This window comes from Cervus canadensis, chromosome 5, assembly GCF_019320065.1.
Source record: "Cervus canadensis isolate Bull #8, Minnesota chromosome 5, ASM1932006v1, whole genome shotgun sequence".
Classification (NCBI taxonomy): Eukaryota; Metazoa; Chordata; class Mammalia; order Artiodactyla; family Cervidae; genus Cervus; species Cervus canadensis.
The window spans coordinates 93,241,924-93,381,696 of record NC_057390.1 but is presented as its reverse complement, the minus strand read 5'-3'; the positions used below and the strand labels follow the sequence as shown (position 1 = coordinate 93,381,696).

At 52.0% G+C, this 139,773-nt stretch overlaps 5 protein-coding genes and 1 non-coding gene across 17 annotated transcripts; 4 read left to right on the top strand and 2 right to left on the bottom strand.

Annotated features, from left to right (window-relative positions):
- The first annotated feature begins 12,867 nt into the window (after nt 1–12,867).
- Nucleotides 12,868–14,092, top strand: LOC122442519 (ubiquitin-conjugating enzyme E2 variant 1-like). Its single transcript, XM_043470373.1, has 2 exons — nt 12,868–12,873; nt 13,636–14,092. The coding sequence occupies exons 1-2, from the start codon at nt 12,868–12,870 to the stop codon at nt 13,921–13,923; spliced, it is 294 nt and encodes a 97-aa protein (XP_043326308.1). The 3' UTR covers nt 13,924–14,092.
- A 12,245-nt stretch (nt 14,093–26,337) lies between these two features.
- Nucleotides 26,338–79,380, top strand: NIBAN2 (niban apoptosis regulator 2). The gene is made up of 14 exons (XM_043469624.1): nt 26,338–26,599; nt 58,920–59,050; nt 62,414–62,542; nt 65,489–65,594; nt 66,732–66,899; nt 72,255–72,370; nt 72,910–73,014; nt 73,105–73,267; nt 74,455–74,642; nt 75,353–75,508; nt 76,359–76,475; nt 76,600–76,707; nt 76,812–76,923; nt 77,363–79,380. Exons 1-14 carry the CDS (start codon nt 26,545–26,547, stop codon nt 77,941–77,943), a joined length of 2,235 nt encoding a protein of 744 aa, XP_043325559.1. The 5' UTR covers nt 26,338–26,544; the 3' UTR covers nt 77,944–79,380.
- Nucleotides 79,381–80,761: 1,381 nt separating this feature from the next.
- LRSAM1 (leucine rich repeat and sterile alpha motif containing 1) lies at nt 80,762–113,888 on the bottom strand. 10 transcript variants are annotated; one of them, XM_043469613.1, is made up of 26 exons: nt 113,757–113,888; nt 113,210–113,444; nt 111,504–111,607; nt 110,930–110,986; nt 110,412–110,456; nt 109,126–109,203; nt 107,854–107,922; nt 106,667–106,751; nt 105,562–105,683; nt 104,581–104,671; nt 102,903–103,033; nt 99,891–99,920; nt 99,479–99,601; nt 98,989–99,128; nt 97,654–97,698; nt 95,722–95,792; nt 93,068–93,167; nt 91,682–91,769; nt 90,618–90,692; nt 89,003–89,083; nt 87,516–87,611; nt 86,089–86,187; nt 85,417–85,548; nt 84,084–84,165; nt 82,506–82,642; nt 80,762–81,454 (listed from the first exon to the last, which is right to left on the bottom strand). In XM_043469613.1, the coding sequence occupies exons 3-26, from the start codon at nt 111,573–111,575 to the stop codon at nt 81,329–81,331; spliced, it is 2,175 nt and encodes a 724-aa protein (XP_043325548.1). In that variant the 5' UTR covers nt 111,576–111,607; nt 113,210–113,444; nt 113,757–113,888; the 3' UTR covers nt 80,762–81,328. The 10 variants fall into 10 exon arrangements, with proteins under 10 accessions (XP_043325548.1, XP_043325550.1, XP_043325549.1 ...); XM_043469615.1 differs by having other exon boundaries at nt 113,258–113,444; XM_043469614.1 differs by having other exon boundaries at nt 113,210–113,368; nt 113,757–113,803.
- On the top strand, nt 113,877–118,078 carry RPL12 (ribosomal protein L12). Its single transcript, XM_043469631.1, has 7 exons — nt 113,877–114,034; nt 114,701–114,774; nt 116,239–116,337; nt 116,672–116,753; nt 117,319–117,405; nt 117,756–117,868; nt 118,029–118,078. Exons 1-7 carry the CDS (start codon nt 113,998–114,000, stop codon nt 118,032–118,034), a joined length of 498 nt encoding a protein of 165 aa, XP_043325566.1. The 5' UTR covers nt 113,877–113,997; the 3' UTR covers nt 118,035–118,078.
- Nucleotides 117,109–117,237, top strand: LOC122442778. Its single transcript, XR_006269765.1, has one exon. It is a non-coding gene; the product is annotated as a small nucleolar RNA SNORA65 (small nucleolar RNA).
- Nucleotides 118,079–123,383: 5,305 nt separating the features above from the next.
- ZNF79 (zinc finger protein 79) lies at nt 123,384–138,471 on the bottom strand. 3 transcript variants are annotated; one of them, XM_043469610.1, is made up of 5 exons: nt 138,103–138,471; nt 133,078–133,163; nt 130,745–130,871; nt 130,129–130,224; nt 123,384–124,821 (listed from the first exon to the last, which is right to left on the bottom strand). In XM_043469610.1, exons 1-5 carry the CDS (start codon nt 138,116–138,118, stop codon nt 123,650–123,652), a joined length of 1,497 nt encoding a protein of 498 aa, XP_043325545.1. In that variant the 5' UTR covers nt 138,119–138,471; the 3' UTR covers nt 123,384–123,649. The 3 variants fall into 3 exon arrangements, with proteins under 3 accessions (XP_043325545.1, XP_043325546.1, XP_043325547.1); XM_043469611.1 differs by having other exon boundaries at nt 130,745–130,829; XM_043469612.1 differs by lacking the exon at nt 130,745–130,871 and having other exon boundaries at nt 138,103–138,470.
- Between the last annotated feature and the right edge of the window lie 1,302 nt (nt 138,472–139,773).

Sequence of the window (139,773 nt, the reverse complement as noted above, 5' to 3'; positions counted from 1 at the left end):
GAACCTACCCTCTCCCATTCTCCTCCTCCTTCCTCTCCTTCGTTGACTTTATAGTCTCTCCTTTGTGAACTTCCATATCCTGACTTGTCTCCTCCACCTGCTCCTGTGCCTCCAAGGGAGAAATCTACTGGAAGAGGTGAGCTTGCCCTTATGTGTATTCCTTAGACTAGAACTGAACCTAAAAATGTAAGTAAGGATTTCTCAGACCCTTTACAAGATCCTTTAGGATTTGCTGGGGAATTTGATCTGACATTTAGGACATGTGAGCTAGGATATTTAGATTTATCTCAGCTTGTGCATTTGAATGAATGAATGAATTTGAATGAATGAATGAATGAAGCTGAAGAATGGCCACAAGAGGCAGAATGGAAGCTGCCTATGGAAGATTTTCACAAGCATGAGCCTGCAGAGTTTCACAGATGTAGAGAACTTACTCATATCTTGTGCCAAGACAGCCCCAAAATTTTTCCTAGGAGAACAGATTGGGCAAAGATCCACCAATGTAAACAAAAGCCTGGAGAAGCTACTTTCTTTTGAGTGGTTTGAGAAAACTTTCAATGAGCACTCCAGAATGGCCCCGAAGAGTTTTCAAAACCATCAAAATGATGCTTCCCTGGTGGCTCAGTGGTAAAGAATCGTTTACCAATGCAGGAGGCACAGATTCGATCCCTGGCCTGGGAAGATTTCATATGCCGAGGAGCAACTAAGCCTGCGAGCTACAACTATTGAGCCTGTGGTCTCGAGCCTGGGAGCCCAAACTACTGAGCCCACACACCACATCTACTGAAGCCTGCGTGCCCTAGAGCCAGTGCTCCTCAACCAGAGAAGCCACCGCGGTGAGAAGCCACCACACCACGGCAGCTCGAAGGTAGCCCCTACTCTCTGCAACGAGAGAAAGGCCCTCGCAGCAGTGAAGACCCAGAGCAGCCAAAAGTAAGTAAATTTTAAAAATTATTTTAAAAATCATCAAAATGATCCAGTTCTGAATCTAATCTTTTTAGGGACTTCCCTGACAGGCGAGTTGAAATGGTCAGGTGTCATTTTGGGAGGCTCTGAAGAGCTCCGGTACCATAGTCCTTTATTACTCAGGGCAGAAAAGAATTCAGCGAGAGGCAAAGTGATAGATAAGAAGTGATTCATTAGAATAGGATGCTTGTGAGGCTTCCGAGTGGGTGGGCGAGGGGGTGCTGCACCCTGAGAACTTACTGGGCTACAGTTTTGTAATCAAAGGAAAAGCGGGGAGGGGGAGAAGAATTGCTGTGTCCTTCTTGAGTAGACGTCATGCTTCTATCATCAGTTCCACCTCCAAGTTGAGCAAGGGCGTTTTCTTGTCCCTACATGGTCAAGCTAGGTCCGCAGGCCATTGTTTTTCACGTGTGCGGAGAGCAAGTCCAAGGGATCATTAACTTAACTGAGCTCATTGGGCAGGATGTGGGGCTCATACCACCATTGTTACATTGTTTGGTGGCATATCTTGTGCTTCTGCTGCATGGTTTTGTTGCTAAGCAAGCCTGCTTGGTTTTGTGGTTAAGCAAACCTGCTTTCTTGAGTAATCCTTAACATACAGGGGTCTCTCACAGTTTTCTACTTACAGTCCCCTAGTGGGATTAACTATTTAATCACTTACTTTGTCCCTTTACTCCATCCCTATCACAGTGGTTAAGACTAAACCTTCCAATGCAGAGGGTGTGGGCTCCGTCTCTGGTCGGGGAGCTGAGATTCTACATGCCTTGTGGCCAGAAACCAAAACGTAAAACAGAAACAGTATTATAACAAATTCAATAGATATCTTAACATGGTCCACATTAAAAAAAAAATAATTTAATCTTTTTAGAAGGATTAGATGAAGAATTGGCAAAGCTAGTTAAAAGACATGAACCGGACTGGACCACAGTACATACCAATACGCTTGTTGCTATTGCTGACAAGCTGTCTAAAGCCTTCCAAAAGAAAGAAAGGGAAAGAGTTGCTAACTTCAAAAATGTACAACTGCAACAGCTGAGGGGCTCTATGAAAACATCTTTTTCTAACTCTGGCCAAAAATGAAATAACTACACTTGTTTTTATTGCAAGAGACCTGGTTATTTCAAACGAGATTGCCATCAATCTCAGTGGGATTTGGAACACGGCAAAACTGAAAAGAAATAGGTGTGCGCCGAGGATCATCAGAGGGCCTTCCTCCTCCTCCTCCTCAGTGCATTAGGGGAAATCAAAATAACAATTGGAGGGGAAACTTCAAAAGCCCTTGTAGATGCTGGGGCTGTGTTATCGATTCTCCAAAGTGAAAGTTGCTCAGTCTTGGCCGATTCTCTGGACCCCGTGGACTATACAGTCCATGGAATTCTCCAGGCCAGAAATACTGGGAAGGGTAGCCTTTCCCTTCTCCAGGGTATCTTCCCAACCCAGGGATTGAACCCAGGTCTCCTGCATTGCAGGCGGATTCTTTACCAGCTGAGCCACAAGGGAAGCCCAAGGATACTGGAGTGGGTAGCCTATCCCTTCTCCAGGGGATCTTCCCTACCTAGGAATCGAACTGGGGTCTCCTGCGTTGCTGGCGGATTCTTTACCAACTGAACTGTCAGGGAAGCCCTGCCCTTATTCGCTATCCTTTCCCTCTGAGTAAACAATCAATTCAAATAGTAGAGGTTTCTCATTTATTTATGCAAGTTTGCAAATCAGAACCTATGATCTTTCAGTTAGGAACTATCATAGGGAAATGTGTTTCTTCTAGCAAAATGTGCCACAATTCATTTAATAGGATGAGAACTTTTTAAAACCTATAGCGCTCCTATAGCCTTTTCACTAGAAGGTGAAATGCTTCTAGACTCTGAAAGTTTACATGCTGATCCAAATCTGTTACTGAAATGTTGATGATTATAAAATCAGTGGCTCAAACAGACCAAGAAAAAAGTTGATGATCTGTTGTCACAAGTGCCTAAAGAATTATAATCTTCTTCCTTGGATATTAGAAAAATTAAACCAGCTACTTCAGGAAGATAAGGGGGTGACAGAGCATGAGATGGTTGGATGGCATCACTGATTCAATGGACTTGAGTCTGAGCAAACTCTGGGAGACAGTGAAGAACAGGGAAGCCTGGCATGCTGCAATCCACGGGGTCGCAAAGAGTTGGACATGAGAGCAACTGAACAACAACCCCTGGTAAGATGACTGTTAATAATTCTAAACCTCTACCTAATATTCAACAGTGGCCACTTAAATCATGGGCATCAAATGAAATAAGACCTATTATTTACGAATTTCTTAAGAGGGGACTTCTAATTCCTTGTACCAGTCCTCATAATGCACTTATCTTAGCAGTCTGTGTGTGTGTGTTCAGTCGTGTCTGACTCTTTGCAACCCTTTGGACTGTAGCCCACCAGGCTCCTCTGCCCATGGAATTTTCCAGGCAAGAATACCAGAGTAGGTTTCCATTTGCTCTTCCAGAGGATCTTTCTGACCTCGGGATTGAATCTGCATATCCTATGTCTCCTGCATTATGGGCAGATTCCTTACCACTGAATCATTGGGAAAGCCCCATCTTACCAGTGAGAGATTCAAATGGGAAAGGCTGGCGATTTATTCTCAAGATCTGAGAGCTATAAATAATATTTATGGGACTTCCCTGGTGGCCCAGTGGTTAAGAATCTGCCTGCCAATTCAGAGGACATGGATTTGATCCCCAGTCCAGGAAGATTCCACATGCTGCGGAGCAACTAAGCCTGTGTGTCACAACTACTAAGCCCATGCTCTGGGGCCTGTGTTCTGAAATGAGAAGCCACTGCAATGAGAAGCCAGCACGCTGCAACAAAGAGGAGCCCCCACTCGCCGTAACTAGAGAAAGCCCTTGAGCAGCAACAAAAACCAAGCACAGCCAAAAATAAATAGATATTTTTAAAAGCCACATGATTAAAAAAAAAAAAATAGTGTGATTCCCTGACATCCTGTGGTCCCAAACTCACACACACGGCTCTCAGCCACTCCAACTGGTATCTTTTTTTTTAGTAATTGATTTATGCAGCACCTTCTTTAGTATCCCTGTGGGGAAAGATAGCCAATGCCTTTTTGCCTCCACTTGGGAAGGTCTTTGATATACCTGGGCAGGTATGCCACCAGCCTATGCTGAAAGTCCTACTTTGTTGCCATTGTTGTTTAGTCGCTAAATCACGTCTGACTCTTTTGCAAGCCCATGGACTGTAGCCCACCGGGCTCCTGTGTCCATCGGGGAAGCCCCACCAACACAGCTGACAATTATTAAAACACCAGGGCATTCAAAATCTGACACTGTGGAAGCTAAAGGGAATCAGCTTGTTGATGCCACAGCCAAACAGCTTTAAAAACTCATCTTGTTCATCCTTGAGAATGTCTACTGCCCTCTGTTAATCCTGCTTATCCAGTAAAAGACTTCCTTCTACAGGCACAAGAAATTGTCCCTAAAGAAGAGAAATAGATACGGCAACAAAAAAGGGGAATTTTTGACCTTGTCACACAAATATGGTTTGGACTTGATTTATTAAAAAAATTTTTTTTTTTCCCTAGTGGTACAGTAGAAAAGAATCCACCTGCCAATGCAGGGGACACAGGTTCCATCTGGCCTGGGAAGATCCCACATGCCGCTGAGCAATTAAGCCCATGAGCCACAACTACTGATGCCTTGCTCTAGAGCCCACGAGCTTCAACTAGAGAAAGCCCGTACACAGCAACGAAGACCCAGAGCAGAACAGCCTAAATAAATTAATTAATTTTAAAAATCAAAGGAATTGGAAACAACAACAACAAACGTTATAGTGCCTGGTGGTGGTGGTTTAGTTGCTAAGTCGTGTCCGGCTCTTTCAACCCCATGGACTGTAACCTGCCAGGCTACTCTCTGTTCATGGGATATCCCAGGCAAGAACACTGGAGTGGGTTGCCATTTCCTTCTCCATTATAGTGTCTGTTGGAGCACAGTTGTCATTACTCCAGCGTGTACTTTAAAAATGTGTACATATTTGTTTGGCTGCTCCAGGTCTTAGTTGTAGCATGCGAGATCTAGTTCCCTGGCCAGGGATTGAACCTGGGCCCTCTGCATTGGGAGCATGGAGTATTGGTCACTGGACCACCAGGGAAGTCCCCAGCATGTACATTATTTAACTCATTGGGCACCTGAGAAAATTGTCTTATGGAGAAAACAGTATTTTTGGAAACTTTCTCCCATGGCAGCTGATTAAGTATATGCACATTGTACTATATGCCCTAAATCTTGAAAAGCCACTTTATGGTTCACAAGGCCACTTGCCCCGTCCTAAGGGGCCCTTTGACTTATGACAGTTGGACTTTGTCTAAATGTCACCATCTCAAAGATATACATATGTCTTAGTAGTGATCTGTGTGTTTTTACACTAGGTTGAAGCTTTTCCGTGCAAGAGAGCAACAGCTTTAACAATAGGTAAATTGTTACTGGAAAGGATAATTCCTATTTGGGAAATTCCTTCCAAGTTACATAGTGACTAGGGAAACTCACACTGCCACACACGTAATTAAATCTATTTCTAACATTTGGCCAATAATGCAGCATTTTCACTGCACTCATCACCCGCAGTCTTCAGGACTGGGTAAAAGGAACTAACAGCACTATCAAAACTCAATTGGCAGACTTCCCCGGTGGTCCAGTGGTTAAGAATCTGCCTGCCAATGCAGGGGACATCAGTTTGATTCCTTGTTTGGGAAGATCCCACATGCTGCAAGAGCAGCTAAGCATGTGTGCTGCAACTACCAAAGCCCACTCTAGAGCCTGAGCTCACCAATAAGAGGAGCCACTGCAATGAGAAGCCCTAGCACCACAACTAGAGAGTAGCCCTTGCTCACCGCAACTAGGGAAAGCCCTCGCACAACAAAGACCCAGCATAGCCAAAAATGAATAAATAAATAAATTTAAAAGTATCTTAAAAAAAAAAAAACAACTCAATTGGCAAAACTTTCAGGAGTTTTTTATCTCCCATGGCCAAAAGCTCTGCTGCTAGTGCTTCTCAACCTTAGGTCTTCATCTTTTGGTAAACATCAGCTGTCTCCTTCTGAAATGACAGCAAGATGGCTTATGTGACTGGATGAAGGGATATACGAACCAACCTCAGGCTTCCCTGGTGACTCAGATGGTAAAGAATCTGGCTGCAGTGTAGGAGATGTAGGTTCAATCCCTGGATTAGGAAGATCACCTGGAGAAGGGAATGGCTACCCACCCCAGTATTCTTGCCTGGAGAATTCCATGGACAGAGGAGCCTGGCAGGCTGTATGGGGTCACAAAGAGTTGGATACCACCAAGCGATGAACATATACACACACATGACCAATCTTACTCAAGTGAGATGTGTTACATTACTGTCAAAGTCTTATTAGGGCACTTAAAAGAAATGAAAAGTTGATAGGTAACTTCTTTCACAGTGAGTTTTCTGGAGACAAAGATCTTAAAGATCATGGATTATAACCTGGAGATTTTATTTACTGGAAAAGACATCAGATAGGGACTTCCCTGGTGGTCTAGTGGCTGACCCTGTATGCTCCTAAGGGAAGGGGCCTGGGTTTAATCCCTGGTCAGGGAACTAGACCCACATGTCACAACTAAAGATCCTGTGTGTTGCAACTAGGACCCTGTGCAGCCAAATACATAAATAAATATATATATTTTAAAAAGACATCAGATAAAAGATTCTTTGCAGCCATGTTGGAAAGGACCTTATCTAGTATCATTAGCTAATCTGTGCACTGCCAAATGAAAAAGAGTAGACATGTGGATTCACATTTCACATTGAAAAAGCCCTCTCCACCTGGAGACTGGACTTTGACCCTTGTTTCGGACACCCAGTTTCAACTGACTAAGGCAAAAGCACCACCAAACAAAGATGAGAAAAAAACAATAGCAGCAGCAGACAGCTAACCCAAGAGTCTAGACCAGGCCTGTAACCCTCAATCTTGTCAGTACTTTGGGACTGTTTTTTAAAAAATTTGTATATACAGTACCTATACTCTTGACCCCTTTATGATAACAATCAGCAAGCCCTTTCCCCTTGTTTTCTTTAATCTTACAGCTTCTCCTAATTTCTCTGTTGCTTTGCATCTGTACAGTTCACTCTTGTCCTTAGAAAGGCAAAGTTATCGTACAAGTGTCACAGTCTCTTGCTGCCTCTGAAAATTTTCCTAAGTGGTGGATATGTCACTCTTCCCTTGCTGGGTCCTTTGTAAAATATAATGACTCCCTAGCTGTGGTCATCACCAGTTTCACCACTATACTTATCTTTACTGTGACTCATAAAAAAATAAAAATTTTCACATATTGATGTATAGGGAAGCTATTTTGACTTATACGTGGCTCACCCTGAACTTTGTGTGAAGTAAAACAGCTTGACTCATGGCCTTTCAAAAGCAAACAGGGTGTCTACTTCAACAATTAAGGCGAAGAATGTCCCTTTTGAAGATAAGGATAAATAATAACACGCTTCCTATGGCGTGTTAACATCCCATCAGAGATAAGATTCCCTTCCCAGACTCCAGGGCCCTACTGCCTATTTATATATTAAATCTGTCTTTTTTGAAATTTTGAAGGAATGTAGTCCTGTCAATTTGAAGTATGTTTTATTTTCTGGTAAGGTAGGAGACCATACTGAAAACCATGCTTCAGCAGAGCAACCCTCAGAGCTGCTGAGAGGCTCCTCCTGGGCTATTTGTCCTCAAATTGGTTGGACTCAGACTCTTTCCTATTCTTTATTATAGATCAATTATTGTTTATTTCCACTGACAATTCCAAAAGACTCCAAATCAGTAGAGGACAGACTAACAAAAGTGCCTTCTAAGATGATGTAATGGGAAATATACAACATCAGCTATGTAGTATTTTAGCCTAAAGTATTCAACCTATATCCAATCATGTTAAACAAACATGATTAAGACAATCAAGATGGTGGGACATTGTGCCAGACAACTGACCTGGACTCTTAAAAAAAAATCTAAGTCACAAAGGGGAAAAATAAAAGGCAAAACTGGGGGACTTCCTTAGTAGTCCAGTGGTTAAGACTTCACTTTCCAATGCAGGGGGTGCAGGTTTGATCCCTGGTTGGGAAGCTAAGATCCCATATGCCTGGCCACCAAAAAACTAAAACCAAATTATAACAAATTCAATAAAGACTTTAAAATTAAAATTAAAAAATAAAGACTTTAAAATTAAAATAAAAAAATTAAATTAAAAAAAAAAGGCAAAACTGTTCTAGGTTGAAGGTTAAAGAGATATGACAACCAAAGGCACTGGAGAGTCTTTGATTAGATCCTGGCTTTTTAAAATGTCCATAAAAGGTCATTTTGGGGACAGTTATAGACATCTGGATATAGACAGTGTACTAGATAATATCTAGTTCCTGCTGGGTAGGATAATGGAATTTTCCTGTTGAGATAATGGAAGTTTGTTTGTATAGGGGAATGTCTTAAACCTTAAGAGATAACTTAAAAAAAAAAATGTGGTTAGGTCATTTAATGATGTATGTAAGTCAAATCATTACAATGTACACACTAAACATGATGCTGTATATCAGTTATATCTCAATAAAACCAGAAGATAAAAAAGTGAATTAAAAATGTAGTTAGGGGCTTACCTGATGGTTCAGTGGTTGAGTCACCTTGCAAAGCAGGGGATACCAGTGTGATCCCTGGTCTGGGAAGATCCCACGTGGTGTGAAGTCGCACCTACTGAAGCCTGTGCTCTGCAGCCCATGCTTCACAATAAGAGAAACCTCCACAGCCGGAGAAGTCACCGAAATGAGAAGCCCAAGCACTGCAGTGAAGAGTAGCCCCCACTCTTCACAACCAGAGAAAACCCGCAAAGCAAAGAAGACCCAGTTCAGTTCAGTCGCTCAATCATCTGACTCTTTGTGACCCCATGGACTGCAGCACACCAGGCCTCCCTGTCTATCACCAACTCCCAGAGTTTACTCAAACTCATGTCCATTGAGTTGGTGATGCCATCCAACCATCTCACCCTCTGTTGTCCCCTTCTCCTCCTGCCCTCAGTATTTCCCAAGCATCAGGGTCTTTTCCAATGAGTCAGTTCTTCACATCAGGTGGCCAAAGGATTGGAGTTTCAGTTTTGGCATCAGTCCTTCCAATGGACATTCAGGACTGATTTCCTTTAGGATGGATAGGTTGGATCTCCTTGCCGTCCAAGAGATTCTCAAGAGTCTTCTCCAACACCACAGTTCAAAAGCATCAGTTCCTTGGTGCTCAGCTTTCTTTATAGTCCAACTCTCACATCCAATGTGATTACTGGAAAAACCATAGCTTTGACTAGATGGAACTTTGTTGGCAAAGTAATGTCTCTGCTTTTTAATATGCAGCGCAGCCATAAATAAACAGCTTTTTCAAAAAAGCATGTTTAAAAAAATATAGTTAGGAATGAAGTATTTGATGTTTGTATTTCACCTTTCGAGTAGCTGAACAAAAAGTTTTTAAGTGTATGGTGTGTGTGTGTTTGATCCAGAGAATCAAGGACACTGTGAATGACATAGAATAAGGGATTGATCATAGGGACTAGATCTTATGCAATTGCAGATGCTGGTAGAACAGACTGTGTAAGGCCTCTATACCTCCCAGTAGTTGGAAAGGAGAATGGGACATGAAGTGGGAGAGAATAAGAACAAACTGGAGCTCACACCTGTCTTCCACTGTCTCCAACCTCAGCAATGCAGGTGACCTGCAGGAGAACTTGTGTCCTTACCTCTTAGCTGTACACATACCTGGCCCAGGACTCAGAGAAGCAAAAGGAGGTGACCTAGCTGGAACCAGGGCGACTTTAGGTCCAGTTGCTGCCCCAAAACCAGCAAGGCAGGTCAGCAGCTCAGTGACAATCACATGCCAGCTATAACAGAGCCTGAGGCCTTTCATCAAAGTGCAAAGCATTAAAAAAAACAAACCTGTTCCTTCCAAATCTTGAGTACATTAGTTTTATTGCCAACTCAATTTGGAATCACGCATGGGAGAGAATTCTAGGAAACTTGCCGCTGCTGCTGCGTCGATTCAGTCGTGTCCGACTCTGTGCGACCCGTAGACGGCAGCCCACCAGGCTCCCCCATCCCTGGGATTCTCCAGGCAAGAACACTGGAGTGGGTTGCCATTTCCTTCTCCAGTGCATGAAAGTGAAAAGTGAAAGTGAAGTCGCTCCGTCGTGTCCGACTCTTAGCAACCCCATGGACTGCAGCCCTCCAGGCTCCTCCGTCCACGGGGTTTTCCAGGCAAGCGTACTGGAGTGGGGTGCCATTGCCTTCTCCGCTAGGAAACTTAGTTCCAGCTAAGTTGACACGCTACTGAGTAGAGCATGAATGTGTGCGCATGTGTGCGTGCACATGTGTGTGGGGGGGTGGGGAGGGTACATATATGATAAAATACTAACAACTGGTGAATCTAAGGTGAAGGGGGCTCAAGATTTTGTATATTTGAAATTTTAATTTAAAAACTGGAGGTGGAAAAAGGCTCCAGGCCCTGATGGTTTCACAGCTGAGTTTCATCTAGCCTTTAGAGATCAGACTGTTCCTATATTACACAACCTATTCTAGACCATAGGAAAATATAGAAAATTTCCAAACCATTTTACTGACATGTCCTTAGTACCAAAATAGAAGTTTTTCTTTTTTTTTTAAGGAAAATTATAGACAATTTTCACTCTTGGGACACCCCCTCATCCCCAGGAATAAGAGATTCCGTCACTGTAGTTACGTAAGGGACTATCCCTCTGCTTAGGAAATACACATGAAAGTGTTTAGGTAGGGGTAAAGAGCCATAATGTATAAAATCTATACTCAAGGGACTTCCCTGGTGGTTCAGTGGCTAAGACTCTGAGCTCCTAATGCAGGTGGTCTGCGGTTCGATCCCTGGTCAGGGAGCTAGATCCCACATGCTGCAACTAAGAGTTTACATGCCACAGCTAAGACTTGGTGCAGCCAAATAAATGCATAAATAAATATGTTTTTAAAAATCCACACTCAGATGATTCAGAAGAAACTATATACATACATACATATACATATGTGAATGTTTTACATATATGCACATAAATGTATATGTGCATGTATGCATGTGTATAAAATCCCATACTGTGTGTTTGAGGTGAAAGTATTAGTCAGTCAATCATGTCTGACTCTCTGCGACCTCATGGACCGTATCCCACCAGGCTCCTCTGTCCATGGGATTCTCCAGGCAAGAATGCTGGAGTGGTAGCCATTCCCTTCTCCAGGGGATCTTCCCGACCCATGGACCAAACCCAGGTCTCTTGCATCACAGGCAGATTCTTTACTATCAGAGCCATCAGGGAAGCTCACTATGTGTATATATCTTTGTGTTCTTATTATGTATGTACGTGTGTATATACATAGATTCCTATGATATAAAATACTGTTTAATCCGAGTAAAGGCTATATGAGTGTGCTCTTTGTGCTCTTTTTTTTAAATAAGAACTATTTTAATTCTTGCAAACTTTCTATAAGTTTAAAACTATTTGCAAGTAAAAGGTTTTAAAAATTGTTCATCAACATGGTGGAATGTTGTCCATAGAAAGGAAACGTATAAATATACGCCACACCTCAGAGTGTGACAGATGAAAGGCAAGAGTGTACATTATGTGATGACCCCATTTCTTCCAGTTCAGTTCAGTCACTCAGTCATGTCTGACTCTTTGTGACCCCATAGACTGCAGCTTGCCAGGCTTCCTTGTCCATAACCAACTCCGTGAGCCTGGTCAAACTCATGTTTATCGAAGCTGGTGATGCCATCCAACCATCTCATCATCCCTGTCTCTGTCATCCCCTTCTCCTCCTGCCTTCAATCTTTCCCAGCATCAGAGTCTTTTCCTATCAGTCAGTTCTTCGAATCAGGTGGCCAAAGGATTGGAGCTTCAGCTTCAACATCAGTCCTTCCAGTGAATATTCAGGACTGATCTCCTTCAGGATGGACTGGTTGGATCTCCTTGCTGTCCAAGGGACTCTCAAGAGTCTTCTCCAACACCACAGTTCAAAAGCATCAATTCTTCGGCGCTCAGTTTTCCTTATAGTCCAACTCTCACATCCATACATGAGTACTGGGAAAACCATAGCTTTGACTAGATGGACCTTTGTTGGCAAAGTAATGTCTCTGCTTTTAATATGCTGTCTAGGTTGGTCATAGCTTTTCTTCCAAGGAGCAAGCATCTTTTAGCTTCACGGCTACAGTTACCATCTGCAGTGATTTTGGAGCCCCCCAGAATAACGTCTCTCACTGTTTCCATTTCCTTACAGTTTAGCAACAGACCACAAGGATCTTTGGTGATAGAGATTAGAATACTGCTCATTTTTGTGGGGAGAGGGAACTAGGTGGGTTTCCGGTGCTGGACATTTATCTTGATCTGGGTGGGTGTTACACAGGTGATTACATATATAAAAAGGTATCAAGCTGTATATTTCAGATTGTGCAATTTACTGTATAATAAGAAAAAAAGATCACCTTAGTTTCTGTGTGGCTTCCCTTGTGCTTGCTCAGTGGCGTGGGACTCTTTGCAACCCCATGGACTATAACCCTCCAGTCTCCTCTGTGCATGGAATTTCCCAAGCAAGAATACTGAAGTGGGTTGCCCTTTCATCCTCCAGTGGATCTTCCCCACCCAGGGATCAAACCAACATCTCCTGCGTCTCCCACATTAGCAGGCACCTTGGTAGCAACTGGCTCAGTGGTAAAGGAACCTGCCTGCCAATGTGGGAGAGGTGGGCTCCATGGGGTGGCAAAGGGTCAGACGTGACTCGGCGACTGAGCACACAGGCACAGCTTCTGTGTAGAGACTGCCAGAGTGGTCCAGACAGCACAGACACCATCTGGGGGGCTACGGCAAAATGGAGGTGGGGGGAGGATCAGCCTGGTGGAACCACAGTGGGTTGAATTGAGAGAAAGAGGGGTCTAGAGGGTGAGCCTCGGTGGAACAGCTGGTTGGTGGCACCAGTGACTGAGATGGGAGGTCTGGGACCTCTGGATACCTGCCCAGTCTGCATTTCCTGGGGTGCTGCGGAAGTCAGATTTCCCTTCACGGCTGCATCCAGGTCACCACCAGGGGGCAATGGGTTCCTTCGTGACCCCAAGGCAGCCTGAATCCTGCCGCTGCCGCTTCGTCTGCCCTGGGAGCAGCTGTGGAACACGGCGTCTGGGTGGCCGCCAACCCCTCCCCCCACCCTCCCCCCCTCACCCTCACCCCCTCGACCCCGGGCCAGGACACTGTGTACTCCTTGCAAAAGAATCTTGCAGAATGGGGAGGGAAGGAAATTAAGTCCTAAAACCCTGGAATCTGAAAGTTGTGACTCCAGTTCTTCTGCGGTCCCCATGTTTGCTCCCAAGGGAGCCAGGCTCTGTAAGATGGTCACAAGGTCTTGCTGCTGACCCTGCCCCTCCACCTCATCTGCCTCCACTCAACCTCAGCCTCAACCTCGGCGAAGAGAGAGGCTTCCTGCCTTCCTCTCCCACATGTGCTGTTTCTGTGTCCTCTCTTCTCTGGGTGTCCTACACATACCTCAGGGGTCACTTCCTCCAGGACCCTTTTCTTTTTTTACCATGAAAATGTTTCCTTGTGGGGTGAAGAAGGGGCCGGCCTTTGAGCGACAAGATGTCAGCCACCACGGGCTCGGACAATTTATGAAAACCGAATATACAGCCTTAAAATAGAATGTGGACCTAAATACCCAGAAGCACCCCCCTTTGTAAGATTTGTAACAAAAATTAATATGAATGGAGTTAATAGTTCTAATGGAGTGGTGGACCCAAGAGCCATATCAGTGCTAGCAAAATGGCAGAATTCGTATAGCATCAAAGTTGTCCTGCAAGAGCTTTGGCGCCTAATGATGTCTAAAGAAAATATGAAACTCCCTCAGCCACCTGAAGGACAGTGTTACAGCAATTAATCAAAAAGAAAAACCACAGGCCCTCCCCTGCCCCCCATTCGATTTAAGCAGTCTTCATTTTCCCCAGTAGTAAATTTTCTAGATTCGTCTTGTAGACCTCAAAGTACTGGAAAGAAAGCTCCCATTCAAAGGCAGTTTATCTTAATATACTGTAAATGATACTAATTTTTTTGTCCATTTGAAATATATAAGTTGTGCCATAAAAAAAAAAAAAAAAAGAAAGAAAGAAAGAAAATGTTTCCTTGTGATCATAAGTCAGTAAGACCAGCACAGAGATGTGGACGGAGATGTGGACTCTACAGTGCTGAAAGGAGTTTTATGTTTAAAGCACAACCACATGCACATACTAGTTGGGGTTGGTAGAGCTCAGGGTCTAGTCAAACCACTAGCAGAACCCCAGAGCCCTCCCTTCTCGGCCCCTCCTTCTGGGGCCACCTCACTTCCCCCATATGTTGGTGCATGCTCAGTCGCTTCACTTGTGTCCGATTCTGTGCGACCCCATGGACTGCAGCCTGCCAGGCTCCTCTGTCCATGGGATTCTCCAGGCAAGAATACTGGAGTGGGTTGCCATGCCCTTCTCCAGGGGGTCTTCCTGACCCAGGAATCGAAGCCATGTCTCTTACCTCTCCTGCAGTGGCAAGTGGGTTCTTTAGCACTAGTACCACCTGGGACACCCTTCAATTCCTCCAGAAGCCTTCAAAATCTGAGCTTAATTCAGGAAGGACCGGGTGAGTCGGCATCCAGTGGCCTGAGTCAGAGCCTCAGGCCTCCTGTGAAGGACGCTTTTCTGACCCAAAATCTGGATCTGAGTTGCCCCATATAATTCTCCCATCATACCCCTTTCTCTCTAAGTTAAATTAGTCAATCTACCTGTCTGATCCCTCAGCTTATCTGTGGCTCTGAAAGGCAGAGCAGGACCTGGAATGGGCTTCAAGACTCTTTGCTGAATAAATGAAAGGACAAGTGAATCTGAGCGAGTAAGCAACCTCTTATAGGTAAGAGGATAGCATCTCAGTTAATCCATCTGGTGTTTTGAATGTTGGTTCAAGTATGGGCATTGATGCTTAAAAGCTGTGTGACCTTAGCAACCATCTTAACCTCTCTGGGTCCTAGTCTCTTTACCCAGATATCACAGTTATTGTAAAGATTCAATGATAGGATGTATGTCAGTCCCTTAGCTTCAAGTTGGCACACAGTATACACTCAAAACAAAAAAAAAAAGATAATTCTTTTGTATATGTGGTTAGAAAAAAATGTAAGTAGATGTGCACGTGTGTATGCAATTATATCTGTTTATGTAGGCTACACAATAAATTGTTAGCTAATGCCAGGGGCATTAGCAATATTCATCGGAAGGACTGATGCTGAAGCTGAAACTCCAATCCTTTAGCCACCTGATATGAAGAACTGACTTCTTGGAAAAGACCCTGATGCTGGCAGGAGGAGAAGGGGACCATAGAGGATGAGATGATTGGATGGCATCACAGAATCGATGGGCATGAGTTTGAACAAGCTCCAGGAGTTAGTGATGGACGGGCAGCCTGATGTCCTGCGGTCCATGAGGCCGCAAAGAATCAGACATGACTGAGCGACTGAACTGAACTGAATGCCAGAGGGGAAAATGGGAGAGCAAGTTAAAATTTTTTCATTTTGTACTTTATAGATACTTCTGGACTTGAATGTCTTACATTAAGCATGTTTTACTTTTGCTGCTGCTGCTAAGTCACTTCAGTTGTGCCCGACTCTTTACTTTTGCAGTAACACAAAATTTAAATGAAAAATGAAATCCAACAAACATATGACAGAGTATCATTACTTACTAGTCATACAGGAGATGCAAAACAAAACCACCATGAGATAACCCTGCTCACCACCAGAAAGGCTAAATTAAAAGGCTTCACCATAACAAATGTTGGCAAGAATGTGGAGCAACTGGAACTCTCACGCATTGTCGGTAGGGGTGTAAATGGTACCACCATCTTGAAAAAATGTTTGACAGTTTCTAGTAAGAGGCATTCTTACTTATGAACCAGAAATTCCACTCCTCGCTGTGACCCAGTCAGCAAGAGAAAAACATATGTCTACAAAAAGCCTTATACATAAATGTTCATACCATCTTTATTTATAATAGTCGAAACCTGGAAGCAACCCAAATGTCCATCAACAGGAGGATGGGTAAACACTTTGTAGTGTATCCATACAGTGGAATACCGAACAGCCATAAAAAGAATGAACTACCGATAGAATTAATAACATGGATTAATCTTGGAAACATAATGTAGAACAAAAGAAGCCACCACACAAAGGAACATGTGTTGCCTTGTTGTTTAATTCCACTGATGTGAAGTTCTAGGATAAACAAGCTGATTTATGGAAGAATGTGGACTGGCACAAGAGAACATTCTGGGGTGCTGGAAGTATCTCATATCTTGATCTGGGTGATGGTTAAGCCCACATATCTGTTGCTGTTGCTTAGGTGCTGAGTCGTGTCCTACTCTTTTGCAATCTCACGGACTGTAGCCCGCCAGGCTCCTCTCTCCATGGAATATCCCAGGTGGGTTGCCATTTCCTCCTCTAGGGGATCTTCCTGACCCAGGGATCAAACCCTCATCTTTTGCATTGGCAGGCGGATTATTTACCACTGAGTCACCAGGGAAGCCCTATACCCAAGTATCTACATGGATAAAAATTAATCAAGCTATGCACAGATGTTCACAGCAGGTATTTCTGATAGCGCAGAACTGGAGACAACTAAAATGGCCATCAATAGGTGAATTGATTAAAAAACCATAGTACATACACACAGTGTAATACAAGCCAGCAATAAAAAAGAATGAACTATTAATGTACCAAACACCCTGGATGAATCTCAATGATACTGAGTTTAAAAGTTAGACAAAAGGGGAGTAATACTGTATAGTTCCATTTTTATAAAATTCTAGAAGATGCAAACTAACCTACAGTGATGGAAATCAGATCAGTGGCAGGTGGGAGAAGGAGGGGGGAATCACAAAGGTGCAGAAGGAAACTCTGGCGGGTGATGGGTATGTTTCATTTCTCTATTGTGGTGATGGTTCTGTGGTTGTGTGCGTACACCAAAGATCATCAAATGGTATACTTCAATGAAGCTGCAAAAATATTTTTAAAAATTCATTGAGAGTTTTGCAGCTGATGTATGTAAATTAGGCATCAAGAAATAAAAAAGAAAAAAAGAAGCTGTACTTCTGGCCCTATTGCCCAAATTGGCTGGAGAAGGAAATGGCAACCCCACTCCATTATTCCTGCCTGGAAAATCCCAGGGACAGAGGAGCCTGGTGGGCTACAGTCTGTGGGGTCACAAAGAGTCAGACATGACTGAATGACTAAACAAAACCCAAACAGCCCCTCCCAGGTTCCACAGGATCCTTCTTTCTCACCTGGAGAATGTCCCAGAGAGTTTCTACAGATCAGGGCTCTGCAACTCAGCTGGTGCACCTGGGATGCATGATTTCTTCAGAGTAAATCCTGTTGCATCCATCACAGCCCGGCTCAGACAGTGCCTCCTCCACCAGGAAGCTCTCCTGCTTTGTGCCATACCCTCCCAGCACTCTTGGCTCAAAGCTTTATCATGCCACTGTCCACCTCGTATCATCAGAATTAAAATCCAGTGTAGACTGTCTGTTTTCCACTCTAGATGCTGACGATCATCACCAGGGCAGCCAGCATCTGATGGGTGTGCCCCGCCCTGGCCAAGTCTGTGTGTACCTGGTTGATCCCATTGCCTCCCTACAGCAGTCCCTACAATGACGGGGATTATTAGCTTCATTTTACAAAAGCTGAGGCCCAGGATGGTGAGTCAGTCCTCACAGAAGGTTGAAGGATACGCAGACTGCTGCTCACCTCGGGGGCAGCTCTGGGCTTTCCCAGTGGGCGGAGAACAAGGATATGGCATCTTTGAAACTCTTCAAAGTGACAGGAAGACACCTTAAAGGGGTAAAGTCTCCCTGCAGGTTACTTTAGGTAAAAGGAATTACCTTCAAGTTTTCCAGAGCAGGGTACCCTTGGAAAAAGTAGGCAATATGGGTAGAGAGCAGGCATAGGAAGGCCTTTCCTCGGAGCTTTTTAGTCTTATTAAACTGCCCCCCATTTACAGACATGGGCCTTTGGCATAGGGGTAGAGTGGGCAGGTTTCTGATTAAAGAGCCCAGACATCTTGAGTCTGCCTGGCTTTGCCAGTGGCTAGTTGAGGAGCCGTGAAAATATCTGTGTGTCAGTTTCCCCATCTGTCAAATGGACCCAGTTTTGTCCTACCGGCGGGGAGTAGGGCTTTGAAATGAAGGAGACCCACCCTTCCAACTGCTTTAGCCTGAGTTCCGTCACCTGTGAAATGGGGATACTATTAGTGCAGCCCTCGTGGGACTGTCACGAAGATAAAACATCCAAAGTCCTTGCCCCGTGCCCAGCATGTAGGGGCCACTAGGGTTCATGCCCGCGTCCTTACCATGATTGTTACTAGTGAGGATGGCAATGTCAGCTTCACTCCCTGGCCAGGGAAGCTTCAAGCCTAGTTAGTGAGACAATGTATCTTAAAACCACCTGGAGCACTGGGAGGTTCTTCTACAGTCAGCACCATCCTCTCCAGAAGCAACTGGGCAGCAGAGGGGTCAGCTCTGGATGAGGGAGCTAGGCAGGTGGGGTTGTTCCTTTGCAGGACTGGCCATCTCACCAGAATGCTTGGCATCACTGAACTTCAGGCACTAAAAGTCTCAGTAGACCTCTTGCACCTCTGTGGACACTAGACGCAGTAGTAATTAAAAATGCCCTCATACACACATTTCCAAATGCCCCCTGGAAGGAATACCACCCCTGCCACTGCCTTTTCACCTCTGCACAAGTGTGCAGGTCAAACCCTTTTTAAAGGTGTCTGGGACTTCCCTGGTGGACCAATGGCTAAGACTCTGCATTCCCAATGAAAGGGACCCAGGTTCGATCCCTGGTCAGGGAACTAGATCCCACATGCTGCAACTAGGACCCAGTGGAGCCAAATAAACAAATACTTTTAAAAGTAAGTAAATAAATGTGGCTGGTGGACAGGGTAACAGAGGCTGAATCCAGCCCATGCCGCCCTTGCCAAGCCAGCTGGAGCCGTGGCGCAAGACCATCCCGGTCTGTTGTTGTCACTGGACTGTCCTAATTCTCACAGATGTGCTGAATGGGGTCAGATGGCCCAGTCCTGAAAGCCCCCTGTCCCTGGGTCCCTGACCAGCCCTTTTTCACGCAGCAGTGGGGCGCACCCCCAAACCCGGCTCTACGCTCTCCTCACTAAATCTCTCCCTCGCCCCCACCTTCCTCTTGGGCCTCCTCTGTTCCTCCCCGTGCAAGGAGGTGCCCCCAGGGGGACATCTCAGTCACCCCTATGTACTCAGACACACAGAACCCAGGATTATTCCCATCTTGTCTGGAAGACCCAGAGGATAAAAATCAGCAAGACTGAAGGGATAGAGGAAGGCCCCACCCAAGAAGCCCCGCCCAGCTTCACCGCAAGCTTAGTCACTCGGAGCGCTGGGGAGGCACGGCCAACGCTGCCATCCTGGCCAGGCTCTGAGTCACCAGCTGGTGAGGGGCCGCCTCAGCCCAGCAGGAAACCAGGCTTCACATGGAAGGGGTTGGGCGGAGGTTGGCAGAACCCAAACCCCTCCTGGCTGGTCCTGGAGGAACTGGGTGGCTATCAACGCTGGCTCAGCAGCCAACCTCTCTCTGGGACGTGCCAGGAAGTCAGGAACTGGGCCACCCTGGGGTCCCTGCTCTCGGGGGCTCTCACTCTGCAGGGTGGGGTGAGATGGGAGTTTAGACTTGTGCATTGGTCACCATGACAACAGAGGTTTCTTGACAAGGGACATATGACAGGCACATGACAAGTGTCAGGGGACACCGGCTGCTACAATTATTTCATCAGGGCCATCTGTCACCACATGTCAAAAACCTCAAAAGGAGGTTTATACCAATCATCTCACTTCTAGAAATATAGCCTCAGAAGATAATTTAGAAGACAAGTGTCCAGTCATAGGCAAATACTTTAATGGGTCATACAATTCAATACTGAAAGCAGTGAAAGTGTTAGTCTCCCAGTCGCATCCTACTATTTGTGACCCCATGGACTATAGCCCACCAGGCTCCTCTGTTCATGGAATTCTCCAGGCAAGAGTACTGGAATGGGTTGCCATTCTCCTTTCCAGGGAATCTTCCCAACCCAGGGATCAAACCTGGGTCTCCAGCATTGCAGGCAGATTCTTTACCATCTGATTATACAACCATTAAAACTTGTAGAATTAACCATTTATTAGCATAGGAAGATGCTCATTTTACATATTACATTGTTAAGTGATAAACCAGGGGGTGAGTATATAGTAGGCATAGTATAGTGTCTGAGAACTAGGGGTCAGGTCTGGAAGGATGGTGGTGTGTAGCACAGTGTATGACCGCTCTGACGCTGGCCAAGCTGTGTGTGGGGCTTTTCTTCACCTCTTAGGTGTTGTGTGACCTTGGCTAGGTCACTTCACCTCACTGACACTGAATTCTCTCTCCTTGAAGATGAGTGTCCCTGCAAAGGGCCTCCTTCACAGAGTGGTAGCCATGACTCAGTGAGGTAGAGGGCGTCATGCCCAGAGCTGAGTACAGCAGAAGTTGAACAGGAACAGTGAACAGGAACTTTTGTGGTCTTCATCATCTCGTTGTTATTATTTCTCACTCCCCGCCTATTTGCTGGTACTTCAACACCCCCTCGTCTGACTTTGGGGTTGTTGGGTCCAACTGGGCGTCATGACCTAGGGGAGTGGTGAGCACTCCGTTCTTGGAGGTATTCAAGCAGAGACTCTGTAGAACCAACCATGCTATCAAATGGGGAGCAAAGTGGGAGTGGCCACGGCAGGCAAGTGGGCAGGCAGGTCTGTAAACACGCCTGCTGAGTCCCAGGGGCCAGGTGGGTGTCCACTGTCACATTCCCCTCCAGAGCCCACGACTCACCCAAGCTCCCATTACGTCTGACACTAGGGATGTCGTTTTGAATGAGAACATCCTTGTCCTCGGAGAGGAAGGTCTATTTAAACAAGTAATCGTACACAAAATAATTACGAATGTACTGACTGTGAAGGAAGGAGTTAAAGGCCAGTGGGTGAGGTGGGGAGCTGGAGGGTCGTTTTAGCTGAGGTCTGGGGGATGAATGGTGCTGGATGGGGCAAGACGGGGAAAGGGAATCAGCGTCTGTGGAAGCCGTGACATAGGATAGAGCCCGGCTAGTTCAAGGATGTGAAAAGTCAGTATGACCTGTGAAGGGCAAGATGAAGAGATGCTGGCAAGAGCCCTAAATGCCATGGTTGGGATCTGACTTTATCTCCAGGACAGTGGGAGCCACAGAGGTTATTTTTTGTTGTTGTTATTGTTATTTATTGATTGATTGCTTTTGGCTGCGCAGAACGCAGGAGTGGGTTCTGAGTTCCCTGACCAGGGATCAAACCCTTACTCCTGCATTAGAAGCATGAAGTCTTAACCACTGGACCGCTGGGCAAGTCTCAGCCACAGAAGGTTTGAAGCAGGGGAACAGCATGGTCATCTTTGTGCTTTAGAATCCAGCTGGCTGCCCAGCGAGGAACAAACGGGAGGCTGGAGGCAGGGAGGCCAAAGAGGCTGCTGGGCATTCTCCCAGGCTGGCAGTCACGGGGCCTGGACTTGAGTGTGGCCGGGGAGCTGGCCACCGGAGGAGCAAGGAAGGACTTTAGCTGCGGTAGGCCAGGTGACAGATGGAACGGACTTTGATTTGCATCTCCTTCCATCACCTAACAGTTAATAAAGAGGGGAGGTCTGGGCAGGGTGCCAGGGTCCCTTCCGAGCAACGGGCCATGCCAACTGGAGAAACAGTGGTGGACACATGATATACCTTAAAAACAAGATCCTGATTCATTCACACTCCCTGTTGTTTACCCGAGGTGTTTGTTTTTTTTTCTCCTGGGCTATTTCAGGTCTGACAGGTTTGTGGGGAGGGCAGAGCTGGGGCTCTCAGCCAACTGGGAGGGAGAGGGACCAACAGGGCAAGGAAGGGACCTCCTCCTTTTTATAAGACCAGGAAGGAGCCTGTATGTTCAGGGGCAAATCCCTTCCCTTCTTTAGGAACTTTGTCCAAGCTCTGGTTCTGACCTTCTGGGCCCTCCCTCTCAAAATAGTCTTCTTTTTCACCTTTGGGTTCTTGTTTCTAAATGTGCTTTAGGGTGGGGTGGGGTGGGGTAGCCCTGAGGGAGGCAGCTTGGCAGAAGCCACTTCCTGAAGGACTGATGAATCAGGGGCTGTAGGTGGCATCCTGGGGCGGGTTGGGTGGGGAGTGGGGGGCCAGCAGTGTAGGGAGTGGGTGGGGGTAAGCAGGCCCAGCAGGTGGGCAGGAAGGAACCTCCCCTCTTGGCTCCAGGTCTGGACCATTCCTATCCTTTGTCCACATGCCTGTTATCTTCCACCAGGCTCTGGGGCCCAGGGCCAAGGAAAGGGTGTGGGCGAGCCTGGTGGATCGAGATGGCACCCAGAGCCCTGGAGAAAGAGCACAGACACCCCTGTACCTGCCTCTGCCTTGTCAAGTTGAAAGATCCTTCCTGTAGAAAAAGATCTTTAAAGTAAAAAAGAAAAAAGATAGACATTCCAACAGAAAAGCAGAGGACCTGAATAAGAATAACTACTTACAAGTAGCCAAAAGATGTATGAAAAGATTCTTTAGTTTACTTCAAACTAAAAACTGAACACCAAAACCGCCTCAGTCGGAGGACGGGGGTTCCCAACCTTTAGAGTTGAGAAATTCTTCTGATGGCTAACTTCCTGGGATCCCTTCCCCTTCCTCCTATGCGGCTGATGACTACAATCATTTGTCTTTCCTTTCAAAAATAAATCATTCTTCCCCCACCCAAAGATCAGCACTGGCCTGATTTATTGCCTTTAAGTAGTGGAGAGTGAGAACTTTTAAAGAATTTTACAATCTTCCCAGAATAAAGCTAAAAACTCCATGTTCTGGATGTTCAGGGAGTCTCCCATCTGGTCCCACGCAGCCAGGGAAGGGCCCCTCTTTCCTCGTCCCTGCAGGAGCCTGGGAATAGCCGTCAGGCCCTGGGGCCCATAGGGACTCATGTTCCTTGCCTTTGCACACACTGACGTCTTTACCTGGCACTCTCTCTCCCTGCCCACCTATCCAATGTTTAAATTGCTAAGTGCACACCATGGAATATCATCTTTTAAAAATCCACATGGGCTTCCCTTGTGGCACAGTGGTAAAGAATCCGCCTGCCAATGCAGGGGACATGGGTTCGAGCCCTGGTCTGGGAAAATCCCACATGCTGCAGAGAAACTAAGCCCTTTGTGCCACAATTACTGAAGCCCATGCTCCTAAAGCTTGTGCTCTGCAACAAGAGAACCACAACAATGAGAAGCTCTTGTTCTGCAACAAGAGTAGCCCCTGCATACTGCAACTAGAGAAAAGTTGATGCAGCAATGAAGATCCCCCCCACCCAAAAAAAAAGAATCCTTATGGGACTTCCTGGGTGGTCCAGTGGTTAAGACTCCCAATATAGGGGGCACCGGTTCAATCCCTGGTTGGGGAACTAAGGTCCTGCATGCCATATAAGGAGGGGAAAAACATCCTTGTAATTGGTGATTCTTCCAACAGAGTCATTATGAGGACTCTGAGAGACAAGGCAGGGAAAGTCTAGCGTGATACCTGGATGCGGTGTCAGTGAAGTGAAGGTCGCTCAGTCGTGTCCGACTCTTTGCGACCCCATGGACTGTACAGAATTCTCCAGGCCAGAATACTGGAGTGGGTAGCCTTTCCCTTCTCCAGGGGATCTTCCTGACCCAGGGATCAAACCCAGGTCTCCTCATCACAGGCAGATTCTTTTCCAGCTGAGCCACAAGGGAAGCCCATTTTTTATTTTATTTATTTTTTTATTTTTGACCATGCTGTGCGGCTTGTAGGATCTCAGTTCCCCAACTTGGGATTGAACTCCGGAATCCCGCAGTAGTGAAACCCTGGAATTCTAACCACTAGACCAGGGAACTTCCCGTTTTTCATTTTTAAATCAACTTTATTGAAGTAGAATTTATATGCAATCAAATGCACCCCCTTATAAGTCACATAGTCTGATGAGTTTTGACAAATAAGTACTCTTGTGTAACTGCCAAGACATAGACTGTTTCCATTCACTCCCAAATCTCCTCCCTGATTTTTTTTTTTTTTTTTTGCAGTCAATTGCCCTACACCTTGCTACAATTTTCTATGTGGACTGAATGAATCTTTAATTCAAGGGGACAGGCCCTGTGCTATGAGGGGAGTTATTCACATGTTTGCAGTGTCTTTCCTCTTTCACAAGCTTGCTTGTCTCACATGGGAGGTCATGTGTGCTCAGAAGGTCTAGGTGGTGACACATGACAGAAGGTCTCCAAAGCCAAGAGGGAGAGCTCCTGGGCTAGGGGCCTGACCCTAGGAAGTTCATGGGTGTTGCGGGCTCACAGGCCTGTTTGCACCACAGAGGCTGCAAAAGGCTGGCTTGTGGCCCCACCTTTACCCCAACTGGTCCAGGCCTCCTGGGTGTTCAGATGTCAGATGCCTCGGTGATCTACCCACCTCTCAGGTTAGAGCAGGCCTTTCCAGTGTCTACAGTATGGGTCATGGGAAAAAGAAAATGAGGCTAGTAGTATCATTTGCTTCTGGTGCAAGAGAAGTCAGCATGCCTGCAGACTTGGCCTTTGGCTGGGTTCTGCCTCCGCCTTACTGTGTGACCTTGGCACGTCACTTTCCCTCTCTGGGCCTCAGTTTCCATCTCTGTAGAAGGAAACTAATCATCTCTGCCAGCTTGACTTCAGCTTCACCTCATAATTCTCTGCTGCGTGAATACATCCTGCTCTTCAAAGCCTGTGCTTCTGCCCATGCTATCCCCACTCCCTGGAATGCTGTTTCCTTAGTATCGCCTGTTAAAATTCTCGTTCTTCCAGCTGTAGTTCTGGTACTACTCCTGCTGTGATTTTCCTCAGGACAGAATGCTCTGTTCCTTCCTCAAGCTTCTCTGTGCTCTCGAGGGCAGGGACTGTGACGAAAATAGAATGGTGGGTTCTGTTTATTGAGATGACCCATGCTGTGCCAGGGGCTGTGCTGGTCACCGTGTTATCTCCTTTAATCCTCACAACAAAGCATCATTCTTCTCAGTAGACAGATGAGGAAACTGAGGTTCTCAACAATGCCACATGTCCTGGGGCCCAGAGCAGGTAGGACAGCTTGCAATCCTCTCTTTTCATCCCCAGCATCTTGCAGAGAGCCGAGCCAGCAGCTGTTTATCATCGAACGCACGAAGAGTGCCTGTATCCCATTAGTCAACTTCAAACCTATCTTCTGTTGGCGTTGACAGGTCTGAAGCACCGTGCTCAGCAATGTTAACTTTTATTATCATCGCTTTCTGCCTATGTCACAGTAACAGTAAGAGCTGTCCAATTACAGGGTGGGGCACACAAAGAAGTGGGTAAGTACTCAGTCATTGGGGCCAGCAAGCAGAAACGGGATGACCCCTAGGATGCAGTACAGGAGGTCTGAACATCAGCAGCCAAGGGTGGCTTCTGCTACCCCAGTCCATGATCTGGGGGTCCCAGGGGTTAACCCGGCTCCCCTACCAGCTTGGGGGATAGTGGGGTAGAATTGAAACACGTTCTCCTGGTACCTGTGACCCAACCATGCCCAGCCCCCAAACTCCATGTTGGTCCGTGGGTTTTGGATCTGCATCTTTTACAAACTGTACTTTTTTTCCCCCCCCTATTCCTGTCCCACAAGCCACCTCCGAAGTGAAATACCCACATGCGGAGCCCGAGGAATGCGCGCCTGGCCTCTGAGTCGGAGCTTTCCCTGCCACCTCCCTTTTCCTTGCACTGTTGTGCAAGACGGGCGGGTACACCTTCTGGGGCAGGTCGGATCAAGGCCAAGCAACTTCCTGAGAGCTGGCAGCCGCGGGCGGGGCTGGGGCCGGGGAGCAGGGGCGGGAAGAGTGCTCCTGGGCGTCGCCTACCGGTCCCCCACGTCCTTCCCGGTGTGGCTCTCTTCCCAAGGGGGTCGGGGAAGGTGGGGGGGGAGGCGGTTGACACCCAGGCTGGAACCCCGCAGGCACCCCCGTCCTTTCAGACGCCCTCCCACCAGCGCCATCTCTTTCTTGGTTTCGGTCACGGTCCGGTGCGCCCCGCTCCGCGTCTCCCCCCTCGGCCTCGCTTTCTCCGACCTCCTCTTTGTTTCTGTCTTGCAGGCGATCCTCGCATCCCCGGGCCCCCTGCCCCGCCCGCTCGCCAGCCACCGAGGAGGGGGCGTGGCTCGAGTCCGGGGGCGTGGGCTGGCGGGGCGGGGCGTGGGCTGGCGGGGCGGGGCCGAGCTAGGCGGGGCCGCGGGCTGGGGCGCGAGGCGGAGGCGGAGGCGGCCAGCTAGTGGACCGACGCTACTGGAGCCGGAGCGCTAGCCGGGCAGAGGCCGCAGCCAGGGGCGGCGGGAGCAGGGCGGGCCGGCTCCATGGCGCCAGCGGCGCCTGTCTGAGCAGCGCAGGCAGCGGCAGGCGGCGGCCGGATAGGGCCGCGCGGCTCTTCCTTACCATGGGGGACGTGCTGTCCACGCACCTGGATGACGCCCGGCGTCAGCACATCGCAGGTGAGTCCGACGCCGCGCAGCGCGCTCGGGGGTCCGGCGGGGAGCCCCGGCCACGCCCCCATCCCGGCCTGCCTGCTGGGGTCTGGGGAGAGACAGGCCCCAGGCAGGGCGGGAGTGGCCCAGGGCCAAGACCTGTTGTCCAGGCTTGTTTCTCCTACGTCTGGGTGCCCCTTCCTGGCTCCTTCTGAGCCCGCCCTTCCCCCTCCCGAGGGGACTCGAACTTCCACCCACCCCTGGGAGCCGCTGGGTCTCTGGATTCCCGGACACACTCCCGCAGTCTGAGCTGTGGAAGAGGGTCGCAGCCTCCCTGTTTCACCTTGGGTATCTCTGCCCGGAAGCTGACCGGGCCCACTCGGCCAGCGTGTCCTGACCTTCCCTGACTGTCCCAGGCCCCTGCTTGCTCTGGCCCCAGACCCAGTACACGTGGCCGAGGCTTCCAAGGGACTGGCCCATCAGGGTCTGAGCCTGAGCCTGGGGAGTGGGCCTAGGAGAGATGGGGTGCACAGGAGGGGTGGGTCAGAACCCCTGTCCCTGGCCGGCACAGCTGGGTGCTTCCGAGGGCAGCTTGTTAAGGTGTCTGGTTAAGGCCGGAGCCCAGTCTCCTCAGCCCCCTCCTTCAACTGCGCCTGCTCCCAGCCCTGCACTGTGGCCGCTTCTCAGAGGGGCAGCTGCCCTCTTCCTTTCCTGGGAAAGCACAGGGAGTGCTCTAGGGTCCTGGGCTCCTCCTTCCCCAAACCCCAGGAATGGAGAGACAGGGTAAAACCCTCAAGCTGCCTGGGAAACTCAGTTCTGGGGGAGGCTGCCAGGGGGGAATCCCAGCGTCTGTTACCCATCTGGGATCTCTTGGACAAGTCTCCTAACGTCCTGGCCCCTTAGTTTCCTCCTCTTCGAAATGGGGTGAATACTTTCTTGCTTATTAATCGATTTAAGTGAGCTAATTCACATGGCTTACTTAACACAGCTCTGGCATGGGGGAGACCCCAGTGTGTGGGATGCTGGTCCATGTACGATGGTGAGGGGCAGTCTATGAGAAGGGAGCCTGTTGCTCTTAGCTGAACTTGCCTTTCTCTGTCCAGTAGACCTATCACATTGTGTCTGCCTACACTTATCATGATGTGTCTGTCCTGCCATCCTGTAGAGTTTCAGCAGCTGTGTTCTGCCCACGCAGACCCCTGGAGAACAGGAACCAGGGGTCTCCCAATGCTGTGTCCCCACCCTGGCTGGACACAAAGATTTGTCCTGTGACTGGGGTCCTGGGCGCATGGCCGGAGATCCCCTTTTGTGCCAGGCCTGGGGCTGGCCCAACAGTGGGGGTGATGGAGAAGTGAGTCAGCCCCTCTCCAGCATCAGACCAGCAGGGGGTTAAGTCCTGGAACACTTGTTTGCAGGACAGGCCTGGACTCTGGGAGGAGGAAGGCTGGGGCGGAGTCTTCCTGTCCCCTCCCTGTTGGTGGCAGCCTCCTAGGGCTCTGTAACAGTCCATCCATTCACGACCTCCTCTTGGGGCCCCCTCACCCCCGCCTGGGTGGGGTGTGCTGTGCCTTCTTGAGGGGGGGGCGTTTCCCTCCGCCCCCTCCCCCCCCCCCCAGCTCTGGCTCTCCCCCTCTTCCTGCCTCCTGGGCTGAGAACTGCCACCTTGAAGGGAGGAGACGGAGGCCACAAAAGGTGAAGTGTCCTCTCATGGGCAGGCTTGGGTTTGCTTTGTGGATACCAGGCTGGGTGGAAGAGGGCTGGGCCCACTCAGAGCCTGTTGGCCTCTTTCTTCTCAAAACTTCAGTGCTATTAATAGCCCTCTTCAGATGCCTCAAATTCCTGGTCCAGGCTCACCTGAGGGGGCTCCAGCAGTACCAGGTGGGAGGAGAGGCAGCCAGCAAGCCTCCAGCCCCCCTCCCACCGGAGGGGGCTGCCTGGGAAATCTCTGGGGAGATTGTCGCATCCTCCTCGCCCCTCCCACGGAGCAGCCAGGGCATTGGGGCACTTTCCTGCAGGACAATTAAAATTCCAAAGCCCTCCCTCTCCGGCCCAGGGCTGCCCTGTAGAGAAGTCAGCTGTGCTCTGATTTCCGAGGCTCCATTCCTGTTCAGGTTCTGTAGCTTGGCCGGTGGCTCCCAGGGCTCTGTGCCCACCCCGAGCAGGTGAGTGCCAGCCTGCAAGTCCTGGCAGGGGTCAGGCGCGCTCCTGCCCATGGTGCCGTCTTTTTTTTTTTTTTTTTTGCTGTCACGGCACCTTTCATCCTAGGATTTCAAAGCTCCTGGCAAGCAGGGGCTTGTTCTCACACCGGCGGCCCCGTGTGGCTGGTGGCAGGATGAGCCTCTCCTTCGTTCGTAGGGGAGTTTGCATGGAGGAAGAACCCTGGCCAGGGAGCCAGGAGGCCTGTGCAACCTCGGGCAGCCACTCACTTACTCTCTCGGGGTCTCAGTTTCCTGCTGTGACCGAACCAGTGTGCACCCTGAGGGCCAAAGTCGCTTCCGGCTCTGAGGGCCTTGTTGTTCAGTCGCTAAGTCGTGTTTGACTCTTTGCCACCCCATGGACTGCAGGCTTCCCTGTCCTTCACTGTCTCCCGGAGTTTGCTCAAACTCATGTCCATTGAGTCGGTGATGCCGTCCAGCCATCTCATCCTCTGCTGACCCCTTCTCCTCTGAACCACCTGCCATGTTCCCCACACACCTCAGACTTGAGCCAGCTCAGGGTCTCTGTGTCTGAATCTCAATTTCCTTATCTGTAAAATGGGAATAATGACATCATGCAAGTCTGAAACTTAGCCCTGTGCTTGGGACACAGTAAGTGCTTAGCAAACATCTGCCTTTGTTATTGAGATGGTTCTTTATTCTCTGTTCCTGAAAGGGGTCCAGTGTTTGAGTTTAAAGGGAGCAGTTATAGCTGTGGTTAAGGGCTTGTCCAGGGTCTGTCCAGGGTCTGGGGTCAAGGTTGATGCTGGTTTCCTGGATGTAAGAATCCACCTGAGTTTTGGGAACCTGTGATTGCCTTCTGCATTGGCATATGTGTGAGATGGACACGGGTTCTCTGGAGGGGGTCCGGACGGCAGTGAGTGATGGGGGACCCATGTGACAGGGAAGGAACTAGGACGTGAAGAGATGGGGAGTTAGGCCAGCTCATGGCTTCTGCCTGGTGCAGAGGCCAGGACAAGTGTAGGTGTGCTGGTGGCTCCTATCAGCGCTGTAAGAGGGGTTCTTTGCATGTGGTCTGAGCCACATAAACCAAGATGGGGCAGGTGAAGGAATGAGCTCACTGTTGCTCAAGGTATACAAGTAGGGGGTTGGGTACTGCATTCATGGCAGGAGACCTGGCCCTGCCTGGCATGGAATAGTGGGGGATGGGAGGGGGGCTTCTGCCTCAAGGACAGCCTTAAAGGACTCGATTGTTCATCTGGAAATTCTGTTGACCAGGATGAAATTGTGGTGGTCAAGGAACTCCTTTCCCCCACTGCCTACGTACACACAGTTCCCTGAGGTTTATCACCTGAGAGCGTTCCTGCAGAAGTTTGCCATTGCCTGCCTGCTTCCCTTCTTCTGGCCTCACCTTTCCCGTTGCTAATTTTGTTATTAAATAGCAACTTTACTGAAACGCAATTCACCTGCCAGCCAGCTCGCCCACTGAAAGTGGACCAGTCAATGGTTTTCTGTATGTTTACAGAGTCGGGCAAGCATCCCCACGATCAATTCAGAAACTTAGGTCACCCATGAAAGAAACTCTACCCATGAGTCGTCACCCCTCACCCTCTCCCAATCCTTCCCAGTTCTAGGCAACCACTGCTCATGTTGCGTGATTGCAAAAGTAAGGCACACACACAGACAGTTTGGGAGTGGAAAAATGAAAAAAATGAGAGGTCCTCCACCTTCAGTCCCTCTCCCCAGAAGAAATCCCTCCAGATTGGTGTGTCTGGGTCCCCAAATGCCCATGGCTGTGTACATACACATTTAGCTCTGTTTACAAAAAGAGGTCCCATGGTATGTTTCTGTGGTTTGACTTTTCTCCCTGCCTCAGTATATTGTGAGCATCTTTCCACGTCAGAACACGAGCCTGCCTCCTCCTTCTGATGGTGGGTTTCCTTTTGTGCACGGCGCGGTTTACTTACCCAGACCCCTGTCAACCAACGTGGGGTTGTTTGCAGTGTTTAGCTAGTAACCATGGTGCTGCCCAAACTGCCTTGCACGCATCCTGAGCCAGGTTCCCCTATCAGAGCGGCCTCAAAATGAAAACGCCTGGGTCACGTTTTGATGGATTGACGCAGAGCCTCTGAAACGGCTCCCTCCTGACAGCACATGGTGCTTCAGTCCCAAGGATTATCACCCTTTTGGACCATCAGATATGAGAAAAGGGGTATCTTTTTAATTTATTGAACAAAGTAATGAATATCTTTTTTTGTTTGTTTTCTGAACTGATTTTAAAAGCCTGCCTTTCCTCCCTGGAGCTGTGGTTGTGCATCCCAGGAGTTTAGGGGTGGAGGTGTCCGTGTTTGGCTGCGCCTGTCTAGGTGTGTGGCGTCCTCGATGCTGCTCCGGGTTTTTCAGGGAGGCCACTAGGCTGGCCGGAAGCAGTACGCCACCCCCCACTCCCCCACCCCCTCCTGGCTGGCCTCAGCTGCTGCCCTTAGCTTAGGTCTGGGTCAGCCCCTGGAGGTGAGGCGTCTGGGGAGATTCTGCCCTGCTCTTGTGTCGTCTTACATAATGTGCTTTTGTTGGCGTTGACCCTGCCCTCCCCCTTCACCCAGCCTCCACTCTGTTCCTTTCCCACCGCTGGGGCCCAAGCTCCCGCCTCGCCTGCTCAAAGCTGCCTCCCACCTCACCCCTCCATCCTTCCCACACACGCTGCCAAAGAGCCTTTCTGGACCCAAGCTGGGCCGTGGGCCTCCCTCCCTGCCGCCTGAGGAATGAGGTTTAGAGACAAAACTAGGAGGATCAGTCACCACCATCCTGCAAGAATTCATTCTTTAGTGGTGTTTCCCTTCTGTGCTTATTGTTACCCACTGCCGAGACCATGACTCAATTCATGCCTTGCTTCTTGCACTAAACGATGTATAATAAACATCTCTCCCAGGTCATCAGAACCTCCCTGGAAGCATTCCCCAAAACTCCATCTTGTTCCACCCAAGGCCATCTGTGCAGACGTTTTTCTTAGTTTTTTCCCCTAAGGCAGGACATCGCCAGGCTCGCCTGTGACCAAATAGGTGGTTTTCAGGGGCAAACTGAGTCACTGTGTTTGTCTCTTTCCCCGCTCTGGTCAGCTTCCCTGCTGAAGAGAGATTCATCCACTTGCCCTCCCCTCCCCCAGCCCCCAGCCTGCTCCCACCAGCCTGGGCATTTCAAGGGAGGTCCATTCCTGGGAGCCCCCTGATGCCTCTAAGCTTCTTTCCTTGGGAGTGGGCTCAAAGAGGCTGCCGGTGAACTGGGAGGTGGGGGGGGGGGGTGTGTGGACACGGACTGATGTCCATGGCATCTGGGTGTGACCGACTGTATATGTCCTGCTGCTTCTCTTGAGGGCAGTCCACTGATTTGTCTCCTGCCAGAGGATGAGAAGATAGTAGAAGGAGGGGCCACTCCTAACCTGTCTGCTTAGCCCTGTTTAACCAAGCACTTATTCTGTGCCAAGCCCTCCTTTGTCTCTTTAATCTGCACCCTCCACCTCCCTTCCCAGCATCTTACTGGCCGTGGTTGGGAGCACAGGGACAGAGTAAGTCAGTGGCCGGGGAGACAGCATGAAAAAGGGCCCAGAGAGAGGCAGGCGGTGGAGAGAAGGGGGCTGGGAAGGGAAGAGCTGAGTGGGAAGAGCGGCATGTCTCAGAGGCCCCCCTTCGGTCATTACTCAGCCAGACTCAAGTCTGTCTTTGGCCAGTCCTGCCCTCCTGCCGGCGCCCCCTCCTCCTCCTCCTTCGCAGACCGAGCTCATGACTCACTCCAGCCCGGGTCTCCTCCTCGCAGCATCCTTCTGCGGTCGCAGAAATTCCTCAGCTGCTTTTCCTTCCCCTGCCCCGCCCCCACCCACTTCCCTGCCTGCGGAAAAAGGGTTTTCTGAAGACGGGTGCCGGGCAGCGTTGGAAGCAAAGATGGAGGTTTCACACCCTCGAGGGTGGAGCAGAGCCGTGCCCCCGCTTCCCGGTCGGATCTTGGGGCCTGAGTCACGGAAACGCTGCAATCTTTCTGATCACACCGATTTTTCAAACTGGAAGAACAGGAAGTGCCCAGCTCTCCAGGGCCCCTGGTTCCACCCCCACCCCGGGAACCATCTCAGTGTGCAGATGCGCTTGGGTGGAGGGACCTTCCTGGTGACACGCGGATGGTAAGACAGAAAGAAGCAGGGAGTCCTGGGCAAGGCTGTGCAGGTAGACTGCGCGGGTTTGAGCCCGAGCTTTGCCACCCAGTGGCAGGTCGGCCACCCTCTCTGAGCCTCGGTCTCTCCCTTCTGTAAAAGAGGTTGACAGTGTGGGTTTCTCAGGGTGTAGAATCAAGAGTGGCAGACCCTGCCCGGTGCAGCCCGGGGCTGGTGAGCGCTGAGAACACAGCACGTGGTAGCTCTGATGACTGACACTTCCGGGACAGACACGGGCCAGCTCTGTCCTGCAGCCTCAGGCCCCAGGCCCCTGCCATGTGCTCCAGGAAGTTGGCACGCCCCAGGTTGAGGAGCCCCCAGACTCTGGCCCTGGACAGCTGCAGCAGTCTAGTGGGTGGACGACTGAGACAAGCTGTGCTGATGCAGCAGAGTCCGTCAATAGCGTTGCCTGCGCTGTGCCCGATGTTGGGCAGGGCCCAGAGAATAAACAGGCAAAAGACAGATGGGAACATGCCCCCCCTCACCGGGCCGTCTGTCCCGATTTATTTGCTTGATCTGGGTTTCTGTTGACTGATTGCTCTTATGACTCTGACCAATGGCTCTGCCTTGGTCTGTGCCTTTTCTCTCCATCTGTGACCCCAAGACCAGTATCTATTTACGGGCATTCTCTGCCTCTGAAAATCCTTTCCTTGTGGTCTTGAGATGCCTCCTAAAGGCAGGGCTGGGTGGGTTTGGATGTTAGAAGTTGAAGGAGAGGGTCCCCATCTGTGTGTCTGTGAGACCCCGCAGGTTCTGCGATGGGCTCTGGCCCCAGACACACTTGGTCATTCTTTTATTCATTCACTCAATAATTACTGATCTCCTACTGTGTGCCAGGCACTGTGCTGGGCCCCAGGGGCATCCTGAGTCCCAGACTCTTCCACAGCCCCTGCCCATGTGGCGCTGCCTGGCTGGCTGCCCCTCTGCAGGGTGAGGGGGATCATCAGTGGGGACAGACTTTCAGTGGGAAAGTGTGAAGGGTGACTGGTCCAGTGGGTGAGGAGGGATGGGGTGAAGAGGAGGGAGCCACAGGGGCTGACCTTAAAGAAGAGGGGACGTTGTCCTGAGTGTCCTGGGGAGGCCTAGGAGGGTGGGTGAGAGGAGGAGGAGAGCCCAGTGGTGAGAAGGGTCCGAACCAGTATGGACAGGGTACAGTCAGGGTACGTGTGTGTGTGTGTGTGTGTGTGTGTGTGTGTGTGTGTGTGTATTTGTGTGTATGCACATGGGATGATGGGGCAACCAGGCCTTGGTGATGGTGATGTGTGAGGTTGGGAAGACCTGATGCCAGTTCTTGGTCCCGTGGGATTGATGGACCCCATCAATTTGTTTTGGGCTTCCCCAGTGGCTCAGCGGTAAAGAATCTGCCTACAGTGCGGGAGTTGCAGGAGACTCAGGTTTGATCCCTTGGTCGGAAAGATCCCCTGGAGGAGGGCATGGCAACCCAATCCAGTATTCTTGCCTGGAGAATCCCATGGCAAGACAGAAGAGCCTGGTGGGCTTTAGTCCATAGTGAGTGGGACATGACTAAAGCGACTGAGCACATAGGTTTTATTGAGGTAATCAGTGGTCCTGCAACCCTGCTTATCAGTCCCCTGATGATGGGAGACTTACTCCCTTCGTCAGCAACTCTGTGTATGAGAACCTTTTCTTCCAGGGGCAGAGTGGGAAGAGGTCTGGGCCTGGATTCTGAGGACCTGAATTTGAGAGCTTGTCTCAGTGGCCCTGTCATTTGGCAGATGACTTCCCTTCTCTGGACCTCGAGTTCCTTATCTGTCAAGTGGGTCTACGGTAGCCTAGACGTGCTAGATTGTTGTGAGGCATCAATGGGATGATGTCCCCTTGTCACCAGTCCTTCCTGTTGTGTATCATCTGTGACAGGATATTGGCTGAGGGAGTCCCTCCTTTCAGGGATCAAAAGTGCAGGGCGTGGGCCAGGGCGCTGGGGGCAGGGTCCACATGCAGGGCCAGGGACTCCAGTGGGTAACTGGGCACCCAGGAGGAGCAGAGCAAGAGTGAATTGTGGTTTGGGGACTTCCCTGGAGTTCCAGTGACTAAGACTTCTCACTGGCAACGCAGAGGGGTCCAGGTTTGATCCCAGGTCAGGGAACTAGATCCCATGTGCCACAACTAAAGAGGCCACATGCTTCTGCAATGAGGATTGAAGATCCCATGTCCTGTAACTAAGACCCAGTGCATGGATATACATAAATATATATATATATTTTTAAAAGATTTTAAAAAAAAGAATGAATTGTGGTTCAGAAAGTGCGAACCCCACTTCCACACCCACATATCTGTGGCCATGCCGGCTACAGCTGCTGTCCCTCCTTCCCATGCTCCACGCTGAATGGAGCTATTTTGTGTCCAGCCAAGTTTGTTAAGCGAGAATCTTCTAGAACAGGAGTCTCTTGGGCCAGAAGCTACTCACCCTCTTGTGCTTAACCCGCCTCTAATCCTTCCCACCTGCCAGGAGCCGTTTACAGGTGCAGGCTGGGAGGCGAGAGCCTGAGGGCTGGTGCCAGGTGACCTTTGGCAAGTCCTGTCTGGCCCCTTCTTTGCCAGTCTGTGCAGTGGGGCACGAGCACAGTCTCTAGTGGCTTCCTGGCTCTGACCTCACGGGAGCCTGTGGGCCTTGGGCTGTGTTGAAGGCAGGTGCCCAGCAATTATTTATTGCATAATGCCATCTTGCTGTGGAGGGATGTGCCTTCTCTGAGAACTTGCCTGTGCTGGGTAGAAGGGATGAAGCAGGGACACGAGCCCTGATCTCATGGGCCTCATGCCATCCAAGAAGCTTCCATCAAGCTGAAGGCGGTGTGGTTTGTGTTACAAAGACAGTGGGTCTTTATGTTTCCAAAGTGCATGTTGGTTTTAAACTTTGGTCAGCCCAACGCAAGAGGCAACGTGTCCAGCCTTGACAAGGAGGCAACTGGCTTCTGCCCCAGAAAGGCCCGTGGCCTTGGGCAGGTTCCCCTTCATAAAATGGGAAGGTGATCCCTGCGACAATTCTGGGAGGCAGTTGTTCCTGGCATGTGGAACCTGCTGGGTACATGGCAGCCCCCTTTTGGCTGAGTCCTGGGGGAGTAGCGGTGTCCTTGGCCTGCCTGGGAATTCAGGAGTGATGGGACCTCCAGAGGGGAGTGGGCTGACAGCCGCACTTCTGTTTCCATTTTAGCTTTTGCTTTTTTGTTTGTGTTTTTAGAAGTGTTCCCTGGAGGTGCGGGTGGAAAGGGGGAGAAAAGAGAAACAGGACTGGGGCCTTGGGGAGTCCAGGTTCTGCTGGGCTGCAGAGCCGCGGTTAGCATGGAAGGGGTGCTTGCGGTTTGCTTGTGGTCTGGGCTGCTCCGGCCACAGCTCCCACTTGCCCGAGTTCGGAGCTTGCCGACAGGCCGTGGCCGCTCTCCTTTCTCTGGCCCAGTCCCTCCTCCCTCCTAGCCAGGAAGGCCTCTTTGTGGTCATCTGGCCCATCCCCTCCTCTGTTTTCATAACTGAGTAAACTGAGGCCGGGAAGAAGGAGAGAGACATTCCCAGAGTCTCAGAGGCGGTAGACCAGGGACGGGAACCCGGGGCCCATCCCATTCCTGGACGCCCCAGACAGCAAAGACTAGTCAGGAAGGAGCGGCGGGCCCCGGGTGGGGCCGCGAAGGTTATAATTTTGAACACAGAGTAAACAAACAAGCCCTCCGTGAGAGAAGCGGCCCTGTGCCGGCCTCACAGATAGGCCTGTCCACACGCAGACAGCGAGGTGTTGTGGAGGATTAAAAAAAGCCAAGCTCCCTTCCCCTCCACCCCCGCTGCCATATTTTAAGCTGCCAGGAAGAGGAAGGAGGAGAGGCCGGACCCCCTGGGATGACCACTGCTCAGGCCGAGGGCATGCTCTGCACAGTCTCGGCTCTCTGTGCAGCTTTCAGCAGGACACTTCCCCTGTCTGGGCCTCAGTTACCCCTTCTCTAAAATGGGGGTGTTCCCTCGCTCAAGGAGAGGAAGGGCCGCAGGGCGATTTGTGCCGAGTGATTGAACACAGCGAGCCCTTTCTCTCACCCTGGCCTGAGTCTCTGTGGCTGGAGGCGAGGCCCCTCTTGGGGCGGCGGCAGCAGGGTGACTTTCTCAGGCCGGCCTGCTCCTCCTGGGAGACAAACTTCCACTCTGGGTCGGGCTGTCGCTGGCTGCCCAGCTCAGCTTTCCTGTTTTCCTGTTGAGATGGTGGCAGAATTTGGGAGGAACTGCTTCTGGGGGCCTGCTCCGCAGGCAGAGGGGCAGGGCTAAGGTTGGGCCTGGACACCCCGCCTCCCTGGGTGGGGGCCCAGGAGACTTCCCGTATGAGGAGGGAGCAGAGCCCCTCCACTCCCCACCCCCTCCTGAGTACCCTGCTGTGGCTTCTGAGAGTCCAGCGCTGTGGACAGGAGTTCAGCAGGCATGGCCTCCGCTTTGGGCTTCACTTTCCCCCGTGGTTCAGTGAAGGGATGGATGAGAGTCTCTGGAGGCCCTCTGGGCCAAGTTCTAGACCTGGAGAGGCTCTGGAGGACCCACAGACTAAGCCCACAGCCAGGAGCACTGTTCCCTGGGGCCACTCTCAACAGCTGTGTTGGGGCCTCCTCTGGGCGCCTCCCGTAGCTGAGGTCCAGGGTTCTTGCCGGTGATAATGAGCACCATGAGGTGGACAGTGTGGCCTTACAGGACAGAGCTGGCTCCACCAGCTGCTAGAACAGTTATTGTAGCTCTTGATGCCTTGGTTTCACCAGCTGTAAAATGGGAATGATACTACTACTTCACTTATTAGCTATGATTTAATGATATAAAGGATAATTTGCATTATGTGCATTGATCAGTTATGTTTATGCATATTTAACACAGTGCTGGGCGTAAGTGAATGCACAATAATCAATAGCTATTATTGACTTTTGTTAGTTTAAATTAATTGCTTAGCAGCGAGTGAATGAGTAAATGTCCTGCAAGGTTTCCATCTCAAAGCACGAGATGTTATTTGGACCTGAAGTTATTTGGAAGAAGGGTCTGGTGGGTGCCAGAGAATGGGTTCAGAGGGTGGGGCAGATGTGGGCAGGGTCAGGGCCCTGGCTGGTTCTGACTTCCCCTTGGCCCGTCTGGAAGGAGGGTTTGCCTTCTACCTCGTGTCTGAGACCGCAGGCCTGGAGCGCGTGCGGCCGTGCACACAGCTTCCTTCCTCCCGGCGTGTATTCCTCTCTGTCTGACTCACTGGCTTTGAGTCTTTTGTTCTTGTCCTTGAGCCCCAGGGGCGAGGCCTGGAGAGGCAGGGCCCAGGGACTCAGTCTAGGATGGGCTGACCCTCCCCCAGCTCCTGACCGCTCTGTGCTCTGGGCCTCCAGTACTGAGCCCTGGTGTGACAGGTGGGGGACGCGACAGCTGGGTCCTGGTGCCCCTGCTGACTCACCGTGTGACCGGCCCTGGAGCACACCTGCACCCCTTGAGGATCCACTGTATGCTTGGCACCCAAACCAAGCACGCCTGGGCCCTGCCCACCTGGAGCTCAAGGCTCGGCTAGAGAGATGCAGCATTCAAGTGCTGCATACACTTGCTGCATACAATTCATGACCAGCCAGTCATTAATTAAATAATTATCGGAGGGCGCATTGTGATGAGATGATCACGCTGCTGGAGAGCTCACCTGCGTGGGCCCTGGAGGTGCTTGTCCGAGGGCTGTCTTGGCAATAACTGTTATTTGCCCTCCTGTCGCTGGTGGCCCAGGGACTCACCCAGGGTCCCTCAAGCGACTCAAGTCCCTTCCCCTCTTGGTGTCTCAGTTCCTGGTCAGAAAAATGGCCCCTTCCAGGATGGGTACTGTGACAGGTTGGGGTCTTGTCGCTGACCCCACCCAGGGCTTGGGTGGTCATCTGGGGTTTAGGACAATGACCGCTGGTATTGGGTGCTTCTATAGGCTGGGTGGGAAAGGGCTGCCCAGGGTGGGTGGTCCTCACCATCTCCCACCACTAGTGGGAGTGATGGCAGAAAGGTGGCTGAAAGCCCCTGGTGAAACCCGCCTGGCCAGTCCACACCCCGAATTTACCTGAATGCAACCAGATGGTTATATTACAGCTGGGTTAAAAAAAAAAAAAAAAAAAAAAAAGGAAGGAAACAATCTGTGAAAGTGTTCGTCACTCTGTCGTGTCCAGCTCTTTGCAACCCCATGGACTGTAGCCCACCAGGCTCCTCTGTCCATTGGGATTCTCCAGGCAAGAATACTGGAGTAGGTTGCTATTCCCTTCTGCAGGGGATTTTCCCATGTTGGGATCAAACCTGGTCTTCTGCATTGCAGGCGGATTCTTTACTGTCTGAGCCACTCGGGAAGCTCAGAACAATGTCTATCAGTAGGTCATGTTCAATGGTGTGACATGTGGCCGTTGAAAGTGAAGATGAGCCAGGTATCTGCAAGTGCATACTAAGTCTGTGCAGGTGTAGGAAAAAAAATGAAAGGAAATTCATCAACATGTCAATAGAGATTTGGTGGGGGGGGGCGGAGCTGGTAGGATAATGGATTATTTAATTTTTTTCTTCCTTCTCTCTTGTCTTTTGCGTGGTTAATATATCAAATAAAAAAGAATAGCTCTGTTGGCTGTATTTTTTGGGAAGATTTTAGTCTTTTGTCTTAACTCCAGAATCAAAGCCACCTTGGCCTAATGAGAGCCTCCACGGGGTGGTTGCAAAGCACAAGATGGGTCTGGAAAAAGGGAGAGGGTAGAGAAGGTTCTGGAAGTTCTGGGGGGGGCAAAGAAGGTTCTGGAAGTGCTGGGGGTGGGGCGTTGTTAAGCTGGGTCTCGAAGGACAGGCTGGATTTTGGCCACCAGAGTTGGGGTACAGACGGGTGCCTGTCTGTGGAGGGGAGCAGGGGGACTGTGGCTAGAGAGAGGGGGCAGGAGCCCGCCTGGTGCAGCCTTGAGAGCCTGGCAGAGGAATGGGGGAAAGGAGCCCCTTCTCATCAACACTTCTTAGCTGGACTTTAGAAAAAGGGTTTTATTTCTGCTACTCTGGGGAAGGACAGTAGCAAATGTTAACTCTGACCAGCTGGGAGATACCTGTGGCCCGGGATGGATGAGTTGGGGTGGGGGAGGGGTTCAGGCCAGTTGTGGTGGATTGATTCCCCAGCACAGAGTCTTTCTGCCCCAGGCTATCCCCCTGCAGCACGTAGAAAGGCTCCAGAACATTCCATTATGGACCCAATAGCCTGCCTTTTAACTTTCTCAGCCAAACCCCTATTGCCGGACACTTGAGTTGTTTCTATTTTCCACTGTTGCAAACAGTGCTCTGTTGGACAGCCTTAATCATTTCTGTGGGATTAATCCATCGATCCCACCATTGCTATCAGTGCCAGGTCTTGTGTGGGTCTTGGGGTGCTCGAGGTGGGGAGGCAGCTTCTCATCCTCACAGAGACCCTTTTCTGGGAGGAAGGACTCAGCATGGAACCCTAGCCAAGGTTAGGGGTGGGGTGAAGGCCTCTCTGGGATCCCAGGGAGCAGCAGGGACCCAGACTTGGAGGACCAGGGAAGGCTTGTTAGGAGAGGGGGTGTCTAGGTGAGACCCAAGGGATGAAGGCAGAAGAGTCATAGGCAGAGGGTCATCTCTGCAGAGGCCCAGAGCTGAGAGAGTGCCAGCATTTGAGGGAACCGGAATTTTCCATAAACTGGTGATTTGGCCGTGGTTCTTGTGGCCATGGTAGCAGCACCTCCATGGGCACTGCCTTTTGGTGATCGTTTTTCAAAGTGCTGGGGCATCTGTCCCTCTGTGGGGCTGGGATGTTCTCGTGAGGGACGCAGGAGCAGGGTGACATGCCTGCCCCTGGTGACAGGCCGGCAGACACCCCCCTCAACCCCCCCCCAGCCCCCTCACCGCCCAGGCTCGAGGGCGGAGCCTGCTCAGCTCCAGTTTCCCAGGCCCTGTGCAGGTGCTGTATCATTTGACAGATCTGCCAGAAGAGGAAACTGAGGATCCGAGCTTAGGTGACGGCTCGGTTTGCGTGCCGGGGTGGTGACCTCGTCTGCCGCTGATGTGTGACCTTGAACTGGCCTGGCTGGCTCCAGATGCAGCCTCACCTTTGTAGGAAGCATCCTGTTGGGATGGGAGAGCCGCTGGCAAACACTCCTCCCGGGACTGGGAAGGGTCTGTCCCCAGGCCTGAGCTGACTTTTCTGGAAAACCCCAACCTCTTCCTGTGCCTGAAGATGCCCGGGAGGCCGAGTGGAGCGCTCTGGAGTCATCTCACAGTCAGGGACAAGACTTCTTGTGCTCAGTTGCCCTGCTTGGTGCCGGGGATCGGTCACGAATGAGACAGACAGGGTCCCTGCCCTCGTGGGAGTAACAGACACCAGTTAATTGTCCAGACTGAGTTGTGCTGTTGACTCAAGGGGTTCTGCCCTGGATGAGGGGTGTGGTTGTCAGGGATGGTCACAGTTGGAGGAAAGCCTTGAGGGTCCAGGGAGATGGAATCCAGCTCCTTCACTGGACAAGCAAGGAGCTGGAGGGCCAGGGTCACCCGGTGGCAGTCAGGTGCCCGGGCTGAGGCCCCAGCGATCTAAAGCCTGCTTCCCTGCCTGGAACTCATGCTTAGAATCTATCGTTACTGCCCAGGGAGAGATGGGGACCCCCTCCCCACTCATCTTCACAGACACAGAACATGGGCCTGTTGGCCGAGAGCAGTTTCCACAGGCTGGGGGCACACTGGCATCTGTAACGAGGCATATGAAGCGGGGTCCTCTGGTGCCTGAGGAGACCTGCTGCTGACCCCAGGGTGGGGCGGGGCCCGTGTCGTCTGCTGGGTGGGGCGGGGCCTGTGTCCTCTGCTGGCTACAGGAGTCTTATTATTTGAATAAACTTTCCATTTTCCATCTGCATGAAGCCTCTCTGTGCTGAGGGTCGCTGGCATTCCAGTCCGGGATTGGGTTTCCTTCTGGCTCAGCAACAAAGCTTATGAGTGAATTTTCAGAGTGGATCGTCTTCCTTCTCCCTCCTCCCTCCTTCCCTGGGCTTGTCTCCCTTTGCGGGCCCCCACCCCACTTCCCTCTGGACCCAGGGAGCCAGCACTGCAGGCAGCTCTGTGTGTGTGTGTGTATAAGCGAGGGATAGAGTGATAGATAGGAGGATGGATGGATGGATGGTAGATAGGTGGAACAGGGGAGAGGTCTGGGTCCTGAGGCAGCTTGGGCAGCAGCTTGGCTTGGACTTAGAGAAAAGGGTAGTGTCAGAGGGCATCAGCTGATGAAATGTGTGGGATGTGTGTCTGTGTTTAGCCCTTTTTCCGTTAGGCTTTGGCTACAGTAACTGGCACTTACTAGCGATTGCTTGTTATTAGAACGGCAGCTGGCATTCATCGGGCTCTTCCAACGGCCAGGCAGAGTGCTAGACACTCACACATTCTCTGATGTAGTCCTCATAAGAGCTCTATGAGGTGCATGCTATTCTTACCCCCATTTTATGGATAAAGAAACTGAGGTTTGGGAAGGTCACCGGCAGTTGCAGAGCTGGGTCTGTCTGTGTTTTTACTGCCAACCTGTCTCCTGGGATAGAATCTTCTCCGCAACCTCCTTGCCAATTGGCCATCCAGCTCCTGCTTGTATGTCTCCAGGGACAGGGAGCTCCCTACTCTAGTAGGGTCACCTGTCCCACCCCTGGGCACCTGAGATAGAAAGGCCCTTCTGGATCCTGTCTGCCGTGGTGGGTCACTCAAGAGCAGGCTCCATTTTGGCCGGGGCATGGCTGTGGCTGACTTCCCATAGCGTTTCTTTTCCCTGGGAATTTTCCAACCCTTTTGTTGTGGGAGATGAGCTAAGTTCTCCCTCCTTGCCCATAGCAGTCCTTACCTGGTACTCAGCCCTTACAGTGTCATTCGTCACATACCGAACAAGCCTGAGCAAACTCGATGCTGACACTATAGAGGTATTTTCGTTAGCATTGAGCTGGATGTCTTAGTCAATTCAGTAAGACAAAAAAGGAAAAACAGAGAGAGGGGTATGACTACGAGACACCAGGAAAGCAAGACACCACAGCTGCACCCTGGGGGAGCTCAAAGCACTTTCCCAGCTAGCCTCACCCTTAGCCTTGTCCACCTGTGAGTCCACTGTGGGAAGCAGAGGCTCAGAGAGACAGGGAGCTCAACAAACCGCATTGTGAGGAGCAGAGGCGCCGTGGTCCCCCGCGGTCTGGTGGCTTGCGGTTTGTCGGTTTGTCGGGTGTTTGCTTTCTGAATCTTCATTGATGTTTCTCCGTGCACTTCCCCTTTCCCCCTGCCTTTGATTTCTTCTCCCCCGCCCCCACCCCCTTCCCCCTGGACCCAGGGAGCCAGCCCTGCAGGCTGTGTGTGACAGAGAGGGAGGCGGGAGGGATAGAGTGATGGATAAGAAGATAGATGGAATTTCCCTTTCTGAGTGGTTAACCTCTGAGGGCCCAGGGCCCAGAACGAGTGGACCCCAAGTACGTCACCTTCCCATCCTCTGAGCGGCCCGCTGAGGGACCAGGTAGCTGCTATTTTGGTTCTACTTTTCTGGTCCCCATTTTGTGGCATGAAACACATCGCAGAAAACAGCCAGTAGCACAGGTGGACACACTGTGGGACCCCTGAGCTTGTGAAAGACCCCACTGCCCACCTAACCACCCCTCCAGTGGCCACCCACGCTCCAGCGGGTGGAAGTCTTCCTGTCCGTTATTCAGGCATCATCATTGACTGCACTGGCCCCCATTTGCTCAGGTTCTGTGGCTTCACTCATTTCCCTGGATCCTTATGAAAACTCAACCCGGTGGGTACTACTCTTCCTCCCACTTTACAGCCCAGAAAACTGAAATTCAGAGAGAATTAAGCCCCATGTCCAAAGTCCTACAGTTAATGAGCCAGTGAGGTTAGTATTGGAACCAAGATCGAATTCCAGAACCTTGACACTCCGCTGTTCTGTGAAAGTGCCCTTCTTGACTCAGGAAGGTACTCACAGATGTGTGTGGAACAGATGAATGTTTTTGCTGAATGTGTGTCTGAATCTGTGCATTCCCTGTGTCTTCTGCTTGGCACGCTCTCCCTGCCCAGCCATCCTCCTTCGCCTCACCAGCACCCCTTCATGTCTCGGGGGCCACCTCCTCCAGGAAGTCTTCCCTGATCTGCAGGCTGGGTTAGCCGTCCCTCTGGGTTCTTCTGCTACACCCAGCAGGGGATTTACCATGTCCCATTGTAGGTTTTGTTGACAGTCTGTCTCCTTCTTTGGACAACAGGGACTGGGTGTGTCTGACTCACTCCTGAATGCCCAGAGCCCCGCGGTTGCTGAATGAATGAATGAATGAGGACATGAAACCTTTCTCGGCCAGCACAATGGAGCCCCGAGACCCTCACCTGTCCTTGGCTCTGGCCCCCACCACCCTTTTGGTTGACCCTGAGCTGGTTGACAGAGGATGTGAACTGCTGCTTGGTGGCTGCAGGGAGGGGCTGGGCGGCGATGCTGGCCGCCAGGCTGGTCGTGAAGGAAGGGCTCGGGCAGTGAGCTCTGCCTGGGCACCTCAGGGTCTAACTCCAATCTGGGCGCTAAGGGGACAGGGGGCCCTGGGTGCCCTCTCCAGCCTCAGCGCTCTGCACTTTGGGCTGAGAGCAGGCGTGTGTCGAGGGGCACCACGGCTTCGGGGCAGTTGTGACTAATGGCCAGGTTACAGGGTTCAGGCTCCAGGGGGCATGGCGAGGAAGAAAAGAAGAGCATGGAGGTGAGGGATGCTGAGAAGCCAGTAGGAACGGGGGGCTGGGCGTGAGGCTGGGTGGAGGTTAGTGTTTACAAAATCACCATTACAGATGAGCCGCCTCTGTACCCGGCCTGATGACCACAGCTAATTATCCCCAGTCCACAGAGGAGAATACCGAGGCTCAGGCGAGGCCCCAGACCACGGGGCTAGGACTTGTCCTGTGTCTGTCTGGCTCCAAAGCCAGGGCTGTCTCTGGGGCAGGAGGATGGGGGACGTGGAGCCGGGCGGGCAGGGTGAGGAGGTTGGTCCTCCAGGCGGCCTTTGACCTTCCTTTTCTCCCTGTGTGGCTCTGTTGGCCTGGGATGTGGCCTTGGCCGTGGCAGGCCTGGTGCAGGACACCATCCTGGGGAGCCCAATCTCGGACGTGCTCCCCGGAGTGGAAGGGGGCCCCCCTCCCAGTCCTGCCCTGGGTGGAGGGTGCTGCGGGGGCTCTGGGCACCCCTTCTTTACCCACCCTGCTTGGGTCTGTGCTTCTAGAGAGCAGAGACTCCTGGGTCTGGGCTCCCAGAACAAGCCACCAACTGTCGGCTGGTGCCCGCAGCCGACTCGGGGCTCTGCCAGGCAGCGAGGGAGGGGCCGGAGGGGATGAGAGAGCTTTTGTTTCCCTCTGTGTCAAGATGGGAATGACTGCCTCCCACTGGGGCGGCCTCCTCCTCCTCGAGGTGTCAGGGCAGTCCCCGGTGGGCGGGTCTGCGCTCTGCCTTTCTGGGGTCAGGGACGCTTCTCTGGGCCTTCAGCCCCCTCCCCACTCCCAGCTCTGGTCTCCCAGCACACACACTCTCCCACCAGAAGACCTGCGTTGCTGAGCCGTGGTTAAATATTTGCTAAGTGAGAAGAGCTGTAAAGGCAGCTTTGTGAGCGCTCCTGGCCGGCTCCTCCTGGCCTGCCCCCTGCCGCCGCCTTGCTCCAAAGCTGCCTTCGTGATGGGAGACCCAGCCAGCCTCCTTCCCAGGCCTCCTGGGCCACCATTTTGGCATCTGAAACCGGGTGACCTCCCACCAGGGGCTGTTCCTTCGGCACGTGTTTGTCGAGCACCCACCTGGCCCTGATATAAGCCTGGTGCTGGGTCTCTGGGCAGGGTGGTGATACAGTCACGACACTTGCAAAAAGCCCCCAGGAGAAGCAGGGGCTGTGGTGGTGGAGTCTCCGGGGGACTGGACTTGTCTGGGGGATGGTCCCGAGGACCAGGCAGAGAGGGTGGGCTCTGGGAGAGCGTTCCAGGCCAGAGACCCCCACCCAAGACCAGAGGCAGTTTTCCTCGCTGGGCACTGAAGCCCCTGGATTTGACTCCCTCACTGCCCTCATGGGGAGCTGGGCCTTGGCTGCCTCTTCCCTGCTCCTGCAGCCTCAGTTTCCCCATCTGTCCAGTGGAGAGCTTGGACTTCGATTTTACAGAACCCTTCCCAAGTCCAGTGGCCTGATCAGCATATGTGCCTGGCCCGTTAGCGAGGGAACACGCCAGGGCGGGGCTTTCACAGGTGCTGAAGTTTACGATACAGCCACGAACCTTCATGAGGCTCACGTGGCCCTTTGTTAGGTTATGATACAGCCACGAACCTTCATGAGGCTCACGTGGCCCTTTGTTAGGTTATGATACAGCCACAAACCTTCACATGGCTCATGTGGCCCTTTGTTAGCAGCAAAACCTAATATCCCCTGCAGGACTTTCGTAGGTGCTGAAGGTAATGATCATAGCCACCAACTTTGCCCTTTGACTGTTAACAGAAACTGTCATCTCCTGAGGACCCCAGGCCACCAGGTGAGCTGAGGGCAAGACTCTCATCTTATGCCCGTTTTGTTGTTGTCGTTGTTTAGCCGCTAAATCGTGTCCGACTCTTTGCGATGCTATGGACTATAGCCCACCAGGCTCCTCCTTCCATGGGGTTTACAGATGAGGAAACTAAGGCCCAGAGAGGCTATTGGGAGCTCAGATTTGCTTCTCGCTTCGAGCTCGGGCCCGGAACACCCCTGCCTCTGTGAGAAAGCCGCTCTCCTCTCCTGACGCTGGCACTGTGCTGGGCACCCGGCTTACAGGCGTGACCGAGGTGCCTGCCTGACCCGGGGAGCTGCTGGTGGGGAATGTGCCAGAGAGAGTCCCTGAGGACCCCTGAGCGCCTTCTCACGCCCCGCACAGCGCTCGATGCCGGGGTAGAGCGGTGAGCGGCGCCTGGCTGGGCTTTGTGTCCTGGTTTTCCTCTTAGCTCTGTGGTGCTGGGAAATCACTTCACCTCTCTGGGCCTCCCGGTCCTCCTCTAAAAATGGCTTTAACAGGTAACTCTGAAAGTGAAAGTGTCGGTCGCTCAGTCGTGTCCAACTCTTTGCGATCGCATGTACTGTAGCCTGCCGGGCTCCTCTGTCCGTGGGATTCTCCACGCAAGAATATCGAAGTGGGTTGCCATTTCCTTCTCCGGGATATATTCCTGACCAAGGGATGGAACCCAAGTCTACTGCGTTGCCGGCAGAATCTTCACCCTCTGAGCCACCAGGGGAGCTCTGGGTGAGGGTTAAAGGAAATAACGTGGATGGTAATTGTTAACACACACGGAAGCTGCCTCTGTGCCTGGCACTGGGCTAAGTGTTACATGCATTAGCTCATGCCCCACTTGTTATTATAATTACATGCAAATGGGAAACTGCAGAGCGTTGTGATGGAGGAAATGATGTCTGGCTGAGGTTGAACTATATTAACAAGGGGTAAGGGAGCTTCAGGCAGAGGGCACAGCATGAGGCATTGGGGAGGGAGGCAGGACTGAGATCCTGGATCGAGTTTGGCATGGTGTGTTTGCTGGGGGCAGTGTTCCAGGCCCTGTGCAGGTGCTCAGTGATGGATGAACTTTGGTCTCCGGGGTCCAGTGAGATCCTTTAAGAAGGGCTTGGTGTGACTGTTTCCTGTGTGTTGCCACAGCCCCGAGAGCCTGGGTTCATGTCCTAGCTTGGAGTTGGGCTCCAGCGCTTGACAGCTGGCTGACCTGGGACAAACCACCTGGTCTCACAGCCTCTGTTTCCTCGGCGGGGGAGAGTGACAGAGGTCCCCACCTCCCGGGGCTTGGCCAGGGCTCTGTGACAAGTCCCCCTGCAGGGTGCTGGGTGTCTCCAGTCGGCATCATGCCTCACCAGGTGTGTGATGCCAGGTGGGCCCCCTAACTGCCCCCATGCTTCCGTTTCCCTCTCTGAACATGGCGGGGCAGGGGTGGTGAGGACCCTCCCTCCCAGGGCCGTTTTCATCTCTGCATGAGGCACGGAGCCGGCACACGGTCAGGGATCGGTCATTCCCAGGTCGTGGTGGGCCGCGGGCTGCCAGATTATGGGGAGACGCTTTTCCTTGTTCATAACTGGCTGCAGGGAAGGGGTCACCCAGCAGAGGGTCCTTTTGGGGCACCTGAGGCCAGTCAGGAGGAAGCCTCGAGGGTGGCAGCCCCCTTCCCCGGGGAGAAGAAGGGCATTGGGCACTCTCTCGTGGTCCTGGGACCCCTGCCGCTGCCCCCGGGTAGGGCATTCCTTTCTGCGGTGAGAAATCTGTGGGGCGTGTGTGGGGAGCTGTATTGCTCAATGGGGTGGCAGCTCTCCACCAGGCTCATGATCGCTGCCTCTGGCCGCTCCCTCTGGGTTTCCTTCTCGTTGGTTCCTCCTTTGTGCCAGGTCAGTTCTAGATGTGGTGGGTGCTGTCCGGGGGCATCAGAGAGGGAACAGGCCTTACCCACTGTGAGATCCCTGGGTACGGGGGAGGCTACGGGAGAGGGTGGAGGTCCCATCCAGCCTGGGGACCTCCCAGGGGGAAGGGGCATTGGAGAGTGAGGAGGGAGGGGTGTCCCTGACCTGGGGGAACCCCTTGGTGAGGAAGCGCGTGCAGGGGTCTGCGGGTGCACTGAGGTGCTGGATCTTTGTCCTAAAGGCAGTGGGAGCCATGGACACGTTTGAACAGGGGAGTTTCAGGGGGAGAGTTCTAACAAAAAGATCCCTGTGGCTCCTGTGTGTGGGAAGGACAGGGAGCGAGCCAGGAGTGGAGGTGGGGGAAATTTGGAGGCTGTGGCAGGAATAAGCTGGGAGGGGCCTGGGCTGGGGCGAGGGTAGTGGTGTAGTCTGGGTTGAGTTGTTCTGGCCTCTTGACCAGCCCCGAGTCAGTTAGGAAGCCCGTCACCCTAATGGCCTCGTGCTGGGGAGCACAAGCACCCGGAAGTGGGATGACCCTGGATCGGTCCCCTGCCCTCTCTGGGCACTGTCCCCTTCAGGGGTTTCAGCTGTCCCCCTTGGGGGGGTACCCAGTTTTCCTACTCTCTTCCTGCCTTCTGCTCTGCAGGATTCTAGCTGCTGTTTCAGGCCCTTCTCATGGGCGGGCTGCCAGACCCCCTCCCCTGCTGGCCGATGGAGCCTGTCATTACCCCCCTTTTCCTGGCTTTGCCCCTGATTACAGGTCCTGAGTGGGAGCCTTGTCAGCCTTTCTGACCGTGGCCACCCACCCGGCCCGTGCGGTGAGGAGCTGCAGGGGCTGGCAGTGTGCAAGGTGGAGGTGAGATGCATTCGCTCAAACTTTGGTTCCCTGTTCACACTCAGACTGTTCTGGGTCCATATAACTGACAAGCTGTGTGTCCCCAGAGGAATCACTTCACCTCTCTGAATTTCAGTTTTCTCCTATATAGAGTGAGGGCAACACATCAAATGACTCGTGTGAACCTGGGTGCAGCCAGGCTGCTGAGCAAGTGGCCACTGTGGTTATGTGTTAATAATGATAATAGGGGTGATGGAGTGGAGAAGCCCTGGGCCAGGCACTGGGGGCTGGCATGCCAACCCAGCTCTGCCGGGACCTGCTGTGTGGCCTTTGGAGAGTGTCCCCAATGCTGTGGACCTCTCGCTTTTCCTTCTTTCCCTGGTGATGGAGATGGAGGCACTCTGGAGCATTCTGTGACGCAGGCAAGCTAGGTCCCTGCCCCCACTCCGCCTCTCCTGTTCCTTTGGCTCTGGGGTGGGTGGAGTTGGTATCCCTGGCTGCCTGCCCACCTCCCCACCCTGGGTCTGCTCCCCTCACCCCCCCTCCAGCGCCCCCCCCAGTGCTCTGGGAACCAGGCAGGCAGGTTGTGGGCTGCCCCGCCCTACAGGGTGCTGGTTTCAGTCCACAAATCTCAGCGCTGAAACCCAGCCGGCCTCATGGGTGAGGTGTGTCCCCCGAACCCACTGGAGGGACCGGATGAGCCAGGGTCAGGTCTGGCATGGTGCCCTCAGCTTGGGCCAGTCCAGGGCTGGGTCCAGCACGAGGCCCCCATGGTTGGGCCAGGGCTGATGCAATCTTGGCTGGTGATTGTCCCCTTCCTCCTGGCGCCTTTTCAGTGTGGAGGGGGTCCCAGACCTGGGCTCAAATCCGGCCGCTGCTGCTCCCCAGCTGAGGAACTGGGCAGGGCTCTCAGTTCTCTGGGGCTGGGCCTCCTTGTCTGAAACATTCCTCCAGTTCAGACACCACCTCTCCAGGGCTGAGCTGAGGGTCCGGGGGATGGTCCACGTGGCACAAGTGTGGCGTGTGCTGGGCTTGGGAGGTCCATGAGAAGGCAAAGCATCTCCTGAGCTTGGCATGGAGGCTCTCGGGCTGCACCTTCCTGGGCCCGTTCTCGGCGGACCCCTGTAGTCTTTCCTTCCATCGTCAGCTCAGCAAGCCCCTTCTCTCTGAACACAATGGCCCCCAGAGTTTCCAGGGGACTTCAGGCCACCTTGGGGCCTCCCCAACTTCTTGCCTAGCCCCCGCTATCTGAGTGCAGGAAATAGCGTGATCCTTAATGTTGTCAGTTTGGAAAATCAGAGATTAACATGCTTCCGGCTGCCTTGCCTGCTGGTGGTGCTGGCCCTGAGGTTGGGCCAGGCCAGGGTTGTCCAGCCCCTGTTTCAAGGGCCTCTCCCTGGCTTAGAGGAACCTTGGACAGGAGGAGCTTAAAAGGGACCCCTGTTAGCGACATGCCTCCCCCTCGCCAAGATGAAGTATATTCTGCTCGTTAGCCCATGAGTGCCTGTTCAGTCGTGTCCGACTCTTTGTGACCCTGTGGACTGTAGCTGGGAGGCTCCTCTCTCCATGGATTTCTCCAGACAAGAATACTGGAGTGGGTTGCCATTTCCTCTTCCAGGGGAATCTTCCCAACCCATGGATCGAATCTGCATCTCCTGCGATGGCAGGCAGATTCTTTACCGCTGAGCCACCTGGGAAGCACTCCTTAACCCAGTGATCTTATAAATTGACTAAGCAGATACTGGTGTGCTGTTTGCAGAGGGAGAAACAAAGACTCAGAGAGGGGAAGTGCCATGACCAAGCCAAACAGCGTGTTGGGAGCAGAATTTGAGCCCAGAGCCTGCATGCCCAGTGGAGATGGTGCTGAGTTGGCAAGTAAGGGGTGATGCTGAGTCTTGCTCCCCTCACCCCAGTTCTCCAGTCCAGCCTGAGGGGACTGTGGTCAGCTCCCACTCCGAGCTGACTCACCAGCAGCTCAGATACCGCGCTGAGACCAGCACCCCAGTCAGCTTCTGGGGCCAGCACAGCACCGATTAGATCGTCGTTGAGATTTTAGATCAGCTGAGCTGACAGGAACCCACCCACCCATTTTTCCAGTAGGAAGGTTGAGGTCCAGAGAAGATGGACAGGTGAGTTCCCAGTAGGTGTGAAGGTTCCCTTTTGGCTCCACCAGACAGGGACTGGAGACCCCCAGACTAGTCTCAGCTCTGATTGTCGCCAGCTGCGTGACCTTGGAAAAGTCACCTTGCCTTTCTGAACCTCGGTTTCCTTATCTGTAGAATGGGACTGTAAAACCTGCCTTGCTCACCTCTGGGAGCAGGTGGAGAGCCAGTTTGGAAATTGTGTTGGGAATGAAGAGGCTTTACGAGATGGGGGTTTGTGCAGGCTTTGGTGTGAGACTAGGTTTAGAATCCACCTCTCACTTTCTCAGCTGAGTGTCTTTTAGAAGGTCTCCAAGTCTCCCTGCACCTCAGTTATCTTATCTATAAAGTGGAGGTGACAGGATCTCTCAGCATCACCTGAGCTGTTGAACGTGCCGAAGTCCTGCATGGCGAGGCACCCTGGTCTCCTCTGGGAGTTATTGCTGAGGGTCCGAGTCAGGAAGACTAGATGGTAAAGGGGTCCCCCGGGTCACCCTTAATGGTCCCAGAGGTGCTCAAGGAGCTTTTGTTGACTGTGAGTGAGATGGCCTTTCGAGAGACATTAATCCACGGTTCCAGCCCTGCTAAGAATCAGAGATACAGATGCAACCAACTTGCTTCAAGGCTTGACTCCAAAACAGCCTCTGGTTCAGGGGAGAGAGTTGTGTGTATTTCACCCTGGCCCCGAAGTCCTGGGCAGTGGCCTCTTCAGATCCCTGCGGGGCCCACTGCCTTCATGCTATGGATGTTGCCTGGAGGTAGAGGCCCTGGGTGGGCAGTGACTCCCTGGGGTCGCAGAGCACAGTGGTGGCTGGGCTCAGATCCTCAGAATTCAGGGGCTGTCCTCTTGGGCTCATAAAGAAATTACGACCCCTGCAGGTGGTCCCATGACTACCCCAGGAAGGTGCTCAGGAGCTGTTGTGGACTGATGAGTGGCATGACCTTTCGTGAACCATTAATCTTTCTGGGCCTTGGTTTACTCCCCTGTAAATGGAGGGTTTATTTACCTATATTCACCTCCAGGCCATTTGAAGACTTTGGGGGTGTGTGTGGGGCCCTGTGTCTGAGTGGGGAGAGCTTAGCTCCTTATTCGGCAGGAGGTGCTGGGAGAGGGTCCCAGGAGGGCCCAGCCATTGGCCCTGGTGCCCCGAGAGTCCCCCCAGGGTCAGGTGGGAGCCCGGGTTCCCCCATGTTCCTTGCACAAGGCCAGTATCCTCAACCCCTCACCTCTGCCTGAGCCGCTCCTTCTTCCTCGGGAGCCCTCCCTTTGTCAGGTTTTTGTTTATTGAAGACCTACCGATCCTTATCATTATTTTGTGATTCTCTTCCTGGTCTTTTTTTTCTTTTTTTTAAAGTTGTTATTGGATTTTTTCAAACTATGAAAGCTATACCTGCTAATAGAACTTCCAAGCAAAGGCGAGGGTGGGATGATTTGAGAGACTAGCACTGAAACATGTACATTATCGTAGGTGAAACAGATCGCCAGTCCAGGTTCGATGCATGAGACAAGTGCTCGGGGCTGGTGCACTGGGATGACCCTGAGGGGTGGGATTGGGAGCGAGGTGGGAGGCGGGTTCAGGATGGGGAACACATGTACCCCCATGGCTGATTCGTGTCAATGTATGGCAAAAACCACTACAATATTGTAAAGTAATTAGCCCCCAATTAAAATAAATTATAAATTTAAATTTAAAAAAAGAAAAAAAAAAAACTTCCAAGCAGTCTCTGGGCACCATGATTGTGGTTGTTTGGCTGCTCATTCGTGTCTGACTCTGCGACCCCATGGGCTGCAGCACGCCAGGCTCTCCTGTCCTTCACCAACTCCTGGAGTTTGCTCAAACTCACGTCCATCGAGTCAGTGATGCCATCCAACCGTCTCATTCCCTGTCACCCCCTCCTCCTCCTGCCCTCAATCTTCCCCCAGCATCAGGGTCTGTTCCATGAGTCGGCTCTTTGACTCAGGTAGCCAAAGTGTTGGAGCTTCAGCATCAATTCTTCCGATGAATATTCAGGGTTGATTACGATTATAGCAGTCACGTTTGTAGAGGTCTGGAGCTGGAATCTGGGTGTGCTCATTTTACAGACGGGCAACTTGAGGCTCTGAGAGAGCCGGGTAGCTTACGGGGCCGGGGTCTTCAGGACTGGGATTCTGGCCGCCTCGTGGGGCCTGAGGCGGGAGGGCAGGCCCCGTCATTACCCTCATATCTCTTTATCTGACAGCACCTGGGCCTGAGTCAGTGCAGGAAAGGAAGGAGATGTGTGGGAAAGTGTCGAAGGTGGGTGAGGCCAGCACTCTGTCCCCTCCAGCCTCTCCCAGCAGCTCAGTGGCTGGGCAACCCCTCCTGCCCCGCCCTCTCGGGGGAGGGATGCCCTGTGGGCAGTGGTCAGAGCCCGGCCTCAGGAGGGGCTCAGCGGGCTGTGGACCAGAACCCTAACTGCTTCGGTCTGGGGGCGTGACCTCAGGTGAGCCCCTCACCGTCTCTGGCTCACAGTCCCGTTGTGGGTGTTGCTGCTCAGTCGTGTCTGACTCTTTGCGACCCCGTGAACTGTAGCCCGCCAGGCTCCTCTGTCCATGGAGTTGTTAGGTAGTTAGAATAGGGAAAAGGAGTCCAGAATGGCGGTGGCTAAAAGACCTGGAAGGGAAAAGCCCGCGAAAATAGAACAAAGGAAGGTCCGAGGACCGGAGTGAGAACCTCAGGTAAAACAAACAACACTCCTGGCTGGCCCAATTTACATAAGACAGGCCCTAGCTCTCTCTCTCTCCTGCACGATGGGGCGCTCTTCTCTTCTCGTCTTTAGATCGACGTGCCCTCCTCGAAGATGGATTTTCCTGCTATTATCTAAATAAAATAGAGCTGTAACACTGATTTATTTAAGAGCTATAACACGGTCTGTCCAAGACCCGAGAGCTGTGACCCTCCAAGGGGGCTTCAATGTCCGTCACTCCAAATTTTTGTTGTGACGACACAAAGAACTGAGGAACATACACTCGCCTGACAGAATCCTCCAGGCAAGAATACTGGAGTGGGTTGCCATTCCCTTCTCCAGGTGATCTTCCCAACCCAGGGATCAAAGCCGGGTCTCCTTCATGGCAGGTGGATTCTTTATCACTGAGTGATTGGAGAAGCCCTTTGGGGCAATGAGACCCCGAATCCCTGGCCTGTGGTGTCTCCAGAAGCCATGGGGGGAGAGCAGGAAGAGCTGGTGCAGGCAGGTGTGGAGGAGAGAGGGACGCCTCAGGTCTCGGGGACCACTCGCAGACACCAGGAAGGGCCACCGCGTCATAAAACCCTCTGGCGACTCCAGGGAGCTCACCGCTGCAGGGGGGCAAGGAGAGAGAGAGGGTGCAGTGCTGAGTGGGTCTTACAGGGAGGGGGCTGCCCAGGCTGTGACCCCCCTACCCCCGCTGGAGCTCAGCAGGCAGGAGGAGCCTTCTCCAGGGCCGGGATGCCTACCTACATGCTCTTCCAGCCGCATCCAGCTGGAGGGGCTGCTGGGGACACTTTTCAGGACTCTTTCCTGGGAGCTGTTTGTCCCTGGAGGGGACTGGACCCCCTGCCCCACCTTCCTCCCTGAGGTCTTTCCAGCCTCGACACCTCGCCCCCAACTCCTCATCCTCTGCAGCAGCACGTGGCAGTTCCTCCAAGTTGTCTTAGGACATCTCTCAGGAACGGGCTTCCGGGCTGCCAAGAAGCCATCCCGCAGCCCTCTTCCCCTTCGGTCTTCCCTTTCCAGAGCCCCCTTTGCTGCCAGACTTCAGCTGAGCCCCCCAGTTCCCTGGCACTGTGTCGGGACCCTCCTGCTAGTCCCTGACCTCTTGCCCAGCACGGTCCGCAGCCCCCCGGGATATGGCCCAGAGTGGGCACTCAGTAACTGCTTGGGTCAGCTCCTGCCTGTGCCAGGCGCCCCCCACCCCCCGGGGTTTGTACTCAGTCCTTAGAGACCAGCCTCCCTCCATCTCCCCATCCATTTGGCTCCCAAGTTGGGGAGCAGATTTGGACCACTGAGAGATCCCACGTTCTCTGGTCTGTTTGCTTCTGGAATCTCAGGTAGCAAAGAATTTATCTGAAAACAGGTCCAGGTGTGTACGGTTCTCGAGTTCCAGTGGCAAGGCACGTCTGTCATTGCAGCTGGGTGAAATGGGGCCCAGGGCCCGTGGGGTCGTCTTCTCCTTCCCTCTGAGTGGAGTGAGACACCCCTCGTTTCTGCCTGTGCCCTCTCCCCTCTCCGCCCTCTGCCAGGTGACTTCTCTGCCCCCGCTGCTCGTGCCCTCCCCTCCTGGACTCTGGTCCCACAGCCTCACTTGGATAACTGCATCCCAGCACGAGAGATGAATTTCCTTCTTCCCCCTACTCTGCCCCTCTCAGCTCCAGCGCTTCAGGGCTCACCTTTGCCTTCTGGCTCCATCTGGGTCACCTCATTCTCTTTTTCACTTCTTGGCTTCCTCTTCAACCCACAGCCCCACCTGACGTGGGCCTCGATGCCCCTTGAAAGGGTGATTCCTGGGCCTTCTCCTGGCTGGGCCCTCCCCTTCCTGTCATCCCCAGTCCAGCCTGGGGCCTTCTGCACCCAACCATTCCCTGCCTGGATGTGATGTCTGGGCTTTGCTGACCCGGCAGCTGGGAGCATGCTATGAGTCAGGCAGACCTGGGTTTGAGTTCCTGGCACAGGATGGGAATTTCCTCCTGGGGGTGTCTCCCTGAGGGTCAGGGCAGTTCCTGGCCCCTCTGGATATGATGCTGTATCAGGCTGGGTGCGCCAGGGCTGAGGCAGGCATCCTGGAGCCGTGGCTGGAGGACCCTTGAGATCCGAGGGCCAAACCTACCCATCCTGCCTGTTGGGAAAGTGCCTACTGGGTGTCTGTCTGTTGAGGCAGGGTTGGGACCATAGCCTGCGCTGGAGGCTGAGAACCTGGTTCTCCTGTCCTGGGTCTGCCACCCTCCTGATCCCTAAAATGGGCAAACCATAGCACCAACTCCCTAGGGTTTTCATGACGATTCTTTGGGGTCATGCATGTAAACCTTCCCACCCCATCGACAGGGGTTAACACTTAATAAAAGGGAGCGACTATGATGATGACTACATGTTTTATCGATATTATTGTTGTCTGCTCTCCTTTGTTGTTCAGTCACTCAGTCATGTCCAACTCTTTGCGAGCCCATGGACTGCAGCACGCCAGGTTTCCCTGTCCTTCACCATCTCCTGGAGTTTGCTCAAACTCATGTCCATTGAGTCGATGATGCCATCCAATCATCTCATCCTCTGTTGTCCCCTTCTTCTCCTGCCCTCAATCTTTCCCAGTATCAGGGTCTTTTCTAATGAGTCAGCTCTTTGCATCAGATGACCAAATTACTGGAACTTCAGTTTCAGCATCAGTCCTTCCAATGAATATTCAAGACTGATTTCCTTTAGGATGGACTGGTTTGATCTTGCAGTCCAAGGGACTCTCAAGAGTCTTCTCCAGCACCACACTTCAAAAGCATCAATTTTTCAGCACTCAGCCTTCTTTACCGTCCAACTCTCACATCTGTTGTACATGACTACTGAAAAAACCATAGCTCTGACTACATGGACCTTTGTCTGCGATCCTATTTTCTCTATTTGGCCCCAGTTCATCACCCCATCTCTTCCCCCACCACCCCCTCCCACCTCATCATTTTTTCAGAACAATTCTCGTGGCCTTTGAGAGAGTTCTGGTTGTTTATGGTTTTTAAAAAATAGGCATTCAAAGCAAATTCCTCATTTGTTCTCCCCTTCCTCCCCTGAAAACAGAATCTGAACAGACATGAGCTTGTTCCAGGAAGGGAAGCACAGGCCTGTGAAGAGGGACCCATGGGCTGAGCTGCCTCTGGAAGGGGTGGGAGGAGTGGGTCTGCCACACACCCTTGGTGTGGGGTGTGGCACCCCCTCTCAGCCTTCTTCCCCAGCCACCACCTCCTGCCTGGGCCCCAGGACTGCATTCCAGCGGTCTCGCTCACTATCTGTATGACCTTGTGTCAGTGACTTAACCTCTTTGAGTCTCAATGTTCTCCTCCGTAATGCGGATAACACCAACCATACCCCATAGAGCTATTGTATGCAAGCTAAGTCACTTCAGTCACGTCTGACTCTTTGCAACCCCTTTGGACTATGGCCTGCCAGGGTCCTCTGTCCCTGGGATTCTCCAGGCAAGAATACTGGAGTGGGTTGTCATGCCCTCCTCCATGGGATCTTCCTGACCCAGGGATTGAACCTGTGTCTCCTGTGAGTCCTGCATTGCAGGCAGATTCTTTACTACTGAGCCACCAGGGAAGTGTCATAGAGCTATTGAGAGGATTAAATGAAGCTCTGTCCTTGCTGGGTGCTTTTGCTATCTAGGGACCAGCCGTGGGAGGGATGGCGTCATGTCGGCCACTTTTCATTTGAGAAAGGACCAGGTCTTTGGAACCTTGAGTCCGAGACTGTTAGAGGTGGTGGGGCCTGTCCATGATTGAGTTGGTCCTCCCAGTGTACAGCGGAAACTGCACAGCGGGCCAGCACAGACCCCAAGTCCAGCTACTTAGGACGGGGAAGTCTTGCCTAAGGAGGAGTCCTCTTGGTGTGGGTCATGACCCTCTCTGGACCTCAGTTTATTAATCTGTCAATGCGGAGGCCTGGGCAGCGAGTGCTGGGCCTGCTTTTGCACCCTGGGGCATCCCCTTTTCTGTTTAAAATCTGCTTTAGCAAGAGAGAGGCCAATAGCCAGTGACTGCAAAGTGGTAGTTAGTCCGGTAGATGAGTTCATTTTAGAATGTTGATTTTTTTTTTTTTATTGTAAAAAGAGTCATGCTCATAAAATAATTCAAATGCTAAACAAATGAATAAAGCAGAACCTGAAACCCGCCCTCTGCTTCTCATTCCCACGCTCAAATGTGCCGCCCTTAACAGCCTGGAGTGCTGCCTCCTGGACCTCTTCTTTGAGGTCCTCAAGCGTAAATAAATCACATGCACCTACAGGAATAATCTTAAATGCGATGCTGTTCAACATGGGAGCCTGCAGAGCTCCTGATGCGGCAGAGTGCGGACACCTTCCTTTTGTTACATGTACGGAGGTCCCCTTCATCTTCTGCCTGACCTGAGTGAACTGTTGGGTATTGAATCATTCCCCCCCCCGACCCCCGTGTACAATTGGCTTGCTTCTGGCAAGTTCTGGTGCATTCTGCGGGCTGGATCCCTACAGGAGCAAGGGCACGCGTGCACACGACCACCCTCCCCATCCAAACACGCAGTCCCATCTTGCCACTCCCCCAGCTCTGGTTAAAGTGCCTGTTCTCTGCGTCCCAGCTGGTCTGATGGGGAAAAGGAAATCTTCCGTTTGCCTTCATTTGCTGGCTGGCGAGACTGAGCTTCTCTTCACTTGTCTGTTGGTCTCTTGCGTCTCTGTTGGCTTCACCGTCACGGTCATCGCCCCTTCTCCCGCCCAGAAGCTCGCCCAGCCGTGTGTGGGAAAGGCCCCACCCTGGCCAGAAATGCAACGCAGATGCGCCTGCAGAGCCCGTGTGGACCGTTTTAGGAGCTGGGATTTGGGGCAAGGCGGATGCCCCTCCCTGGCTCAGGTCACTGCCGGGAAGCAGTCATGCCAGCCTCACAGCCTGTTTGTCCTTCCCTTTCAGAGAAGACCGGGAAGATCCTGACGGAGTTCCTCCGATTCTACGAAGACCAGTATGGCGTGGCCCTCTTCAACAGCATGCGGCACGAGATCGAGGGCACTGGGTTGCCGCAGGCCCAGCTGCTCTGGCGCAAGGTGAGAGGTGCTGGGCAGGGGCGGGGCGGCCTCCGAGGGCCTGGGCAAGGATCCTTCCCTCTCTGGGCCTCGGTTTCCCGCGGTTGCTGGATGGTCTCTGAGGGCCCCACCCCGGCTTCTGAATAGGGAGGTGACCTGGTGGTGGCATCGAGGCCCCTGTGGGCGCCTCCTCCCCAGGCCAGCCCCTCCTCCTACTGGGCTGGGGCTCTGAGTCATCTTGACAGGCCTGGTCCAAGCCCAGCTCCTCCTGTTAGAGTCTACGCACCCTCGAGCTAATGACCTCACCTCGTGGGGCCTCAGTTTACTCACCTGTGAATGGGGATGGGCACACCTCCCGCGCCAGGTGGCCGTGAGGATTAAAGATCTGTGGGCCAGGTGCCTGGGGCTGGACAGATGCTTGGCTGATGTGTCATCATTTCTGGCCTTGTCATTACTCCTCTTACCAGTGGTAGGGTTATGTTTGCACAGTAAAGGTTTGTCCAGGTTTGCCTGCTCACCACTGAGGGGTCAGAATGGGCCAGAGGAGGCTAGTAGAGCCTCCCAGGGACGGGATCCTGTGGTCACCCCTGGCATCAGGGTGGGAATGGCACTGAGGAAGTGAGGGGTTGAGCACTTGGGGAGAGAAGCCAGGCCTTGCTGTTTCTGGGGTGCTGCAGTGGGCCCTTGTCTGGGTGGTCTGGGAGGGCTTCCCGGAAGAAGGGCCATCTCAGCTAAAGACCTTATGGGAGAAGGAATATCAGACCCAGGCAGTGACATGTGCAGAGGCCCAGAGGTGAGCCCATGGCTTGCTTGGGATGGTGGAGGGCAGGACTCAAGCCAGGTTCCAGATTCCTGACTTGGTTCCTCTTTCTGCCTTGACCCCCAGTCTGCCTGGGTGGAGGGAAGGTCAGTGCTGTGTGTCAGAGCGTCACCTGTCACTTTGATTTGGGGCCCAGGAAAATCTGTCTGGTCTCCTGATGTCATGGCAACCTCCTGACCTTTTTCAGCAGAGGGCAGCTGTGGCCTGGCCTGGGTGTCTGGCAGGGGCACACCTATGTGATAGCAGAGAGGGCTTTGGACCCACCTCAGGGAGCTGCTTCCTGTGGGCTGCTCCCCTATTTGAAAGGAAATGTCACAGGCAGCCTGAATTCCAACAACCCAAGACAGGAGCGGGGTCACCTGATGCACTCAGCATTTATCCTGCATGAGAAACGCCTTTCACACTCATCAGGTTGAGTGTTCATGGTCAGAAAACAGACGCAACATGTCAGCAGGAAGAGTAATATGAAATCACCCACAGTTTCAGAAGAGGAGGGATTTTGGGTCCCATTCACCACTCAGGAAACTGACCATCATGAGGCTAAGTCATGGTAACAATGATAATAGAAATCATTATCATTATCATCATCACATAAATTGTTTTTGTTAGAAATAATACTACTATTAATATAATAATAGTAGTGATAAAAACAACAGTTCTTCTGTGCGGGTGCTGCATCCAGCTGGCATGACATGGCTCAGAGGGACTGTGATTATGACCCGGCGCCCCTCCCAGAGGTGGACACCGGGGCTCGGGGAGGGAGAGTTGCTTGTCCAGGCTCCCGAGGCGTAGGCTGTCGGAGCCTGGGGGCCTGTGCTCTCACGGTCCCTCGAAGATGCCCGTCGGCGGCAGAAGAGAGCTTTGCAGAGTCCAAAATATTTGGCCTGGGCTGTCTCCTGGGTTCCGCTTCCTGCAGACCTTCCAGTGGAAACACGACTCTGCCATTTGAAAGTCTTAAAAATAAAACCCAAACCCACATCTGAAAAGCAATCAACCAGCCATTACGGGCTGTCCAGGATCTGAGGGTGGACTTTAGGGGGCAGGGTGCCGAGCCCCACTCACCCGGGAAAGCCTGAGCCCTGGGTTCCGGCCCTAAGCCAGAGTGGCGGCTGCAGACGAGGGAGAACAAGGGTCTGCCCGGGGTGTCTGGAGAGCTCTTTGTGCGCTTTCTTTCTAGCGGAGACGGGAACTCAGGAGCTGGGGTGAGAGTAGGCCCCAGTCTAAATATAGACCACGCAGCCCAGGGGAAAGCCCACTGTCGTGGTGGGGAGGGGGTGCCTGGTGGGGGGGGGAACCATTTTCTTTTCCTGTAAATATTTTTGTCCCTGGGTAGGAAGCAGTCTTCGGGGTCCTATTGTTTGAGTACAATGGGCCCTCATTTTCCAGGAATGTTTTGGCATTTCCCCTCGAAGAGTGGCAGGGAGGTTGCTGGGGAGAAGAGGCCCGGTGAGGAGACAGGCCTGGGGGTGGGGGGTGCCTTGGGAGGGGCCGCTCACCTCTGAGTGCAGTTGCAGAGCTCGGAAGCTAGGAGAGGTTAGGCACCAGTCAAATTACACCTTCTCCCTTTATTACACAGGATACGTGTTGCTTTTTGCAGAAGGCCCCGTATTTGTTTTAGAGCTGACGGAGGCCTCTGAGAGACAGGAACCCTTGACTCCCACGCTCCTCCCACCCAGGAGCAGGGCTGTTCCCTCTTGGCTTCCTGTTATCTCCTTTCCAGAAGTCTGTTTACTCTCCCTTCCCCCTCCCCAAATGTCAGTCTGAGGAGCCGGGAGACTGACTGCAGACAGAACCCCAGCAGTGGTCACGGCAGCTCCTGTGTATTGGACTGCCTGCCCGGTGCCGACTGCCTGCATGATCCCTGCCCCTGTCGTGGGGGCTGTCACGGTCCCATTTTACAGATGAGGAAACTGAGGCTCAGAGAGGTGATGGGGCAGGCCTGAAGTCACACCGAGCCTGTAGTAGAGTCGAAGCTAAGGCTTTGCGGGGAGGTCTCGGTGTTTCTGCTGCCCACGCTGGCCCCGAGTCTGCCAGGGTGTTTGTCAGACAGGAACCCTTTGGGCTGAAGTCCCCTCCTCCCCAATCCGGGTTCGTGGAGGCCATCTTGTCACTTGTCAGAGCTGGGGAGGCTCTATGGCACCACCTTGGTCAAGTTTGTGTTGCCCTGAGGGGAAACAGGCTCAGAGCAGGAAGAGAGATGTGCTCAGGTGCCCGGCCTGTCCCCTCTGGCCGGAGTGACCGTGGCAGTCCCACTGCAGGGGGAATGGATGGGGACACAGCCTGCTTCGGGCTCTGGAGACCTTCCCGAGGAGGCCACTGTGTCTGCCTGGGGCCAGGACGGGGTGGGGTCCTGGCTGGCTCCCCTGTCACAGTGCCTGGCCTGGGTTCTAGTCCCAGCATCACCATGCCTCTGGCTGGACCTGGAGTGTAGAGGGGACTTCGCTGCTCCCCAGCCTCATTTTCCCCATCTGCTAAATGGGTGTGACGCCACGCTGCCTCAGAGGCCTCGGTGAGGAGTGAGATCAGGGCACCCAGCCTCACTCCCCGCCCCTCACTGCCCACAGGTGCCCCTGGAGGAGCGCATCATCTTCTCGGGGAACCTCTTCCAGTACCAGGAGGACAACAAGAAGTGGAGGAACCGCTTCAGCCTCGTGCCACACAACTATGGGCTGGTGCTTTACGAGAACAAAGTGGTGAGGCTCCCCCCAGGCCTCCCAGGCCTGGCCCAGCGCTTCTTTCACGTCCCCACAGCTCCCTACTCTGTGATTGTTAATGCTACACGCCCCCTGACTCCTGAACGTGAGACCCCACATCTCCACCCTCAGCCGGCCACCCGCACCCGCCTTGCAGTCACCAGGGCCAAAGCCAAACCTTAGCATCTTTCCCCCCACCCTTTCCCGCCTGCCCAAAGCTGGGCGCCCCCTCTCAGTGGCATTTCACCCATCCAGGCACCCAGCTCGCTGGGGGTCCCCTTTCACTCTGCCTCTCCCCCGCAGAAGCAGCCCGTTACTGGCTCCGGGCCACCCCCACGGCCCTCCCAATCTCTCCATATCCAGGGCCCTCCTCCCTCATCAGCCCCCTTCCTGCCATGGTCTTCCACAGCCACAGCAAACTGGCCATTCCCCTGCCTCAGAGCACCCTGGGTGCTGGTCCTGTCTTTTTTCCTTCCTAATGCCTCTGCTCGCAACTCCCTGCCCTGAAGCAGGGAAGCGGGGGGATGATTGTCCTTTTTTTCAAAATTTATTTATTTTTGGTCGCATTAGGTCTTTGTTGCTGTGTGTGGGCTTTTTTCTCTTTGTGGTCCTCGGGCTTCTCGTTCCAGTGGCTCCTCTTGTTGCAGAACACAGGCTCTGGGGCGCTCAGGCTCAGTTGCCCAGCAGCAGGTGGAATCTTCCTGGACCAGGAACAAAACCCACGTCCCCTGCATTGGCAGGTGGATTCTTAACCACTGGACCACCGGTCTGGGGATGAGTGTCCTTTGCCTTGGGCCCTCAGGGAGGTCCCACCTGGTTGAACCACAGACCCAACTTCTTCTGCCACACATTCCTCTAGAGCAGCCAAAGGGCAGGCTTGAGCACTCTGTTTTGAGGCAAATCAGTGTTGTTGTTCAGTCGCTCAGTCGTGTCCAACTCTTTGTGACCTCATGGGACTGCAGCCACCAGGCTCCTCTGGCCTCCACTATCTCCTGGAGTTTGCTCCAATTCACGTCCACTGAGTTGGTGATGCTATCTAAGCATTTCATCATCTGCCACCCCCTTCTGCTCTTGCCTTCAGTCTTTCCCAACTTTGGGTTTTTTCCAGTGAGTCGGCTCTTCACATCAGGTGGCCGAAGTATTGGAGCTTCAGTTTCAGCATCAGTCCTTCCGGTGAATATTCAGGGTTGATTCCCTTTAGGGTTGACTGGTTTGATCTCTTTGCAGTAGAGTAACAGAAGCAGAGTCAGGAGCAACCGATGCCTCAGGGCAGCAGTTCTCAGTGCACAGAATCACCTGGAAGGCTGGTGTAAAAACAGGTTGCTGCCTGTGGCTGATTCATGTTGATGTTTGACAGAAAACAACAAAATCCTGTAAAGCAATTATCCTTCAATTAAAAAATAAATTCCAAAAGAAATGAAAACAAACAAACAAACAAACATACCAGGTTGCTGGGCCTACCCTCAATTTGATTCAGGTCTGCAGTGGGGCTAAGAATATGCATTTCTGACAAGTTCTTATGTGACTTTAATGCTGCTCATCAGGGACCACTTTGAAAATCATTGCCTCGGAGGTTTCTGCCGCTCTCAAGAGATACGTTGAGTGGTGACACCTAGTGGCAGGCTGCAGTATGGCAGCCCTGCTGTATGAGCGCCGCCTCAGAACTATTTTTTCTTCCCACTGGTATAAGAAAGCAGTTGCTGTTCAGTCGCTCAGTCGTGTCCGATTCTTTGTGGCCCCATGGACTGCAGTGTGCCAGGCCTCCCTGTCCTCTACTATCTCCTGGAGTTTGCCCAAGTTCATGTGCATTGAATCAATGGTGCCATCCAACCGTCTCATCCTCTGTCACCCCCTTCTCCTGCCTTCAGTCTTTCCCAGCATCAGGGTCTTTTCCAGTGAGTCGGCCCTTTGCATCTGCTGGCCAAAGTATTGAAGCTTCAGCATCAGTCCTTCCAATGAATATATTATTCTCCTCCCAAGCGGCCTTGTGTGGTGCTCAGGACCTAGAAGTTAGTGGACAGTTCAGGGTAATCAAAGACCCTGGGCTCTAGAGGCTGACAGGCCAGGTTCACGTCCTAGGTCACAGTTATGTGACCCTGGGGCTCGTAATGGTGCCCACCTCTGGATTGTGACAATTCTGTGAAATGAAGCATTTGGGGCCCAAAGCACAGTACCTGGTAGGTAACGAACACTAGGCTAGTGATAACTGCTCCTTGTAGAGGCAGTTGTAGCAGTGGTGATAATATTAGGATGGCCAAAAAGTTTTTTTCAGGTTTTTTTCCCATAAGATGTTATGGAAAACCCCAAACGAACTTTTTGACTAAACCCAGCCATAATCACATCAGCAGTGCTTCCTGACCCTTGCTGTAGCAGGCACTGTGCTGAACGTTACCCAGTTATCTCCCTGGGTCCTTAGGGAGCCCTGTGAGGTAGGAACTATTATCACCCTGGTTTTATAGATGAGGAAACTAAAGCATGTTGTTGTTACTTAGTTGCTAAGTGGTGCATAGCCTGCCAGGCTCCTCTGTCCGTGGGATTCTCCAGGCAGGAATCCTGGAATGGGTTGCCATTTCCTCCTCCAGGGGAATCTTCCTGACCCAGGGATTGAACTGGCGTCTCCTGTATTGGCAGGTGGATTCTTTACCCCTGAGCCACCAGGGACGCCCAAACTAAAGCGCAAGAGGTGTTATCCTCAACATCACACACGTAGTACTTAGTGAAGCCAGGATTCGAGCCCCGAGCCTGGGTCCTGCTCAGGACACCATGTTGCCTCTAGTCACAATGACGGTCAAACTCCTTCCTCTCTCTTCTCTTCTCCTACCCCTCCTCCTCCCTGTCTTGGGCAGGGAACACTGAGTGGGGCCCTGGAGCCAGGTACAGACATTGGGTTTGGGCTTGGCCATACCTGTAGCTGCCTCCACCATCTCTCTTGCCTCCTCCCCCCAGGCTTATGAGCGGCAGATCCCACCCCGAGCGGTCATCAACAGTGCGGGCTACAAAATCCTCACCTCCTTGGACCAGTACCTGGAGCTCGTTGGCAACTCTTTACCAGGTAAAGGGACCACCCATCCCAGGCCAAGTGCCCAGGGATTTGGCTGGAGAGGGTGGGGGGCATCCCTGGTTTTGGAACTCCAAGCTCCATGTCCAGCAGCTGGGCTAGAGCTGGTGGCAAGCGCCCAGCACAACCTGAACCTCCAAGGGGAGGCCTGAGAGGGGTTTGCCTGAAGTCACCCAGTGAATTGGGGCCACACCAGTGTGAGTCCCACCCAGCCCCCACTTCCTGAGCTCATTCTGTACCCTGCTCCTTCCCTGGGGCCCTGAGAGGTTCTGGGAGAAGATGATCCAGGTGCCCCCCTTGGTAAACCACTGAGTCAACACTGCATTTGTGGGGAGCCATCCCAGGTGACCCCACCCCATCAGAGACACCCAGAAACTTTCTTGGGATCATGTCCGCCTCTTAGCTGATCCCAAGGAGACCAAGGGGTAGTGAGATACCCCTGTGTGGGACTTGGTGATTGAGGACTCAGCTGGAGTTTGATTTTCCTGGATTCCAGCCCTTGCACTGGGAGGGCTGACCTTGGGGTGTTGTGGAGACCCCACGAGGTGCTGTGTGTGTGTTGAGCCCAGCACAGGGACCCAGAGCCAGGACCCAAAGAAGAACTGCCATTGTTCTGTTATTAACAGGAGTGACCAGGTCACAGCCCAGGACCACTTATCTCTCTGGATCTCGAATATCCATGAGGACAAAACACAGAGAGAGAAATCCCCTTTTATTTACTCTGTATCCCCTGCCCCCACGCCTCCCTCCTACTTTGGACATTTAAGCCACCCTTTGGCTTCTGCAGCTGAAATTTGAAGGGAAACCCAAGACAGTAATGCTTGGCCCTTGACCCTGAGGGCTCCAATCCTGTGTTACTTGTGCCTCCTGCACAGAGTTTGGAACCTGACCCCAGGGAAGTGGACGCATTACTAACTCAAAGAATTGGTGCTGGGGGGTTGGGGGAGGCAGGCCTTCTCTTAGCCAAGCTGTGGAGCCTGAGGGAAGCAGCCTCCGCACTGACTCTGGTCATTCCGGGACAGGCCAGCCCTCTCTGGTCCTGGAGGGGCAGGGCGAGGGGTCAGCTGCTGGCCATCCTCTGGCCAAGGGAAGCCACAGAGGGCAGCCGCTCAGCGGGTGCTGTCTCCACAGGGACCACGCCGAAATCGGGCTCCGCCCCCATCCTCAAGTGCCCCACGCAGTTCCCGCTCATCCTCTGGCATCCTTCGGCGCGTCACTACTACTTTTGCATGATGACGGAAGCCGAGCAGGACAAGTGGCAGGCCGTCCTGCAGGACTGTGTCCGACACTGCAACAACGGTGAGCTGTCCCCTTGAGGCCCGGGGAGCTGGGAGCGGGGTTACCGGGCGCCTTGCTGAGTGGTGACACCTAGTGGCCGACTGTGGTGTGGCACCCCTGCTCTGTGAGCCATTTTCCTTTTCCTTCTGGGGTTTTAGAAACCATGGTCAGTTCAGTTCAGTTCACTCGCTCAGTCACGTCTGACTCTTTGCGATCTCATGGACTGCAGCACGCCAGGCCTCCTGTCCATCACCAACTCCTGGAGTTTACTCAAACCCATGTCCATTGAGTCGGTGATGCCATCCAACCATCTCATCCTCTGTCATCCCCTTCTCCCACCTTCAATCTTTCCCAGCATCAGGGTCTTTTCCAATGAGTCAGTTCTTTGCATCAGGTGGCCAAAGTATTGGAGTTTCAGCTTCAACATCAGTCCTTCCAATGAACACCCAGGACTGATCTCCTTTAGGATGGACTGGTTGGATCTCCTTGCAGTCCAAGGGACTCTCAAGAGTCTTTTCCAACACCACCATTCAAAAGCATCAGTTCTTCGGCACTCAGCTTTCTTTATAGTCCAACTCTCACATCCATACATGACCACTGGGAAAACCATAGCCTTGCCTAGATGGACCTTTTGCCCTTAATGTCTCTGGTGGCTCAGTTGGGAAGGAATCTTCCTCCAATACAGGAGACCCAGGTTCAATCCCCGGGTGGGGAAGATCCCCTAGAGAAGGAAATGACAACCCACTCCAGTATTCTTGCCTGGAAAATCCCATGGACAGAGGAGCCTGAAGGGCTACAGTCTGTAGAGTTACAAAGAGTCAGACGTGACTTAGCAACTGAACCACCAACCACCACTTTTCCTTCTGGTTTTTGGAAACCATTGTCATGCTGTCCTTAACCCTCTCCTTTGATGAAGACTGTTCTGTGATGCTGAGAAAAAAATATAGGAAATTGTTTCCAGAGGGATGCGGTTGTTGAGCTCCTGAATCACAGAATAAAAACCCTGATTCTGCCACTTTCCAGCAACATGATCTTAGGAGATCAACTTACCTCTGGGAGCCTCTGTAAAATGGGGATAATATCTTCTCCTGTATCTGAGAGGGTTTGGGAGGATTCACAGTTCTTGGTAAAGATTTTTTTATGGTGTCATTTCTTTCTTATCACTGATCTGCCTGGTAGTATAGGAACTTCCCTTCCTCCCTCAGGGCCTTGTTCTCGTCTGTGAAGTTACAAGGTCTCTTCCGGCTCACTTATTCATTCAACAAACCTTTCAGTGTTTCTCTGAGCCAGACCCAGGGCTGGGTGCTGAGAATGCAACAGGGAAGCAAGACCTGGTCCCTACCCACTCCCTGCCGGCAGCCTGGGGGCAGGGGGGACAGATGTTAAACAGATGAGGACACCAGGGGGTGATGAGTCAGGACTGTGCTAGGTGTTGGCTGGGAGCCCCCCAGGGAGCTTGGAGGGTGTGTATATACTGGGGGGTTGCTGAGCTTGTATGGGGGGAGGGGTTGATGAGGGCGGCATCCTCGAGGAGGCAATGGTTCAGCTGAGACCTGAAGGATGCATAATTCTAGAACGGAGGGAGGCGTGTTCCAGACAGAGGTCACAGTGAGCATGAAGGGAGGCCTGGCATGGGGGCAGTTTAGAGGAGGACGCATGAAGGCCTGAACTTGGGAGGGGGTGCCCGGAAATGGGACTGGCGGGGCACTGGGGTCAGGTCTGGAGGGCCTCATGAGGCTCGGAGGAGTTTGATTAGAAAGGCTTAATTGTTTCTTGGTGGGAGGGTTTCTTGGTGGGAGGGCTTTCTGCCCCTGGGGGAGGAACAGCCCTGTCTTGGACCCTGAACTTCCCTCCTGGTGACTGGGTCCGCCTCCGCCCCGTCCCTGCTCTACCCTCCCTGGCTGCCGGCGCACCTCGGGCACAGCTCCACTTGGAGGCCGGACCATGGGCACCCACGCCGAGAGGCAGGATGTGCAGAGACTTGGCTCACCCCACCTGTCCTCTGTCCTCTGTCCTCTCCACTCTCCAGGGCCGCCTCTGCCCCGGCTGGAATCTGCTGGGCGGCAGGAACCAGGGCTTCAGTCAGGCCAACCCCTGCCGCCCACAAAGGGCCTCCTGTTTCCAGGTCCCTGGGGGCTGAGGGGCCAGGACTGGGCAGGGCGATCTGGGCTCTGACCGCCTGGCCCGGGGTACCTTTTCTCCCTTCCTCCTCCCCACTCCCTCCCTCCCCTTCATCCCTGGCCCAGGCCCCCTCGGTCTCCAGGTTTCCAAGGCTAATGGCAGACCTGGCCAGGTGACCCCAGGCCAGGCTGGGTGGGGACCGACCAGCAGGGAGAAGAGCGCCATTCATTTCCCCACGTGCACAATGGCGGTTGTGATCAACTAGATTGCTAGATTATGGGGATTAATCAAGGGGCGGGTCCTGGGTAGAGCTCTTGGCCCTGTGCCTGGCACATAGTGAGCGCTCAGCTGGGAGGCTGAGGGGGTGGGTGTGGGTCCATGGGCAGGCGGGGAGGCCGGGGAGAGCTGCTGGGGCCGGGTGGGGAGCAGGGGCGTCCCGCAACTCCGTGTCAGGAGCTGACGGGGCGGTTTCAGAGGATCCTCCCCCGCCCCCCACCCGCCCCAGAACTGTGGGAAAGTTCTCAGCTTCCTTGGAGGCTGGGTCTGGAATTTGTGGGGCCTGGAATTGCTCATTCCGGGGGCTGCCAGGAAGTGGAGGGGGGAGGAGGCCAAGCTGGGTGGACGCCAGCTCGTCCAGGGTCCCCCTCACATCCTGCATTCCTGGAGCAGCTGGGGGCAGCAGGGGCGCTGAGCTGGGCTTCGGGGTGGGCCGGGGGTGCCGAGGTCAAGGCCTCTTCCTGTCTGCCCACCGTCCCCCCCTCCTCTGCGGGACTGAGGAGTGCCGCTTCCTTTCTCAGCCTGACCCCGAGGACCCCACGGGCAGGCGGGAAGGCTCCAGGTCTTGCTAGAGTCTCTGGGCCCGGGTTCCAGCCTGGGGCAGCCACCCTCTAGCGACTGTGTGACTACCTCCCCGTGCCTTGAGAGCTGCCGGCCCCTCTGAGAGCTGCGTGCGGGAATGCATGTGGGGTCTCAGCCTCAGCCTGCTGGGGGCTGCCGTGACAAAGGGCCACAGCCTGGGTGGCTTCAACAGTAGAAGTTAGCTTTTGCACAGTTCTGGACCCTGGAAGCCCCGCATCCAGGTGTCAGCCGGGTTGTTTTCTTCTGAGTCTCCTTGACCAGCAGGCAGCCAGCGTCTCCCTGGGGTCCTCGCATAGTCCCTGCTCTGTGTATGCCCTGTTTCTTTGTCCAGATTTCTTCTTATAAGGACACCAGTCATATCAGATCAGGGCCCGGCCTAATCCCCTCCTTTTAACTTAATTACCTAAGTCCTGGGCTTCTCAGGGGGCGCTAGTGGTAAAGAACCCTCCTGCCAATGCAGGAGATGCAAGAGATGTAGGTTCAATCCCTGGGTTGGGAAGGTCCCCTGGAGGAGGAAATGGCAACCCACTCCAATATTCTTGCCTGGAGAAGCCCATGGACAGAGGAGCCTGGGGTCATGCAGAGTCGGACACGACTGAAGTGACTGAGCACGCACACGCATGCACCTAAGTTTCCTCATCCAGACACGTCCCCTTCTGAGCAGCTGGGGGTCAGGACTTCATCGCAGCACTTTGTCAGGACATGAGTCAGTCCCCAGCAGCCAGGCTCGGGGGGAGGGTTTGGGAGGGGCCACCCTCACTTTTGACCCAGCCCCTCGGCGTGCCGAGAAGGGATGTCATGAGGGTCTGAGGCTGCACGTCTGACCCGCCAGAGCCTGGGATTTCAGCTGCCTCCTTGCCGCTGCCCAGCCCATCCTGCCACCTGGAAAGCAGCCCCTGCCCAGCACGCCCGGCTTGCTGTCTGCAGAATGCAAATGTCCATGCACGAGTGAGGCTGCGTGTATAACACACAGCCAGATTTTCTAGGCAAAACCTCGTCTCTGGGAGACAGTGTCCCCTTCCGTAATTAACCCTGCTTCCTCCCCCGGCCCAGCTGGGCAGCACCCACCCCAGGGCTCGGTGGGACCCTCCTGGATGCAGGTTCTGAAATGCTCGCGGCCCCGTCCCAGTCCTGGGAGCTGCTACTGCCAGGCTGGGTTCCGGGCCCGTTTGTCCACTGCTGAGCCCCGCTCCAACCCTGAATGGCAGTGATTCGTGGGTCACCCGGATGGTGGGAGGAGAGGCCCTCTCCACGCCAGAGAGGGGCTTTTTCTCTGTGGGGGTGACTCAGCCCATAGTCATCACAGTGGGAGCTGGGATTTTAGAGGCCCCGGCTGCTCCTTGGCTCTGGAGACACAGCGGTCAGAGGCACAAGGCCAGGCGGGGGGTTGCCCGCTGCCAGGCTCCGAGGTGTTTAACCACGTCTTCCTGAAGTCAGATGTTGCAACTTCCTGTAGCCTGCCTCCCCAGCACCCAGGCGGAGGTCCACATCTTGTTCAGCAACCCTCTGGTCAGCACGGGGGAGGTGGGCAAACTCCTCTGGGCCCCCTCTGCCACCTCCTCTAACAAAAGCAGTGGAATGGTGTTCCCAGTCTCCCGGGTGCGCAGTGGTGGGCACGGTGGCCCCAGGGCCCCAGGAGCCGGTCGGGGCTGCAGTTCCTGACACAGAGAGTGCCCACCAGGCCTGCAGCCGGACCCTGGCCTTCCCAGTCCGCACTGTGGTCCCTGCAGCCCCTCCATGGGTGTGTGAGGCCAGGCTGGTCATTGCTCCCACTGTTCAGAAGGGAACATTGAGGCCCTTTAGGGTTTGATGATCTTCCACAGGGCTTGGCAAATGACAGCCAGGGAACCAAACTGGGCCCATCACCTGTCTGAGTAAATCCAGCTTTATTGGCCCATTCGTTCACACCCTGTCTGCGCTTTCCTGCTACAGCAGTGGGTGGAATGGCTGGGGCGGAGGTCACCAGCCTGCAAAGCAGAGCACATTTACCATCTGGCCCTCTATGGGGGGAGTGTGCAGGCCCCTGATGGAAGGAGGGTCTCTGTGCACCCCCTCTGCTGTGTTTCGAGGCCTCTCCTGGTTGGGGGGAGGGTGGGCTCCCCCAGTGGTCCTGACTCTGTCACTCGCTGGCCTTGGCCCCTCAGCAGTGGCCTCACCCTGGAGCCTGATTCTTCATCTGTGAAAGCAGAAGCAATGACAGCGCCCACGTCTTGGGCCGGTGGGAGGGTTTAAGGCGATGAGGAGGGGACGAAGGAGGATGTCTTGCTGCTGCTGGTGGATTGTCACTGCTGTTAACTGTCACTGCGACCTCTCCCGTCGCCGTTACTACAAGAGCGGTGGGGGCCTCGGGCGGGGGCCATCCTGCCAACCTCCTCCCTCCGTCCCTGTCCCGGGCAGGGATCCCAGAAGACTCCAAGGTGGAGGGCCCCGCGTTCACAGACGCCATCCGCATGTACCGCCAGTCCAAGGAGCTGTACGGCACCTGGGAGATGCTGTGTGGGAACGAGGTGCAGGTGAGGCCGGGGAGGCTGCGGAAGTCCACCCGGGGCCCAGGGCTGGACTGCGCACGCCAGCGGGGTCCCGGGGTACTGGCTGCAGGTTTGGACCCAGATGGTAAGCTGGGGAGGATGGGGGGAGGCTGAGGTGGGCCACACAGATGGTTATTTTTGTTCAGTTGTTACCCAAGCACCAACCCTGGACTAGGGGCTGGTGCCGCTGAGAATAAGAGGGGTACAGTCCCGGCCCCTAGGAGCTCTCTGTCTAGCAGGAGAAACACATTTGACTTGCATGTGCCGGCAAGGGGGCCTGGGGGAGTATTATAGATGGGGAGGCTGCGCATGCAGAGGTCCTGAGCTGGGGACCCTGCTGGATTCTGCAGGACAGTCAAGCGGATCATCCGCGGCCTCTGGGAAGGATGCTCAGGAGACAGGGCAGTGGAGACGTGAAGCAAAGGGCAGCTTTGAGGGGGGCTTGAGTGGCCGGGTTTGCCGGAACGTGGAGAGGGGCTGGGCACGCTCCAAACCCTGCCCCTGCCTGTGCCTCCTGGTCCCAGATCCTGAGTAACCTGGTGATGGAGGAGCTGGGCCCTGAGCTGAAGGCAGAGCTGGTCCCCCGGCTGAAGGGGAAACCGCAGGAGCGACAGCGGCAGTGGATCCAGGTGGGTGGCCTGGGCTCAGGAGTGGGGGTGGGGGGCCCACGGCTGCCTGGCGCCCCCAGCCTGACGCTGATGCCGACGCCCTGCCCACAGATCTCGGATGCCGTGTACCGCATGGTGTACGAACAGGCCAAGGCACGCTTTGAGGCGGTGCTGTCCAAGCTGCAGCTGGCCCGGCCAGCCATGGAGGCAGTCATCCGCACCGACATGGACCAGATCATCACCTCGAAGGAGCACCTGGCCAGCAAGATCCGAGGTAGGCAGACCACCTGCTCTGGTTGTCATCACTGGGCGGGCAGGCTGGGACCACCCGCCCTTTGCGATCAGGGCCTCCCTCCTGCCTCTTTCAGGGGTCCATGTACATGTCACGGTGACTTGATTCATTAGTTTTTAAAAGCCAGAATCAAATCTGAGCCCTTGTTCTTCTAACCCCTGTGAGTTGTTTGGTGGCTGTTATTTTTTTTCTTTGGCCTCATGGTGTGGCCAGTGGGATCTTAGTTCCCCGCTTAGGGATTGAATGTGCGCTTCCACTGCAGGAAGCCTTAACCACTGGATCACCGGGGAAGTCCCAGGTGGGTTTTATGTCTGTAGACCCAGATCTTGGTGACCTAAGTGATGTTAGGAGGCTCCAGCCTTCTGTTCATCTTCGGTCAATCAGATTTACCACGGGCCATTTTAGCAACATCATCTGGACTTCGGGTGAACCACGTTGAACCGGCCTGTCTTTCCCGGGTCAGCTGGTGCCCCCTTCTGTCCTGAGCCTGGTGGGGTCCTTTTGCTCGCTGTTGCTCCCCACACCCTGTTCATGGTTGTGGTGGTCATCAGTTCCCCGAGGGTTACTCTCTACCAGTTGTACTCAGCGTGAGCTGACGAGGACACCGAGTTGACATTTATTGTGTGGAACAAACAGCATTAGCCAGACAGGGGAAGAGGAGGGACGTCAGAACACCCCTGGGTGAAAATGCGTTGGTGGAACGTCTTGGAGATGGTCCCTGCCCAGGGGGAGGCTGCCTTTTCCACAGTTTAGGCTGAGCCAGAGTAGGATTCGGGTTCAGGGTTTGCACAACCCAGAGGCTCTTTGAATTCACTGGGGTGTTTTTCATTTTTTGAAAAAACAAATGAGCAAGACCCTGCCCCAGCCCCCAAAGATGAGCTTTCTCTTCCTCCAGCTAAACAGAAAAACTGCTGACCTTGAGACCTTTACATGGTCATTTTCTTCATTTCCTGACGTCATAGTTTCAGGAATTTGAGAAGCTGATCTGAGATCGCCTTGTTATCTGTGCTCCACTGTTAACCATTCCTCAAGAACCCTTCCCTTTGCTCATGTTGTCACCAGTGGTCTTCTTTAAAGAATGACACAGCCGCCTGCCTCTAGCCTAGAGACCTGGGATGGTGGGGGTTGCCCCTGGGGGTGCTGTCCGCTAACCAGCTCCCTTGGCGCAGCCTCCATCCTCCCCAAGGCGGAGGTTTGTGTCCGGAACCACGTCCAGCCCTACATCCCGTCCATCCTGGAGGCCCTCATGGTACCCACCAGCCAGGGCTTCACAGAAGTGCGGGACGTCTTCTTCAAGGAAGTCACTGACATGAACCTGAACGTCATCAACGAGGGTGGCATCGACAAGCTGGGCGAGGTGAGACAGGCCCCGGGTTTGGTTTTGGGTCTGGTCTGGCCCCCGTCAGGCCCTCACTGTGATGAGGGCAGGCCCTTTCGCTCCTGGGCATAACCTGTGAACAGAGGATCTGCAGGAGGCATGGAGCCGGGCATGTCCATAGATGCCATTTTTGTGCCCCTCACAGATGGAGCCGGCCCCTCTCACTTCTGAGTTAGCTGGTTCTCGGGTTGAACGGCCTTCTACAGACCCCATACTGGGGTAGTCAACTGCCTGGAGCCCCACATAGTTGTCAGGTCTGGCAGATAGAATTAGCCCTGTAATCTGGGCCTCTTCTCCACCCCAAACCGAGGAGTTCCACTGACAATAATAATCATAGACTTTGAGAACCGTAGAGGACCCTAAAGATCACAAAAACCCATCTCCAGATTTGGAGGCCGAGGAAACCAAGGCTCAGAGATGGTGAGCGATTTGCCCAGGGTTGCCCAGCACTCAGGCCGGCCTGTCTCCACGCGCTGTGCTGCCGTACCGCTCTCCTGCCTGCAGATCCTCGTCCTTCCTGTCCCAGGTCCTCCAGCGCTTTCCCTGGTGATCCCCACCCCCGGATGGCCTTCCCTGGTGCCAGTGCCACGCCTGGAATCTGGACTCTGAGGGCCCAGGGGCTGCGGGGGCTGCCTGGCCCCTCTGGCGGCCCCAGCTCAGGTCCCTCGTGTGTCCCTGCCTCCCTGCAGTACATGGAGAAGCTGTCCCAGCTGGCGTACCACCCCCTCAAGATGCATAGCTGCTACGAGAAGATGGAGCCGCTGAGGCTTGACGGACTGCAGCAGCGTTTTGACGTGTCCAGCATGTCTGTGTTCAAGCAGCGAGCCCAGATCCACATGCGTGAGGTGGGCACAGGGCTTGCCTGCACCCCAGTTCTCCCCTCAGGTCGCCCCACAATCCTGCATGTTCTCCCTGGCTCCGGTCTCTTGGACATGCTCTTGGATCTGTTTGGATGCCTGTCCCTCTGTCCCCCTGGTTAAGTCAGACTCACCTCTTGGGTCTCAGAGACTCCTTCCTCCAGGAAGCCCTCCTGACTCCCTAAGCTTCTTCCCACAGGGCCCAGACCCTCTGTTCACCTGGGACAGGGGGGGGCTGGCGCTGGTGCCTGGCAGTTAGCCAGCGCTCTAGACACTCAGCAGAGGAGTGAGCTAGTGAAGGGGTGTCTGAGTGCCTGGGCACCCCTCCTCTGAGGGGGCACCCCACCTCCCCAGGGTCACCCCTCCTCCCAGGGGCACCCTTCCTCCCCAGAGTCACCCCTCCTCCCAGGGGCACCCTTCCTCCCCAGAGTCACCCCTCCCTCAGGGGGCACCCCACCTCCCCAGGGTCACCCCTTCTCCCAGGGGACACCCCACCTCCCTAGGGTCACCCCTCCTCCCAGGGGGCACCCCTCCTCCCCGGAGTCACCCCTCCTCCCCGGGGGCACCCCACCTCCCTGGGGGGGGTCACCCCTCCTCCCAGGGGGCACCCCACCTCCCCGGGGTCACCCCTCCCTCAGGGGGCACCCCACCTCCCCGGAGTCACCCCTCATCCCTGGGGGCCCCCCACCTCCCTGGGGTGTCACCCCTCTTCCCAGGGGGCACCCCACCTCCCCGGGGTCACCCCTCCTCCCGGGGGCACCCCACCTCCCCAGGGGGACACCCCACCTCCCTGGGGGGGGCACGCCTTCACGTGCCCTGTGTTGCGCTCCGCCTCCAGCAAATGGACAACGCCGTGTACACCTTCGAGACCCTCCTGCACCAGGAGCTGGGGAAGGGGCCCACCAAGGAGGAGCTGTGCAAGTCCATCCAGCGCATCCTGGAGCGCGTGCTGAAGGTGAGCCGCCCGGCCAGGCCCTGCCCCTCCACCCCGGAGGGGAGATGGGGGCCCGGGGGAGACGGGCGGCTGATGGAGCCCCCTGACTGGAGCTCCCCGCACCCCGGCCCCTCTTTCCCGGCAGAAATACGACTACGACAGCAGCACTGTGCGGAAGCGCTTCTTCCGGGAGGCGCTGCTGCAGATCACCATCCCGTTCCTGCTCAAGAAGCTGGCGCCTACCTGCAAGTCGGTGAGCAGCCCTCCGCTCCCGCCCGCCCCCTGCCCCCCGCCCAGAGCCTGACCTGCAGCCCTGACCGCCCCTCTCTCTGCCCCCACGTCCGCCCCGGCCGGCAGGAGCTGTCCCGGTTCCAGGAGCTGATCTTCGAGGACTTCGCCAGGTTCATCCTGGTGGAGAACACGTACGAGGAGGTGGTGCTGCAGACGGTCATGAAGGACATCCTCCAGGGTCAGTGCCGCGGCCCCCGGGGGCGGGCGGCTGCAGAGCTGCGTGGGGCTGCCGGCTGTGTGGTCTCTGTTAGGACTCACTGCTGGCGGGTGGAGGAGGTGGGCGCCCAGAGGCTTCCTGGGGGCTCAGCTAAGCTCCAAAGGGGAGAGTCAGGCCGTGGGCTGCGGTGGGCCCACTGTTCATGGCATGGGCCGGGGGCAGCGTTGCGTCCCTGTGCCTTAGTTACATTGAGGGGAGTACATTCTGGGGGGTGTTGGTGTTAGGTGAGAGATGGGAGTTAGGGTCCCACCGCCTGCTCCCCACACTGAGGCCTCAGAAGCCTTGTCTGGTCGCGGTGCCCACTCAGGCCGAGGGCTTGTGATGTGGGTCGCGCAGTGCAGGGAGTGCTGCTGGCCGTCAGCGCCCCCGCTCAGTGTCCGTCACTGCTTCTGTCCCGCAGCCGTGAAGGAAGCCGCCGTGCAGAGGAAACACAACCTGTACCGGGACAGCGTGGTCATGCACAACAGCGACCCCAACCTGCACCTGCTGGCCGAGGGCGCGCCCATCGACTGGGGCGAGGAATATGGAGACGGCGGCGGCAGTGGGGACCCCGGCATCCAGCAAGCAGCCCCCCTCTCAGAAAAGCGCCGGCGTGCCAAGCAGGTGGTGTCCGTGGTCCAGGACGAGGACGCCGGGCTGCCCTTCGAGGCCGCCCCTGAGCCGCCATCGCCCTCATCCCCGGACGGCGTCACTGAGCTCCGTGGCCTGCTGGCCGGGGATCTGCGGGCCGAGAGCCCCCTGCTGGCCGGCCCCCTGCTCAACGGGGCCCCCGTGCAGGAGAGCCCCCAGCCCGGGCTGGCCCCCGAGGCCACCTCGCCGCCCGCCTCACCCCTCCGGCAGCTCCCGTCCGAAAAGCTCGTGGGCCTCGAGCCTCCCAAGCCCAGCGACCAGGAGACCGGCGAGCAGGTGTCCGGCCCAGGCGGCTGCCCCCCCATCCACACCACCATCGAGGACAGTGCAGGGGTGCAGACCGAGTTCTAAGCTGCTCGCCCCCTGGAGCCTCTGTTGGACACAGCACACAGGCCACCCACTCCGGGGCCCTGGCTCGGCTCTGGGCGGGGAGCACAGGATCTGTGCCTTCCGGGCAGGGGGTGGGGGCAGGGCTGGTGTGGCACCGAGGGGCTGGGAGGGGATGGGCCCACTTGAGTCACTTTATGGGTTTGGTCACACTTGGTTGCTCTGTTTTCTCTTCTGTGGGATGATCGCGGCTTTCCTGCTCCTGGGGGGAGGGGGGGGGGCTGGGCACAGCGGGGGTCGGGGCTGGGAGCACTCAGCAGCCCTGGCTCCCTGAGTCTGCCCTCCCTGCCTGCCTCTGCGGCCCGTTCCCCTGGTGGGTCTTGCCACCCGCGGAAGGAGGGTGGTGAGAGCCACGTCCACCGCCTGGCTTCTCCTGTCACGGAGGGGGCCTGTTAGAACCAGGAAGCCCGAGCGCTGAGGCCCGTTTCTGGGCCCCTGAGGCCAGTTTCGGAGTGGACTCTGGCCTGGCTCTCCCACCCCGGGTGAAGGGACGTGCAAGGAGCGGGTCTTGAGGCTGGGGGTGCTGGGGGAGGGCTGCCTCTCAAGGTGGGGTGGGAATAGGAAAGGCCTGGAAAGTGCTGGTCTGGGGCGAGGACGTGTCTGAGGGAAGGAGGGGGTGACCTCTGCAGAGGTACTGCTGGCGGGGTGGGTGGGGTACCCTTGGGGGGGTTGCTGGAAGCTGAGACTCTGCTCGCCTCCACTTGCTGGGGTCTGGTCTCTAGGAGTCCCTCTGTCCGGCTGGGCTGGGTGTGGAGACACTGCTCAGAGGCAGGGCTGGGTGGGTGTGGACGCTGTCTTCTCCACGGTCCACTTCCAAGGTACACGCTGTCCCCCAAGGGAGCTGGCGGGGCTCGGGAGGGGCTGGGGGAGGGGCTGTGGTGCCCCCCAGGACACAACGAGCATTTGGGGCAGGCTGGGACCCACCTAATGCACCGCACCCTGACAACTCCAGGACTGTTCATATGGCCCTGCTGTTTCCCCCTCCTCAGCCGCTTGTTCCTGAGGGTGAGGGTTAAGTCAAGGTCACCCCCGGGGGCTGGGGCCACCTGGTTTTCCCAGGCCCTCTCCTCTGCTGCTTTGAGGGGAGGGCAGGCAGGGCAGAAACCCGCTCCTTCAGGGTCCTCACCGCGCCCCAACCCTGGATCGCCCATCCCCTGGGTCTGCTTCCTGGGACCCACAGGACGTGCGGCACTGGCTGGTGCTCAGGGACCCCTTCGGGTCCCCTCCAGCACCAATCTCAACGCCGAACTAACCTCTTCCACCAATACATTCCGTCTGAAGACGCTCTCCTCCTCTGGTGCCTTCTCTTGGGACTTTCCAATCATCCTTCCCAGATATTGTATTGAAAATATTATGCAAACTGTTTAAGCTTCTACTAATCAATAAAATGCTTTATTTAAAGCCAGTGGCCCATGTGTGATGCTGGCTGGGTGAGAGACCTGGGCTGGAGATGGACCTGTGCACCTTGACTTTCGGGGCTCATTGCTTACGGGTGCATGTGACCAGAGAGTGCTCCTATGAACCCATTTTCCAGAGGAGAAAACAGGCTCAGTAAGGAGGGGCACAGAAGGGAGGTGACTGGCCTGATGGTAGCTCAGACAGCTTCCTCTGCTGGGGGGGTCTGTGCAGGGTGGGCCTCTGGCAGCTTCGGGCAGTGGGAAGGGCAGCTGCTTTATGGCCATGGTGGGCGGGCTCACACTGGATCCAAACAGTGATGCCAGTGTTTAAGACTCCTGCTCACAAGGCGAGCACTCCTGAGTGCTTACCATGGGCTGTGTGCGTTACCTGCAGGACGAGGTAACCCCTGGGGGACAGGCACCATCATCACACCAGTATGTAAACTGAGGCCCGGGGGGGCGGGGAGGATGGGTGGAGGTTCTGGGTCATGGGGACACCTCCCGCCCCGCCAGCTGGTGGGGACAGGCTGCCCCTGCTGAATGGGCATCTTGGGGGATGGGCAACTGTGACTGAAGGTCTGTCAACAAGGGTGGAGGTGAGAAAACCAGGGCTCAGCCGGGTCTTGCTGTTGACTTTGGCAAGTCACCGAACCCAGTCTCAAACTGCTCACCTATAAGAGAGGGCCTCGTGAGGGTTCAAGGAGACCCGCCAAACGCCCTGCTCTGCAACGTGGTCCTGCCCATCTCAGGCCGCCATCTCCCCTCTCAGCGGAGCGGAGCTCAGGAGGGTGTGGGGCGGGGAACCTGGAAAGCAGGTTCACTGACTGGCTCAGTGAGGCAGGGAGAGAGAGGGCCTGGCCCTGTGTCCTGCCGGCTCTAACGCGGGGCCCGGGATGAGCGCGCAGTGCCCCCTGGTGGCTGCCAGCCTCGGTCAGTTCCCCCGATGTCCCTCACTGAACAGGTGGGGACGTAGGGTCTGGAAGGCTGGCCCGGGTCCGAGTTACCTAGAGGCAGAGCCCAGGCGCCCCAGCAGGCCCACCGCTAGCCCAGAGAGAAAGCTGCCCTTGGCTCAAAACGATCTGCCCCAAAACGCATGACCAAGTTCAGCTCTGCTGCACGCACAAGGAGCATGGCTCCCTCTGGACTTGTGCAGTGAGCGACCTGCACAGCTGCACGGGCTCGGACTTAAGACGCTGCTGTCCCGGCTACAGGGCCTCGGGCCCCTGATCTGGGGCAATGGTTACACAGCACACAGGCGGCCCACGCGGCCCCACCCGCTCCGAGGACTTTCCACCTACAAAAGGGAGGTGTGGGCAACTTCACACACCTCACACCCACTTCCCCCTCCCTGGGCTCCACTAGAGCCCAGTGATGACTCGGGAGGAGCAGGCTGGAAATGCGTTTATTGACGTTCCTGCTTCAGGTCTTTGAAGCTCAGGGTCTGCCTCTGAGCCGTGTGGGGAGAGGAGGTGCAGGTCTGCAGGGCAGAGGGGCCCAGAGCTCAGGGGGTGGGTGGGGGGCAACAGGGAGGGAGGCCAGGAGGGGCTGACACTGCTCGGGGCACCAGGCCTGGACAGAACACCTTCTGGCCAGTCGATCCAGGACAGGCCGTGGTGGCAGCCCCTCCCCTGGGCCAGGGCCCTCCGGCGCTCCCACCACCCCTGCTGCGTGGGACAGCGCTGCCTGGGTTCCCCTGAGGAGGGCACTGAGGCTCCGGGAGGGGCTGGGATTGCCACAGCCAGCTGGGACCCTCGGTCCTGCTCAGACAGAGGTGTGACTGCCGCTGCTCCCACCCCAGACCCTGTCGTCCTGCTGCGAGGGGTCCCCCTGCCCCGCCACAGGATTTAAACTGCTCAGTCCTTGGGCAGGAACGCTCCCGTCTCTGCCCGGCCAGCCCATGGGGAACAGGAGGGAACCGGAGCCCTGGGCCTGAGGGTGGCAGAGGCCGGTGCTCAGCTGCTGTGGTAGATGCGGAGGCGCTGGGCGATGTCCTGGCGGCACAGAGGGCAGATGCGCAGGGGCTGGCAGCACTGCTGGCAGCAGCAGACGTGGCCGCAGTTGAGGAAGATCATCTGGGCCTGGTGGGTGGAGAGCGGGAATGTCAGGGCCCCACCCCGGCCGGTACCCCGGCCCCTCGTCCTTCCCCCTGAAGATCTGACTGCATGGTGGTCAGACTCCACTCCCCGTCCATCACAGGATGCCCCGGCCCCTCGTCCTTCCCGCTGAAGATCTGACTGCTTGGTGGTCAGACTCCACTCCCCGTCCATCACAGGATGCCCCGGCCCCTCGTCCTTCCCCCTGAAGACCTGACTGCGTGGTGGTCAGACTCCACTCCCCGTCCATCATAGGAGGCCGGCCCTGTGTACCAGCTGTTCGGGGTGACGGGTGGGGGGGTGGGAGTGGTCCACAGCCTGTCTCACCAGCCCTGCTGTTACAGGATGTGCAGGTTGCTCCCAATTTAGGGATTTTTATGCACTTTGCCTCAAAATGACCCCAACATTATGGATCACAAGCCGTGGACGTGTCCATGCTTTGCCTCAGCATTTCCTCTTTTTAGGAGAGACAGGAAGCCATCTCTGGGGCCCAGAGCAGGGGTTTGGTTAAATTTATAACCACCAAGTCCTTCCCCATCCCCGTATCATGGCATTCTCCCAGGCCAGCAAAGACCACGGGGTAATCAAACTGTTAACATGTGGCCTTTTCTAAGTAGGATCACATGGTGGAGGGAATGGGTTTATTTTATGTACTACGTTGTTTAATTTTTTTTTATAACAGCTGTTAATTTTGTTCTTAAAATGAAGAGTTTTGGAAAAAACTTCTCCAGAGAAAATTTTGTTGATATTTAATGACTTAGGAAATTTCCCTGCATGAATTTAAAAAACACTTCTGTTTTAAAAAAAAAAGCCCAGCAAATGCTGTCAGCGTTACTCATGTTTTGGGTCCTGGGATCATGGGTCATTTTAATTTCCTTTATTTTCCAAAATTTCTAATGAACCCAACATATTTCTAAACTCTCTGCAGAATGAATCACCCGTGCCTGTGCGGCTCAGGAGGGTGGCAGGCTCTGGGCAGGTGGGTGGGGGTGGGGATGGTGGCCCCAGGGGTTGGGCCCGTCACCCCTAGACTTACCTCCCGTTCCAGGCACACCACACACTCTGAGGTCTGCACCTCCAGCAGCTCTGCCGGGGGAGCCGAGGGCCTCACTGCCTCAGGCAGCTCCTCAGGAGCTGTGGGCAAGATCCTGCCCTCGGGTGCCTTCAGCAGCTCTGTGGGGACACACAGCGGCTAAGCCAGGGTCCTGACCATCTGATCCGGTCCTTCCCCGGCTCAGCCTGCCCTAAGTGGACAGAGTTGGAGGTGGGGGGGGGCGGTGCTCCCACATACCCTCTTGTTTCTCTTTGCTGAGCCTCATTCCACATCTATAAAGCGGGAGGGCTGGGGCCTCTTACCCCAACACACCCTGAACCCCTCTGGGCCACCCTGCAAACAGGGCTCACCACTGTCAGAGATGAGAAAGCAGGGAGGGAAAGCCGCTTGCCTAAGGCCAGAGGGCCGCCTGATGGTGGAGCCGGCAGGCCAGGAACCCTGGGTGAGGGGCTCTGGGGAGAACCCGACCTTGAGCACAGATTCTCCACCAGGGGCCCAGGTGCAGGGGGGCCCAGAGGAGCAGAGAGGACGAAATAGCTCTCAAGGCTGCTCCCCCTGGTCCCCGCCCTGGGAGAGCCCCCAGCACACCCACTGCTCTGCCCTGGAATCAGCATGCTCTGCCCGGGTCCCAGCCGCCCAAAGCAGGACGTGAGAATCTGTCTCTCATCACAGCAGAGACGCCCGAGTCTCTTCACCCCTGAGCCCCCTCCCCTCACAGCACACGTTGTCCATTTAGTCTACGGCTTAAGAAATAAGTAGTATTTCTTAATAATTGGAAAAAAAAATTATGATTTTTTTTTTTAAAGCCTGTCACAACCACCCTAGACCTTCTAAGGGTAGGCCGGGGGGTCGGGGTGGAGTGGCCAGGGCGCGTCTATATCTCATGGAACACATGTTGAGTCCTGGGATTTGGAGAACTGTCAGGAAGATGCCTGAGGATCTGCTGGCCCTGAGCTAAGAAGGAGCTATCCCGCCCCAGCCCCTCCCCAGAGGGCGGCCAGGGTCAGGGAGGAGCCCTCGGGGTTAGGGTTAACCTCTCTCTGCCTCAGTTTCCTCACCCCTCAAAGGAGGGTAGCAGCGGCGACAGGAGACCCAACATGGTGACGGTGTCAAATGCCTGACACTGTCCTGCTAGGCCCGCAGGAGACCCCGACTCCTTCCCAACCCCCCAACCCCCGCCCACAATCCCTCCTGCCTCCAACTCAGCCACAGCCCCTCCCCACCCCAGTCCACACCACACGCCTGCCCCGGGCGCAGAGCCGGGCACCGGGTCCGGCGGGTTTCTCCCACTACTCCAGGGACCCCGAGTATGTGGTTCCTGATGTCAGTAGGGAGGGTTTAGGGAAGCCGGGAGGGTCCCTCCACCACCGTAGGAAAAGCTCATGTTTTCCATTTGGGGGCCTATTTTTCTCATTTACAAATGGCTCCTTTAGGAGGGAAGCTTAAGGACTGGCAGGGGGTTGGAAGTGGCCCTTGGGACTCGTCCTGAAAGGTGAGCAGGTGACGCCCCAGCCACGCCCCCGCATGAGGGCTCTGCTAGGAGAGGCGCGGCGCTGGTACCTGGCTGGGTCCTGGCCGCGCCCAGCAGCTCCTGGGCTCTGCGCAGGATCTCGCGCTGCAGGCCGGCCTCCGAGACGCCCACCTGCGAGGACCGAGGGGGTGGGTCAGGGCCTGGGCACGGCCGGGCAGGGGCCCACGGCGCAGCACAGAGCCGCCAGGACCGCCTCCTTCCTGACTTCTGGCACCTTCGACTGGACACGTGGAGGCTGACTGGCCGGCAAGCAGTGTGGCGGAAGGAGAGGGAAATCGGCGCTGGTGACAGAACGGGTCCAGCGAGCGCAGGGGCTGGGCCGACAGCTGTGGGCTCTCACAGCCCACAGTCAGGTGGTTCACGCCGAGGCCGACCTGCTGAAAAGTGGCCGCACCAGACGCTCACAGTCCCTCAGCCTCAGAGCAAGCGCTCCTGAACTTGGGCAATGTGGCCCACACAGTCCTTCTGAGCCCCAGTGTCTGCGTCTGCTTCTTGTCGAGGGACCAGGCAGCTCAGCAGAGGGGCCGACAGCACGGCCCCCGCACCAGACCAGCCGCCTGGGCTGGACGGGGCTCTGCCATGTGACCTCAGGCAAACTGCTACCTTGCTGTGTCTCCACGTCCTCATCTGGAAAATGATGATGACCCTACCTGCCTGCCCAGGGTTAGCGTGTGTGTGCGCTCAGCTGTGTCTGACCCTCTGCGAGTCCGTGGACTGCAGCCGGCTAGGCTCCTCCATCCAGGGATTCTCCAGGCAAGAATGCTAAAGTGGGTTGCCATTTTCTTCTCCAGGGGAATCTTCCTGACCCAGGGATCAAACCTACGTTCTTGTGTCTCCTGCACTGGCAGGCAGATTCTTTACCACTGTGCTTACCTGGGAAGCCCAGGTTATTATGAGGATTCAATGAACTTATATGTAAAACATGCTTAGAATAGTGTCAAGCACTGTTAAGTATTCGCTAGAGTCGGTCTCTGTCTCTTCTGAAGAGCAAATGAGTTCACACAGAATGTACCAGGTGCAGGCAGTGCCGCCGATACAACTGTCAACCCATGGTGTGGGGAAAGGATGGTCCAGATGACCTCCAAGGACCTGCCCAGCCTATGATGTGAAGATCCCATCTGAAAGGGGTTGGCGAAGGGGACAATCTGGGGTCCGCAGCACCCCCAGCTCTGGCTTTCGTAGCCAGGTGACTGGGGGCAGACGGGGCAGGTGTTCTGGCCTGCTGGGAGCAAGGCAGCCCCAGGACATCTGCAGATGACAAGCCATGCCAAGAACTGCATGAAGAGCAAGTCCCCCCCTTGGCCATCGGGTCAGGGCCCTGCTCGCCTCCCCAACCTCCCCCGAGGGGCCGCCGCTGTTCACCTTGGCCAGGTCCGCAGGGCCCATTCGGCTCAGCATGGCCAGTGAGAGGCGGTGGTGGGCGAAGATAGGCAGGTAGTGCTCGGCCGACAGCTCCACCAGGAGGGCCACCAGCGGGCGCTCCAGGCCTTCTTCCTGCAAGACACACCCGTGGGAGAAGCTGAGGGCATGATGGACCAGGAAAAACCACGAGGCCGGGACAGCACACAAAGAGTTCAGACACATGTAGCGTAACAGGGAAAACATATTCTTGGGACTTTTTCTACCAAGATGGCTATGTAAGGGCATAGCAACAGATGCGTGAAGAACTTAGTTCACTGCCACACGGTAGACCTGACAACGAGAGCAACTTAAGTGCCCATCAAAGGCAGGGGAACTGTTGAAGCAAATGAAATCATCCAGATCCTAAATCACCAGATCCAGACACACAAGGAGATCTACACGCCCGGGGCTGGAGAACACTACTGTTGAGGCTCCATTTTTAAAGAAAAAAAAGTGCATGTGAGGAGGGAGAAGGGACCACCCCTGTCTTGTCCGAGCCCCTGCAGTGGTGAGCGCACAGGCCCCAGTGCACCCATCACCAGAGATGGGAAGGGAATTCCGTCAGACGGACCAGCGAGCTGGTGCTGCCGGGGCCCAGGGCTCCCGTGGGGTTGGCGTGCCCACAACTCTCACCTGCAGCTTCAAGGATAAGGGTTTCTGGTTCAAGAGCCGCTGATACTGAATCAGCCAGTAATTCTCCTGCTTGGTTTCGCTTTGGGCTTCTAACTCTGTCTGCCAAGAAGGAAGCAGACACTGTTAGTTACGAGTCAGGGAATAGCAACGATGATGGCACGGATGGCTGTGAACAGCATGTGGATGGACTTGGTGTTTTACAAAGAACATCCCTCTCCAATAAGTCTGTTTCATCTGCAGAAACCTGGGCGGCTGACACTTGGGGCCCCTGCCCCCCGCCGCCCTGGGCATCATGACTTGGAGGGGAGACACCTTCTCACCTCCCTGTGGGAAGAACAAAGCAGTCAGCAGCCGTGTCCTTCCCCGAGGCTCAGTGCGTCCTCTGGGAGCCAGCAGGGAGAGAGCTGGGACCCGAGGGGCACCTTCAGCTCTGGAGGGCACGTCACCCACCTTCACCCACAGAGCCGGAGCACTGAGAACAGTAGACAGGCGTGCCCACACAGGACTTGGGCATAGAGACAAATACACGAGGAAGTCAGCTATTTTCACACTGATTCCTCCGTCCCGTCACTCAACAAACAACCCGAGCGTTGTTCTGGGCCAGGCACCATTCTAGCTGCTAGGGATGGAGCAGTGAACATATGGCACGTCCTGTCATGGCAGCAGTAACGTCAGGGTGCTTCACGCCAGTCTGTGCTGCCTGCTGCGAGATGCCATTTTACTCAGTTCTCACAACTCTGGGAGGCAATCTCGACATCACAGGTGAGGAGACTGAGCGACTGGTAGATTGATGAGCAGGCTGCCCAAGATCCAAGCGCCGCCCCGAGTCAGAGCCAGATTCAGCCCAGGGTTTGGAGCCTATGCTCTGAGCCACCAAGCTGCCCAGCCAGGACAGTGGCTGCACGCTGGGCTTTGGGACTGCAACCTGGGTGTCCCCCAGCCCCCTGGGTGGTCCCTCTTGGACCTGGCTAAGTGACTGGCCTGGCCCTCTCTGGACTGTGGACACTCTGGACTCCTCCCTTCAGGAGCCTGTGGCCCTGATGGTCATGTCCTGCTGGGGTGGACAGCGAGTCCCCAAGGTCCCTGCGGGCAGCAGCCTGGCCACAAGTCTGGCCCCGCACAGCACATGTTAACGTGGCCTGTGCCCAATGGCACAAATGTACCACCCGGGCTCATGCGGGGCTTGGGGAGAGACTGGCCTCACTGTTGTCTGTTCCTGGCACAGGGCGCAGCCTACGGTGGAGCTCAGGGGATGTCTAGGATAATGAAGTGTTTCTAAGAACAGTGAGCTCGGAGGGAAAGCAATCCGGCGTATGACGTGGGTCTAAGAACAGCGCGAGTGCAGAGAGAAAGCAACCGGCGCACAGTGTGGACGCACAAGCACGGATGTAAAGCAACCCCACACACCACGTGGATGCCGCACGTACCAGGATCTCCCGGAGCTCCTCTTCTCGCTGCATCTTCTCCTTGAGCAGCTGCTGGAGCAGTGAGCTCAGGGCCCAGCGTTGCTCCGAGATCATCTCCTGTGATACAAGACCATGGCCAGTGCTGGGAGCTCACGGCACCCCGGCCCCCGAGGTCCCCACGGCGCGGCAGCAGGACACCCCACCAACTGGTTCTCAGCTGGGGGCCGCGGTGGGCCTGACCCCCATCAAGGCTCTGTCTCTGATCTCTGGCTGAGGACCGGGGGGAGAGAGTGGAGGTGCCCTTCTCCCCAGCCTGCACCTCCCTTCGGCAGGGGGTTAAGGCCGGGCATGGGATCTAGTGACCAATGACAGTGCAGTGATGAGAAACATCAAACAAAGGGAATGACAAGCAGCAGGGACCCTGACTTCGGGCTCACTGACGACAGAGCACCTGGGCAGAAGCAAAGGGCAAGAGAGAGGGGTGAGGGACCCACGCCAGCCAGCATGGCGGAATGGGCACACCCCAGAGAGCCCTGTCTGTGTCCACGTTCCACTCCTCTTGGAATATCCCATGGAGACCCCAAAAATGGGAGCCCCACAGCTCCAACAGGTAGGAGATAACCACCGTGCTTGGTGGGTGCCTATGTTGGGCGTTGAGCGCCCCTAACCTCTGCATGGCTGAGGCCTGTCCCACTGATCTCCGATGGCCCCATGACACAGGGTGGGTCTAGAAGACTCCTTCTATTTTATGCAGGGGCAACCTGGAGGCCCGGGGAGGGGAAGCAACCTGCCTAAGGTCACACAGTGGCAGAGCTGTGACCAGGACTCCAGACCCTAGCTCTCTTCTACATTGAGAAGCCCACAGGATAAACAAAGACTTGTCTGCTGAGGACAGACACAGGGACGGGGACAGACAGAAGGCTCTGCTTGAAACCCTGGTACGGGGCACAGGCCCTCTCACACCGTGGACCCAGACCCTCTGTGAGCGACTGGGGAGACCAAGGCATAGAATAGGGAAAGGGCCGTCCCTCTGCCCCTCCAGGCCCAGGGCACACAGCAAGGGCCAGAGATCAGAGGAACTGCCTGCAGGGAGTGACATGGTCCCCGCTATGCCCTCTCCTCCAGACATCCTGGGATTACCAAGAATGCTGTCCCCTTGGGGGTGTTAGCCGTGAGAACCAGTGCCCCAGAAGCATGGCTTAAGAGAGGCAGGGAGCTCAACAGTGACCCGGCTCTAAAACAAAGACAACACGGAGATGGAAATGCAGCCTGGTGAGCCTTGGCAATGAAACCCTCCTTCCTCTGACCTTCCTGCCTAGCAACAGGTTGACCCACCCCTAACCTGGGCCTGCGCTGGGCCCCCATGAGCCTTCTGGGGTCGCAGCATCCTCCAGCATCACCGCCTTGTCTGCAGGAGGGCAGCTGAGAGGGGTGGGGGCACCAGCGGGAGGTCTCATCAGTGGGGGTAGAGTGGGGGGACAGGGCAGACCAGGGAGCCCTAAACATACCTGCAGTGCCTCTGTGTCCAGGGATTTCCTCTTTAACTCCAGCTGTGTCAGCTGCAATAACTCAGTTTCTATTAACTTAATCTAAACAGAAGACGAGACAGGGGTTTTTTAATTCACATTAACCACGGTTCAACCCTGCGCTGCTGCTCCTGGATGGCCAAGTGGACCTAAGAATCCTTTCTGTGGGTGCTCGGGGGAGGCTCTGGAATGAAGGGGACTGAGAACCTGGTAAACCTTATCAGCGGGGCTTTAAACAGAATTCGTTATCTCAAGGGCCTGAGTGCTTGTCCTGGCCAGAACTGCTGATCAAAAGCCGGGCACAGGGCTGGCCCAGAGGGGGTGCCCATCAAGGTGCATGGGATGAAGGGGCTTCCTTCAAGGTGTGGGCCAGAGTGAAGAACAGATATGGAATTCTCAGAGCCTCTTGCCGGTTCAGTTCTCTTGCTTCCTCTAGACAGCTGCACACAGAGGGGAGCAGAAGGTAACGGAAGGAACTGAATTACAGTTACAATAACCTAGTCACTGACGTTTATTCAGACGGCACACGCCAGGACTGTGCTATGCACTTTTTACGCGTCTTTTCCATCGCTTCTCCTCTGCTGTTGGAGGTATTACTGTCTCCATTTCACAGACGAGGAAACTGAGGCTCAGAGATATTAAGTAACTTGCCCAAGGACACACAGCAGGTAAATGAGTGTGCCTTTTCCTCGAGGTGTCCCTGCTTGTGGTCTCCAGGGGAACAGCTGGCCTGGTGGGTCAGAACCACCCACAGTGAGAACGTCTAGGGGGTCACCACATACCTCCAGGGTGTGACTGGGGGCTTTTAGTCCTGGGGGTCAGACCCCCACAACCAGTGACTTCTCCACTCTGTGCCTATGACCCTGTGACCTTTGCCCCATGACCCCACCAACCCCTGGTCAGAGGAATGAGATTCATGTCCGGCAATGTGGGGTTGAAATTAAAGGAGAAATAAAAAGGTAAGTTGGTTTTGGCCAAAAGAGAAAAGAAGAAAAAGGAGAAGGAAAAAAAAAAACCATGCAAAATGTGGAATTGAAAGTGTGCTGAATACGAAGTGACGTGCGTCCCACAGCCTGAAAGCTCGCTTGTCTCCAGCCACCCTGCCGCTGCTCAGGGAATACAGCGAGCCAGACAGAGCCCTGCTGGGCCAAGGCTCACCCAAGGTCACCCGGGGGTCAGCAGCGGAGGCCACGCGAGAGCACGCCCCAGGCTCCGCCCGCCCAGGTGGGGCGTCACCTGCCCCAGCTCCTCCATCCGGGCCACAGGACGCTGCGGTTCGAGCCAGCTGAGGGGTCCTGCCTGGGGTTGGTCAGTGCGGGGCTGCCCAGTGATCAGGGCCTCCCTACCTCAGCCCTGGGCATCGTGACAAGTGGTGGGCACAGGTCCCACCGGCCAGCACCCACAGTGCTGTCCCAGGCACCTCCAGCACCCTGAGCAGGTGATGCCCCGAGCAGGTGACACCCCGTGAGGCTCTGTGAGGGGAGGGAGGTACTGGGGAGACCTCCTGTCAGCCTGGCCTGGAGGAGCCAGGACTCAGACCTTAACTGCGGCCTCTGAAAGCCCACAGGGCGGGCCTGGGGGACAGGGCCATGCTCACCTGCTTTCGGATCTGCCGATGCATCAGGTCCTTCTTCACCTGGAGAGCCTCGAAGGCTGCCTTCTGCATCGCGCTCTGTGACAGACAGCATGGCCGCTCAGGGGGCCCAAACACAACCTGCCTCAAAGACACCCTAACCTACGCCTTTTCCATTTCTTAGACAACAACTTTTCAGCTCACTTAATTTTTTAAAAAATAATACTTATTAAGCACTTACTACCTGCTGGCCATGTGCTCAGGGCTCTCCCAGTGGTGTGCGTGGAATGACCGAGGACGGGGGTGGGGGGAGGTGCCTTCACTGCCCCATTTCACAGATGGGGAAAGTGAGGTTTGGGAAAGTGAACTGGCTGGCACTAGCACGCAAGTCTGTCCAGCTTGGAGCCTCATCTTAACCCCAAGGCCTGACATCCTCTCTGAGAAATACAGCCTTTTCCTCGACAATCTTGCAAGGACTAAGTCCACAGCATCGTTGGGGGGGAAGAAGAGAGAGATCGGAGTTGGGGAGGAAGGAAAGGGAGCGATGGGCCTGTGATGGGAGGATGATGTCACAGAGGGAGAAAGAAGAAGGTGGGGGACCCTGACGGGGGGACTCTGTTTCCATGGGGAAACCTGGGACTTGAACAATTTGGACAGAGGAAGGAGGAAATCAAGAGGGGTCCTTCCTGGGCTGGTCCACACAGTAGCACCTGCTGTGCGCCCACCAAGCCCAAGGGAGAGCAGATAAAGGGTGGCGGGACTGGAAGGGAGAAGTCGGGGGCTCGTTCCAACTCTGCGGGGCGGGTGGGGGCGGGCACTGCCACCAGGTCCTCGCGAGGGAGCCCCACACAGCAAGGGGAGGGGGTGCCCGGGAAGGAAACCTCTCCTGACTTCAGCGAGCGGAAACCACCACCCAGAGAGCCCTGTCTCTGCCCCTCATCCTGACGGTCTGTGCATTTCTAAACTCTCTGAGCATCTTGGTTCTTACGCTCTCCAGAACAGCGCCTCCACGTGGTGTTGAGCCGCCCCGCTCTCGGCTCCCTGCGCCCTCCCTGTGCCCCCTCCCCACGCCCTGGGCAAGGGCTCACCTCCTGCAGGATCTGGCTGATGGCTTTGTTCTGATCCATCTGTTGCCACGAAAGAATCTGCTGGAACCGCTCATCCATGTCAGCCATGCTGCCAGAAAGACAGCAAATTCACTCACTCTCTGAACATTTCCTGAGCACATACTATGTGCCAGGCACCTTGGAGGAGATGGAGATAAACCATTTATTCACTTAACAAGGCTTATGGACCACCCGCTGGGGGACATGTCCTGGGCTGGGTGGACATGGGAGTTTTGTCTGAATCCCACAGCCCTGGCATGGCGGTGGCGGAGTCTGTGTCTCTGGAGCTGGGGAGGTGATCTCTGGGAATCCTCTCTATGACAACCCCCTGAAGTGGTGGCCTGCCTCTGCCCACCCACCCTCCATCGACAGGGAACTTATGACCTCTCAGGTGAGCCCCTTAGGCCAAGAGAAAGTTGTCCTTCCTGGCACTAACATCTCACCCTCCAACCCAGTGTTTCTCAGCCTGGCCATGGACCTGCCCTCATCCCCCTAGAACAAGTCTAGTGTCACAAAAATCCAAACCCTGTCACTTTAATATGTCTGTTATTTAGGTACAATCTAGGTTTTCAGTTTGTGTCATGATAACAGCTGCTATCTATTGAACCCTCATGTGTTGACATTATGATCACTAAGGCCTATCAAGTCCTCCGGTAACTCTAGGAGTAGATATTGTCATTAATCCCCATTTTACTGATAAGAAAATCAAGGCTGAGGGAGAGAAAATAACTTGCCCAAGACGTCTCAGTTAAGAAATAGAAGCGGGATGTGACTCCACAGGTCTGCCCCGAGTGCCCGCGCTCCTAAAAACAAGGTCACACCACCCGTCAGGTGGGAGACACCTGACTCTGCAGGGACACGGGGGAGGCTGGCATGCTCCAGGGGCACCGGGGCCGCCCAGTGGGAGGAGAGACACCAGAGTGGTCATAGCTGCTGGCCTGTCCTGTCTGGGGCTCCTCAGCCTCGAAGGCACTTTGCTCACCTGCTGGGCACCGCAGCTCCTCCAGACACAACCATGGCACTGGGGTGAACTTGGAGGGCCAGGCCCAGAGTGGCCGTCAGCATGAGACGACCCCCTCACGATACCCTCGAGGGCACCCCACTCCTGACCTGTGACCTGGGAGAATGAGTCGCCACAATTAAGAGCACACTGCCTGGGTCAAACCCTAAGCTCTGCGACTGGCTGGTTCTGCTTCCTTAGGGTCCAGCGAGAAAAGCCACAAAGACCAGCAGTCACTTATTCCTGAGGACCTGGCCGGGGGTGGGGTGGCCCACACATGGCAGGGGATTCCTGTGCCAACGCTCACTCCACAGCTCTGAGCCAGCTCTCCCAACTTCCTCATGCGGGAAGCCCCTTCCTCATCTTACCTGGAACAAGCCTGCTGGACCAAGTTCTGCCTCTGAGACTCGTAGGCCATCTGGACGAGCCGGCTCTTACAGCTTTCGGTCAGCATCTGCTGCATGGCAGCTGGAGAAACACGTTGGGGGCGGGGGGGGGGGGGCGCAGTGGGGGGCAGGGCTGAGCAGCCGCTCCTGATGGCCTATGGGGTCACGTGGTCACCCACCTTATGGTCACCCTTGGAAAAAAATCTTTTTTTTAATTATAGAAGTAACTTCAGTTTAGAAGGTTGATGAGTTGTAAGAGACTGAACACACACACGCACAATCTTCTACAATCTTGTCACCCAGAAATATTACATTTTGATATATCATCTTCTGGTCAATTTTTAATGTATATTGATGGATTTTAAAAAATTTAAATGAAAGAATTAAAAGCAGGGACCTGAATATTTGTATACCCATGTTCATAGCAACATTGATCACATCAGGCAAAAAAAAAAGGTGGGAACAGCCCAAGTGCCTATTGATAGACAAATGAATAAACAAAACATGATCTAGGGACTTCCCTGTTGGTCCAGTGGTTAAGAATTCACCTACCAAAGCAGGGGACACAGGTTCGAGCTCTGGTCCAGGAGAATCCCACACGTCATAAGCAACTAAGCCCGTGTGCCACAATTACCGAGCCTGCAACACCTAGAGCTCATGCTCAGCAACAAGAGAGGTCACCGCAGTGAGAAGCCCGTGCACCGCTACTAGAGAGCAGCCCTTACTTGCCACAACTAGAAAGATGACCTTGCAGCAACCAAGACCCAGCACGGCCATAAATAAAATTTTTTAAAATGTGGTCTACCCATACATTGTAATATTTCAGTCTTAAAAAGGAAGGAAATTCTGACATAAGCTACAACACAGATGAACTCTGAGGACATTACGTGAAAGAAACTAATCACAAAAGGACAAACACTGTATGATTCCACTTACACGTGGTCCCGAGAGCAGTCAAATTCACAGAGACAGAAAGTAGACTGAAAGTAGAATGGTGATTCTACAGGGTCTGGGGAAGAGGGTAATGGGGAGTTCCTATTTAGTAGGTATGCAGTTTCACTTTGGGATGATGAAAAGGTTCTGATGGTGGTGATGGTGAATAATGCACCATCAGAACCATCAATGCCACAGAACTATTCATTTACAAGTGGTTACAATGGTAAGTTTTATGCTTTGTATATTTCACCATAATACAAGAAAATTAAAATGCTTATCACATTAAATATACCTCCTTTCTCACCTTTCATGAATGTACCCCTATATCAACACGGCCATGTTATCAGCTACAGAGCGCTATGGTGCATGAATGGCTGAAAGGTGCAAGTGAAAGTTGCTCGATCCTGTCCAACATTTTGTGACCCATGGACTATACAGTCCATGGAATTTTCCAGGCCAAAATACTGGAGTGGGTAGCCTTTCCCTTCTCCAGGGGATCTTCCCAACCTGGGGATCAAACCTAGGTCTCCCGCATTGCAGGCGGATTCTTTACCAGCTGAGCCTCAAGGGAAGCCCATGGATGACTGAAGTTTTAAAATAATCCTTCGTTTCAGTGCATCCAGAGTCTTCTTGTGATTATCAAATGGTGCTTCTACAAAGATCCCTGCTCAAATATCTTTGTGCACATCTCACTATTTGAGCACTTCCTAGAATAACTCTTAGAAGTGCACAGGTTTAAGGTCATGAATAATATATACACGAGTTACCCTTTCTGCCTGCCAGAAAGATCCAGCTGATTCATACTCCCTCTGGCAGCACACAGGACAGCCTGACACCATATACCCTCCACCTCCACCACTCTGGGTTATTACCTTTTCATTACTTTTCTTGATGTTTTTCAGTTATAAAAATAATACACGCCTTTTTTTTTTTTTTTTAAAGCTAAGCAATAGGGAAGTTTGAAAAGGTGAAAACAAAAGCCCCCTAATACTAAGCCTGTTTCCAATCAGCTATTTGATAAACATCCATCTGGCAATACAAACACAAGGCTTCTCTTTATAAATGGTGGACAACAGTGACCTTCAAATTCGGAAATTAATGATGTGACCCCTCACGGGGCAGGACTGGGATGAGCCGGTGTACGGGACATGCTGGCCGCCGCCGGGTACACAGTGAACCTGGGCTAAAGGTGCACAGAACATCCCCTCCCATCACTCAGGCTCTGAAGAGCGGCGTGGTGTCCACTGCCCTCAGTTGTGCGGACAGTGAGGCACCCTGGGGCCCCGCAGGGAGCAGCAGGAAGGCGAGCTCCAGGAGCACGAGAGGAGCTACCGCAGCTCTCCAAGAGAGCAGCCCCGACAGCCACGGTTCATGAAATGCTCGCCCTGTGCCAGCATGATAGTATTGGACACCCTCGTAATGACCCGACGAGGCAGGTTATTACCTCCCCCCCATTTTACAGATGTGAAAACTGAGGCTCGGAAAAGTCAGGGATCAGTTATGTCCCTTAGGTCATATGAAGCCTGAGCTGGGATTTTTTTTAATCCAAGTCCAGCCTGACCCCAGAGCCCATACTCCACGACAGGATTTGAGGGACCGTCTTGAGGGGCAACCCCCCAGCACTCCCTAAGTGTGACCAACAGGGGGCTGGGATGGCTGTCCCTTCTGCTCCCAGGGCTCCGCCCGACCCCGAGACTCACAGGCGATCTCACGGCGCCGCAGGCTCTCCGCCTCCTCCTGCGTTATGGACATCAACCGTTCCATTCTTATTCTAGAAAGAAAGTGACCCACATGCTGAGCAAGTGTAACATTTCCAATAGGAGATCTCACCAGACGACCACCACCTCCTTCAAGAAGTCCTCCCTTATGTACCAAGCTGGACATGCCCTCTGATATGCCTGTGGCATTACGCACCTCCCCTGGGGCCCTGTTAACTTTTACAGTTAAGAGCTTGTGGCATAAAAAGATGAACATTCCTTTAGAAAAACAGGCCAAGGATGCAAACAGCCAATTCACTGATGCTTAAATAAAAGTGACCTTAAAAAAAAAAAAAGGAACATGTGGAAAGATTCTTAATACCGCTAATGACAAAAAAAGTATACCTAGCTAAGTGTTCTTCCAATATTTCCTTCTAAAACGTTCACCCAAGTCCCTAAGGGTATATATAGAAGATGTTTACTGTCATATTGTTTGTAATTAAAAAACACCGGAAGCCACTTAAATGTTCAGAGGGCTAACTACGTAAATTACGATATAATTATATAGATATAGTTATTACAAATAATGCACGTGTGTGCACGTTGCTTGTGTGTACACCTATTCCCCACCTCCCATACACACACACCAGACTGGCGCAGTGGTTGAGGGGCGGACAACCTCCTTTACGTTTCTTGCATCAGAAGCAGCATGAATCACCTGAGCACTCAGCCCAGGCCCACAGGCCGCTCAAGGGAAGACCACCCCTGCTGCATCCCTAGAGCCCAGGCCCAGCCCAGAGGGCACTGGCTCAGTGTGCTCAATAGTCGATGCTGCCAGCCACAGCTTGGTTCAGCCTTGACCACCCCCAGCTGCCACAGCCCCCAGCTGAAACGGGCAGGGTGGTGGGGCTAACCCTGCAACCCCATGTGAGCCCCCCTGCAGGAGGCCTGCCCAGGCAGTCAGGAGCCAGGAAGGCTGGGCCCATGGGAAGGGAGGCTCCCCAAGGGCAGCAGCCAGGTCCACACTAACACTCGGGGGTCCCTGAGAACCAGGAGGGACTCATGCGAACACCCCCAGGGAGTGGGGGGTGAGGCCTCCCCACCTATCACCTTTTCTAATGACTAAGGTGGGCACCTTAACACAGCCGATTTGGAAGTGCAGAAAACACAAAGGGAATGAAACAGAGATCACCACCTCCAATTCCCACCACTCAAAGATATTCAGTGTAAACATTCGGGGTGGGTCCTTCTACTTTCTGAACATAGATACAAGTAGGTTGTCTCTAAGAAATGATACACTGTAGATACCATTTTTCCACCTAGCAATATAGTGTTTTCCTTAACAAGGAATATTCTTCTATAAGACATTTAATGCTTACAGATTACTCCTCTGTACATAATTCATGTAAACAAATTTTTCTTATCCAGAAATTTCTTTTCTAACTACTTACACTAGAAATACAATTGGACATTAATACACTTAAATTTTTATTCATGTCTGAACTTTTCTCAGGACGGTATGTTTTAACAAACTTGAAGGCAGCGATTCTTTTTAATTCAAAACTCGGTAAGGGGGTGAATCTCCTCATGATAAAGTGAAAGTGTTAGTCACCAGCTGGGCAGACTCTTTGTGACCCCAGGGACTGCAGCCTCTCAGGCTCCTCTGTTCATGGGATCCTCTAGGCAAGAATACTGAAGGAAGTTGCCATGCCCTTCTCCAGGGGATCTTCCTGACCCAGGGATCAAACCTGTGGGTCTTCGCATTGCAGGCAGATTCTTTACCATCTGGGCCACCAAGGGAGCCTGCATCTCCTCACAGGTCTAGGAAATCTTTCTGACATAACCTTCGAGAATCATGAGACCTTCTCTCCCCAGGTCTGCTCACCCGCAGGAAGGCAGGCAGTCATTGAGAATGTGCTAGAGCAAAACACTGACCTTTCGTTTTCCAGAGACTTCAGAATCTCGGAACTTTTCTTTTGCCTGTGAAGGAAACCGTGAAAAGCCGGCAGTCACTGGTGGGTCTGTTTCCAACAGAACTGCTGAGGGGGGGCTTGCGAACCGGCCACTTAGGGGCTCTGTGTTCTCAGGCCAATTCCTCAACCACTCCGAATCCCAGCTTCTCATCTGTGAAATGGGAAGAAAAATTTTGTAAAGCTTCATGGAGTATTGGTAAAGTGTGAACGAGAAAACAGACATAAAGTGCTTCACACGTAAGCGGCAGCCGACAGAGGGCAGTTTCCTGGGTGCCGCCGGGGGTGGGCACACTGCACGTGGCAGGCCAGCCGGCTCCCTCTGGCACTCAACTGCAGGCGAGGGAGGAGGAGGACTTGGAGGACAGTGGACAGAAGGCTGGAAGCAGCAGGACGTGTGGCAGAGCCTGTTTCTGGAATCTTTCCCCAAGAGACCCCCAGTTAAACTTTCTCAGGCTTCTTGAGACCTCTATCCAGCCTGCTTTCCCCCATCGGAACTTGCTCCCTGCAGCTCTTGCCTTGGACAGAATTTGTTACGGCAAATCTCACCATAAGGCGAATGGCTGACCTCAGAGTGACAGGTGACTGGAAAGCCAAAATATTAGAGCAGGATGTGATTTTAACTTGTTAAACCCACTCACTTTACAGATGGAAAACTTGGGAGGCAAAGATCCAATCAGTAGCAGCCCCCAAACAAGAGGCAGACCTTGTCATCCCTGGATCAGATTCTTTTAAGTGTGTTAGTTGCTCAGTCCTGTCCAACTCTTTGTGACCCATGGACTGTAGCCCATCAGGGTCCACTGTCTATGGAATTCTCCAGGCAAGAATACTGGAGTGGGTTACCATTTCCTCCCCCAGGGTATCTTCCCAACCCAGGGATCAAACCCGCATTTCCCGTGTCTCTGGCACTGCAGGTGGATTCTTTACCCGCTGAGTCATCGGGGAAACCAGGTTCTCTTAAAGTCAGTGCCAAATGCAGCACCGAGACCTTGGGTAGAATCAGAGATGGTGAGAGAGAGATTGAGCCCAGTGTGGGCATCACGCTGAGGGAGGCCTCTGGGTCTGAGGGCCGGGGAGACGGGAGCCTGACCTCCAGTTCTCCTGCAGGAGCTTCTGGATGAGGTTTCTGGGTCTGAGGACCGGGGAGGTGGGACCCTGACCTCCGGTTCTCCTGCAGGAGCTTCTGGATGAGGCTTCTGGGTCTGAGGACCGGGGAGGCGGGAGCCTGACCTCCGGTTCTCCTGCAGGAGCTTCTGGATGAGGTTTCTGGGTCTGAGGACCGGGGAGGCGGGAGCCTGACCTCCGGTTCTCCTGCAGGAGCTTCTGGATCCGGCTGGAGATGCTCTGCTCTGTCTGCTTCAGTTGCTCCTGCAGCCGCCGACGCTCTGCGTCCAGGAAGCGCTGGTGCTCGCTCAGGCCCTGCTCCAGCCGGGACTGCTCCTGCGGCAGGACAAGCAGAGGTCTGGGGTCTGCTGGGACCCCTCCAGGCACCGCAGAGCAGCCAGGGGCCCAGGCCTGAGACGAGGAGACCAGGTTTCCTCTGCCTTGCCAGCTCTGTATTGTCTTTGGACCAAGTCCTCCCCTTGCTAGGCCTGAGGGTGTCCACATATGGGAAGAGCCTGGACTAGCTGATCTGTATGGATGACTCCTCCCCAACCCTGTGTCCTGGAGGGTGGGCCTGAGAGAGGTCACCCCCACTGCCTTCCCACATCAGAGGGACCACAGCCTGAGTCAGGAGGCCCCCGGCAGAGGGAACACACAGGCCTGTCCCCACTTAGCCGCTCACGAACCTCTTTGACCGTCTGAAGGATCTCATCCTTCTGGCTGTTGCTCTGCTGGAGGAGCTGGGCGTGCTCTCGCTGCCCGAGCTCCAGGCGCCGTTCAAACTCGAGTTTCTCCAGCATCTTCTGTTCCTGCAAGAACAGAGACCCTGGTGATGCTGGCACAGGCTCTGGGGGGTTAGCATGTGAGAGCTGCAGGGGATGGGCTCAATCTCTCCAAGCCTCAGTCTTCTCATCTGTAAACTGGGAACATCCTCTCACCCACCCAGGCTGGGTGAGACTGTGGGGAGGTGATATACATATGGGGCAACCGTTACTTTACCCTCTGATTTAGAGGTTGGAAGAACTTGTCTCCTCAAATATAACAGTAGAGATGTTTAATGAGAAGCAAAGTGACAGAAGACAAAAGACATCTTCTTACCTTCCTCTTCTCATAGTCTGAGAACTTATTCTGGGAGGCAAAAAAAAGAAAAGATAGTGGTTAAGAGAAGGTGAGCAGCAGGGGCTCTCACTGGCCCAGAATCCCCAGGCAGCCTGACAGCCCTCAAACTTGCAGGTTCATCCAGAGGGACTGCCTTGGCGGGCTGGGTAGGGGGTAGGGGATGAAGGGGTTGGCTGTTTGATAAAGGGTTCTGGATGGTTCTGATGGACACCAGGGCTGAGAACCACAGGCCTTGGTTTAAGAGCTTCAGGTCTTAAGTTCTGGTGATGCAGCTCTGAGAAGGCATGGGTGTTCCAAAAAAGAGACCAAGAAATGGGTGTTTGACCCCTTGTACGTCTGCACGGCACACCTGCAAGCTCCCAGCTCCAGCCCCCAAAACAACTACAAATGCACCAAGGTGTGTGTGCAAGTTCCTGCAGAACTGTTCAAAAGAGTGAAAACACTGGAAATAACTCAAATGCCCAACAGCATGCGATTTCTAAGTCACGATTCATTCACACAGTGCATTATTACAGAGCTATTGAACGATGGGGCAATCATGGGTGCAGCTACAGAAAGACGTCTGCCATCTTTCACTGTCTGTACAGCGTGATTCCTCTCTTGTAAAAGCACCACCACCAAAACTCAACTCCCAGCTCTGGGGTGGCTGAGCAAAAGCCACGAAGCAGATTCATTCATCAGTTCATGGTGACTGCCTCCAGGGGCTGGGACTGCAGGACAGGAGGGGAGATGCTCACTCCATATATTTCTGTATTGTTTAGATTTATAACAAGGAGCATGAATTACTTTTGTAGTCCAACATCAGTGCATGCATGTGCACACACACACTTTTTTTTTTTTTTAAACCAGCCTTTCTATTTAGTTATCTGGTTCTGAGATCAGGATCAAGTGTTAGAGCTGTAAAACCAGCATCCTATAAAGAAATAAGATTTTCCCTATGCCGAGGTACGAGTAAAATTTAAGCTTATCTTTAGTTTATAGATAACACCTGAATATATTCTCCTTGTAAAAAACTAAGCAAGGCATATAAAAGTATCCACTGACTACTCCCAGGCCTAATCCTTGTTCCCTCCCACCCTCCCGAGCCCTGCTCCCATGTAAATATCATTACTAGACCTAAGTCCATGCATCTACCTACCTACAATTTGTGCCTTTAGAAAAAAGATATACATTTGTATGTGTTTGCATATATAAACATATTTTTTAATGAAGGTATAATTTATGTACTGTAAAATTTATCTTTTTAAAGACGTGTACAGGTCTATGAGTTTTGACGACTGCATACAGTCATGTGACCATCACCACAATCAGATGTGAAGCCTAGCTGGCTACAGGTGGTGCCCCCTCCCAGGCGCCTCGATTTGTGGGCTCCCGTGGAGGAGCATACGGGTAGGGGGTGGGGCACAGAGGCGGTTTCTGTCTGGCCTCACCGTCAGAGGCACCCTGGTCACTGTGGGCAACCCTCGCTGAGCTTCCTCCTGCAGCCCTGACCTATGCTAGGTCTCCCCCAGGGACCCAGGGGGTCCACTCTCCTCGAGCTCCATCAAGCAGGGAGACAGACAGGAAGCAAATCCTTTCTTGAGTAATTCTTCATGTAATTACAGCTGTGGCTGTAGGGGAGTAGGGCCCTGTGGGGCCTTCCCAGGACAGATCTCCTCCCCCTTCACAACATCCTCCACCTGCTTCTTGTCTGTAGAGATTTTAGCCAAAGAAGTAACTTAAGAGAAATGAGGAAACACAGAAGCAAAATAGTCAAGCAAGACAAAATAATTGTTTAGCCATTAAACAAAGGCAAGAACCTTTAGTTCCTCCTCAAAGGCTACAGATAATGTTCTGCATCATATTACTCAGCTGTTTTGCAGACACTGAAACCCCCACCAGGTGGGACAAATGAGCTACATGATGACCAGACTCAGCCATGACACGAACTGCTCCATCTCACACAATTCCCAGAACTGGCCTCAAAGAAATGGGAACAAACTGACTCTGGAGTTACAGATGAACTGTGCCCAAAACGATTAAGATGGTGCTGATCAGGTGGTTGCACAACCAACTTCAAGATGATGCTCTGCACGCAGCCCCCTCCTCTGCCTCCACACCCTTGAAAAACCTCCCCTTTTAAAACCCTTTGCCCCCTGACCCACAGTTGGAAGTTGGTTCCTGGGGACGTGCATCCAGCTTCTCCCCAGGATAACTAGCTTCCCCAGTAAAGCTATCTTTCTTTTCACCCAACACTTGTCTTTCAGTGTTGGATTCTTGAGTGATGAGCAGCTGAACCCAAGTTCAGCAACACAGGTTCTCCCAGCAAATGCATAGGGTGCTCTGAGAACTTCTATAGACCTGACCTGGGCTGCTGCGTCAGGGAAAGCTTCTCAGAAAATGTGATATTTCAGCTGGGAACTGAAGAATGAGACTGGAGAAAACAAGCGGGGAGAATCCAGCAGAGGGAACCCCCTATTCAAACACCCCAGACGTTCAGGGACAGAGAGGAGTGGGACAAAGCTGGTGCTGGTGAGCCTAGGAGGCCTTGTGAAAACTTCTACATGTACAAGCGCTTAACTGAGTTGCTTGGCTTCTGGGATCTCAGCTCCCCAACCAGGGATGGAACCTGGGTCACGGCACTGAAAGCCTGAAATCTTAACCACGAGGCCACTAGGGAAAGAATCCGCCTGCTAATGCAGGGAGACAAGGGTTTGATTCCTGGGTGGGGAAGATTCCTTGGAGAAGGAAATGGCAACCCACTCTAGTGTTCTTGCCTGAAAAATCCCATGGACAGAGGAGCCTGGTGGGCTACAGTTCATGGAGTCGCAGAGTCAGACACGACTTAGCGACTAAACAACAAGACCATGAGAAAACTCCCAGTATGTCCGTTTGAAGAGAGGTAAATTCTAGTTTGATGGAGGAATCTGGGGGCCAAAGCTCTGAACGCCCCTGCGTGTGCGGAGCCCTTCCCGCCGCCCACCCCACATGCCAGCAGGCGGCGTGCCTTACCTGCCACTCCTCCTCCTCCCTGCAGAGCCTGTCCGTGGGCCCGTCGGGGCTATCCAGGGCGTTCTCAGCTCCATCCTGCTCCAGGACTGGCAGCAGGTACTGAGACGGGGGGTAGTACTCCAGCCCTGACTCTGCGAGAGACGGACACAGGCTGACCGAGAGGGAAGGAGACCGCCTTGCAACCCAAAGCAGTCCACTGCTCCCCTCTGATGCTGAGCCCTCCTGCGCTGCTCACAGGCCTAACGCCTGGGCCTTAAATGTGGCAAGCTCTCAATAAGCGTCAGCTGAGTGAATAAATCTTCCCGCCCCCTGCTTCTTGACCATCCACATGAGAATGCGGAGATGAAAAATGCCTGTGCTTCGTAGAGAAGCCTGGGTTCAAGACCCAACTTTACCCACAATTTCCTGGGAAGCTTCCTCCTGTAAACTTGAAAGGATTCATACATTTTCCCCATTTTGTCCTATTCTTGCTGACTTATAAGTACTCTTTACATATTACAGTTAATAACCTTGGATCTATAACATATGTTGCAGCTATCTTCTTCCAGCTGGTAATTTATCTTTTTAACTTATTTGTTGTTTGTGAGTGTGCTCGGTTGTGTCCAATGCTTTGCGATCCCATGGACTGTAGCACGCCAGGCTTCCCTGTCCTTCACCATCTCCCGGAGCTTGCTCAAACTCATGTCCATCGAGTCGATGAGATGCCATTCAACCATCTCACCCTCTGTCACCCTCTTCCTCTTGTTCACCCATCAGGTTCAGTTCAGTTCAGTTCAATCACTCAGTTGTGTCCCAACTCTTTGTGACCCCATGGACTGCAGCATGCCAGGCTTCCCTGTCCATCACCAACTCCCGGAGCGTCTTCAAACTCATGTCCATCAAGTTGGTGATGCCATCCAACCATCTCATCCTCTGTTGTCCCCTTCTCCTGCCTTCAATCTTTCCCAGCATCAGGGTCTTTTCCAATGAGTCAGCTCTTTGCATCAGGTGGCCAAAATATTGGAGCTTCAGCTTTAGCATCAGTCCTTCCAATGAACACCCAGGACTGATCTCCTTCAGGATGGACTGGTTGGATCTGCTTGCAGTCCAAGGGACTCTCAAGAGTGTTCTCCAACACCACAGTTCAAAAGCATCAATTCTTCAGCACTCAGCTTTCTTTATAGTCCAACTTTTTAATAACCCATCAGGTTAGAAGACTTTTATCTCACCAAGCATTAGCCAGGTTGTGGGGAAGAAGAGTCCTCTCAGATTTACATTCCTCAAGGAATGTAAACCTATGTAACCTCTTCAGAGGCAATACAGAGTGCTTGTCCCTGTTCACCTACCAACCCTGCTGCCCTACCGGAGACCTGGATTCAATCCCTGGGTTGGGAAGATCCCCTGGAGGACGTGGCATCCCGCTTCAGTATTCTTGCCTGGAGAAGAATACTGGAGTAAAGGCAAGAATTCTTCCCAACCCAGGGATCAAACCCAGGTCTCCTGCATCACAGGCAGATTCTTTACCATCTGAGCCATCATACTTCCTCACGTGACAATCATCTTTCCCTGTTTCTCCTGCCAGATCTGCAGAGCTCTGGGCAGGCAGGGAGCCTCCACTGCCTCGCTGGCACAGAGTAGTCCCAGGGGCCATGGTTTGTGCTCGCTCAGCGAAGGAGGCGGGCTGCCTGGCTTTATTTACCTTTGCAGAGGAACTGCTGAATGGCCTCAGTGCCCGTGCTGCACACCTCCTGCGGGGGGTAGACCATGGACAACGCGTCGAGGCTCAGGGTCTGCAGACACAGGAGACCCCTCTTTATATGTCGTTCACTTCACCGCTCAACACAATCAAGACATAAGATCTTTAAAGAGGTAATCAAGTTCAAAACAAAGTCACCAGTATGGGCCCTAGTCCAGCATGAACTGGTGTCCTTAAAAGATGAGGAAATCAGAAAAAAAAAAAAAAAGATGAGGAAATCAGGACTCAGACGCATTCCGAGGGAGGAGGATGGGAGGACGCAGGGAGAAGACGGCAGTCCAGAAGCCAAGGAGAGAGAGGCCTTAGAAGAACCAACCCCTCTGAGACCTTGATCTTGGACTTCTGGCCTCCAGAAGTCTTAAGGCCCCAGCCTGGGATGCTTCGTTAGGACAGCCCCGGGAGACAACATAGTGTCCCAGGTGACCACCTTGCCCTCCGCCCCCAGCTCTGATGAATCACGATTTCTGCAGCTCCGAGCCGAGGCTGCTCCCTCCCTGCAAGCGCCCTCTAGACCCAACCACATTGGCTCCCCTGCTCCTCCCATAACACGCCCTGGGCTTTCCCACCTCCTGCCTTTGCTGAACTGTTCCTCCACCTGGAATGCTCCCATGACCCCAGTCAACTTCTCCAAAGCTTTCTCTTCTTTCAAGGTCTGGCTCAAACACCGTGTCTTTCACAGTGTTAATGAACCCATCAGGATTCAGCATTAGCTTTTCACTCTACTAGGAATATGCTTTGCTGCCTCCATTATCACAAGAAGTCACCTAATTACAGTCATTCACACTCAGTTCTCTCTGTGAACCCCTGAGGACCTTGAGATCTCCATGACCTGTTATCCTGTGACCAGGGCAGGCCTCCAGGAACGTGGGAGGGGAGCGGTGGGCAGGCCAGGCAGGCCCCCAGGCGAGAACACGGCTCACCTACCTCCAGGGTCCGGACGTGTGCCAGCATCCGGGGCAGCCTCTGAATCTCATTCTCACTGATGTCCAGAGTACGCAGGCTCCGGAGCTCCCCCAGCGTGTCCGGCAGCTCCTTCAGCCTGTTGTCTGGAGGGGTCCCAATGGCACAGCTCAGCACTCCACGGCCCCTTCCCCAGCTTCTGGTCTGACACCCGCCAGGACTGGGCAGAGGTGGGTGCCCCGCTCTGAGCCTGGGGCATACCCCAGCTCCATGAGAAAGAGCAGTGGACCCAGGTTCAAGTCCCCGCTCCACCACTTATGAGCTGAGTGACTTTGGAAAACTGACTTGACCTCCCTGGACCAGTTTCTGCATCAGTAAAATGGGGGTGCCCACACTATTTGGCCTTAAAGGAATACTGAGGGATTCAAAGAGATGATGCATATGAAAAGGTGCTCAGCATAGGGCCTATCACATGCTGTACCTATCACAGTAAGTGATTAGTAAATTGGGTGCTATTATGTTTATGATTATTTATATGTTACAAATGGGTAAACTACAGCATCCTGTGCAGAAAGAACTGAAGGAAAAGAAGGAGAGAGCTGGGGGTACAGGGAGGCATGTGTTAGAATTTCGGCTCAGTCACTACCGCACTGGCTGGTCTTGAGCAAGTCACAGCTCTCTGTGCCTTGTTTTCCTCATCTGTAAATTGGGAATAAGACCTCCTTCCTCTCTCTCACACACTTGTGGCACCCCCGAGTGTGGAAGCGCTCCTCACTGGGTGGAAGGGATACTCAGAATGGCTCTCACTCAGTCAGTCCACATTCTCACCATCCATCGCCCACGGTTCTAAACACGAGCGATAGAGTCTTGGGGGCCTAGCTGTCAACACTGTCTGCCCTCCTCCCTGTAAGGCCCCAGCTGGGAGGAGCTGCAGGAACCCTCCAGATGCCCTGTCTCTGGTTACCATGGAGACACACCGACCACAGAGGAGGTCCGACAGTTTGAGTGACACCTGGGGGCTGGCTGCCCTCATGCTCAATGGGTCCCAGGACGAGCACCCTGGGGACATGAGCTGGGTCAGCTCAGAGCGGGCCGAGGGTCACGTGGACAGAGCTTCCTGGCCCCCTACCTTTCACATTGAGGGTCTGGAGCTGGATCAGGTTCCCAATGGAACGTGGGAGATAGGTCAGTTGATTCCTTTCCACGTTCAAGACCTAAGAAAGAGGGAGAATGGCATGAGAAGGCACATGCACAGACAAAATAATGCCTACCCTACTTCTGGCCAGGCATCATCCAGGCACCACACCCACATCTTTATCTCCTGACAGCCCTGTGAGGAAGACACCAATTGTCATGATTCCGTCTGAGAGACGAGAAAACTGAGGCTCGGAGTGGTGAAGTCCTTTGTCCAAAAGGCAATGCTAGACTTTGAACCTGGTTCTTGCTGAGGCTGTACCATTTATACTGACCACAAAACACCTGATAATAAGGGGACCCAGGTGAGGGGGCACGTGATGAAGCCTTGTTATCCTAGAGTGAATAGAAGGAAGCAGAGCTGTATCCAGGCAGTGGGACCTGCCCGAGGCTGCGGGGCCAGCAGCTGGTGGAGCTGGGACTGAAACCTGGGCTGATCGGCAGCACCATGAAGTGAACGAGGCCGACAGGATGACACATGAAGTAACCATTAAAAATAAACAGATATGATGGGAAGGCATGCATGTTAAAAATAATGTGGCAGATGAATATTCAATGAACCAAAGGATGGCTGTAAGTTATTCTTATCAGGTATCCAAAAGTTACAGAACAGTGAATGCACCAATTCTACAAAAACACATATGTAAGAAAGGATGGCGCGTCCTCCTCTGTGAACTGGGGATGATGCTGACATGTGCTCACAGAGGGGCTGTGAGCAATCGGTTGACAACGCAAGTGAAACTCTTAGCTTGATGCTGGCATGCAGCGGGTGCTTGATAAATGCAAGGGGCTGCCACTGACAAGAAGCAGAAGTGGGACGCCGAGTGGGAGAGCTGACTTCATCATTTGGAAATGGTGGGCTCGCTGGGTGCTCTTTTTCTGTAAAGTTGTGGAAGCTAGTGATGCAATCCCAAACACACATGCCAAAAGTTCTGTGGAGAGATGCCCACAGCCCAGACTGCAATGCTGACACCACCCCTGGGCATCTCAATAGTAAAGGCGGAGGAGCCGGCGGCCCACAGGGCAGCCCGGGCCGGGGCACGACCAGAACATTCTGGGTCTGTGCAGCTTGAGTTTCTTACTTAGGGGGTCAGAGGTGGGCTGTGTCTCCTGCAGCCATACCTGCAGGGCCGTCAGCTGCCCTGTGTCTTCGGGAAGGGCTGTCAGCTGGTTATCATGAAGATCCAGAACCTGCGGAAGGGAAACGAGTGGAACACCTCAAGTCCCTGACTGAGAAAGCCTGCACGATTTCAGGCACCAGGGAGACAGGCTGTGGTGGTGGTGGGGTACCCTTGTGCCTCTGGTTCAAGGCAAGAGCACCCACCCCTTCCTCCCCAACTAAACGACCACTCCGTCTTTTTTTTTTTTAAGTATTATACCATTTCATTCTTATTTATCCAGTATGCGTGCATATTCATGTTGAAAACTCCTCATGGTCTAGATATATATTTACATAGTAAAAGACTACCAAATATGCAATAAAATATTGATAGCAGTTCTCTAGAGTGTGACATTATGTTTTTCCTTATGCTTAACTTGTAGAAGGAAATGGCCTGAAAAATCCCAGTACTCTTGCCTGAAAAATCCCATGGATGCAGGAGCCTGGTGGGCTACAATCCATGGGGTCACAAAGAGTCGGACACAACTGAGCGACTTCTCTTTCTTTCTTTATGCTTAATTGTATTTGCTAATATTTTTAACAATGAAAATGAGCAAAATGGAGTAGGATATATACATATGTATACATATAAAATGCATATATATGAAATATAAATATACATAAATATGAAAGCTTTTTAATGTTATCTTTCTTCTGCTTATAAAAATAATGTGTGTTGGACCAGAACAAGAAAGAGAAGTAAGAACCACCCCTAGTCCCTATACACCAGCATTAGCCACAAAAATCACTGATGCCTCCGCGGCCAGTCTCTACACAGAGATAGAGATATGATGGGAAGGCATGCACGTTAAAAATAATGTGGCAGATGAATATTCCACGTAGCCTCGGTCACAGCTTAAGTTTATGGGGAACAGCCTGGGGGGACCACGTCCCAGCCTCTGTCCTGGGGGAGCTGTCAGGAGGGGGTCGCCCAGCTCACCACACTTCCACGCACTGACCACACGATGCCTGGCATCCCTCCTCCTGCTTCCTGTTTGGGCCCATTCATCCCCCGCTTCTCTGTCAGTCCGCTTGTTATGAGTTTATGGTTTGCCTTTCCACCTAGCGGGTAAGCTCCCTGAGGGCGGGGCTTGCGGCTGGTTCTCTTTGCAACCTCACTGCACACGAGCCCGATCACGCCCCGATGACGTGAGGCGCGTCTGGTATACACTCTGACAGCTGAGACACGAAGGGAGGGGCGTGCTGGCTGCCTCCTGGGAGCAGGGCCCTGGTACCTTGATGGTGGCGAGACTCAGGAGGCTGCAGGATTTAGGGAGCAGGGAGGTGAGCAGATTCGTGTGGACGATCAACACCTGTGTGGGAAAGAGTTTCGGCGTGTTAGGCTGAAGGAGAGCTGCAGGGAGGGAGGCTGGAGGTGGGGCAGCCGTCACAGCACTGGACACCAGCGGTCAGCCCGGCCCAGAGTTCTCTCCTGCAGACATCACAAGCGACGTCTCCAAACATGGGAAAACCAGATGACCTTAAACTCTGGAATCTCAAGACTGAAAGGGACCTCAGAGGTCTAATTCTTCCTTCCATCCTGAGAAGGGATCCCCGTGCAGCTGTCCTGACCTTAACTTCCCTCAGCTTCAGCAGCATCTTGTGGAAAATGTCGTTGTTGCTGTCTAGTCCCTCAGTCGTGTCTGACTCTTTGTGACCCCATGGACTGTAGCCCACCAGGCATCTTCTGTCCATAGGATTCTCCGGGAAAAAATACCCAGGAGTGGGTTGCCATTTCCTTCTCCAGGGGACCTTCTTGACCCAGGGACTGAACCTTGCATTGGCAGGTGGATTCTCTACCACTGAGCCACCAGGGAAGCCCCTTGTGGAAAACAGAGAATGATAAATTCCTGCTTCTGAGGGATGCTAACAAGCTAACAGACAGAAAGCACTCAGCCCAGGGCTGGGACATGGTCGGATGCTCAGAATCATATGCTACTATTTTTGTTAGGCGTTGACCCCTGCATGGATACTCCCAGTGTCAAGCTCACTCCTCTGTTGGCATAGAACACATTTTACCTACCTGCTCTTGGACACTTCATTTAGAATACTCTTACCTACCTGCATTCAAGGCTGCAATGTCTTTCTGAAAAATCATTCATTCCACTCTTAACCTCCCCTAGTTGACCAGAATGAAATGAGTGTGACTTTTACTATTAATAACCATGTGGTTATTCAGGGTCCACTATGTGGCAGGCACTCTACTCAGGCCATTTACATCTCTATCTCTACCTCCCTGCCACTCATTTAATTCTAATAGCTCTGCAAAAGGAAAACGACGGATGTCTTCCTTTCACAGATGGAGAAACTGAGATGTAAGAGTGTAAGGAAGTTGCCCAATTCAGGAGGGGCCCAGCCAGAGCTGCCTGATGCCAGGGCCTGCTCCCCTGTGAGGACACCTGCTGCAGGTGGAAAGGGTGCCATTCAGAGAGAAGAGGGATGTCTACGCCAGGATCCCCACCTGATTTCAAACAAGCAACCATGCCATGAATAATTTTCTGAAAATGTAGATCCATCTCACCTTCTTCTGCAGAACTCTGCATGTTGCAAAAGCCCCAAATGGAATCTAAGATGAGATAAAGAAGAATCAGTGCCTCCCTTCCTGCCAGTTTTTAACCTGTTTTCTGAGTGGCAGGAAGAAGGGGCAGGAAGTAAGTCTAAGCCCTGGGAAGGCTGGGAGGAAGCCGCAATGGGTGGTCAGCCCAATCAGCTGTCAGGTGACTTCCCCAACTACCCACCCCATCCCCATCATGAACTCTGAGGGGCAAAAGACAGATCTCTGATGTCCTACAGAGAATCCCAGGCCCAAGACCTCAGGAATCTGTGGGCACATTTTCTGGACTCTGTGACTCTTGAAGACCATGCTGAGGCCAAAAGATCATCTCAGTTTTCTTTCACAAGAACAAAAGCTAAGGAAACATCTCTTGACTAGAGCTTCTGGCCTCTTAAAGTCCACATCTATCATTTCCCAGGGACAGCAGAGCCAAGAAAGAGAGCAGATAAAACTTCACAAGCAGAACACCAACCACCCCACTTTACCTCGGAGAGCTCACATTTAGAGATGTCAAGAATGTCATCTGCTCCAGCTTCTTTTGCCTAGGGATAAAAAGAATTAAAAAAAAAAAGCCAGGGGAGGGGGGGCAGTTTCTAGGACTTTACTGGTAGTCCAGTGGTTAAGACTCCACACTCCCAATTCAGGGGGCCAGGGTTCAATCCCTTGTCAGGGAACCAAATCCCACATGCCACAACTAAAAGAGCCAGCGTGCCGCAACTGAAACCCAGTGCAGGCAAATAAATAAATAGTTTTAAAAAGAAGAAGAAAGAAAAGGAAGAGGGTTCGAGCAAAACATCCTTCCAGGGTGGACAAATCAGGCAAAGAAACATTGGATTAATGGCTTCAAAGAATTGCAGACACCCTCCTGGTTCAACTAGTCCATTCTGAAGGTGCACCAATGATCCTGGCTTTAATTTGGCTCGAGGTCCAGCAGGGAAGAGTGTGAACAAGTCACACCAAGCGTGGTCAGTCTGCAGAGGGGAAGTGCAGCGTGGAGCCCTGCTGCCTGGGGCGGAGGTGGAGATGGGCATAGACTCGGAGGAAACCCATTTCCCTCACCAGACACATCTGGTACTCCAGGCGTTTCCGAGCCTCCTCACTGGGTTTCCGCTTCCGGAAGAAGAGTGGCATCCTTCCTTTTTCCTAGAGCGATCTTCACCACACTAGGGCGGAGGAGAGGGGTGAGGGCCTGGGGCATCTGTGACTGCCCCCCAACACCCTGGACAGCAGCACAGTAACAAGAGCATGGAGCTCATCTGCTGGACTATATGCTCCTTGAGGGCAGGGCCATGTCCATCTTGACCATCCATCTGTGCCCCGAGCCTGGCACAGCAGGTGCTCAATACCATTTGTTCTTTGTTGACCAAACAAGCAGCAGCAGGATGTGGAAAAGCATAACAGCAAGCCAGGTGACCTGGCTTTGAGCCCACATTTGCCCCTGACCCACTGTGAGCCCCTGACATACCCATTCTCTGTTCAGGGCCCCCATCTCTCCTCCACATTAGACAAGGGGGTTGATCTGGAGACGTTTCCTCAGGTCCTCTCCAAGGAGGCTCTTTGAGGACTCTCACAGCCTCGGCTGATGAATCACTTCTAACCCCCGAAACACTATCAGAGTGGCATCAGCAAACCATCAAACGCTGCATGGCTTTAGCCAGCTCTGTCCTTGATCCTGGGGAACTCAACTACATCATAACCAAAGAGGTTTCTGAACTACTAATAAATAAAAATTCAAAAGCAATTCTCAGGTAATTTGCCACTCTCCCAGTTATTATGATCCCATGTGATTCTCACCACAGCCCTCTTTATAGTAACGAAATTGATGCTCATCAAGTTCAGCTATCTGGTCATACAGCTGGACTGTGGTCCGAACCAGTCTGGAACCTCTGCTCTGTCAAGTCCTGATCCCGTGGAGTTTGCCCAGCTCCTTGGTGCTTTAATAACTTAGCACACACCGAGTACACACTGTCCTGAACTCACTGCCTGCCCGGTATCAAAAAATGTCAGCACTTGATATGGAACATCAGTGGGTCAGGATGCACTCATACACAGAAGCTTATGGTTAATAGCATGGACTCTGGGATGATTTTGTTTGTTTGTTTAACTGTTTTTGAATCCCAGCTCGGCCACCCACCAGCCATGTCCCCTTGGTTCACCTCTCTGAGCCTCAGTTTCCTCATCTGTAAAGTGTGAGTAAATAATGTTCCCAACACCTGGATCTATTTGGAGCCAGTGATTTCCATATTTGTGAAGCCCATAACACAGTACTTGGCACAGCGTTCATCACATACCACCACACATCTAACAAACATTTATTCAGGGCCTAGGACAGTAGAAAGAGCTGGGCAGAAAGGGGCCAGGGTGGAGATGCAGTTGAAGAAGACATATACCTCCTCCTCAGGGGAGGGGCAGAGATCACAGGTCTCTGGCGACAGAGGCGTGGGCTGTCTGGGGAGCTGGCCTAGCCTGCAGAGCTGGCTCAGGTCCCTCTTGTTGCCCCACCTGTCTGCAGGGATGGGGAATAATTTAAAACCAGCCCTCCCCCATCTCTTCTTAATGACCAGCTCTTATCCTTCTGCTCCCCAATGACTAACCTTCCTTCACTTCCTCCCCAATGGCCACCTCTCTTCCATCCCTCCTAGAAGATCAGCTCTTCCCTATCTGCTCCCTGATGTCCATTCCTCATCCATCCCCTCCCCCGACGTCCAGACTAGATGGGAAGAGCCACACTCATCCTCCCCAGCCTGGAGTGGGCAGTGTCCCACCTTGCTGTACAGATAAACAGGTCCCTGATGGTCGTTCCCGGGGCGGACCTGAAGGCAGGCCGATCACTCGCAGGGCTTGGTCATGGACGTGGGGTGGCAGGCCGCTGGGCACTGCACGTTCCCTGCGGAGCAGAGTCTGGTCTCCTCCAAACGTAGGAACTGGGGATTGAAACTCAGAATCTCAGAAAGTCATGCAGACCAGGATGACGAAGTCTGAGACCGAAGACCGCAGAATCTTAAAAGAGTTAAGAGATGGACCGGATTTAGACTCTTAACAAAATTGTTCTAATAGCTAAAATGCATACATCACGAAGGAGTTAGAAGGTGGTCCGAGATCGCTGTGGCCGAGGTGTCTCGGAATGCGATGCGGACCCTTAGGAGAGGGGCGGGGCTCTGGGATTGGGTTACTGGGACTATGGGGTGACCCTCAGGATAAGGGAGAATGGGGAACACTGGGGCCTGAGATCTCGGGAGCAGTCCTCTGTTGTCTGCCTTCTCAGGGAGAACTGCCCCGAACCCCCCTTCAGACCCCCTAGCCACAGCTCACCGCAGTGCCGGGTTCTCCAGCCGTTAGCCTCAGGTGCCTGCCCACAAGCAATATGGCAGCAAGGGCGTCGCTGGAAGGTTGGGCGGAGACAGCAGTTCTCGCGACAGTCGTGCTTTCGGGTCTATATCCGGCGCAATCGTCCCACCTTCCGGTCTTTCGGCTTTCGGCTAGGAGGAGGCGAAGGTGCAACTTTCTTCGGTCGTCCCGAATCCGGGTTCATCCGACACCAGCCGCCTCCACCATGCCGCCTAAGTTTGACCCCAACGAGATCAAAGTCGGTGCGTGCTTTAGTTGTGGCCGGGGCTTCGGGATGCGGCATCCCTCCCCGTATTCCGTCCGGCCTGCGGCCCCGCCGCGATGGCCTTTCCCACGTCGGGCTTCAAGGCCGCTGCCTCCTAGGGGCCTGCCCTCTGGTGCTGCGTTCAGGGCGCTGTGTGGTCGTGGCCGAGTCTCTTACTCTTTCTGGGCCTCGGCTTCCCCACGTGTAGATGGGGAGGGAGGACCGGACGACCTGTGGCGGCTTCACAGCCCGCACGCCTTAGGGTAAGGTTTGTCTCCGGGCGCTTCTCCCTAGGCTGGGTTGGCCGGCGGCCGGGGCTGCCTCCAAGCCGATGCGGTGTGGGTCTCGGCAGCGGTGCCTGAACCCAAGGCCGCCGTCCCTCGTGGCGCCTGGAGCGGTTCTCGCCTTGGCGGGAGGGTTGTCTTGCCTTGCTCTCCGCTGAGGCTCTTGGCATTTTTCCGAGAAGAGGCAAACGGTGGTGCGGCCAGGCCCGCAGAGGACTGCGGAGGGAGGGCTGTGATTTGGGCGCCCCTTATTGCCTCGAAAATCCCATGGACAGAGGAGCCTGGTAGGCTACAGTCCATGGGGTCGCAAAGAGTCGGACACGACTGAGCGACTTTACTTACTTTACTATGCGGAGGCACTAATCCTTTCTTTCTCTCAGTGTACCTGAGGTGCACCGGTGGGGAAGTCGGTGCCACGTCTGCCCTGGCCCCCAAGATCGGCCCGTTGGGCCTGGTAAGTCATCACTGGAGGGGAGGGGCACAAGACTCTAGCTTGCGCAGACACGATTGCCTCTGAGGTGTCCTTGATAGGGACAGATTGCCATCCCCTGCTAAGCCTCTGAGCCACTGAACTGGGACCAGCTGCCGCAGGAAGGTGGTACATAAAGGTGGAATCTGGTACTTGGAACCTGAAGTTTTCCAGTGTGTCTTAATTACTGCTCTGAGGGTACATGAGGGATGGGATAGAGGAGGGTTTTGAAGTCAGGAGTGATAACTGTGTAGTCTGCTTGGTCTGTTTCTTAGGGAAATGGGTATTTGGCTGCTGGAGGATTGAATGGGGTATGAAATGGAGACCTTTGTGAACGTTAGAGTAGCTAATATTAACTCTGCTTTCAATCTACTGATTCATACACTTGGCTTTACCGAGTGTCCTGGAGAAGGAAATGGCAACCCACTCCAGTATTCTTGCCTGGAGAATCCCAGGCAGACTACAGTCTATGAGGTTGCAGACAGTCGGACACTACTGAGTGAGGAACACAGACACCTAGGGTCGGACTTAGTCTCTTTTTTTTCTTGAATGTAATCAGGTCTTTGTTCTTTGGGCACTGGGCTCCCGTCTGAGAAGTTAACCCCTCATGGTTTTGCTTAAGCAGTGGCCGCCTTACCTCTGTTGTCCCTGAGCTCAGCTAGTGCTCACTGGGTACCTCTCTTGTTCCCGTTCAGTCGCTCAGTTGTGTCCGATTCTCTGACCCCATGGACCGCAGCACGCCAGGCCTCCCTGTCTATCACCAAGTCCCAGAGTTTACTCAAACTCATGTCCATGGAGTCGGTGATGCCATCCAGCCATCTCATCCTCTGTCGTCCCCTTCTCCTGCCCTCAATCTTTCCCAGCATCAGGGTCTTTTCAAGTGAGGCAGTTCTTCGCATCAGGTGGCCAAAGAATTGGAGTTTCAGCTTCAGCATCAGTCCTTCCAATGAATATTCAGGACTGATTTCCTTTAGGATGGACTGGTTGGGTCTTCTTGCTGTCCAAGGGACTCTTAAGTTTTCTCCAACAGCCAGTTCAAAAGCTTCGTCGGTTAACCTCCTTTATATAATTCTCTTCAGGAGATTATTGCCCAGACCGCATCCCCATAGGTTGACTAGGATTGGTCAGACATCAGGAACATGGTGTCTTTAAAGATCCCCTGGTGATCCAAATGTAAAAGATACCACATGGATCTTTAGGAAAGGGTAGGTAAGGGACTTGGCCCCACTATGGCCTTAAACCTCAAGGTTACAGCCTTGGATAAGCTAAACCCATAGCCTCATTTTTCCAATTTAATTATGGTGATAGCCATACCTTGATTAGGTAGGGACAGTTAAACGTGTTTCAGAAAGCTTGCTTGTGTGCGGCCAAGTGAGAGGGACTGGGCAGATTTTCAGATCGGTTTCAGTTAGGGCACAGTGTGATTATATATACCTTTTATTTCTACAGTCTCCAAAAAAGGTCGGTGATGACATAGCCAAGGCAACTGGTGATTGGAAGGGTCTGAGGATTACAGTGAAACTGACCATTCAGAACAGACAAGCCCAGGTACTTGGTTTGAGGGAGGGCAGAGGTAGGGATACCTGGGAGGCAGGTTTTTGCTGACCTGCCACCAGTGGTGAGCTAAAAGCAATTTTACTTGTGGGGAGGGCTGTTTTGAGAGCATGGTTTAAATATTAACTCTTCTCACTTTTGAGACACTGGGCAAATCAGTGTTTGCTGGGATAGGGTAGGCTGTGTTTCTGGTTGTGAAAATTAGCTTGAATGTACATTTGGTAAACAGTGTCTGGCCCATGGTTCCTGAGAGCCAAAGTGCATGGTATTATTGGTTCTCCTTAAAGGGTGGCATAGGGCTTATTCACATGGAGAATCTCTTCTGCAGATTGAGGTGGTACCTTCTGCTTCTGCCCTGATCATCAAAGCCCTCAAGGAACCACCAAGGGACAGAAAGAAGCAGAAAAACAGTGAGTGGTTTTTTCCCTGGTAATTGTGGGTGGTGGTGTGTCCAGTGTAATAAACATCTGTATGTGCTCCCTTTAAGGAAATAGGTATGGCACAGGTGTCTGATGTTACAGAGCCAGGCACTGCCCACAGGTGCCCTGTGGCTCTACCCAGTCACTGGTGTGGAACAGATCCCCTCAGCACTTACAGGAGGGAACTGTCCAACAGGGTGAAGAAACAGATAACCAGTAATTGGGGAAGGGCAGCTTCCTAGTTGGATGACATACGGACAGCTTTTACCAACCTCAGTCACTTTTTTTCTCTTCAAAACAGTCCCTTACATGTAAGGTTAACAAAACTTGATTTTGTGTCTAGCCACCCGCCACTGCACCTGACCAGTTTTCTGTTGGCTGGTGCAGTCCAGTGGTGAGCTAAAAATAAGCCCAGCTTAGGAAACAGGGTTATTCTTCATGTGGATGACTCTGTGCCGAAAGCATGGGAACAGGCTAGAAATGGGTGAGGGAAGATGGACTGTGGTCTGCCCTGGCCTCAGGTGGTAACAAAGCTTCTCTTTTTTCTTTTCTGCAGTTAAGCACAGTGGAAACATCACTTTTGATGAGATCGTCAACATTGCCCGGCAGATGCGGCACCGGTCTCTAGCTAGAGAACTTTCTGGTAAGAGCAGAACAGTTTGGGGCCACCTTAGTTGTAACTTGAGATGTATTTGTTTAGTGGCCTTTTCCCAATTAGAAAGGGCTTTTTTACTCTGTAAGACCTGGAATTAGAGTGTCTTTTGGTTTGAGTCTGGGTATCATAGGATCTGTGGCCAGTTTGCACTTGGAGTTTTTAAATGATACTGAGCGCTAAGTTTTGGATTAGGGGAGCAATTACCGATTACCAATTGCCAATTCTTGTAATCCATGAAATAGTTGTTCCTTGTTCCTCTCCTCACCTGTATCCCCTCTGGTATCTGAGAATTGCAAGGGACTGACTTCCCCTCTGATTCCACCTTCTCTTAATGACAGGAACCATTAAAGAGATCCTGGGGACTGCCCAGTCTGTGGGCTGCAATGTTGATGGCCGCCACCCTCATGACATCATAGATGATATCAACAGTGGTGCAGTGGAGTGCCCAGCTGTAAGTAACTTCTGCACTGATATGGTTAAAATTAAGGTGAAAACTGGAGGGGGAGCTAATGTACCCTTTGAGATATTATAGAAAGTTCTTGAAATGCTCAATAGTGGGGGATAAAGTTTTTTGTCCTGTTATTGAGAGGTTTCTTTTTTCCCCTCAACAGAGTTAAGAACTGCAAAGGAAAAAGAAAAATAAAGGATCATTTGACAACCAGTGGACTTTATGATGTAGCTTCTTCCTTGGGGGGGCCGGGGAGCCGAGTCTTTGTAGTCAAATTGTGGTCATTGGGGCCAAGGTGACAGATGAAGCAGCAATCTGTGGAGAACAGAATTCTGTCCTCAAGAAAATACTGTTGGTCAGAAGGAAAACTTGGGAGTTGAACATAATAGAAAATATGTGTGGAAGAAGCTCTTCCCAAACCAGTTTACTCAGTTGGTGAGTTGCATGCCCAGGGCTTTGCTGTCCATCCCAGCACACAGCTGGGGCTCAGAATCACTGATGGGACAACCAAAGAACTTGATGTTTATGGTCCTTGACTGATCTCAAGTTGATGTAAAAGCGAGGTTAAAGTCTACTAATGTAGTTAGCAGTTCCTGGTTTAAACCCTCAGGGTTTGCTTTAAACCAGTAACAGACTTTCCCCCCCCAAGCCTCTCCCTTGTCTTTCCCTTAGTTCTCTTTTTGATTTTCTATCTAAAGCTCCTCACTCATTTGATTTGATATGCAACAAATGAACATCAAATACCTGGGTGCTGAGACAGAAGCTTGAAATACCAACCTGGAAGGGGCTTCTTTCTGGGTACTTAACTAAAAGGGGTTAGGAATGACAGCCCTACGACCTTCATTTCTAGTTGCTTTCCTTTCCCATTTTTGTGTTTTGTGTGTACGCTCAACCCCATAGACACTTTGCAACCCCATAGACTGTAGCCAGCCAGGCTCCGCTGTCCATAGGATTTCCCCATGCAAGAATACTGGAGCTGGTTGCCATTTCCTGATCCAGGGGTTGAACCTGGGTCTTCCGCGTTGCAGGCAGACGCTTTACTGTCTGAGCCACCAGGGAAGCTTAGGTTTAGGTGGTTTTTAACCACAGATGCAAGCAGGTGTGGAAAACTTCACCGGAAAGGACTATCTGAGATCTCCGAAGTGAGAGTTTCCAGGACATGTGGCAAAGTTACCAAGGAATCAAAGCTAGAGGCCTTGGGTGACAACCATCCCACACTACATCCCATCACTAATGGGGAATCGGCATACCTATCAAAAAACACCAGGGAAGCAGTTTATAGCAGGTAGTATCTACACTGGTGGTGTAATGGAGAAAGAAGCAGGCTAACAGGCTGAAGAGCTTGATCCAAGATAACTGGGCTGTCAGGAAGGAGGGAAAAGGAAAACTGACTCACTTGCCTTTGAACCAGGAAAGCATGGCTGCCGTCAGATGGCCCCAGTCTTGTTAGCCCTCCCTCTAAAGTGAAAGTCATAGTTAATATGACTTATTAACTATACATATTACAACTATATATATTATAGTTAATAGCCTTAGGTCTATAACATGTTACAGCTATCTTACTCCAGGTGGAAAAAGCTAACTATAACTTGTGTGTGCCTGTGCTCAGTCATGTCTGACTCTGTGACCCCATGGACTGTATAGAACACTCCAGGCCAGAATACGGGAGTGGTTAGCCATTCCTTCTCCAGGGGATCTTCCCAACCCAGGGATAAGTTTCCTGCATTGTAGGGGGGATTCTTCATCAGCTGAGCCACCAGAGAAGCCCTCCCTTAGGGACTCCATTTAAAGGCAGGCACCTTGCTGAGGTGGTCTGTGTGATCAGATTGGCTAGTTTTCTGTGATTATGGTTTCAGTGTGCGCCCTTTGATGCCCTCTTGCAACAACTGCCGTCTTACTTGGGTTTCTCTTACCTTGGACATGGGGTATCTCTTTATGGCTCCTCCAGCAAAGTGTAACCGCTGCTCCTTACCTTGGATGAGGGATATCTCCTCACGGCCGGCCCTCCTGACCTTGAACGTGGAATAGCTCCTCTTGGTCCTGCGCCCACGCAGCCGCTTCTCCTTGGACTTGGGGTTGCTCCTTTCGGTCGCAGCCCCTGACCTCAGGCGTGGGGTGGCTTGTCTTGGCTCAATGAAACTAAGCCATGCTGTGTGGGGCCACCCAAGACGGTTGTGGTGGAGAGGTCTGACTGTGTGTGGTCCACTGGAGAAGGGAATGGCAAGCCACTTCAGTATTCTTGCCTTGAGAACCCCATGGACAGTATGAAAAGGCAAAATGATAGGATACTGAAAGAGGAACTCCCCAGGTCGATAGGTGCCCAATATGCTACTGGAGATGAGTGGAGAAATAACTTTATAAAGTATGAAGGGATGCAGCCAAAGCAAAAACAATACCAGTTGTGGATGTGACTGGTGATAGAAGCAAGGTCTGATGCTGTAAAGAGCAATATTGCATAGGAACCTGGAATGTTAGGTTCATGAATCAAGGCAAATTGGAAGTGGTCAAACAGGCAAGAGTGAATGTCAACATTCTAGGAATCAGTGAACTAAAATGGACAGGAATGGGTGAAATTAACTCAGATGACTATTCTATCTACTACTGTGCGTAGGAATCCCTTAAAAGAAATGGAGTAGCCATCATGGTCAACAAGAGACTCTGAAATGCAGTACTTGGATGCAATCTCAAAAATGACAGAATGATCTCTGTTCGTTTCCAAGGCAAACCATTCAATATCACGGAAATCCAAGTTTATGCCCTGACCAGTAATGCTGAAGAAGCTGAAGTTGAATGGTTCTATGAAGACCTACAAGACCTTGTAGAACTAACACCCAGTAAAGATGTCCTTTACATTATAGGGTACTGGAATGCAAAAGTAGGAAGTCAAGAAACACTTGGAGTAACAGGCAGATTTGGCTTTGGAGTACGGAATGAAGCAGGGCAAAGGCTGGTCATAGCAAACACCCTCTTCCAACAACACAAGAGAAGGCTCTACACATGGACATCACCAGATGGTCAACACAGAAAGACTGATTATATTCTTTGCAGCCAATGATGGAGAAGCTATATATACAGTCAGCAAAAACAAGACCGGAAGCTGACTGTGGCTCAGATCATGAACCCCTTATTGCCAAATTCAGACTGAAATTGAAGAAAGTAGGGAAAACCACTAGACCATTCAGGTATGACCTAAATCAAATCCCTTATGACTATACAGTGGAAGTGAGAAACAGATTTAAGGGACTAGATCTGATAGACAGAGACGCCTGATTGAACTATGGACGGAGGTTTGTGACATTGTACAGGAGACAGGGAGCAGGACCATCCCCATGGAAAAGAAATGCAAAAAGGCCAAATGGTTGTCTGAGGAGGACTTACAAATAGCTGTGAAAAGAAGAGAAGTGAAAAGCAAAGGAGAAAAGGAAAGATATTCCCATTTGAATGCAGAGTTCCAAAGAATAGCAAGGAGAGATAAGAAAGCATTGCTTAGCGATCAGTGCAAAGAAATAGAGGAAAACAACAGAAAGACTAGAGAATGGGAAAGACTAAAGATCTCTTCAAGAAAGTTAGACATACCAAGGGAACATTCCATGCAAAGATGGGTTCGATAAAATACAGGAATGGTATGGACCTAACAGAAGCAGAAGGTATTAAGAAGAGGTGGCAAGAATACACAGAAGAACTATACAAAAAAGATCTTCACGACTCAGATAATCACGATGGTGTGATCACTCACCTAGAGCCAGACATCCTGGAATGTGAAGTCAAGTGGGCCTTAGAAAGCATCACTACAAACAAAGCTAGTGGAGGTGATGGAATTCCAGTTGAGCTATTTCAAATCCTGAAAGATGATGCTGTGAAGGTGCTGCACTCAATATGCCAGCAAATTTGGAAAACTCAGCAGTGGCCACAGGACTGGAAGAGGTCAGTTTTCATTCCGATCCCAAAGAAAGGCAATCCCAAAGAATGCTCAAACTACCGCACAGTTGCACTCATCTCACGCACTAGTAAAGTAATGCTCAAAATTCTCTAAGCCAAGCTTCAGCAATACGTGAACTGTGAACTTCCAGATTCAAGCTGGTTTTAGAAAAGGCAGAGGAACCAGAGATCAAATTGCCAACATCTGCTGGATCATCGAAAAAGCAAGAGAGTTCCAGAAAAACATCTATTTCTGCTTTATTGACCAGACCAAAGCCTTTGACTGTGTGGCTCACAATAAACTGGAAAATTCTGAAAGAGATGGGAATACCAGACCACCTGACCAGCCTCTTGAGAAACCTATATGCAGGTAGGAAGCTGGACATGGAAGAACAGACGGTTCCCATAGGAAAAGAGTACACCAAGGCTGTCTATTGTCACCCTGCTTATTTAACTTATATGCAGAGTACATCATGAGAAACACTGGGCTGGAAGAAGCACAAGCTGGAATCAAGATTGCCGGGAGAAATATCAATAACCTCAGATATGCAGATGACACCACCCTTATGGCAGAAAGTGAAGAAGAACTAAAGAGCCTCTTGATGAAAGTGAAAGAGGAGAGTGAAAAAGTTGGCTTAAAGCTCAACATTCAGAAAACTAAGATCATGGCATCTGGTCCCATCACTTCATGGCAAATAGATGGGGAAACAGTGGAAACAGTGGCTGACTTTATTTTTCTGGGCTCCAAAATCACTGCAGATGCTGATTGCAGCCATGAAATTAAAAGACGCTTATTCCTTGGAAGGAAAGTTATGACCAACCTAGACAGCATATTAAAAAACAGAGACATTACATTGCCAACAAAGGTCCGTCTAGTCAAGGCTATGGTTTTTCCAGTGGTATGTATGGATGTGAGAGTTGGACTGTGAAGAAAGCTGAGCGCCGAAGAATTGATGCTTTTGAACTGTGGTGTTGGAGAAGACTCTTGAGAGTCCCTTGGACTGCAAGGAGATCCAACCAGTCCATCCTGAAGGACATCAGTCCTGGGTGTTCATTGGAAGGACTGATGCTGAAGCTGAAACTCCAGTACTTTGGCCACCTCATGCAAAGAGTTGACTCATTAGAAAAGACCCTGATGCTGGGAGGGACTGGGGGCAGGAGGAGAAGGGGACGACAAAGGATGAGATGGCTGGATGGCATCACTGACTCAATGGACATGAACTGAGTAAACTCCGGGAGTTGGTGATGGACAGGGAGACCTGGCGTGCTGTGATTCATGGGGTCACAGAGTCGGACACGACTGAGCAACTGAACTGAACCTTGCTGAGGGTGCACCCTCAACCTGTCTTCTTGACGGTAGTAACTAAATACTTGTCAGTCAGTTCCCCTGAACGGCTCAGAAAGTGCAGGCTGTGTGCAGCATCAGGGAGTCTCCCCCATCCCCATTCTAATAACAGTTGACCCTGGGATCCTCACTTGAATCCACTCCCCAAGTCTGATATCTTAGTGGCCCAGTTTTGGGGAGTACTTGTCCCCAGCCACTGTTCTTGGTTCTTTTGCAATAGCCATCATTCAAGCAGAGATGACTAAGACAGACCACTGCAAGATACCTGGCCTTTTATGCACAAACCAAGTCCTTCACTTGTTCTTTATAAACCAAGGTTTCTGAGTTAAAGGTAAATCTTGAGAACAGTGTAACTGGAGCTGGGCAGTCTATGCTTACCAAGGTGTTGATAAAGGAGCACCACATGCAAGGTGTAAGGTGTAAAATAGTGACTATTTATTAAAAGGTGCTTTTGCATGTGGCTCTGGGCTAAGCGTTCAAATTACCTGTCAGGTCCCCATCCACTTCAGTTATGTTCCCAGTTACTCTCCAGCATGGAGTCTCTGATGTCTAATGAAAGCTGAACTACACCTGAAGGCCTTCCCACACTCTCTACATTCATAGGGTTTCACACCAGTGTGAATTCGCTGATGCTGACTAAGGGATGAGCTCTGGTTAAATGCCTTTCCACACTCATTGCACTCATAGGGCTTTTCTCCTGTGTGAATTATATGATGCCGAATAAGGGCGGAGCTTTCACTGAAGAATTTCCCGCAGTCATTACATTTATAAGGTTTCTCTCCAGTGTGGGTCTTTTGGTGGATTATAAGGTTTGTACTTTGGCTGAATGCTTTCCCGCACTCACTACACTTGTAGGGTTTCTCTCCAGTGTGAATCCTCTGGTGGTTTGTGAGGTTTGCACTCTGGCTGAAGGCCTTCCCACATGCGTTACATTTGTAGGGTTTCTCCCCTGTATGGATTCTCTGGTGCTGAATAAATGCCGCACAGTAGCTGAAGGCCTTCTCACAGTTGCTGCACTTGTAGGGCTTCTCCCCTGTGTGAGTCCGCTGGTGGTTGGTAAGATTTGCACTGTGGCGGAAGGCCTTCCCACAGTCACTACACTCGTAAGGCTTCTCTCCAGTGTGGATTCTCTGGTGCTGAACAAGGGCTGAACAGTCACTGAAGGCTTTCTCACATTCAGTACATTTGTAGGGTTTTTCTCCAGTATGAGTTCGCTGGTGTTTTGTGAGGTTTGCGTTTTGGCTGAAGGCTCTCCCACATTCACTGCATTTATAAGGTTTCTCTCCAGTGTGAATCCTCTGGTGCTGAATAAGAGATGAGCTCTGGCTGAAGGCCTTCCCACATTCATTGCACTCGTATGGCTTCTCCCCAGTGTGGCTCTTCTGATGCTGAGAAAGGGAAGAACAATAACTGAAGGCCTTGCCACATTCGTTACACGTGTACGGCTTCACTCTGTGAGCTTTAACTGTACCTGCGTTCTTCCCAAAGCTCTCTGCGTGTGTGTCCCATGTACGGGATCTCACTTCTGTAGGAACTCTCTGCTGTGGAGAAAGGAATGGTCTCAGATTGAGGCTCTTCCCCAGTTCACTGTTCCTGTGCTCTGACTCCCCAGAAGGCATCTCTACACTTGGATCTTGGAATGATTCTTCAGAAATGTCTTGCTCAGGTGGTGATTCAGATATAATCTTCCAATCTGAAGAAAATTTAGAAAAGTAATTTTAAAAATTCTTTTGGTGGTAGAAGATGCTACAGTATGAAGGCTGAAGGAGCTGGGCTAAGCCTGTATGCAGACTGGTTCCATGCTTCACCCCTTTCACCCAGGATGTGTATGTAAGTGTTAGCTGCTCAGTCCGACTCTTTGTGGCCCCATGGATTGCAGCCCACCAGGCTCCTCTGTCCATGGGATTCTCCAGGCAAGAATACTGGAGTGGGTTGCCATTCCCTGCTCCAAGGGATCTTCCCGACCCAGGGATTGAACTTCGGTTGCCTGCATTACAGGTAGATTCTCTACCATCTGAGTCGCCAGGGAAGCCCCAGGATGCTTCTGTTCTCAACTGACTGACCAGAAAACTTTTCAGAGACCTGAGCACCCTTTGCTCCCCTTCCTAAACAGCAGAAGTGGATCCTGAGCTTGCCTCAGATGCACACCTCTCCTGTTTTATTTCTGACACTCCTCTCCTGCGCTTTTGCCAAGTCCTGGGGTTGTCATGAGCTGTCTTCTTAGTCTCACAATTCTCAGTATGGTTTTGGGCAACCTACTTACCAGGTTGAGATAATTCACTTTAAAAAGCTTACGATTGATGCCAGCAGGATGAACCTTTTCACCTATGAAATCAGCAAGATTTCAAAAAAAAACGTTAATTCTAGAGTGGGGGTAAGGGTGCAGCAGTTGGGATGTCACATACTGTGTGGCTGCATAAACAGGAACAAGCTTTCTGGAAAGCAATCGGGCTGCACCTGTCCAGAGTCTGAAATGCTGACATCAGAATTCCACTAGTAAGAATCTATCCTGAGGAACTAATGAGAAATTACATAGAGCTGCACTGACATCATTTGTTCTCAACACTGCATTATTTGTCAAATGAAAAGCAAATACCTAAATGTTTTAATAACAAGGAATGACTATAGTATAGCCAGTTAAGAGACACTATTTAGGAGTTAAGTCATGTGTGCAATCTGTGCACTATAATTCCTTTTGTAGAAAGATATTTATTGAAAAAACGCTGGCAAACTATACAATGTGAAGGTAAGCTGTGTTGTCTTTATGTTCTTCAATGCTTATGTTTATTTCTAATGTTCTCCAGTGACAGTATTATTTTTATAATAAGTTATAAAAATCTTGCTTTGAAAGAATATGCAGTGATAAACAATATGCTGTTAAGTGCAAGAATATATAAAATTACATAGTTACCTTAATTGCTTTTATAACATGGACAGGAGTGGGTGATATTTTTTTAAAAGAGCTGATTCTTTTTTCTGGCCTTGTGGCACAGCATGCAGCAGCTTACTTCCCGGCCCACGGATTGAACCCTTGCCCCCTGCAGTGGACGAGTGGAGCCTTAACAACTGGACCACCAGGGAGGTCCCAATGATTCTTCCTCCTTGGGACCACATTCATTTTAAGAGAAAACCTTAAAGTGTGACTTAATGTATAGCATTTGGGAAGTGTTAAAACTAATTGAACCCTCTGGTTCCAGACACCTGTCTGTCTCCATGGAGGCTTATAGCTACAGGGAGTGGAGTTTTAGGGAGACAATGGAGCTTCTTTTCTCAAGGGTCAATTTTCCTGAAATGGTTCTTCCTGTTTCTACCTTATCTAGGGAAACAGGTTAGTTTTAGGTGCCCTTTATTTGAATTTCTATAGAGAACCCTGATCCAGGTTGCCTGGGTTCAAATCTTGGCCGTACCTCCTGCTATCGATACAACTTTGGGCAAATTACTATACCTTGGATTTATTATCTGTGAATGTAGCTCTCTTACAGAATCATGAGAACTAAATGAGCTAAAACACAAATGACCCAGAACATACCTGAGAAACAGCAAGTGTTCTATGACTGCTTGTTATTATCTTGAACCTCTGTCTTGTAAATATGTTCCCCACTAAGCAGTTTTCCCTGTGAGTTGCATGTGCATCTGGAGCCTCGTCTACCAAGAGCACAGAAGTCCCTCTTGCGGGTTGAAGGCATCTCTATGTCACCTGGTATTAGGCCTTAGAAGACTCTGACAGCTCTCAAATACTGACTGTCTTATCTGAGTGAAAGATGGAAAGAAGAAAAGTGATAATAAAAGAAGCAGTAGGAGAAAGGAGCAATTAAGGTCAGGTTAGGACTAACAGGCAGAGAAGGCAATGGCACTCCAGTACTCTTGCCTGGAAAATCCCATGGATGGAGGAGCCTGGTAGGCTGCGATCCATGGGGTCACTAAGAGTCAGACGCAACTGAGCGACTTCACTTTCACTTTTCACTTTCCTGCATTGGAGAAGGAAATGGCAACCCACTCCAGTGTTCTTGCCTGGAGAACCCCAGGGACGGGACAGCCTGGTGGGCTGACATCTGTGGGGTCGCACAGAGTCGGACATGACTGAAGTGACTTAGCAGCAAGATACCACTACCTACCTACTCGGAGAAGGCAATGGCACCCCACTCCAGTACTCTTGCCTGGAGAATCCCATGGACGGAGGAGCCTGGTAGGCTGCAGTCCATGAGGTCGCTAAGAGTCGGATACGACTGAGCGACTTCACTTTCACTTTCATGCACTGCAGAAGGAAATGGCAACCCACTCCAGTGTTCTTGCTTGGAGAATCCCAGGAACGGGGGAGCCTGGTGGGCTGCCGTCTATGGGGTCGCAAAGAGTCGGACACGACTGAAGTGACTTAGCAGCAGCAGTAGTAGGACTAACAGGTTAGGATTCCGTGTTTCCATTGCAGGGGTCACAGGTTCGATCCCTGGTCGGGTAAATAAGATATGGCATGCCCAACCACAGAGACAAAAAACAGACCATGTGATGTTCATGAACTGTCTTGCCTCAGCTCACCTCTCCCCTGAGTGCCAGCTCCTGTATAAGAGAGTCTAATAATATCTCAAACCGAGTATACCCAAAAATAGAAGTGGTGATTTTCCCTTTCTAGCCAGTGACTTAGTCAGCCCTTCTATTCACCCAACTGCTCAGACCAGGGTCACCCTTAATGCCTTATCTCTCATATCCAATCCCTAGTGAGTCCTGTTGGCTGTAACACCAAGTATGTCCTGAATCTTTGTCCTGACCCACCACCATCCTCTTATTGTTATGTCCTAACTGATCTCCCTGCTTCCGGTCTTCAACCCTGAAAGTCTAGTCTCCACACGTTATCTTCTCAAACACAAATCAAATATTATCCTTTTTCTGCTCAACACCTTCAGTGGCTTCCTTTCTTCCTACCTGGATAAAACCTGAACGTCTTCCATGGCCTCTGAGTCTTATATGGTCTGCTGCCCTGCCCAGCACCCTTACTTACTGAGTCCTAGGGTCTTCTGATCCTAACACAAGTCAAATTCATCTCCACTCAAAGCTTCAACACACGGTGTGGCCCAGGATGTTCCTTATGCAGACACTCAAACAGCTGGCTCATACTCTTCCTTCAGACCTCAGTGCCAATGTCACCTCCTCAAAGTGGTCTCTCCTACTCATCTAATTGAGAATAGCCCTCACTGGTATTCCCATTCCTACAGTACTCACCACTATTCAATGTTCTACCAGTTATTTTGTTAACTCATTCTATTTACGTTCCTTGCTAGTATGTAAGCAGGGACTCAATCTTTTTCTCTGTTGCACCTCCAGTAGCTATTAATAAAACAACCCCAGGCATGGACCAAAGGGTGAGGCAAAGGCACATCCAAGCCCTGGGTGTGTCTGTCACTGTGGGAGGGTGGGTTGGAATAACAGGGAACCCTGAACCCATTCATGAGGCTCAGCAATATCCAGGGTGCTCTGTGGGGCCTCAGAGCAGAGGTAAAACATCCCCAGGGCAGTGTTTTAGTTACTCTTAACAGCCAGATTTAAAACTCCTCCAATTACTTCACTTATCACAGAATTAATACAGTCCTACGCTGTCAACAACTTTTTCATATGTATCAGTCTTGTCAAGTAAGACAGGTTTTGTTATCCACATTTTTGAGATATAAAAACATATGACCACAATTTAGTGATTTACTCTGAATCCATGCACTTGATATGCAGTAAGCCAGCACCCGGTGCATCTTCCATGGGTCCACATCCAAAGTTGCTTCCACACCAACACTCTACACTGACACCTCAGGGCACAGAGTTTCCATGGTAACACCTTTCCCAACTTCTCTTTCTCATAACTTGGTGATCTCAATCTTCTTCGGTACCCTTTTTAGGCTCCTGAACCCCTCTGAGACTGATGAAGCCTTTTCCCAGGAAAATGCAGTTATTGCCATAAAACCCTGCATTCCATCTCTGAAGTTCTACACGGGGTCTCGGGACTTAGGGGGAAAGGTCCTGCCTAACAAGGATGGTGAGCTGGGAAGGGGTGCAGCAAGGGGCAAGGAAGCAGCGGGGGAGTCAGGCTCCCTGTGAAAGAAAGTATTTCAGCGAGTGTGAGTGGTGCCTGCAGTTACAACAAGGACTGAGGTAACATGTGACAGGCTGCTTAGAGAGAGGCTAAAATGGGAAGGAGAGAGTGCAGATAAACCCTGTGGAAAATAAGCCAGAGGCTTTGTTTTGTTTTCATTGACTCACAGCAACCATAATCAGATATAAAAGCATTAGGCTGCATTTTTAGAAAAATTTAAAATTGCGTCACCTTAAAGCTGTTAAGTTCATTTGTACCTCTGATGCTTTAAGTTTCAAAATATCAAAAGTAGCTGCCCTGCCACAGCTGGGCCGGACTACAGGCCCTGCCAGAGGTCATTTACCTGCAAGGGCTGAAATATGAAGGTGAAGGTGGAGTGAGCAGCCTTAGATGAGCAGGAAGACATAAACATACATAGAAACTATGGTTTCCTGTGCTTTTGTTTTTCCTGAGTTTCTTAGTGTCAGCTATTGAGAAAATTCCAGCATGGCCATGAAGATGGGGTGCAGAATCCAATAGAGTCAGTCAGACAGGGGAGCAGCAGCAGGTGTCACAGCTGAAGGATGGGTAAAGGTGGGCACCTCAGACCCTCAATAAGGTGTACCTGAGGCAGGGAATGTGCTGGGCCGGCAAAGATGACTCTCATTTCCTGGAGGCCAGCAACACCACCTGTGCTTCCAAATACCTCCCAGCTTGGGGAGACTGAGGAGATGGTATGGAATAGAGGCCTTTGGAGTTTGACTGGTGTTGCTTCAAACCCAGCCTCACTACTTTCTAGCTGGGAGGCTCTGAACCAGTGAGTCAGCCTCTCTCAGCTTTATTTTCCTCATCTATAAAAGTGGCATAGCAATACCTATCTCCCCTGTTAAAATATTCAAATGTTTTCAAAGGGGCTTTTCCTCCTGAGACTCTGCCTTGCTCACTCACCTGGACAGGCATTCCTTAGGCCGTCTCTCTTGAGCATCCATGAACCTTCCCTTTGTTCCAACTGGAAGTTCATACCAGGCTGGGAAACTGGAAGTCCTATTTAAAGGGGAAAAGAAGTGGACCTTAGAGATCTGCACTAAGTATAAATAGCTACCCAGAACTGGGGGAGGTGAACAGGTCATTCATTTCATTCACGCAATAAATAAACGGAGCACTGACTTGGTGCTGGCCACTAGGGGACACAGCAGTAAGAAAGACAGATAATGGTGCTGAAGTCTTGGTAGAGCATTTCTGAAAAGAGATAAAGAAACAGCCTCAAGGAGGGGTCAAGCCAGAGAGCTAAGCAAGCCCATAAAAGAAGTTACTTAGGAAGATGGGAACTTACTATGGAGGACCCCTTCTGGGAAATAGGAAAATGTGGAGGTACAGCTTCGAGGGGCAACAAAATGAAACTAGCTATTTCCCAACCCAGAATGCAGAGACCTTTTGCTGGTGAATGAGGAGGAATAAACACTGTCCCTCTGGTGCATCAGAGACACTCAGGATCACTCAAGACTGAGAAGTACCACAGATTTTCAGAACTGAACAAATTCTGAATTTTAAATGGTTTCCTTACCCAGTAAGACCAGGTTTCTGGACTTTTCTGGCATCCCTTCCTCGAACCTGTCCCTCGGAGCAGAGGCCAACTGCCTCCATCCCCCCTGGGTAAAATCTACAGTCAAACTGCTGAAAGGTGTGGATCCCTGAAACAACAAGCACATTCCTTCTTGTCCAGTGCCCTTAGAATGTGAGGAGGCAGGGAGGCTGGCAGCTCTGGGTGTGGTGGTTAGTGAACCTACTAAAGGTCTCTGAAAGGACTTGGGGTAGTTCCAGAAAAGCACCACTGATCACTTCCTATATACCTAACACTATACTGGACACTCATGCATGAAAATAAGTAACAGTCTCTCTGTCTTCACATGTTTATAATTCTTGTAGACTTTATATATAAATAGAAATATATATACATATGAGCAGTAATTGGGCAGAAACTAACAGGTGCTCGGGAATTGAAAGTACCAACATAGAACAAAATTAGAATGTGTGAGTTTATGCGGCAAGGAATCAGCTGCAAATCAGCAAAGAATGTGAATGATGAATGTTTGCAGAACATTTAATAAATATTCCCATGAGCTCAGACATCTTACAGTAAGCAGGAGAGCCAAGCATATTTGCAACCACCTGTAACAATGTGTGAAAGAGAGGGATATTCTAGTTACTAGGATAATGGAAGAGGAGTCCTAGATGGAGGGCAGGGGTAGGACACTCAGGGAACACCACAGTGAGAGAAGGCAACCACCAAGTTGGCTTTAAGGAGCAGATTCCTCAGATGGAGAAAGAGAAGGCTATCCAAATCGGGGGAGGCATCGTGAGCACAGGCGTGGAGGCGGGGACATTTTTATCTGTTATCAGCCTAGGAAATGGTGCCTTCATGTACCTTGTTGGCCATGTCAGACACCTGGATGTCATCTTCCCGTTTTCCTGCAGCTCCCCACAAGTCAAATGCATGTTCGTTCTTCCTCCCCAGTAGCATGAGAATTCACACATTTCTCTCCACACCCCTACCACTGCCTTGTTTAAGCCAGTAGCATTTCACAAATCTTAACTAATTTCCTGATTTCTAATTTTACCTGTCCTTCCAATACATCTTCACACTGAGAAATGCTTTAAATGGGACAGAGGGTCATTTTTAAAAACAATGAAATATTTAAAAACATTGGGGTTTTTTTTATAGTAATCGAGAGTAAAATCCCCTATGAAGATATAAGGGTTATGAACCAAATAACAAATATATAATTCATACGGGAAAAACTGTAGGAAATACGAGGAGAAATTTAAAATATGATAGCCGTAAGAGATAATAAATAGCTCAGTGCTGACATTTAATGCAAAATAAACCAAAAAATAAAGGTATGGAAGAAATGACTAATTTAATAAGGTTGAGCATGTAGAGTTGTAAAGTCCTACACCCTGCAATTACACTATACCTGCATGTTTTGTGTGGAGAAGAGACACAAACTATCCTCCATGGGGCACAGACCAGCCACATGTGCAGACAAGAAACCAAAGTCACAGTTTTGGCATATTTAAAAAATTAAGATCACAGCCAAAAACATTCAATATATCTGAACAAAAAAGGAACAAAATAAATTATGGATTGAATTCATGAGGTTAAAAATATTAATTTTAAAATAAATCCCCAGAGGGATGGGATGGGGAGGGAGGTGGGAGGGGGATTCAGGATGGGGAACACATGTAAATCCATGGCTGATTCATATCAATGTATGGCAAAAACCACTACAATATTGTCAAGTAATTAGCCTCCAACTAATATAAATAAATGAAAAATAAGAAAAAAAAAATATAACACACACTAAAAAAAAAAAATCAATCTAAGGAAAGCAGAAGCAAAAAAAAAAAAAAAACTACTAAAAGTTTTCTTTTAATAAAGATTAGAATTGATGAGGAAATCCAAGAGTAGACTTTCTAAAAATGAAAACAGACCAATTCCTAGTCTAGTCAAGAAAAGGAAAGGGTGAAGACAGTTCTTACCTTCACAGAAGGACTATGAAATGGAGTTTATTGGAAATAATTCTGTAGAATACTCTTAATGATGGGGGAAATATTAATTCAATGCTACTAAGTAGAAATAAAAAGGTTACAAAGCAGGACAAATCATCTCTGGGAAAACAACAACAACAAGAGTACCTAAAAGCACACAAATCAAAAAGTTAAGTGTTATTTCTTTGTAGGAATAAAGGTGACTGGGGGCTTGGGTAGTATATTGTCTACATTTTCCAGGTTTTCTACAAAGAACATGAGTGTCTTTTGTAATTGAAAACCAAAAGCACTGTTAGTTTTTTTTTTCTAGAAAAAAAGACTGCTTCTTGGAGTAAATTTCCAACTTACTTGGGGCCCTGCTGTGAGACCAGCTGCCATTCCTTCCTCTTCTGTGTCTTCCTCCTGGGGAAGGGCAGGGTCTGGAGAAGGTGGTTCTGGAGGAAGGGAAAGAAACCAATGAGGCAAAAAAGTTCACAGCTCATCAAACTAGAAAGCCTCACATTCTCACTCTAAAGAGCGTGTTCAGATGATATTATAGGTCCCAGGGCTCACTGGGGCTGAATTTGCAGAACTGCAATGGGGTATAAATTTTCCCATTTCCTTTTCTACCTCAGAAGTTCCATCAATCCACTCAGACACAGAAAGGCATTAAAGTGTAAAGACTGTCAAGCATTCCAGATCGACCACTTCCCAGCAACTTTTCTATGTGATCCCTTGTAAAGTTTCTGTGAAGATTTAAACACAGACAAAGCAGCTGACACAATGCCTGGCGTGTAAATATACAGCTTACAACTATTATCAATTAAGTTCTTTGCAGAAAGTGGCTCTGCAAATTAAAGACATTTGCTTAGTCAAAAGAAGAGGTAGTGACCAAGTGGGATTCATCCCAGGAATGTAAGGTTGCTTCAACACATGAAAAGTAATCTATAATACACTGTATTAATACAAAGGCGGGGGCGGGGCGGGGGGGGAGAACCCATACGATCATCTCAGTGAACACCAAGAAGCTATTTAAGAGAATCTGATACCTTTTGCTATAAAACACCTCCAATAAACCAGGAACAGAAGGGGACTGCCTCAACTTGATAAGAGGCATTTCCAGAAAGCCCAGAGCTAAAGAATGATGCTTTTCGTCTAAGATCAGGAACAAGACAAGGATGTCAGCTCTTGTCAGTTCTACTCAGTACTACACTGGAAGTTCTAGCCAGAGCAATCAGGCAATAGCAGGCAAAGTAATCAAACGCATCCAGATTGGAAAGGAAAAATTTAAACGATCTCTATTTGTGAATGGTATGATTTTGTACACAGAAAATCCTAAGAAATCGACAGAAAAACTATCATAGCTAAAGAAGTTCAGCAAGGTTGCAGGATACAATGTGAACAAACAATAAAAAGACACCTCAATTAAAAATGGGCAAAGAATTGAATACACAGTTCTCCAACTATATTTCTGTAACTAGCAGTGAACAATCTAGAAATGAAAATTAAAAGAGAATTAAAAGAACAAAACACCTAGGAATAAACTGAATATATGAAGTGCAAGACATTACACTGAAAACTACCAAATTTTTGTTTAATCTTTTGTCTGATTCTTTTTTTAAATTAATTTATTTATTGAAGGATAATTGCTTTACAGAATTTTGTTGTTTTCTGTCAAACTGCAACAGAATCAGCCATAGGTATACATATATCCCCTCCCTTTTGAACTTCCCTCCCATCTCCCTCCCATCCCACCCCTCTAGGTTGATACAGAGCCCCTGTTTGAGTTTCCTGAGCCATACAGCAAATTCCCTATTTTTTAAAGTAGCTATCTATTTTAAAAATGGTAATGTAACTTTTATCTTACACTTTCCATATATCTCACCCTCTCCCCATGTCCATAAGTCTATTCTCTATCTCTATGTCTATCTCTATGTCTATTCTCTATTCTCTATGTTTCTCCACTGCTGCTCTGTAAATAAATTCTTCAGTATAATTTTTCTAGACTCTGTAAATATGCATTAGAATACGATATTTAGCATTCTCTTTCTGACGTACTTCACTCTGTATAATAGGTTCTAGGTTCATCCACCTCATTAGAACTGACTCAAATGCATTCCTTTTTATGGTTGACTAATATTCCATTGTGTATACGTAACACAATTTTTTTTTTTTTAAGTTAATAACACAACTTGATCCATTTGTCTTTCAATGGACATCTAGGTTGTTTCCATGTTCTAGCTATTGTAAACAGTGCTGCAATGAACAATGGGATACATGTGTTTTTTTCAGTATTTTTTTTCCCTCAGGGTATACACCTAGGAGTGGGATTGCTGGGTCATATGGTGGTTTTATTCCTAGTTTTTTAAGCAATCTCCATACCATCTTCCATAGTGGCTGTATCAATTTACATTCCCACAAACAGTGCAAGAGGGCTCCCTTTTTTCCATACCATTTGCAGCATTTATTATTTGTAGACTTTGATGACAGCTGTTCTGACAGGTGTGAGGTGATATCTCATTGCAGTTTTGATTTGCATTTCTCTAATAATGAGCAATGTTGAGCATCTTTTCATCTGTTTGTTAGCCATTTGTATGTCTTCTTTGGAGAAATGTCTCTTTAGGTCTTTTTCCCACTTTTTGACTGGGTTGTTTGTTTTTATGGTATTGAGTTATATTAGCTGCTCGTATATTTTGGAAATTTATCCTTTATCAGTTGTGAAAACTACCAAATATTTTAAAAGGAAACTACAGAAGAGCTAAATAAATGAAAAGCCATTCCATATGCATGGACTGAAAGACAATAATCCTGAGATTGCAATATTCAGTAAATTAATTTGAGTCAATGCAGTCCTATCAAAATCCCAGCTGTTTTTTTAAATAAAAATTTAAGAGCTGCTCCTAAAATTCATATGCAAATGCATGGGACATAGAACAGTCAATCTGGAAAAAGAACAAGAGATGGAAGACTCATATTCACGATATCAAAACTTTCCACAAAGCAACAGTAATTAAAGTAGGGTGGTACTATGGATAGACAGATCAGTGGAGAAGAACTGAGAGTCCAGAAATAAATCCATACATTTAAGGACAACTTATTTTCAACAAGAGTGCCAAGAAATTAAATTTCTTTTCAACAAAATAGAGGTGGGACACCTGGATATCTACATGCAAAAGAATGAAGCTGGACTCCTACCTCACACCATCTATAAAAATTAACCCAAAATGGATCAGAGTTAAATGTAAAAGCTAAAACTTTAAGAAGAAAATATAAATCTTTATAACATCTGATTAGGCAATACATTTATTAGACATGATATCAAAAGTACAAGGAAAAAAATTAAGTGGGAGTTGATAAAAATTAAAAACTTTGTGCTTTAAAGGACACTATCAAAGTGAAGACACCTGCAAATCATACACCTTCTAAGGGTCTAATATCCAAAATATATACAGATTTCTCTATATTAAAAACTCAACAAAGAAGGACAAATAACCCAACTTAAAAATGAGCAATGGATTTGAGTAGATATTTAAGTGAGATACAAAAAACTAGTAAGTATATGAAAAGATGCTCAACATCTTGAGTCACTGGAGAAATACTTATCAAACCAGTGTGAGACATCACTTCACACCCACTAAGATGGCTAAAATAAAAAAGACACATTAAAATAAAGTACTGATGAGGATGTGTGAATGCCTATGTGCTCAGTTGCTAAGTCGTGTCTAACTCGGAGACTGTAACCCGCCAGGCTCCTCTGTCCATGGGATTTCCCAGCAGTGCCTTGCTATTTCGTTCTCAAGGGGATCTTCCGAAGTAGGGCTCAAACCAGTGTCTCCTGCATTGGCAGGTGGATTCTTTACCACTGAGCCACCAGGAAAGCCTGGTGAGGACGTACAGAAACTGAAATTCTCATACACTGCCACTGGGAATGTGAAATGGTGCTGCCACTGTGGAAGACAGTTTGTAGTTCCTCAGAAAGTTAAACAGAGTTACCATGGTTACACAGTAATTCCTCCCCTAAGTACAAACCCTAGCAAAATGAAAATATTTTCAAAAGAAAAGGTTTGCATGCACGTTCATAACATTAATCATAATAGCGCAAACTGGAAACCACTCAGATGTCCATCAACTGAGGCACAGATAAACAAAACATGGTATAATCCATGTAATGGAATATTATTTGGCCATAAAAAGGATGTACATTTCTTCATGTTACGACATGGATGAACCTTGAAACATACTAAAGGGAAGAACCCAGACACATATACTGTATGATTCTATTTTCATGAATTGTCCAGAATAGGCAAATTCACAGGGACAGAACGATGAATAGCTGGCCAGGGACTACGGGGAAAGGAGACTGTGGAGTAGTGCCAGTTTCTTTGTGAGATGATGAAAATGTTCTGGAATTAAATAGTGGCGATGGTTGCCTAACTTTGTGACTATAATAAAAGCCACTGAACTGTATACTTTCAAAGTGAATATTATAGCATACAAATTATATCTCAATTAAAAGAAAAACAAACAAGAGTGTTAGTATAGTCCTCAGAAACAACTCTAAAAAAAAGTAAACAAGTCTGAACACTAGTCTTAGTACAGACTTCACGTTACTGAGCTGTACCTATCCATTGTACTTATTTTCACCTTTGGTACTATGGGGAGGATGACAACTGTCCTGCTTGTGTTCCCGGGTCTCTGAGGGAAGACAACATGAAATGCTGGATTTGAAATTGCACTTGATAAGTGACAGAGCAATTCTTGGTCTAGGGGAGGATGGCAGTGCCTCACTGGTGACTATCACACACACATTCGTTCTGTTCTGGAAAGCATTCAAGGTGCTTTCAAAAGCATCACTTTATTTCATGCTTACAGTTCTTAGAGGTGAACGAGGTAGTTAACGTCATTTTACCTTTTCCTCCATGAAGAAACACAGGTCAAGAGACCTGGCTGGTACCCCCCAGCTTAAACAGGAATCCTAGTCTTCTGATTCTAAATTCCCAGGATTCGCTAAGATTTCACAATCCAACTGGGTTGAACCCACCCTCGGTATCACAGGAAGCCAACAGGATCCCATTCCGAGTATCCCTGGTCGCTTCAAGAGGGCTGGAAGATCAGGAGCAATAAAGGAGGCCCTGAGCTCGTCCCATTTCCCTTTCCAGTGCCCACTTCTACTTTTTAATGCCATAGGTACGTCAACAAATCAGAGCCAGGAACAGGACAGTCAGACATGATTCAGGACTGAGCTCTTCAACTTTTTTTGACCCCGTAATTATTCAAAAAAGGACCGTCCCCAACTACTTGTGGAAAGGATAACCGCTGAGTTCCGAACCGGGTCGCACAGCAGTACTGGCGCGAAGGCTGGAAGCCACGAACCGCTCCAACACTCCTCCTCACCTCCTTCCTCCAGCATCCGGGTCCCGCCTCGCGCCACCGCCTCCCAGCAGTTCTCTGAGCGTCGGAGTCGCTTCACTGCAGCCCCAGCCCCGCTCTGGGCTCTTCTCTCAGGCCTCTCGCCTCAAAGGCCGGATCTGAGTCTGCGGGGCTGAGCCGGGTCCGTGCTGTCCGGCCGGGTCTCTCATTGTCTCCACAGCCACAGCCGGGCGTCGGCTGGGGAGCCCGTGATGCAACCGCCGACTCGGTCTCTAGCGGGACACCGCTTGAAAAAGCCCGCTCGCAGCCGTTTACGTGAAAAGGTTCCAGGATACGGCTACCGCTTGGAGCTCAGAAACAGCGGTCGCAGGCCCGCCTCTGAGCCAAAGGGGGACGCGCCTTAAAAGCGTCACTTCCGGTCATGCGCACATGCCTCCTTGCGCCACGGGACTCCATCTCCCAGAAATCGCTGCGCTCTGTTCCTGGCTGAACAGGTGTTCTCTCTCTAGGTGTGAGGCTGTGACCCACGCACCTTCGTGGACCGTATTTCCTAGCCAGGCTTCCGGCAGTTCCTGCTCCCAGAAGGTGTTTCCCGTCACGCTTTATTGTACATGCCTTGCAGGGGTCCATCCACGAATCGAATACTCGGGCGTCTTGGCTAGGAAGCAACTTGGCAGCTATGGCTCCGGGAGCGGTGCTTTTAGCGCAGGCGCTGATACGCACCGTCGCTGAGCGCCTCGTTTCTCCTCAATGATTTGACGTGCCCAGGACCGCGGCTCAGCGAGGTCCTCTCGCTAATCCTTCAGCTCGGGGCCCAACCCCAGCCACCCTCACTGGTCTTCGTGAGCCATACAGAGAGTTTGGGGTTGGGGGATTAAAGGAAGTGAGGGCCCCCTCAGTGTGAACAGGGCAGTCACAGGTTGGCTTGGAACGCTCAAAGTATCCGTCAGCAGGAGGGAACGTCTTTCAGTAATTTCAGGGGCAGGAGCACACTTTAATAGAGTTCGATCAGAATTATGAAGATAGGAGTTTCCTGAATATTATGCCCTTGCAGGCTTCTGTGCTGCCAAAGGGGATATTTCAAAGTGGGCTTCCTCAGAGAATTGATGAAAATGTCCCACAAGCCTGTTGATCTTCACTAATCAAGCAATTTTCTAATGATCAATTTAGTTTGAGAGAAATTTTTTGACGTTAAGGAGATAAGAATGTATTACGTGGGCAGCAGAAATGAGTTTGGGGGTCCTGAACCTGTTTTCATTTTGTCTCTGTCCCTGTTAATCAACGCTAGTAAGTGTTTTTCCAATATAATTCTAAATTTGTAGGGTCTTCTGTGAACTTACTGGGATTCACTCCATGAGACAAGTCACACCCACAGATCTCTTTGAGATAAGCCCTTCTCTATCTTAGGCTTTCAGTGTCATATCTTTTTGGCTTTTCCTACTGTTGATGGCGTTCTTAAGAATACTTAAGTGGTTTGCCATTTCCTTCTCCAGTGGACCAAGTTTTGTTAGAACTCTCCTCCATGACCCTTCCATCTTGGATGGCCCTACACGGCATGGCTCATAGTTTCTTTGAGTTAGACAAGGCTGTGATCAATGTGACCAGTCCATGGGGTCGAAGAGCCAGACACGACTGAGCAACTAAACTGAACTGAAACTTAGGCTTGAGTGATTTCCAGGCTTATAACTCTGGATA

Bases quoted from the DNA above. Each gene is read 5' to 3' on its own strand.
- NIBAN2 (XM_043469624.1), top strand. From the start codon at position 26,545: ATGGGGGACGTGCTGTCCACGCACCTGGATGACGCCCGGCGTCAGCAC. The intron at 73,268-74,454 runs GTAGGCAGACCA...CCCTTGGCGCAG, and splicing joins CCTGGCCAGCAAGATCCGAG to CCTCCATCCTCCCCAAGGCG. The intron at 74,643-75,352 runs GTGAGACAGGCC...GCCTCCCTGCAG, and splicing joins GCATCGACAAGCTGGGCGAG to TACATGGAGAAGCTGTCCCA.
- LRSAM1 (XM_043469613.1), bottom strand. From the start codon at position 111,575: ATGCCACTCTTCTTCCGGAAGCGGAAACCCAGTGAGGAGGCTCGGAAA. The intron at 107,923-109,125 runs GTACCAGGGCCC...TCCCTTCCGCAG, and splicing joins TGAGTCTCGCCACCATCAAG to GTTCTGGATCTTCATGATAA. The intron at 91,770-93,067 runs GTAAGATGAGGA...TCTTTCTGGCAG, and splicing joins GTCCAGCAGGCTTGTTCCAG to CATGGCTGACATGGATGAGC.
- RPL12 (XM_043469631.1), top strand. From the start codon at position 113,998: ATGCCGCCTAAGTTTGACCCCAACGAGATCAAAGTCG. The intron at 114,035-114,700 runs GTGCGTGCTTTA...TCTTTCTCTCAG, and splicing joins CCCCAACGAGATCAAAGTCG to TGTACCTGAGGTGCACCGGT. The intron at 116,754-117,318 runs GTGAGTGGTTTT...TCTTTTCTGCAG, and splicing joins CAGAAAGAAGCAGAAAAACA to TTAAGCACAGTGGAAACATC.
- ZNF79 (XM_043469610.1), bottom strand. The intron at 130,872-133,077 runs GTAAGTTGGAAA...TTGTTGTTTCAG, and splicing joins GTCTCACAGCAGGGCCCCAA to GGATCCACACCTTTCAGCAG. The intron at 130,225-130,744 runs GTAAGGAAACCA...CCCTTTAAATAG, and splicing joins CAGAAACCTGGTCTTACTGG to GACTTCCAGTTTCCCAGCCT.